Raw genomic sequence first — 132,717 nt, 5'->3', positions numbered from 1 at the left:
CCCCCCAACCCACTTCACACCCCACCACCTCAGTCACCATGTTTTTTCTGTAGCCCACCTTTTCCCTTTCACTGCACCACACATTTAACAGGACAGCCCCCCCCCCCTTCCCCCTTGTGACTATGCAGTCACCTATTTTATTTCAACAAACACTAAAACTCAGCAAATTACCCTTGCTACTGATCTGAATCTCTTGTGAAGACATTCACATAATAAATGCAAAACTAGCCAGTGATTAGGAGCATCTGCCAAACATCCACATGCCATATGCCCGCGTCACTCAGCCAAGGATAAATACAGAAAAAACATACAAACATACACACGCAATACTAGAAGCAAATCAAAACACGGATAATGACTCATGTGCAGGAAACACACATACAAACACGCCGAATATTCATACACATACACTAAACATTTATCTGCTGAGACTTCAGTCTATGCAGCAAGATGACAGTGAAAAACCTGCAGGACCCACATTTAAACACTAGTCACAGCAAGAATATTTGCAACATAATGAAAAATTGTCGTCATTGTAATGCATAATTTGTAATTTTTCAGCAAATTCCAGCAGTTATTTTATGTAGATGCTGGATTAACTGTTTCAATGTACATACCTTCTCTTACCTTGTTTAATACATCACCTCATCTATTTGACTGATTTACTATATTTTCCAAAATGCCTTTCAGCAACACTAAGACAAGGGAATGAACCCAGTCATTGAAGTAAAAAGGTTTTCCAGTCAAAGTTAAAATGCAACATTCAGAATCAGAATGGGATTTAATGACACTTACAAGGAATTTGCCTTGGTGATTGGTGCATACATAAACATGTTAAAAACATTAATATGAAATAAAAAATAAATACAGACTGTGTACAATATATAGTTGTTTAACATTAGGAAGAGGCTGTATGGATAAGTGCAGGATGTGCAAAAATGTTGAGGGATGTACAGAAGTTGTGTAATGTAATGTGCAATTGGCAGGTACTGTATATAGTCCAGGACGTAGGGTTAAGAGTCTATGTCGATGGGTGTCCGCGGCCTTGTTACTTAAGCTGACTGCAGAGGTTGCAATATGTTTGGATCCTGATGCACCGCAGCTTCCTTCCAGAGGGGAGATGTTCTAAGAGTTTGTGTCCGGGGTGAGAGAGATAATCTACAATCTTCCCTGCCCGCCTCAGGGTCCAGGGGGCGTTCAGGTCCTGGAGAGATGGCAGATTGCAGCCAATCACCTTCTCAGCTGAGCAGATTATATGCTGCACTCTGCCCTTGTCCTTGGCAGTGTTATGAGCGTACCAGAGGGTGATGGAGCAGGTGAGGATGGAATCAATAATGGCAATGGGAAGTGCACTGTCACAGTCTTTGGCAGGTTGAACTTCTTCAGCCGCCAAAGGAAGTACATCCTCTGCTGGGCTTTTTTGATGAGAGAACTCATGTTCATCTGCCACTCGAGGTCCTGGGAGATGATGGAGCCCCGGAGGCAGAAGGATTCCACAATGTTGACTGTGGAGTCACCCAGCGTGATGGGGGCAGGTGGGGCTGCGTCCTTCTTGAAGTCCACACCCATCTCTGTCTTCAGAGCGTTTAGCTCGAAGTTGTTCATCCCCACCAGAAAGGAGTTCAATGAGGGTAGTGTTGTCCACGAACTTCAGGAGCTTAAGGGACTGGTGACTGGAGGTGCAGCTGTTGGTGCACAGGGAGAAGAGCAGAGGGGAAAGGACGCATCCGTGTGGGAATCCTGTGCTGATGATCAGAGAATCAGAGACGTGTTTCCCCAGCTTCACACGCTGCTTTCTGTCAGACTGAATGTCTGTGATCCACCTGCAGGGGGAGTTAGGCACATGCAGCTTGGAGAGCTTGTCCTGTAGTAGAACCAGGAGGATGGTGTTGAAGGCAGAGCTGGAGTCCACAACCAGGATCCCAGCGCTGGATCGTGTAGAGTCCAGATGCCAGAAGATGAAATGAAGCTCAAAAGACTTCACACCCACAGAGGTCAAGGCGAATAGCTGTAGTCATTCAGTCCGGTGATCCTTGTTTTGGGCGGACATGGAGGACAGGGGAGGACTTGAAGCAGGCGGTTAAGTGGCATGTTTCCAGTGAGGTGTCAAAGATGTCTGATGTGACTGAGTCAATTGAGAATCTCATTTATGTCCTTTCTCTACAGATGATTTATTCCCAATGGTTGTTGAATGTCAGTACACTTGTTGCACCAAGGCTAAAAGTAATCCCTTGCTCTTAGATTTGTTTTTGGGGGTATCAAAATGTGACCTTTTCTCTAAAGTGTTAGAGCAGTGGAATGTTCTGTTAAGCCTCGTTGGAGCTGCACTAGAAACATCTCAGGAAGGAGAAAAAACATACCACCAAACCACAAGGTTCTTGTTAGTTGTTGTCTTTTCAGTACGTACAGTAGAGAATCTCCACGGTAACACTTTATAATAACCATCATTAATAGGTGGTAAATTGATAGTTAATCAATCTTTAGTTTATTGTCATTTACCTGTTAACAAACAGTAATTTGACTGTTAAACAATTAACATATAATTAATGTTTACTTATTATAAATTCTGCTGAAAAATAACAGTTAATTGTTACACACATAAAAATCCATCAAGCATCCATCTATTAATTATGGTTATTATAAAGTTACTGACATTTTACCTACAGGTGTGGATAAAGCAGCAGATTTCTCCCTGTGGCTTTATTAGTTTTACTTTATTTTTTTTCACAAAGTAGTAAATGTAATCAGTCTGTGGTCATGTTTCCAGATCAATGTGGAAAATAAATATTTATTGGAATGATAATGTGTATTAACTGTAGTCTCTGTGGTGTGGGTAATTGAGTGCATCCCTGTGTCCTGTCTCAAAGCATGCCTGGCAGTGTGGCATCAAAGACCCCGGCATAACCTCCGCTAGACATGGACACATGTCAAGACCTGGGACCCGGTCTGGCTTCAACCCCACTGAAAGGGAGACAGGTCACCACTAATAAACTCACACATATGCATGATATACCCAAATGTTATCAAAAGTTATCTTAACCCACTGGTTTCCCAACTGGGTTGTAAATTGCTGCATCACTGTTGCTAGGAATAAGCCATTGGTAATGTTATTTGTTAATTACACCTGGGCTTTTTCTTCTATGACAATTTCTTATAAAATGAGTGAAAAAGTCATTCATTCCTGTAATAACAAACAAGATACTAGCATTGCAAGAAGGACTTATCAAAAGAAAGCTAAACAGTATTTAAAAAAAAGAAAAGATTCTACAAATGCACCACTGTGAGGCTTAAGCAGAATGATGCTTTGAGGTAAATGCTCACATCAGTACGCTAACATACTCTCAAAGATAATGCTAGCATGTTTAGCAGTTATATTATTTACCATCTTACTCACTGCGAGCTTGTTTGCATGCTAACATTGGCTGTTTAGCATTAAACACAAAGTACAGTACAGCTGAGGCTGATGGGAATGTCGTTAGTTTCAAAAGGTATTTGGTCATAAAGCAAAGTTTTGTGTGTTTGCAATTTATAGTCTGGGGACCCTGAATGTACAACATGTTATTGTAATCACTTTGATAGTTGTTGAGATATTTAAGTAAAAAAACAAAAATGTCAACCTCATAGAAAAGTCAGAGTTCCCAAAATGATACAAAATGTGGTGCCAATCCACCCTGTATATGTTGTGTCATGCATATACGTCATTTAAATCCAACATAGCCTCATTTCCCTAGAATTACATTATAAAATATTCATTCTTTCTCCAAATATTCACAATTTTAAGCTGCCAAAAAAGCTTACAGTCATCTTTCCAAAGATCTTACCTCTTAAAACAGTGATTTAATATGTTGAGAGCATAATTGGTATACATTTGCATTGAGACATGGGTTAGGTGTGCCCTGAATAGGACTTAAACATGCTGTGGACACATACATGTTAGGTGGCCTTATTAAAGTCATACTGTATAGACAGCAAGATGGCCAGCTGGAGTGCCACAATTAGTAAGAATGATCAGATAGGGGAGAGGAAGCAATAAGAAACATTTTGAGAAGGAGTTTGCATTCACTGAATTACAACTGATATAGAAGAGCAGACTGAAGTGCTTTGAAGCAGACAAGTTAAAAAAATAAGCAAAGGAAGCAGACACAAGAGAAGAGAAAATAAACCGTTTAACTGTGTGACCTGATAACTGTATGCATGAGATGGTAGGAAAAAGAAGGTGGCAATGAAAGGGTTAAAACAACCACTGTAGCTTGACAAAATGACCTTGAGCCGAGGTTTGAAGGAGGCAAACGCTGAGCCAGGGGCATGGGGCAGACAGAGAGGATTATGGGTGAGTTGGAGCCAATAAAAGAACTGAAGAGAGAGAGAAAGAAAAGGGAAAAGAAAGAGAGAGAATAGATTAAGCTAGTGAGGGAAAGAGAGAAAGATGAGAAGATTTGCAGTAGCTGTTTGATCAGAATCCAACCAATTACAATCATGCATCATGAATAAGGAAAGACACATTTACCTTTCCCAGCATAAAGAAGGGGAAGCTGGGCACACGGAGGCCAGTTCACTAAATGCCACCTCTGAAGTGTATTTGTATAAGCTCATGGTGTCCATGCCTAAGGAGGGGGTAGACTGACAGCTTGGTTTCCCCTCTCATTAGTGTACCCAGGAAGTAGTCGTGGACCTGCACAGTTGGTCACATTTCAACTGTGTCACCATAACTGTGTGACCCACCACAGCTGGCCAGTCACCTTTAGCTGGCAGTTTGTTGTGACTGTAAACTATCATTTTTTTATGCTACATGCCCCACTGTGAGTCTAACGGCTGCTGCTTTTCAAATAAGTTTAATGGGCTGTGAAATTAGTTTTATCTCTGCGCACAATATGGCTACAGAACAATTCAGGACTATCGAGTTTCCCTAAGGGCCGGTTTGGAAAATGCGTTGTTCACTCTATATGACATAGCTACTGTCTAGCCGTTATACAGAAGCACTCTTATCCTCAATTTACATACGTGCTTTAGTTAAAAAACAACACATTTTAAAAATGTGCACAGGTTTCAACAAGGGAGAAACATGTCTTTTCGTTTGATGGGTTGATATTTTCGTCTGGTACGGACAAGTGGGCCCAGGTATCTGCATGACTACACATTCACCAGTGCTCTTGCAGTCAAATTCAGTCACATTTCGGATTTGATTGAACCACAAAGGGACTGTGTGATTGATGGAAGATGAGACGCGCACTGACCTGTCACTTCACCCCCCACCCCCCTTCCTTCCTGACCCCTGCCAGTGCAATCTGCTCTCCCTGTCGGCATCGGACATCCTCAGCCCTGTCTTCAGCTCAGCCCTCCTGTTTCTCGTCCTCACGTACAACCTGTCACTTCTCTCCCATCCCCACAGCTATACACTTCACTTCTCCAGAAACAGCAGGGGCCCACCTGCTTGCACAAACTTGATAATGGCTTGAGGTCATCATCTTCAAACATTTTAAACAAGCCACTACAAACTGGTATCTGGTTTCTTTAGGATGTCATTTGATTCAGGGTGAATCTATTACTTGAAGCCTTTCAAAGATAATATTCTGAAAAAGAGCGACAGAGCCCTGGAGCCCAGTTATCCAAACTGATACATTATCACAGACACCTTGTATACATCCATCTACAGAGAACAGGGGGAAATGATCTTCTGTCTCACCTTGCCAGTCTTTCTGCCATCTCCACTGAACTACAATTTTTCTGCATTAGCTTCCCTTTCTCTATGGGATTTAAAGTTAAGTTGTTGCAACATACAATTTTGTCAAAGGGAGCCTTACTTTAGCCTAATGTTAATGAATCAATAAGCAATTACTTAGGGAGGCTGTAGTGGTCGCAAGAGGTCAGTTAGAGAGCAGAGACCAGTGAAGTCATTCAGGTAATGGCTGCTTCCATGGGTCCACAGCAAAGGCACTATTGGAGTCATTAAGGGAATGAATAGTTAGGTCCAAGATTATAAAATATCAACCCTGAATGGATATTGAAGTGAAGTAAACACTGAGGACAAACGTTAGGCTAAATATCCAAAATCAAAATTGAAATAAGATCTGGAAGCTGCAAAAGGATCTTACTGACAAAGAGGTCTGGCAGCTCACGGTACTGGCTAAGTGGGGTCAGAGGTCACCCTCTCAACACCTTGTGTTGCTAACAAGGTCTGAGGGACTAGGGTGACAGTGCTGGTAACACAAACAAACAGAGGTTAAGGTTTGTGGAAACATGAGTGTCAAAAATGTGTCACAGTAACAGAGTCTACAGCCATGCTAGCAGCTCTGTGGGTCTGTACTCATGTACTTTGAGCTAATGGCTAACAATGCTGAAGTTTAGCATGTTAACCATCTTAATTTAGATGTTACGGTAACAGGGTTTGCACAGTGTGATTCCATTTGCCATACTGTATATCAGGTAATGTACTGAAGGTTAAGAGGTTCACAGGTGCCCTCTATCAATAAGTAAATGCTGCTTGTTGCAGTGAAACAGTTTACAAGAGTCATGCTCTGTTTAGCTCGGGGCTTAGCACAAATGTAACAAATTCATATCAATGTGTACTCTGGGTGAGCACAACATCAGTTGTGAATTATAGGGTGCTATGCCTTGATGGAGAGCCAACTGTATTACAATATTTACGTATTGTAACTCCATATTCTATGAGTGTAGGCTTAGCCCTCTAAGAGCTATTGCTATTGGGTAATCCCTTCGTGCATGGGCAGTTGTGAAGATTTCTTTAGCACCCTTGTGCCCTGCAAAGGCCTATATTACGTCCGCATTTACTGTATATCACAGTTGCTCAACCATAGTAGTGCTCCCAACATCAGCATTTTCTACAGCAAACTTTGGTGACGCAGGTGGCCTGAATCTTAGAGGGCTACGCCTATACTGACAGAATCTGAAGTCACAAGTCATAACTATCATTGTATTTTGCATTTTCCACCATATCTAACTCTATATCCATCTAAAAGGGGAATTTTTGAGTGAAATTGCATAAGAAAATGTATCATCAAGCTGCATGGATAACCATGGATACCTATAGGTCCATCTTGCCGCTGCCCTATCAGGTCTAGGTCAAGCACCAGTTCCGACGAGCAGGAAGTGCCTTACAGAATCCTATCTTCCCATCTCGCCCTCTCTTCCAATACCCAACAATTTCCACTCCTCTCTGCTTCCTCGTCAGCTGCAAAATTACAGATAACAGATTTGTTTACAGTCAAGAGAGGCAAGTGGATCACTGGAGGGGAAGGGGGGGGGAATGGAAGGAGAGAGAGGAAAATATGAGAGAGAAACTAATGGATAGGGAGAGCTGAGAAAACTAAAAAATCTCAGTCCATCATCCAGCATACATCGGAATAGAGAATGGGCTGCTGAATGACAGCAGGGAGAGATGAGAAATGACATATGCTAATTTAGGCTTATGCGCCTGAAATATCCCATGAGAGGCTTTTAATAATGCTGAGGCATTGTGACATTCAGGTGGCCCATGCTCATCACTGCCATAATGAAGAGAATATGCTAATAGCTGACTCATCTGCTGGAGGAAGAATTAAACAAAGTAAACAACACCTTCACCACTATTAGTTTATGGAGGAGATGGTCAGGAGAGGAGACAAAGTGGGAAAGACTCACAGAGGGAGAGAGACGAATGGGATGGAAGGAGGAGTTGCTGCCTAACATTGGCGAGAAGTTTTTCCATGCAAAGTGTCACAAATAGACACAGTTATTATACAGCTAATGCATCTGTGAGATTCATTTAGCATTTTTAAAAGGTCTTTTTAGATCTTGAAATTATTTTTGAAATATCATTATACACATATCTGGCATGCATACAAATCTGCGCATAAAGTTAATGAAATATGAAGTAAGCAGAGGCAGACTGGTGTGTGATACCTGTTTCTAATTGAAAACACTTTGTGTAAATGTGCTCAGTACAGCCAGGAGCTTAGAGAAGTTGCCAAAATGCTCAGATCAGTGGACTGAATAAATGCTTAGACTGGCACAACTTTGAGTGCTCAAGTGACTTACAGGACAGAAGAAACTTCTGATGCCATGTACACACTCACAAACTCTAGGAGATTGAAAAAGAGTAAACGTGGTGGTCAAAGCATTGAGGGAATGCTGTTCTGTTAACAGCACACAAAGGCTTTACAGTAATCCCTGTTTTTTTCCCCTTTCATATTTCTCCTGACACTCGTGTGTGTCAATGAAGTCTACCCACACACAAATTGTTCCTATGTATTGCCTAATGAGCAATATGTGCAAGCAAGTGTAAAGATAGAAGTGATACGGATCATATGCTAATCTGGCTGAGGGTAAAAGTGATCTTGAGCACATATCTAGCATGTTTCATTGCTATAGCAACAGCCTACTTGCGGAGGGAAGTAGGTGGCAGAAAAAGGAGCAAGAGTGAGTGGAATGACGAGAAAGAGAGAGTGATAGAGAGAGAGAGAGCAAGAGAGAAAGAGATGGAGTTTGGCTGGCTCATCTCTCTTGCTGAGGTTCTACCAATCCAGCTCTCTGCCAACCCAAGACCCTAGGGCTTTAAACAGTCAAGGTCGCTGAAAAGGGAAAAATGAACAACTCCTAAAACGTGTTTCTGCACACTCCACATCTGAGGGAGGTGATGAGGAGCAGTTCAGGCTCACACAGACAGGGGGAGCCACCATTGTACTCTCAGCATATGCATGATTGTCCTCCACAAGACCCTCTACATACCCACAAAAAGATCATGGTGGCTGTGAAATACCCTTGAAGGATCACAGATAATAATCCTTATTGTACCTTTTTTGAATGCCTTCATCTTGTAACATTATTTTATGTGATTAAGAAAAACATAATGTCCAGTTTTCTATATTTGAAAAAAGAAATCATATACAAGCAGTCCTGAAAGTGCTTCTTGTTTTGTATGCAAAAGCTCATCATCTCAATAATGTTCCATTCTAAATTCAACTTTCATGGCAGCAGTACCGCTGTCGTGGTGGGAATTTCATCAACACAAATATCACTCAGCACATAAATGCAGCGAAGCGGGAACTTAGTTTGTATTAAATTATAATTTAGTTGTGGCCAACATTCACCCACATATTAGCATTAGACTTTGAAGGACAACTTTAAATTCCCAAATCAGTGTGTGTGTGTGTACACTTGTGTTTGGACAGAGAGACCTTAGGAGCCCCTGAAGTAGGAGATTGAATTTCAAATTAGTTAAGGAAGTTCCTCTTGTTTCATAAAGACTTAAATTCGCAATCAGTCTTCTACATACAACACAGCTACTATCATCACATGTCCTTTTAAAGACTTGCAGGACTGTTTGAAAAGGTTTCGGTGTATTGGCTAAGGCTGACTAGTTACAGCTGCTGAAATTAGTGACGGCTAATATGTTGTGTGAAATGTATTACACGCACGCACACACACGCACGCGCACACACACACACACACACACGAAAGGCAGGCAGCAGAGAAGTGTGAGAAACCAATTCATACATGTAGGTTTGGCACAAACATGGTTCTATTTCCATTTATGTTCGATCCCTGTTTGATTAACTCTATCCAGTACAATGAGTGTTGGTTATAGTATGTTTACGAGCTAATAAAAACAACTCATTACAGAAGTCAGCCTTGCTGATAAAGCTGAAGTGCTTTAGGCTCAGCACAGGTAACTGAGTAACAGCAGAGCTCATGCTGTGGTCTCATACGGTGTTGTTGCTTTGAAATTTCAGCATTTAAGCCCATTTAAAAGATAAGAAAACTGGGGAGGCGCTACTTTTCATGGTTAAAAGTCAATAATTTAATGTTGTACTGTATGGTAGGAACAATATATCTTCCAACACTGGCTGCAGCATACAGTTATATTTTAGAAAATATTGTGCTTCTAGCTTTGCCTTTGGGGAAGACCCTTTCCTGATACAGCATGACAATGAATCTAAGATAAATGTTTTTTTATTATTGGTGTGGAAGAACTTGACTGGCCTGCACAGAGTGGAGACCCTAAACCCCAAGACTGACTAGACCATCTGGCCCAGCATCAGCGCCACACTAGATCAAATCTCCGCAGCCAGGTTCCAACACCTTGTGGAAAACCTTCCCAGTAGCTTCCGACAGCCGTGGTCTGTCTTTGTCCATCACGTGAGCAATTTGAAGCCTTTTTGACCCATTATCTTTACATCCACAATCACTGTCAGTGTGTTATGATCTTGTCCTTGCCACAGTGTACATAATTTGTTAAATCTGTCACAGTCTCTGCCAACACATGCAAGCCCACAGCATGATAAGATGCTGACTGAAATAACTTTTAAAATGATGTCAGGTAAAGGAAGAGGACAAGGTGATGACAAAGCTGCGTGAGGTCTGTCGGAGTGTGATGAAGTGGATATGGAGCCACTGTGTTTTCCCCCAGGGAAATTCAACCGAGGCAGAGCATGGAAAAACCAAGGGGGGGAGGAGACGTGGCCAACAAGCAGAAAATCCTCTCATTAATAAAATCTGCTGATGAAATTAGAACATCTTTATCAGTCATACGCAAAGACACACCTACACATTTTTTCTTCTCTTCAAATCTTCCCAATTGACGAATTATGTGGTGAATTTCCATGATTGGAAAAATTCCATTTTGTGTGCACGAAGATGCAGATCATTGTTGCCTTATTTAGTTTTGTTGTCAAACACAAAGAAGGTGACAGGCTCAAAAGCTATGCGCTTTCAAAGTGGTGCTAAAGTATGTAAAGCTAAACTAGATAAACTCAGGGAATACAACAAAATAGTTTTTACTCAAACATTGGGTTTATTAGAAATGCCTTTTAAAATGTTCCGTTATTCTACAAAAACAGAATGGTTTACAGCACCACACAAAAAAAACTTCCATCTTCTTTACACAGTATAAAAATACCTTTAAAAATAGCACCTTTTCTCTGACAGGTAAACATGCAGTTGTAATAAGAAACACAACTTCCCCCAAACAATGAAATACATTATATACACAACAGATTGGCAGAATATTGTGCTTGATTCTTCATATTTAATACAAATGATTTTTATCCATAATAACCCAATATACTGTATATTTACTTGCATGTATTTCACACACTTGGGGTTTGTGAAGTAAAAGCCTCGTTCAATATCGGCAGATTGTATTAGGTGACTTGCCGTTAGAGTATGCTTTAGGGCTTTGATGGGGATGAAAATCTCCTGGTTAAATCAAGTCAATTGTAAATGAAAACCTTAGAAGTTAATTTCAACTCCCAATGAGCACTGCAGTAAAAAAACAAAACAATAATCACAGAGTGTTGTTAGCTAGTTGAAGCTAGTTATTGTCAGTTTCTTTTCTACTTTTGGTCTAGATTTATATACTTTCTGTACTTTGCAATGCAATGTTATTGTTGATAAGGATAAAAAATGTATGTAAAAATTAAGTTTACACTTTGTAGAAACCTTTTTGTAGAAATTCCTTTAGCAGTTTTAATTCATTGTCACATATGAGCTGTGAGCAAAATAACTAAAACACCTAATAACACAGTATCCTTGCAGTATGTACCAGTTTGATGAAGTTCATAAAAGGGTGTAGTTTGTGCTATCTGTAAAAAAAATAAAAAATCAAAATCAAAAACTTTGCCATATTGGTATTTACTTGAAGCAATAATCCCGAAGATTTTAATTTCAGTAAATGTCTGTTAAGCCACTAAATATTGCCGAACAAGGTAAAAGAGTGGTGATTGAGCCTATGGCCCATGAATGTCAGAACCCATCGGTTATCAGTCTGGCGACAATTTATATCCTCTGGGGGCAATGGCAAATATTTTGGGGGGTTTGGTGTAGGCAGTGGATATGAAGGCTAAGACTTCCTCTTCCGTGAGGCTGGTCTGCATAGCCACTTGAGAAACAAAACAGAGTTGAGAATTGTCATTGGTATACTAAAATATGCATAAGAATGCAGATTTTATTTTTTAAATCAGATGAAGAAAAAAAACTAGCCGATAGCTGACGGGTTCTGAATTGCATTAGGGCCAATGCTTTCCACCTCTTGTGCTCTCCGCATGAACTGTTTACCTTCATTTGACCAAAGCCCGCTCAAACGAGATTGGTCAATACTACTCGCATTAGAATTTGAAACCTGATTGCTTCCAATACCAAAATGTTGTCTCGCCTAGAGACACTGCATTCATATGCAGATATCTACAGTATTTATAGAGATGAATGTCTCTGGCGACATTCCCAGAAAAATCCCAAGCAGTGGTTGATCTGCCAGAGAGAGTAGGCGGAGCCAACAAGTGGGAAGCATGTTTTATTTTCCGGTCCCTGCTATTGTTGCGAGTAAACGTCACATAGGTATCACTGTTTGGATGTTTGGGAAGTGAGACAAAAAACAACAGAGGTCTTTGAGATTGTAACTTCAAGAATGATTGCATTACTCTGTAAGGTGAGTCAGGAAATTTGTCCGCTCCCTTTCAATTAAATATTATTATCTGTTTGCAACATGAAATGGATAAAGGTACTAGAGTACCTCAATATTATGGTAAAGATAAACTGATAAAATCAGGGTGAATGCAAGGACACTTCTTTAGTGTGCAAATGTACTCGTGCACAAAAACTAAAGTATTTTTAACCTAAAAGAACTATAGTAAAACTATTTTGTTTTGCAAGGTTTGGAGAACAAAGTAATGAGGCACTCTTGTATCCCCTCTCAACCGGGGCTAAAGTTTGGTTGGGTTTACAGAAACAATAAATAAACAAAAGAAAATCCTGACCATTGACATTTGACAAAATAACGATCTATAAAATCTATATAAAGGCTAACATTCCAGTGGCTGAGGAGTATTCGGCCTCAATCATAGCACTGTCTTCAAGGGACGAGGACCTGCACAACAGATCAGTCGTTAGTCCACATACATTCAATACCTGACATACCCTGGCGCGTGTGTGTGTGTGTTTGTGTACCTTCGGCCTCCCCAAGGCAGAGCTCCTCACACTCCTCCAGGTGGAGGAAGCGGTTGTCGTTTCCTTCACAGCCGCTGTAGATGAAGGGCCTGCAGGCCTGAACCTGATTGTTAAAGTACCAGCGCATAGTGTATCGTCCACAGCTGCCCTCCTCCATGGGCAGCAAGCATGAGTCTGCTGGAGCTGCAAAATACGCACGCACACGCACACGCGCACGCACACACACACACACACACACACACACACACACACACACACACACACACACACACACACACACACACACACACACACACACACACACACACACACACACACACACACACACACACACACACACACACACACACACACACACACACACACACACACACACACACACACACACACACAGTTAAGAGTGTGCACGCCGAGACACAATAACGTGCACACAATGAGAAAAAGGGCAGACCAGGCCAAAAGAAGCAGAGGCAGAGCAGCAAGGGGACCCAAAACAAGCATTCATGACCACTGAATGACTCAAGAAAAACCAATCTGTTTATTACAATACATACTAATAAATATTATTCTTTGTTTTTGTATTTTATTTTACTGGATTAATTCATGGCTTTAATAGTAGATTGATTTATTTGATTAGGACAATGCACATTAATCAACTTTCTGTAAATGCGCCAGTGTTAGCCAGTCAGCTAATTTTCAACGGTAGTCTTAATTACCTAAGATGCATGTATTTATGGTGGGAAGGAACCAGAGCAACCCCACGCAAACATGCAAACTCCACACAGAAAGGCCCAGAACGACCTGGATTCAAGCCCAAAACCTTCTTCCTGTGAGGCAGAAGTGCTAACCACTAAGCCACTGTGCTGCATAATAATAATAATAATAGTAATAATAATAATAATAATAATAATAATAATAATAATACCACCACCACCAACAACTTTCATTAACCTCTAGTGGGGAACCCAGAAACTTCTTGGTGTGAGGCAGAAGTTCTAACCACTGAACCACTGTGCTGCATAATAATAATAAATAGTTGTATTAACCTCTAGTGGGGAAATTACAATGTTTAAGTCAACAGTCAAACAGCCAATGCAGCCTGAGACATGCAGAAAGGGTCAGACACCAGGCAGGCAGGATGACGGAATTAACGCTTTCTGCAAAAACAGAAGAGCACATAAGCTCGTTTACCTTCCCCTTTGACTCTCCTCTTGGACCTGACTGATCTGGGCTTGACTGCTTTCAGAAGTGTAACTTTTGCTTTTTTCGTAACGTCAGCAGTGGATTCTTTGTTTGGTTCAACTTTGACTGTTTTGTCAGTTTCAACTTTGACAACCTCACCTGTCCACACAACACAACACAATAGACATTCAGTATAAATAGGAAAAGCAGAACAAATTAATTAATACGTTTTAAAGAGGATGATCTACGTGAAAGTTCAAAGTCTCAGGATGGTGTGTGCTTGCAGCAGGCTTGTGTGAGAAAATATGCAAGGCCAACACGGTCTTGTAACGTCATGAAATTAACACAAAGCAAAATGAACAAACATATAATGAGGAACGCTCCTCCAGGACAAATTTGTTTAATTAACTGAATTATGGGCACAGATGTAGCACACCATCTTCTGTTTATCACATGAAACATAAGTTTGAAGTATGTGAACAAATTCACTAATGTTGGGGACATTATAATTTAGTTAAAGGGGATTCCCAGTATTCGACAAACTGTGTCAGATGTGCTCATTTCACAAATTACAAGCATGCTATGTTGGTTTGGTTTATGCTCAGTGTGTTGGAAAATGCTATTTCACTGCACAATAGAATTGGAAACAGTATGAAACACAGTACCATCGCTCTGGTTGGTAGAGGGAGCGAAGTAGAGCAGCTCATCCAAGGGGTCGTCGTAGGCCTCGATTGAGTAGATATGCTCGTAGTCCGGGTCGTTGGTGTTCACCACCACGCGCAGCTCACGGCCTGAGAGAAATACAACGTCACACAAGTCAGAGATCCTTCATCTCCGCCTGACAACCTCCAAGTTTCAGATAGAGGGAAGGCTGTCAACCATATTAACTCAACTCAAAAAGCCTCTAAATTCAGGTAGGGAACAGTCAGTGAAATACAGCCTATACACTAATATTTGTCCTTGTCTGGATATGCAACGCGAAATACAGAATACATTATGTGGAACATAAACATAAATGGAGTCCTCTTTTTCTCTTGATGAGAAAACCACCCAGTGTTCAGAGGTTTCCAGACGCAGATTCACCAAGTAAAACCTGTTTGTTAGGGACGGACACGCAGACAGACACACAGATCAAGGCCGACAGTCAGAGCATTGGACTGACACACTCACCCTCCTCCCCCTTCAGGACCAGTTGTTGATCTGGAGAAGGCCGAGCCCTGACCGGGGGCTGGGACCGATTAATTGGACCTGAACCTGAGAGAGCCAGATAGGACAGGGAGGAGCGATCAGGGACACACCGAGGAGGCAGAGACAGGATTCAGGGGAGCGAGAGGGACCAGGTAAGTGTTACAAGACAGAGAAAAGGAGGGCCAGAAAGGTTAAATGATGAAAAAAAGGAAAGGACCGAACATTCTGGTAGTAAAACCTTCAGAAACATGAGCCAACAACGACCCCAAAGCACCACAAAAATCATTCCACCGTTCAGCATACACACCAGCTAAAAGGATTTACATAGTTTTTGCAAGGCTGGTCATACATGAGGTAATCTTGCAAAGACTGGCTGTAATCCTCAAGGACTCAAGTCACTGCTTGTGTCGCACTCTAGTCAAACATTTCTTTGACTTTTTGACTTGGCGGATTCAACTAAACACTGCAGACTAAAACCATTACTGATTTGTTCATTATGAAACAACTATTTCTTGGGTAATAATAAATACATCAAGCATGAGTGAAAGGTTTGTTTTAGCTTTAATCTGTTTCTTAGTAACACTGCATATCCATTAAAGGGTAATTTCAGTATGTTTCAACCTGGACCCTATTTCCGATGCTTTTGTGTATAAATGTACCCTGTAAATCCAGAGTTCTCGCAAGAGCATAATTTGAATTTGGTCAGCGAATTACCCTGCCATTGAGTAATGCTGCTCATCATCTATCCCCTTGTAGCCGAGCTGCACCAATCAATTCGGTGTATCTGATATAGGCGGACCAGAGGAGAGCTAAACAGATTTACCAGTTAGCTCCGCTGGTAGCTAAATGTATGAGGCTCTGGACACGTTACCTCGTGTGTTGTTGTCATTGGCCGTAGTGTTATCCAAATGCATGAAGTGAGATTTTCAAATGCACGCTTGGTGCCGCCCTTGGATTTTGGTCTGGATTTCCAGGCTAGTAATAAATGACTAATGTGAACAAAAACTCTTTCAAATTGGTCCAGTATTTAGTGTGAACGCTGTAATTGGCATAAATGAAACCAGGCTGCATTGTAACCCTAGGCAGAAAATGCGCAGCGTCAATGTGCGTCCACTAAAAGTGCTTGTTTTTGCCATTGTCAGGCTCAGATTGTGTCTGATCATCATCAAGAGAGAGTCAAGTCTTGTTCTGAAATCTTGCCAGGTGACTTACTGGAAGACAGCGGTGTGGAACCGTGGATGTTTTAAGAGTGAGATGGGAGAGAGGACTTTAATATAAGATTTATGTTGAAAAATACCCAAATTACCATTTACCTGCTGTCTCACAGCAAAACCATTACATAAAACTTTGGGCTAGTTGATCATTTGATTTTGAAATTAGATTTAAATATTTAATGCAATCTCTTCTCACTGATTTGAGAAAGTCTGTTAAGTCTAGCATGATCAATTTAATTTAAAAACTATTTTTAAAAGGCACTTCAGACTAAAAAAAAAAAAAAGTAAATTAGTAATGTCAAAAATAATTGGACTATACTGGACAACAAGCAAATTTTACACCACCTTGATACTTTCTTCAAACAAATGCAACCAAAACAAGTAATAGAACTTTGTTTGACGTAAAATGATTACTTGAACCACACACAAAAATGCTTAATATGGGCAAATGCCCTAAAGCATTATAATAAGTATACAATATATGGGACTGACAACTTTCACTAAAGACTGCAACAGTATATGTGGTATAGTGTACTGCTGTGACTCATGCTAAATCACAGCCCTGCTGTCCACCCTCTTCTGCTGCAGTCGAATGGCTCACTCACCTCCACACGCTGAGGATCAGAGAGATGGACAGGAAGAAAGCAGAAAGACAGAATAAAAAAGGTCAGCTTAAAGAGACATAATACGGTTGCAGTTCTCTGCAGCTTCTTTTCTATCATATTTTTATAGAGTTTGGATGAGGCTATGACGCATATACTGTGATTACCATATGAAGTTCAACTTGGGGACAACTGTTATAAATTAGCAATGCAGGCTGCATGAAAGACTCACCACAGTGCTGACTCATCTCTGAGCGGACATACTCTCTGACCTCATACTCCTGAATTCAAAATAAAGAAGGGGAACAGAGCAAAAAACAACAACTTACTAACACAACCCTAATATCAACTCTTTGTAAGTGTGCGTGTGTGTGTGCTGTTTTGTGTCAGCGTCTTCAGATTGAGCCCCACGGTAAGGCTCAAGCACTGACCGTCATGCCTGGCTCTCCTCTGTCTCCCTTGGCTCCATCTGGGCCCAACTCTCCCTGCAACATGGACAGGTATTAGGACACAGATGACCCACAGAGAGGCTTGCAGCACATTTATTCATTAGGCTGAGAGAAGGTGCAGCAAACAAATGCAAAGTCAAGGGTGAGGTTAAAATAAGCAATCTTGACGTCTACAGATGTATAAAGAAATATAGTTTATTTTGTTTCTTAGTCGTGACGTCTTGTGTACGTTATGCTTTCGAGGAACCAAAATTAAGTAAAACTGGCAAAAGCTTTAAAAATATGTTGTTGTCAATACGAAATAACCAGTTTTTGGTCCATAGAAATTTAACTGTCAAAAGTTCAAAAGTGATGAAGTCTGGTGCTGAGGAGCTCACTTGAACAGGGGAATTCAGTCGCCCTAAAATATGTTATGCATCTGGCACACTGTGGCATGTGTAATATTGAAGTTCAACATGTGAGGGTGATGTTTTTGGATAAGGGTCTCAAGGATTTCCTGACCTGGTCAAACTGTATGGCAAATAAATAACACAGAGACAATTATGACACTAACCGCTTCTCCTCGTTCCCCCGGGATCCCCGGAATACCACGTGGACCAATCATGGCAGGACCGATTGGACCTCTCTCTCCCTGTCACACAAGCAAAACGTTACAACATGTCTGCAGTAGTGATTTGGCTGCATAGTTTCCGCAAAAACAAAGAAAGTTTTTATGTTGCGCTGGCATCTTTTTGTCCAAATAAGTTGGCACTGTATTTCCGGTACTTATGCTGCTTCAATTCACATACACACAGTATCTAAAAGTGATTTAACAATTACGAGGATATCACAGCCACAGAGAATACAACTGTAACGCGAACATGTCTTACTGTCATAATGCAGTTCTGTATCAGTATATCGTATTACTATAGGTTTTACAGTGTTGATTGCTTTTCCATCCCATTAGCAGATCATAGGCTGAACTGTCCTTTCATGGTTCAAAGTAAAAGTACTGGTTTTGGGGGCGCCTGGTGAGCTCACCCAGTTGAGTGTGCACCCCATGTACTGAGGCTCTGTCCTTGTCTTAGCGGCCGCCGGTTCACTTCTGACCTGCAGCCCTTTGTTGCATTCCATTCCCAATGTGTCCCATCAATATAGTCAATAAAAGCCAAACAATGTAATACATTAAAAAGAAAATTAAAAAATACTGGTTTTGGTAAAGAACAGGTTGACTCTAGGTAGTGTCAAGTTGACAAAAAAAAGGTGCACCCATCAAAGAGAATCCATATGGCCCTGCTCTCCTGTCGCCAGCTTACTTTATTTAAAAGATGATGCAGCAGATGTGCCAGCAGGACCCATCACATTGTCAGCGATCATGAATCAGTACACAGAAATCACACGAAACGAGCAGTCAGGTGAAGAAGAAAGACAAAAACAAACTACGCAGAAATAGAAAGACTTTTCTTTTTATAGAAGTATTGCATCCTATTCTTGTCTAAAACAAAAGATGATTTGTGCACTCACATAGTTACAGGCTACCTACCATTTTTCTATGTTTTTGTGTCTAAGTGACTGATGGGAACATCTATCTTTGACATTGGTCCAGTATTAAGCAAGTCGGCAGCGGTCTTGCTTAATACTTAAAATAAAGGATCTTACTCTTTAACAGAAAGGTTGACGTCCCTTAGAAATTCTTTCCATAATATTGTCAGACACTTAGAATAGTAATCAGAGCCTGTCAGTGGCAAAACAAGCACTTTTGTAAAGGTAAATACAAGCTGGGCAATTGCTCTATTAACTTACATTGTAGCTTGTTTCATCACTGCCGACTGCAGGGATCTTGCTAAATAATGGACCAATTTTAAACCATGTTGTTCCCATCTAGGAAAATAGGATCTAGGTTGAAAACAAACGGTGGTTAACTTTTAAGCAATTGACACTCTTGTCTATTCTTTCTTCCAATATAGATTATTTTTCTTTGCTAGATCAATGTAAAATGTGTGCACAGTCATAACTGATGGTGCAGCCAATAGCTGGTGTAACAAGGGCTTGTTGAAACATCATATTCTAATTCATATCTTTCGAAGATCTCTTTCCCCATACATGTGAAAGAGTGTAGAATGAGCTCAAGCAAAAGTAAGGATAGTCACCTTTTGTCCCTGGAGGCCCTCTGGGCCTTTTGCACCAACTGGTCCCTGAGGGCCAGTCAAGCCCTGGACCCCATCCGCTCCTCTGGGACCAGGAGGACCAGGTACGCCAGGCGTGCCCTACATGAAGCACAGAGACAGTTAGTCACGGATCTCAAGGTTTCCTGTAGTTGTGAAGATGAGCAATGTTGTGCTTCTGAGTACATCCATTACATGGTGATTAGATACAGCACGCATGCACACACTGCCGTACAGAAACTCACCCGTTCGCCTTTCTCTCCCTGAGCTCCTTTGGGTCCTGCAAGCCCGTCAAAACCACGGTCACCCTGCACAGACCAAAAACAGTGGTTACGCTTCGTATTTGAACACATTTAGAGTTAGTTAAGAACAACTTCTTCAGTGCATACCTTGGGACCGACTAGTCCCTCTTTCCCGGGGGTCCCTGGGGCCCCAGATGGTCCGATTTCCCCCTGGAAACACACACAGATGCCACACATGCCTGTAGATACCCATTCTTAAGGAGCACACAGAGGCATAAAATACACCACAAAGAGCCCATTTTTCTTCCACAGATATTACTCATACCTGTTCGCCTTTTCTTCCTGGTAGGCCTGATCGTCCATGAATACCAGCATCTCCCTGAAAGCCAACACTTAAAGTACTTAAGTACTCAAGTACTCACCACGCAGTACATGACTCATACATGTCTGACTCATTTGATGTATTTAAGTTTAAAGTATTATCAGAACAAAAAGATACAGTATCTAGCTTCACACACAACCAGCTATTGTGAAATGTAAACATGCTTCCATTTCTATGGTTACCGTTTCTTTGGGTTTTTATTCTGTCCAAATAATGAACAGTGTCAAAACAAATTGGGGGGTCTCTATCTATCTGCCTCAACCCTACCTTTTCTCCTTTAGGGCCATTGCCTCCACAAGCCCCCTTGGGTCCTCGGTCACCCTGGAAACACATAAGTTAATCATTGACAGAGCCACATGAAGAGGCTGGTAAAAGGGGACAAATGCTCTGAACCAGCGGGACAGAGAGACCATCCATAGACACAGACAGTACTCCAGCACTTACACACACAGTTAAAATGACCCAATTTGTCTAGCAAGTTCGAAACCGTGACTGATATGACGCAGAATTGGGTTCTATCGTCTCCTGCTAACGGGAGTTAAGAGCTTTATACAGTGTATGGATAAGACACATGTTATTACAGCTGCAGAGGACTCAGAGTGTCTGGTCCAGTTTGCTAAACCTACATGTACATTTGATGGCACACTGGTATCTTCTTTTTAAAAAGGCACACAATGAATCTGGATAGACGGACATAAAGTTTATAACACAGTGTTTCTTTGTAGGCTAAAAGTGGCTAGTAACTCTTAAAAACTCTATTAAAGAGTAGCAGTACAAGTCTGAGCGTTGTAATATCATTTGGATTACCTACATATCATTTAGAAACTAAAGATACAAAATGGTCAACCAACATATTGCACCATTGTACCTATCTATGGAGATATCCTGTACTTCAATGCTTCTCATTCTACTTTGTTGTACCATTCATTTTACTACATGAAAAAAGTAGGCTGGACCTTACTGTACACTCTATCATTCTTGTTTATAAATGTATCCTACTAAAACTGCGTCACTTCTGTATGTCACACCTTGTCTTCAATTTAAAACTGTTCACAAAACCAGACAGCTAATGACATTGGAAAAACTGCCTTTCAGAATTTTCCACCACGAAAACAGAACAAACTTGGAAGGAATATTTTTGACATTTTAGGAAAGACTATTAGTTTTAAAGATCAATACCACTCTCATACCTGTGCAATAAATAAGAAGCTACTGCCAGCAGTCAGTTAGCTTAGCATTTAGACTGGAAACAGCTTGCCTGGCTCTACGTAAAAGGTAACAAAAGTTATCTGCTACTATTTCTTTGCCTTGACTTTCTTTCACAAAGAAATAGCCGGGCACATATTATGACACAATTTGTATTCCCCCTCTGCAATCATATCAATTGTATGTTATTTTCAAGTTGTGACTGTGAAAACACACACACACACACACACACACACACACACACACACACACACACACACACACACACACACACACACACACACACACACACACACACACACACACACACACACACACACACACACACACACCTTGATTCCTCTCAGTCCGACAATGCCAAGTTCTCCCTTTTCACCCCTCTGCCCCAGCAGCCCATCTTTTCCTGGTAAACCCTGGAAGTAAAAACAGAAACCATGCCTCATTCTGTCCACCAAAGAGAAAAAACGACACATAGGGAATGTTAAATCTGTATTTGGATGGAATTAAAATCACAGACCGATTCACCAGGTACTCCAGGTTGGCCGGCTTCTCCCTGCAGAGAGACGACAGAATTACAGTAATCAGCGCAGTCAAAGTATTAAGTGTACTTACTGCGTCTGGCTTTGCTATTAATTATGACACTGGTTTACGTTATCACATTATTATCCATGCTCATCTTACCTTCTGTCCACCAGGGCCACGGGCACCCGGGAACCCAGTGGATCCTCTTTCTCCAGGCTCTCCCCTCAGACCCTGATGTCAAATATACACAGAAATATGCATATTGATCCTTTGTAATGTCAATACAGTGACAACTTATCTTGGGTTTTGGTTACTGCACTTTACGAGTATTGTTTAAATGTCATCTTTTCCTGGTTGTGTTACAGTAAAGTGATTCAAATTTGAGTTAAATAAACAATTGATAGATCCACGTTAGTATTGACAATATTTCATCCACCTCTAATTCAGATTAAAATGTAGAATGGCTATAACCAGACCAAGCCAAAGTCAATAGATTTAAGATTGAGCATTGGTCTGGGGAGTCTGCTCTGTGTTTTTTTCTGCACAAGAGGCGTGACCAACGGGCATAGTTTAAATGACTCTGTACGCAATTGGATGGTCCTTCAACCAATCAGACCAACGAGCCGGGTGAGAGCGACAGCGGCATCAACGGGTGGCTGCGCTTTGGTGGCTGCTCTGTTGAATGTAAACAAGAAGCTGCTTGCTCGCTTCTCTATTGTCATCGTGTTAGACCCGCCAATAGCGCACCAGGTAGATAAGCCAGTTTGTGATTGGTTCCCGCAAAATTGTGAACTGGAGCAGGAGAATTAAACGTGCAGGTTTCCAGACCGAGCTGCAGGGTGAAACCAGAACGCCGGGAGAGTGGGCGGGGTTTACCAGGTCTAGATAAAAGGCTCACAATGCTAAAACAGCTAGTCAATTAAGCAATTAAGAAAATTAATTGACATCAATTCTGATGGATTAGGGTTAGTTTTCATTTTGTTATTGAGCAAGAATTTGCAAACATTTGCTGATTTCAGCTTTTAAAATGCAACAAATCTTTCTCCGTTTCCCATTAGTGGAAATTGAACATCTGCAAATTGACACCTTGGATTTTTGAAAAACCAGGAGGAAATTTTTCCCTATTTTTGGAAATTTCCTTCAAAACGTATTTGTCAATTCCTCAGAAAAACAATGAAATAAATAAATACCAAATGATTATCAGTGGCAGTCATAAAACTATTACAGTATGTCCCGTCAAGAAGAAACGTACCTGCTCCCCTACAGGACCCTCTTGACCCTTCACCCCCTTTTCTCCCTGCACGCCTTTGGGTCCCCTGTCACCCTAAAATAAAACAATTGGGACATCCACAACAAGCAAAACCACATATACTGTACAGCGTAAGAACACATTTTACTATAATCAACATTTGGAACCATCCGGATGTTCACTGACTGTTTCTCCTTTGTTGCCCTTTTCTCCAGCAGGTCCTCCCACCAGCACAGTGTCCCCCTGTGAGGGACATTACAGCTGTAAACATCTGGCTTCTCCCCAAAGCCAAAACATCCTGTTACCTTTTCTTAAGCAGTGTCACTTTTAGTATCACAGTTAGTTTACATTGTGTGTATTAAAATATTCTTCCTGTTTTTCACCAAAAATAAGCTCTTAAAACAGACACTATGTCTTATTTCCTTTCTCCCTTTTGTGTCAATGTCGTCTTTACAAAAACAAACAAGTACATAAGCAAGACAGAAAGAAAAAGAGAGCAAGCAGTGGTGAAGCTTATACACACACCTTCTCTCCTTTGTCACCTTGCAGCCCCACGTCTCCCTGGAAGAAACAAAGAGATTGAGAGCAAAGCATTTGATTCACGCGTGTCAATTTTATTCACTGCTTGACATGAGTAGAACACTCGGGGGACACAGCTAGCATGACGACACAAACATGGGAAAAGGACCAGCGGTATTCACCTTTTCTCCCCGAATACCACGAATCCCTGGGGTACCCTGATGAACACACAAACACACACTCCCATTGTATATGGCTCGCTGCAGAAAAAGCACTATGCATGTTTCTATCTTGGTTGAACAATAAAACTGAAATCACAATGTCCTTGTTCCTCAGGGTGAACAGTTAGATAAATGGTCAGCACAGGTTGATCTTGCTTTGAAATAATGAGCACTTCAACACAATAGGGGAGGACAAGGCCAATTGAAAATTTACAATTGCTTTACAATATAATACATTGGGTCCTTTATGAAAAACAGCTCTTCCATTATAAAAATAAAGGTTTATTCATGTGTTTTTTATGCCTGCATACAGACTGCCTCTTGGTGAATTAGGCATTTTGGAAAATACAACACTTGGCACAAAGAAACAAATCCCAGTCACAAACGTTTCTGTTCATCCGGACCTTCTTCTAGAGTATTATTACTCTCGAAATACTCTTAAGGAGGGACGGAATTTGTTAGTTGTTTGTACAAAACGGTGATGCTATAGCAAGAGGAGATTGCAGGTTTTGTTCCTTTGTGCCAAGTTCATGTTTTTTTCTTACGCACCTGCACAGAATTTCTTTTGGATGTGCGAGTCGTTTCTTCAGAAAAATACAACATTGAAATTGACTTCAGTTGCTTTGTTGGTTTACATAATGTTCCTGAGTGATGGATAAAAAGGAAACACTTTTACCGTTCCCCCTCTCTCCCCATCCAAGCCAGGGCGGCCCTCCTCTCCCTAAGACATGACAGACAGATAGATTTGAGGCACTCAAATACCCCAGTTTCCATCATGCAGAGACAGATTCATGTTAGATGATATCTTCAATGTTACTTTGGTGTAACAATGTCTTACTCTTGGCCCTGCATCTCCTCTCTCTCCTCTGGGGCCGGAGACCCCGACACCAACCTCCCCCTGGCAACAGAAGTAATATGTACACCCTTTAAAAAATACATTAACATCTATGCAAGTAGACAGAACTGTGTGTTGGCTTGAATAATCACCTTGTCCCCTTTGACACCATTGGTACCAGGAGAGCCCTAGAAAACAAAACATTGGTTATATAAATCATCACCCATCTATTTTTGTCAGTTTCCCTTTCTCTGTCAGACCTTTTCTTTTTTTAAACTTGATTATTTTATTTATTTTTTACATATTACAACTTAAGAAAACCATCCATAAGCACTAACCCAACAACAATCCAGAAGTCCAGCTGCGCCAAAGTCAAGTCTAAATATGGCCTACTTTTAGATGAAGCTAGCTACTAAATCAGTGTAAAGGATCTGAACTTACTGCCTGTCCAGGCGGTCCAGAAGGACCAGGGGGTCCAACATTTCCTGCACGGCCAGCAAAGCCTTGGAGACCCTGAAAATGAGATGTCAATAGTTAAAAATCAACCATATATTATCAAGACAGACAGCATATGGTATTGTGTAATCAACGGCTCAACCAACCCTCTCCCCAGGTGGTCCAGGAGGTCCTTGTTGTCCAGTTTCTCCTCTCAGGCCAGGTTGCCCAGCATCACCCGACTTTCCCTGAAGCCCCGGGGGACCAGCTGGACCAGGAAGGCCTGGATCTCCCTGTAATTAAGTCACAAGTTAGGTTTTGACCTGTGTCAGATCTGATAAATCACACTAACTGATAAGAGAGATAAAAACATAGATCATCCCATGCTTCCCCTCATGTTGTTACTCACCTTTAAACCTTGAGGCCCAATCCGACCAGGAGGGCCTGCCAGTCCTATGCCCTTCTCTCCCTGGAACACACGTTTTGTCATAACTGTCATATGCACTGGGTTTGATTTTTAATCAAATTTAAAAATAAAACAAACATAGCATACCTTATCTCCTTTTGACCCAGGGGATCCCTGTGCCCCCTGTGTGAAAAACAAATATGGGGTGTGAAAATAAGAATGAATAATCAGGGATCTTTTTTATACACATACCAATAATATATTATTGGAAGGAAAACAAACATTTATAATAAACTTTTTTTTTTGCAGATGCAGTTTGTTTAAATTGAGTAATAAATGTCTGCACCCCAAATATCTGTTATTTATTCAGTATTATGCAGGTGAAGACACGTTCCATAAGTATTGGTGAGTCCGGCTTGGTTGTCATTACACTAAACATGCCGCGTTAACTTCAACAACAACAAATAATCAAAACCTTCCTCATCAGAGGAGCTTGGTCTGAATTGGTCTGTTTACTGTTTTAGACAACTGTACAGACTTAGACAGCTATAGACAATGTTTGATTAAGTTAAAATTAAATAATTGGACTGACTTTAATAGAGAAAAAGAGTTCAGAAAAAAATACTAATTTTCAATCCACATCCAAGTCAATCCACTAAAAAATAACCAGGATGAGTAATGAGACAATTACTTCACAGGCACTCCAAGCAGAAAGCGGCTAAATATCAATATGCTGCACTTGATGATTTTAATATAAAATCCTGCGCTGGATGTTGAGCAGTTACTCATGTCAATACGGTAAAAACAAGCAACCCCATTTATATGGCAGTAACAGCATATTGAGCTAACAAAATATTTATCAAGGATGTTCTAAGCTATAATAATAACTACCTGGGATGTGACGTCAATAAGTATGTGGAGCGGCCTGGTACTTTTATTATGTAATCTGGTAATCTGTTGTGTTCTAATCTGTGTATGTATATGTTTTGTAAAACCATTTCTGTAACATTTTATAAAATTTGTGTGCAATATGTTTACATTTTAAAAAATTGGCAAGAGTACAGCACTTTTACTGTTTCATCAAGATCATGAAAAAGTAAATATAAAAAAGGCTTAAATAAAAGAACACATTGGCTCAATAACTGACTAGATACTAGACTAGACTGATACTAGTTCTTCTGAATACGTAAATTCAAAATAGACATAATCAAGAAGTTAACTCTTTAAAAATGGTTAAAAGTTTTAGTACACAGTAAAAGTTTTAGTCACAAAATATTTATCAAGGATGTTCTAAGCTATAATAATAACTACCAGGGATGTGACGTCAATAAGTATGTGGAGCAGCTTTGTACTCTTATGTAATCTGATCATCTGTTGTGTTCTAATCTGTGTATGTATATGTTTTATAAAACCATTTCTGTAACATTTTATAAAATGTGTTTGCAATATGTTTACATTTAAAAAAATTGGCAAGAACACAGCACTTTTACAATTTAATCAAGATGATGAAAAGTAAATAAAACCAAGGCTTAAATAAAAGAACACATTGGCTCAATAACTGACTAGATACTAGACTAGACTGATAATAACAAACGGTTAAAAGTTTTAGTGCATGTACAAGCCAGATGTTGCCTAGTAGACAGCTTGTCTCATTCTGATTAAATTAAATTACACAGTACTAATGGTAGCGTAATGTTGACATTAAACCTTCACTGACAGATGATAACGTTAAACCATTGGGAACAATGTGAAGATACACAAGGTACACAAAAAAAAAAAAAAACACATTCAGTAATAGAACACGTGAGAGTCTGTAAAAACAAATACTCCAGACAACAAACATTGGCAGTGGAAGCTGATTACTTACATCATCTCCAGGCTCCCCTGGCTCACCATCCACTCCCTTGTGTGACGACAGACAACAGGATGTGAATATGTTGTTGTGTTAACTTGAAGAATGTGTTGCTCTGCAGCATTATGGTACTCACTCGCTCTCCTTTGTTGCCAACAGCACCTTTGTCTCCCCTGTTACCCTGAAACACATCAGTTAAACGACACGCGCTAATGAAAATTCACTTGACATTTTACACTTTCTCGTGGCACTGGCTGACTAGTTTTCAGTGCTAATGCTTTGGTCACTCACCTTTTCTCCAGGTAGGCCTCTCTCTCCAACCGTGCCTGGCAGTGTGGCACCATTAAGACCCTGCATCAATCATCACCAGGAAAAGTGATGTCAGCTGCATTCAGCTACTCTGTTCTGCATCCTCGAATATATTTTTTAGTCTTCCATTTCTGGACTAAGCTGCAATTACTGAAAATGTAAACCACTCAATGGGGAGAAGTTAAGCATATCAATGTAGCTTAAATGCCTTTCACAGTGACTCACACTTTCTCCTTTAGGTCCAGGGGGTCCAGCCAAAGCCTGTAAGAGCAGAATAATGAAGAAAATAATAGGAATAATCTGTGCAGCATAGTAAAGGTTGTTCGTGAAAAGACGTAAATGTGTACTTAAAAGCCTTGGTATTCAAGTATGATATAAGCCCAACCATAAGCCTTTCCATTTCTGGAGGATTAAGAGCCTTAATGTATTTGGCAATGACAGACTTTTCCTCTCTGTACTTAGAGTCTTGTGTCATTAATATGCCTATTCAATTGTCCTTGACAAATCAAGGAAAGATCCGCTGATATTCAGACTGTGGAGCTGGAATATGTGACGTAACTATCTTTGTGAGTGTGTGCATGTATGTGTGTGTACAAATGGTGGAGCTGCTGAGCAGATGGGTAAAGTGTTGCCCAATTATTTATCAAACAAGTGAACTCCCTGACAGTGTCACAATGGCTCTGTCCAAGGTGCTAAACCTGGAGCAGTCAGCAGTGCGGGAGCTGTTCGAGACACTCATTCATGTCAACGGTAGAAACAGCAAGAATTGCAGCGAATAACGAGTACAAAACAAGCAAGCTATATCTTTGTGTCTTTTCCTTTGGGCAGTGCTTGTAAACAGTGTCTGGAGGAAAAGACAATAGTAGTGATCATTCCCTGGCAATGAGGACTTTATACTGTTGCCTAGTGGTTAAGACACATACAATGTTTTGGGATTGCAACATCCCTGGTTCAATTCCAGCTGGGGAACCTTGTTACATGTCATACCCCTCTCTCTGATGAAAGTTACAATAAGATCCGAAAAAAAGACTAATATAATATAAATGCTTTTGAAGCAATTCTAGCTACTCTAGTATTTAGTATGTGTGCTTAAGAACAGCTGCCATACATTTGATACAGCCCATAGAGGTTTCATGCAAAGGAAAATGACAAAGTTTTACAAGTAAACATTGTCTGTTTGTAAAGAGCAACAAACACTACTGGAAACAAAAAAGAAGTGTAAGAAACTCTTTTCAGACAACAACAAAGCTGAAAAGATAGAAAATATGTGTTATAGTTAAAAGTTGTTGTGGATAGATATTGTGGAATATGGAGCCTCTTTCTGTGGTTGAATGTGCTTTGGCTGCTTAACTGCACAGCTGAAGCTTTTCTACATACTCTGAAACAGCTGTTCCACATCTGTACAAGTCAACCACTGAATTCCTATCAAAATGCTGAGAAAACATTGCAGTTTTCTGTTAACAGCTAGTAAATATGGTCATTATGAAATCTGGCAGCAAACCTGTTTGACTCAAGTTTTGCATTTAAAAACTGCAATCCAGGCTCAAACGTTTGATTGCTCCCGGCTCAGACAAGGGGGAATGTGCACCACAGACAATAGCAAATTAAAAAGGCCATTGCATATCATTTTCCAGGATAAGGGTAGGTGCAATCAAAGGTTACTAATAGATTGCATTTAATGTGTTTGATTGGTGTTATATCTGCAGGGTAATGATATTGATGTTGTAAATTTAAGAAAGTTCTATTAAGCCATGTCTAATAAAAAGAACAGAGATGATTGTGACTGTATGTGATCTAATAAGTCCTGCAGAATAAAAGTTTGGAATGTATGTGACCTTCTCTGTCATTTTCAGTCACTGATCTGAAATGTGGCTTAATTGAGATCCTCATCAGCAGAATTGGCACATACTTTGTCATGCTGAGCCAATCCCTATTTACTGATGTCTGCAGTCATTCAAAGACAGACAACTGGCTGGCAATAATATTTCAGTGTCAATGGTAAGGCAGTTTCCATTTGAAGGCTAAGTGGCGCTGACAAATCACTGTTGAGCAGAGGCAAGACTTACTACAAGATACAAACAGTATGAACTGATACAAGACAATCCCAAATCCCACTTGCAGACAGATATTCCAGACGTGAAAACTCATATTACTGGATGAGCAAGTGCCAAAAGATATGCTCTCAATAACAGTCGTATAACAGAGAAATCCCACTGAGACAGCCTGCACTGGAGGATGGCGCTCTTGTTGTACTGCCTAACCCCACGTCAAAATACCCACCAAATGGCAAGGAATGTTTACACTAGATATTTAAAACACTTTGTAAAAAAAAAAATGTGCGTGTCTCCTAATTCTGGCTAGCACATGCAGGATATTGACAGCCCAGATTTGAGCTGGAGTGGTTTGGACATGTTTTCACCAGGAAAAACTAAATGCATAAACCACACCTAAACATGTCTTAGGTTAAAGAGTTTATAGCTGACCCTATTGATTGAATTTGTAGAGGCAAAAAAAGAAACAGAAATGAGAGCACAAGCCTTATTAGAGATACTTGCAATCTTGTGAAGCCACATCCTCCTACAAAGCCTACTTTTGTTAGGTCTGTATGGCAATGACAACGAAGATGGGGAACAACATGAACACACCAAAATATAATGATTAAAAGGCTACTCAAACCGTATGATGGCACTTTAATTTTCGGACCATGTGGTATAACTCCATCATAGCACGATGTCAGTGTATTTGACATTGCTATGAAGAACAACATTTCTGGATTAAATGACTCTTAAACACTGAACAGTTCTGCCTTGCCCATTGTACTTACTTTACTGGATTTGACTAGGGGTTACTGATGGATCGCCTCATTAACAATACATGTCTACACTCTGATGTGAGCTGTTTGGAGAGTTTGTCATGTTCCTCTCCCTTCAGCCTCATGGCTCACACCGCTAATGCCTACTCAGAAATATCAAAGTTCCAATATCAGTTCATAGAGACAGTGAGCAGCAGCATATAACCAACTAACATTGGGACTCATGACAACATTAAGAAGTGTACACATTGCAGGGGAAGGTCTCTGGAGCACCATTTGGTTTACAGACAACCTTTGGTGGGCAAAAAGCAACTTGACCAAGGCCCTAAAGTAAGAAAACTTAGGAAGCACAGTAGGAAGCTAATTATAGCTCTACAGAGTTTTTATTTTATCACTTCAGGCAGCAACTCATTCTGTAGCTGGGATCACATCCAAAGAAATGGATTTCATTGACTGTCCTCTTAGCCAGAGGCTTCTCCCTAGATACAGGATGTTCTCACCTTCCCTGGGGGGCCGCTGTCTCCCTGCTCCCCCTTTAAGCCTGCCTGGCCTGGAGGTCCAGCAATGCCCTAAGGAACAAATTACATAATGCCAACACGGGATGAGGAGGACTTGATAAAACAGCCCAGTCCACGCTAAAGACTACATACACAGTTGACACAAACAGTAAGTACATGAACAAATTCACACCCACACCTACACCTACCTGCTTTCCTGGTAATCCAGGTATTCCATCTTTGCCAGGCACACCATCTCTGCCAGGTACCCCTGGTTTGCCTGCTTCACCCTGAGAAGCAGAATATTCAATGTTTAATGAGTGTGTAACCCACAGCATGTGCAGTCATGTTTAGATTTGAGTGCACTACAAAGGTTGCAAATCATCTAAAAAGATCATCCGGTGGCCAATTCACCTTGAACACCACAAATAATCAATTGATATGGCCCAGTTTTACACTTATTTTAGACTTTATTTTAATGTTTTTATTTTATAATAGTCAGATATTATTACCCAAACAGAAAACCGTTTTCAATGACAATGAAACGGTGACAAATGAAATGGTTGTAAAAGAGTTGCTCACACAGTCAGTAAACATGACATGCTGAGAGGTTTGCTGGTTGTTTAGTTGTAGCTACAATCAAATGTTCTGAAGCTGCCATTTGTCACCAGAGCTTGGTACATATTTAAATACCTTCCCATTTCAGTTGTAATTGAAATTTATTCATTCATTCTTCAATTTTACAATTACTCATTGTGCTCCCCAGTGCAGCAACAGTAGCAGCCAGATCAGGATTGCATACTCACCACCTGGCCTGAGAGTCCTGGAGGGCCTTGTGGACCCTGCAGGGAGAAATGCATTTGGTGGTAAGAAGGACCACAAAGTGACACACACCATGAGATGAAAAGCATGAGAAAGTGTGAAAGCAGTTGTTTTTTTCCTGATGAGAAGCGGTGAAGGACACTTACTACAGCTCCGGGGGTACCTGTTGGTCCTGGCAGACCTGTGCTCCCTTGGGCACCCGGAGGACCCTGCAGACGGGAGAAAAAAACTCACACTGCAGATCTATTCTACAACTTCACTTCTAGATTGAAAAAAAAGGTACTAGGGCAATTCAACCTATTGTCTACAAGATGTAAAATACCAGTGAATTAGTTTTACCTGGACACCAACACCTGGCTCTCCTTGATTCCCCTGTGACAGACAAAAACCTTTTAGGACTTTGGCCAGAAACAAAAAAGAATATCAGAACACTTGTAACGGTAGCACACCGATATGTAGTCAACTCACCTTCACACCTGAGGGACCTGGAAGCCCGTTGGGACCCATTGGGCCCTAATTGAAAACACACAACATGTAAACTGCTGGTGCTATGAGTCTGTGAATGTTTATGCATGCTTTGTCAACAGTGTGATACTTACAGTTGGCCCCCTCATGCCAGTCTCTCCTGGGTTTCCCTAGAAGCAAAATAAAAGTCACATACAGTATATTCATCATCAAATTCTCACTGCACACAAGCAACAATTTAATTGACTGTTTTCACATCTTGGAAAAACGTATTCAATTTCTTGTTACGAGTTAGATAAGGACATTGATAGCACTCTTGATTTCCTGAAGTCTCCGCTGATTGCTTGGAAACCTCAATGATTACAAAACTCTACACCCAAAAAAACTCAACTCAAACCAGATTGAACATGTCAATTAGTAGGCTCTAGAGGTGCGGGTAGGCAAATTCTGTGTTACCATTGGACAGAGCCAGGTTAACTGCTTCCATTCTTTATGCTAAGCTAACTGGCTGTTGATTTCATACCTAACCAACAGATGTGAGAGTGGTAATGACCTTCTCATCTAACTCTCGGAAAGAAAAGCAAATAACTGTATTTTCCAAAATGTCGAACTATTCCTTTAAGCAACATATTTATGCATAAATATGTTTTAAAAAATTAAGTTCTTAAAAATAAATACATTCCTTTATGTATTCATAATAGGACAACACGGAGTTTACATAAATAATACACAGACTTGTCACTGATTGACAAATACACAAAAACATCTGGTGACAACAGGTAGGACAACACAAACACAGATGATCAACAAAGAGACACATGGTTAGCTCTGAAAATTCAGTGCAGTGAGAAGGATAAGCACACAACAGACAGCAGGCACAGCTGCATGCACGATAAGCACACTCAAGCGAATAGACGACAAAGTAGTTTTTGGGAGTACCAAATACCCAATTTCGTTCCCCTCTGCTATTTTACACTGAATCCTGGCGAGAGCTTCAGCTCAGTCAACTGACTTACTTTCATTTCCTCCAACAAATCAGCAGCAAAAGTCAAATTTTGAGTTTCACGCGGATGCTTTTGGGTGGTCTTGATTCATATTTTATGAGGAGCCGATCAAGGGGTGACTCTTATCCCAGGCCCCAGGTTCCAGAATGATGTTTGCATTCAGATTAAAGAGGTGACAGGTGATTTTCCTGGGAGTTACATGACGATGTGTGGATCCTGGTCACAGGTTGTTCTGGTCTCTTTCAAGCTATTCCCTGTCTAAACTAACGCCCATTGGTATCTCTAATGCTTTGGTCCATTCCCCTCTTGGATCCAATACCACAGGGACAGGTTTTCCCAGCCCTCCCTCCTCCAGAGCTCAAGCATGCCAGCCAGCAGCAGAGAACCTACCGGTCTGCCTAGAACTCCTGGGAACCCAGGCAAGCCCTGGAGAGGATGAAAGACAGAGGAAGGTGGATGACAGTAGGGTGGGGTGGGGGGGGGACAAACAACACAGAAAAGGAAATGGACAGAGATAAGACAAATATGAGGAGAGAGGAAGTAAGAGAGTGAGGTGTTAGCCGCACAGCTGCAAAAGGTTACGGTCTAAAGATCTATGAAGCCTCGGCCCAAGATGGGAAAAAGAGAGCTCCATCAGCCAACCCAGTGGTTTGCGCTGAAGATCAAGCCTAAGAGGAGGGCCCTTTGCCTGGTTACTGCTTACTCACTGGTTGACCTGGTGGACCAGCTTGCCCTGTTGGGCCCTGCTCCGACATGGAGGGAAGGAAACACAAATTGTGAGGATGTGCTTAATATACCCCTCCTTTCCTTGTTTAAAATGTATTCCTGCACCCGATGATGCAATCATGACATACAGCACATAATTTGTGTTTGATCACTGTGAATACTATGGTAAGAAAAAAGATGAAACCTGAATGTATCCTTTGATGTTAACTGGAATCCTGCTGGTTTATTATTTAATTTCATTAATAAAGACAAATATGCAATAAGCAAGAATAGTATTAATTCATTATTAACTATAAATGGTAGACTATAAATATAGTTATTCTCATAAGAAAGAAAAAAAACACACTTACCAAGTCTCTTGAAAGGCATATTCACTAAATAATAACTTATAAAGTGTCTCTACACCAAAAACATAATTACTATATCATGGGCTATTAGAAAAACAAAAAGCACAATATTGTCACCTTCACATTCAGGCATATGACTTCCAGTGACCAGTACTTCACACTTACCGGTTTCCCATCTTGACCAGGTTTTCCTGGTTCTCCTGGTGTTCCCTGAAATGACCAAACACAGATAGCATCTAAGAAAAGTTTTTAAATAGTTTTGCAACATGTCTTGAGTATAATAACAGTCAGATCAAAATCAGATTTTCATCACTTTAGAAGTCTGTGATTATCACAGTGTTCTAATAGATTAAACCTGAGAGCCAGCTCACCTGTGAGCCGTCACGTCCTTTTTCTCCAGACTGTCCTCGGTCTCCTTTATCACCACGAGATCCTGCAAAACCCTGTAAGACACATTCAAAGTAGCTCATTTGCAAATTGAATTATGTTGCTGTGAATGGCAAATCAACATGACATTGTATTATTTGTATCATGTTCAAATCTTACCCGTTCTCCTTGAGGCCCCGGTGATCCTGCAGCACCAGGCTCTCCCTTTTGTCCCACAACTCCTGGAGGGCCTCGGACCCCAGGTGGACCAATCAGTACCGAGTCAGCAGATGCTCCCTACAGTACACACACAAACACACACAAAGCTTATGAATTCCATTCTATGTTCTGCGTATCTTATATTGACAAAATTTTAAATCTTAGACTGCATTAAAAGCGAGCATTAGAAGGAGTTTACCTTTTGCCCTTGTGGGCCGACTGCTCCCGTTTGGCCCATTGGACCCTGAAAACAGAAGAAATTCACAGTTTGGCGTGGAAATGTTTACATAAAACAAGAATTCTTCTCACTACCTTGATGTGGAAGACCAAAACAAACAATGTCAATGTGACACAACCACTTACAGCTTCTCCTTTGTCACCTTTCTCTCCTCTCTCCCCCTGAAATACAGACAGATCGTATTAGCAATCATGTTCAGTCTATTAAAAAAGTCTTCATTTGTTTACCCAACTCTCCTCAACTCACCTTCTCTCCGGGTCTTCCAGCCTCCCCCAATTCCCCAGCTCGCCCAGGAACTCCTGGTATTCCTGGTTTGCCTGACTCTCCAGGTTGCCCTGGGGGTCCTTCTGGCCCTCGCTCTACAATGGCTCTACCTGGAGGACCAGTTGCTCCCACGGGTCCTCGCTCCCCTTGATCCCCTTTTGCTCCTCTTTCTCCTTGAAAACCACGGGCACCCTGGTGCACAACAGGAAAGAGATAACAAATCCAATATTTAAACTGAATTATGTTGATTAAACATTTTAATAAGCATCAAAGTGTAGTGAACCATCTGGACTTGCTATGATCTTCCTGCTGGCTTTCATCAAGTTTTTTTTTATCTTTTCTGTAAGCTTCCAAGATGCCCTTAGTCATACTTACATCTGCACCAGATGGTCCTCTCGGTCCTTGTTCGCCCACGTCTCCTTTTTCACCTTTCCCTGCCTTTGGCACTGTAGGAATCAGTGGTACGTCCTTCCTGTCCACAACCACCTTCAGATCAGACACCTGTGTAGAGGGAGGAAAGGGGGAAATGGTTGGTAAGAGCTTCATAACTTTTGGCCACAGGTGCCTTTCTGTGAAGTGTAGACATCAGTTAAATATCAAGTCAATTAGATTGTATCTCAGTAGATGGAGAATTGTTTGTAATCAGTTTCTATTTTCACATGCTCCATAGAAGTCCAAAAAGTTGCACAAACACTCTGAAATAGCTGGTTGTACTTGGGGGATTTAGATAGTTTTTACTGCTAAGGAATACTAAATGAGGTTAGCAAACTGATCCACACTGTCAGTGTGACGTTATACTAAAAATATATCTAAGAATTCTCGTCTGTCATTGGTCACGTCTATGAAATCACGCCCCACTTAGTGCTGTGTGTTTAACTATTGCAGTCCATTTTTTATAATGCCCAATAAACCAAGATCCAGTCCTATCTTTGACCATTAGAATTTCATTACTGCACTTTTACTGACTTGAAAAAAAAAGAAGGGATCTTCAAACTAATTGACAAGTTATAAATACATACAGAGGCTGTAAATGGCACGATGACACTTGAAAGAACAAAAAGGACACTGTGCATAAGTTCCAGGACATTTCCATTAGTCCGTGCAGTTTGGTAAGATATTCATCCAAATATCCATTATAAATACAGAAATGATAACTGTTCTAATGGTAATCATTAGTGTGTATTTTTAATTAACTCCACAACACAAATTCATTTAGATATTTAAGATATGACTAATACACATATCTGACTACTAACCTGGACCATTCAGGTATAGGGTTAGAGTGAGGAAGTATTTATTCACACATTACAAGGTGTAAGGCTTTTGGAAATAAGCAGTGATCAAAAGTGGAGTCACTGTGTAGGCATTACTCTATCAACACAGGCAGACATTTCTATCTCAGAAAGGACGCCAAGCTAAACCCTGCTCATGTTAAAATCCAATGTGAAGGCGTTTCTCACACACACGCACAAACAGACACACACACACACACACACACACACAAACACACAAACACAAACACTTTAATGACATGCAATATTGAAGCCTACAACTTTAAAGGCTCAACAAACAAAATCCATTCATTTCCAATCTTAATTGTCTGGCAGTCCACATACCAGAATGCCAAAGTTGGCCAGAGCCTTCTGTACATCCTGGTAAGAAAAACAAACACCAGTCAACAGAGATGAAAAATATTGACAACAAATTCAAGTCCCAGCTGAATCATGACAGGTGACGTGCTGACGTCTTACCACTGGTGTCCCAGGTTTGCCTGGGGCCCCGTCCTCTCCCGGGTCTCCCTGCCAACAACAGGCAAGTGTCAACATAAAACAAGTGAAACCTCACTCATGTCACACTTTCAATACAATGAAGATTGAATATTAACTTACAGCATCACCTTTGAGGCCAGACGGACCTCTTTCCCCCTGGAACAAAACAAGTGAGAAGGTCAAAGAAACAACTAAGTAGTTACTAATCTAAAGCAGACTGAGCTCTATACAGTTATCTATGACTTACTCTGGCTCCCACAGCTCCAGGGATCCCTGGTACGCCCTGAAGGACAGAGCATGGACAACGATAAAAACATCAACAGATAAGACTGTGTGTGGAGGGGAGGGGGGGCACACTGGGACAGATGTAGATAAAACAGACATCTTCGCTACTACATGTGGCAGAGTGATGCTGCTGGGGACAACAGGATCACACAAGAGCTAGATATCAGCTCGAGCTTTCTAGCTGATGTTTCTGTAAAGTGACTTTTTCTATGATAGTATGCCAAAATAAACAATAATATGAAAACATAATTATATGCAGAGGATTTTATTTATGTTTATAATGTTTATTTATCTTCCATTAATGCAATTTAGCCTGTGGAAGCCCATGTCATTCAGAGCACAATACGCTTCTGGAGAAGTACTGACTGTAATATGCATCTAATGAATGTAATTAACAACAATGTTAAAATGCTGCAAAGTCATGCATGCTCACAGGGGTTCCTGGAGGCCCAGGCGGGCCTGGGATCGGCGCCGCTTCAACTCCTTTAAAATACACCACCTGAAAAACAGGGACAGTGCATTGATGAGTAAACATGACAAACTATCATTTCCATTCATTATATATTTCAAATTTGTCGATGTTAACTGCACCTGTCCAGGGGGACCAATGCTGCCGGGTACTCCAGGAGGCCCCGCAGGGCCAGAGGGTCCGACAGGCCCAGCAAGGCCCCCATCTCCTTTCTGCCCGTCCCGGCCCTGGAAAACACATGCAATTGCACAACTGAGACTCTCTACACAGGGTGACTTCACTTGCGCTATACTAAAGGCTGAACTATAAAATCAAAGCAGGTGGCCGCTGCCACCCCTCCACTGATGTTCTAGAGATAATTAATGTGAATTTGCACATGAAAACAGCACGCTGACATTTGGTGCCTCCCTGGATTCCTCTCAGAAGTGGCTCCCTCTTAAAGGCTAGGCTTGATCATGAGAGGCTGGTGAATTGATACAGCTGCTTCTGAGAAGCCTATTGATTCTGCAGTGAGTGAGAGTGTGATGGTAATGTCAATGTCAGAGCAAACTACAGTTGATAAATACACACTTGAGTGGGAAAGTGATGAGTAGAAAAGAAGGGAGGACAGCTGATGTGTAATACAATTAAGTCAAGGATCGATACAGGAAGCAGGGGGTGAGAGAGGACAGGACAGAGCGTAGAAATTAACCGACAACAAAACACAAAGAGATAATGATATAAAAGGAGATTTGGAAAAACTGACATCTCTTCCAGCTGCTCCTGGTTCTCCTTTATCACCCTGCAGATTAAAGACAGCAGAGTCAGACTGACAAAAAAAAAAAAACAGACATAATAAGCATAATCTTCACAAACAATTTTCTAAAAAAAGACCCTCATTCTACCTAGCTAAAGTATTGTTTGATTTAATTTTTAGTTGGTTTGATGTTTTTACTTGAGGTGTGTCCAGTATTATTCAAAGCAATGCAGACACTTCAAAATAGGGCTGGGCAACATATCGATATTATATCAGTATCGTGATTGGATACTAGATATCGCCTTAGATTTTGGATATTGTTACATGGTAATATGACATAAGGTGTTGTCTTTTTATGTTTTTTAAGGCTGCATTACAGGAAAGTGATGTCTTTACCTGAATGTTCTAGCTGCTCGATTTGCCTTTAGCGCCATTAAATAAACATTATTATGATCATTTATCACAAATCTTTTTGTGAATATTTTGTTACAGCACCAAATGTCAACCCTACAATATCGCTGCAATATCCATATCAAGGTATTGGGACAAAAATATTGTCATATTTGATTTACTCCATATCACCCAGCCCTACTTCCAAATAATATTTACTACTGGTGTCAGTTAAACGTGTTATTAACAGTGTTAACGCAAACCCATTTTAACGTTGTAAAGATTAACGTTCTTTATTTTCACATCCTGTTGCAACAACTAGTAACGTTAGAAAAAACTACAACTCCACACCGGATCTAACTAGACCGGAAACAAAACGGCATTTTGTTGCCTGTTTGGCATTTTGCCAAACGGACATTCCGCACACACTTGTTTGGGTTTGCGAGCCGGCCAAAGAGTCCTAAGGTTACGTTTTGGGTCGATGACAAGCGAGAGACTCTAAAATGGAGGCCAATAAGATTCTGATTGGAAAGCGGAAAGTTCGATTGACAAGACCAAAGTGATCTGTGTGTTTTGTCGTTGTGAAATGAGCTATAATCGCAGCACGTCCAATCCGAAACACCACTTGATGGCCAAGCACACAGCTGATGCAAATTCTCCGCCCCCTCGTCAAAGTATTTGTTTCACCCTTTGATTTATAACATTCTCACTTGGAGCAGTGAATGACTGTGCCAAGTGAGAATGTTACTTGTGAAATTGAACTCTACGGTAGGCTGTAAGCCAATGTTGCTTTCAATTTTAAAAAACGTTTTCCCAAATAAGGGAAAAAAGGGACAAAAAGAAATCAAGGGGCATTTAGAATAGATAAAAATGTGTGATTAATTGCAAGTTAACGACAGTAATGCCATTCAATATTTTACTCGACAGCACTAATATTAAAAATAACTAGCATTTGATCAAAGATGCTACACTTTAACAGACCATTTTACATGACAACATTCATAAGAGGATATCAGGGGCAAAAGTTCATAGATTTGTCAAATAAATTTGTCAAAAAGCAAAATGTTTCTAGTTAAAAAGAATCCTAAAACCCTAGTTACCTAAACCTCTAACGGTCAGTGGCAGATAATGGTATAAACTGACAAACCTTTCTCCCATCTTCACCGGGCACACCATCCTCACCCTGTAAGACAAAACAAAATGCATTACAGCCTCAGACAAACAACAAACCGAATAATGGCCGGTCTGCTGCAGGAGCAGTAAGATAATTCAGTGCCACTGCTTTAGAGCCAGCCATTATGCAGCAGAGCCTGAAATACATGTCCTCACTGCTTTATTGTTGATGCCATTACCATATTAGAGAATGATGGAGAGACCTGCTGCATTAAACAAGATTCATATTCTGACTGTCAGTGTTCACAATAAATATCAAATAATGTCAGTCATGTCACTATAAACACAATAAATACAATAAAATGTAATGCACAATAAAATGTGCATTGTGTCATATTGCAGTATGTCAGGGAGAGAGTGTATTACATTCAAGAGGCTAAAGTTACCATTTTTCCAGGAGAACCAGGTTTGCCGTCTTCACCTGCTTTACCCTGAAATATAACAAGGAGGACAACACTTGACTGTAAATACGGTTGAAAAGAGACTGAGATGTAAAGATACAACAGAATGGATGACACTGACTGAGAGACACCTAAAGACAGAAATAAAAGTGTGTGTGTGTACTCACAGGTGTCCCTGCAGTGCCTGGAGGCCCGACAGGCCCCGGGGGGCCCTGTTCCCCTCGAAGTCCTGCTAAACCCTGGTAAAGAAAATCAACACACAACACAGCAAATGGTTTAATCTCACTTTTATTCACCATAAATGACTGCTAAAATAGAACAGATTACTTTTAACACTTGGCAGAATGACAGTATCGACAACTGCTATTTTCTAGATGTACAGCAGCAGTTATACAGCTGTTGTGTGTCTGTCCCATCAAATAGGAATAAGGAAAATAGAAAAAGACTAATTTTCTTAAACGGTGGGTTGAGCAGTTGATGACTTTCAGAATCAATACTATGGTCAATATTACATAATAGTTTTCTGTAAACTGAAGATGTCTCTTCCTAGTCTGCTTATGCAACTGGCCACAGGAGTGAAGACTGAATTTTAACACCTCCATAGTGCCCTCTGCCGCACATACACAGAAAGTGCACATAAGTGACTGCAATTCAGGGGCAAACTTGTTTACAGAAAAGGGTTTTATTACAGAATAAGGAAAATAAGGATAATCCTGAAATGAAAAATCTGATACTAGAACTAAATACAAATCTCACTACGGAAATGAACATTACACAAAAACATCAGCAATTATTTATATTAATATGATTACTTATAACTAATATAAATCACGGCATGTTATCTCACATCTCTTCCAGGATCCCCCTGTTTCCCAGGATCCCCCTGTAACACAAAAAAAGAAACAAGAGCATTGTATCAGGTAGACATTCTTCACCAAGTAAGCCTCTAAACATGTTTTAAAGTTTGGGGGTCAAAGATGGCATAAACTGAAGTACCCTTTGACCCGGTGGTCCAGCAGCACCTGGTTTACCATCCAGACCAGGACGTCCATCTAACCCGGACGTTCCCCTTTCTCCCTGATCACACAGATGTTTATGGTTAGAAAACCACATTTGGTCAAGTCATATCAACTTATTCATAGAGCACATTTAAAACCAACCTTGGCTGGACAAAGTGCTTTACAAAGTTAAACATTATGTTATTAAAACAAAAGGAGGGCACAGTAAAAATATATACACAATGAACATCATATAAACAACACACTTCTATACAAATGTCCCTAAACTAAATCATACGTCAAAGAATAAAAATGTGTTTTAAGACGAGATTTAAAGATCTCGACAGTAGAGGAAGACCTAACATGAATGGGAAGTTTGTTCCAGAGTCTCAAAGTCTAAATTGTAGGGCTATGTGAATTTTTAGCTATGATATCATAAAAATGCTTTGCTTTAGATGCTCGATAAGGCGTTGGTAGGATACCTGGTGAATTCTCAGTATCTCATACGACACTTGCAGTTAATCTGTTTTTCTATTTCCTCTCTGCTTTTCTACACTTTTGTCTAAAGTAACGAGTCTCACTGTTAAGCCAAGGTTGGGCTTTGACTTTGGGTCACTTTAGTTTAAAGCGACAGTGACAGTGGTATTAAACCAAGTAACTAGCTCATCTGTAGAGGGAAAGGCAGAGGTTATATCTGTAGGGCTAGCAAAAGGACAAGCATTGAAAGCATCAGGAAATTGCCTAGCAGTGGACAGGTTTGAAAAAAATCATAGGTTTATTGTCAGATAGACTAGCAACATCCAGTTGAATATTTAAAAACAGGAAAGCCTAATAATAAAGCTTATGACCAGGTTTTTGTGTGGGACCAGTAACAGACTAACAAACTGGCTAACTAACGGCTTTTTTTACATTAGAACCTAGAGAAAAAGAACAGTTTAAGTTACTCAGTTTAACTTTTGGCTGTAAAGCTTTACGCCAGCTCCTCTATACTTCATCCTACTGGGAATCTACTGCGTGGGAATGCGGTGGAATGAAGGACAGCGAGACCTGCCAGTTTATTTATGTTTCAATATTGATAAAATTCAATGGGTCAGTTGAGTAGGTGACATTGTGAGGACCAGCCACGCTGTTTTATTTCAAACCTTCTCTCCAGGAACTCCTCTTTCACCCGTGTCACCCTGGAAACATTAGAAATGAAAATGATGTAAATGTGTAAGAAAAGATTCAGGTACAGAATTTACAGATATTGAGTTATGAGAATTGAAAAAGCAGTGACAGAAAGCAAACTCACTCTTATGCCTGCAGGTCCCCGTTGTCCCTCAGGACCCTTTACAGACAGCAGGGAAAGAACAAATCACAAAGGAGCATCAGTCTTGCATACAAAACAACAGGGAAAGGGGTCAGCGTGCATAGAGATGCACATACTGTATGGTGGCTATCCGATGCTTGCAGAAGCATTTACAAATTGCAAGAATGAGGTGTACTCACTCGTAGGCCTGGGGCTCCGGGAGTCCCCGCTTCGCCTTTTAGACCTTTGCTACCGTGTTCTCCTGGGTCGCCAGCATCACCCTGGAAAATCACAACAGTTCTTTGTTTACCACAGTGTGTCTGCAATAACTACCGATAAGACTGGAATTTTGGGGGAACTTATTTCAACTCAGAAGTTCTTCACAGGTACAGTGCATACCTTCTCTCCTCTCTCTCCTCTCAGGAGTCCCTGGACGTCTGCCTGTTAAACGGAACAAACATGTAGTATCAAAAAGGGTTGGAAGACATTCTTTCAATGGTAAGAAGATGCTGCAGACTGTAGTTCCAAACTCTAGTTTGCCTATTAATTGTCATTATGGTTCATTTTACAGTACAGTGACACACTCACCACTTTTCCTGGTGGTCCTGGAGGCCCCTGGGGTCCCTTGAAGACAAGATTGAAATATGTGAACCCACTAACAATAGATGTAAAGTTATATAAGCACTGTGTAAAAAATAAAGCAGACAACAAACCATTTCTCCTTTCTCCCCTCTCAGTCCCGCGGGTCCAGGGCTGCCCTATGATCAAAAACAGATCAATAAATATGCTAAGCAGTTGACCTTCCTTGATGTTTCTTCTCTCAAGGTTTCAGTGGAAATCCACTAGAGCCTATTTAAAAGCTATCTGTATGATGATATATAAATGAGCGCCTCACATTTCGTCCCGACTCTCCTGGGTCTCCTATGTCTCCTTTCTCTCCTGCTCGGCCTGGCTGACCAGCCAGTCCCTAATGGGGTGTAATCAACAATAAAACCTTAGGTTAAAACTTTTCATTGATGTACCATGATAGTTTCAAAACTTTAGTTTTAGTATCAAAGTTTTAGATTAAAAACTTGACAGTAAAATGTGTCAAAGACACGTGCCCTACCCTCAGTCCTCTTTCTCCGGACTTCCCTGGGAGTCCAGACTCCCCCTGATGAAAAGCAAGTTTAAAACAAAAGAGACTTTTGTAGCGACATGTATACACTAATCACTAATAAATAACATAAATAATCTCTGTATATGTACTGTCTGCTTATATAAGGGTGTTTATAGTGTAAATATAACTATTATTTTAATTAATTTAATACTTTTTCTATTATTTTTCTATGTCTAAGAATTGTGTATTTGGGTTATTCTGATGTGTGTGAATGTTTCTTTTGAGCTGCTGTAACAAGGGAATTTCCCCAGTGTGGCATTAATAAAGTCTATCTTATCTTATAAACACACACAGAGAGTGGGTGTTGCGATGTTATCATCAATAAAATGAAGAGATCATACTTACAGGTGTGCCTTCATCACCCTTCTCTCCTCTCTCCCCCTGTAGAAAGAATTCACTTATTTTAAATGGGAGGAAATGTTAATAGTCTAAATCTACAACATCGACTGAGTAGAGGATAAGAAACATTTTACCAAACCATTTATGAGAATTTTTCATGCAATGCACAGTGTTGGTTTTACCTCTAAATGGCATCATTACAAAGAGATGCATGTTGGAAGGAGCAGAAGAAAGATTAATCTAGCACTGGTCTAGGATTACGGCACTGAGACCAACATGCAAACACAATAACTGCTTGACTAGGTTTTTACAAAACTCCAATGTAGTGTCTTCACTGGGTAAAGAAAGACATGACAAAATGATTAGATCAGTTGGGCTGCAACTAACAATAACCTTTGAACATTAATAATCTGCAGATTTTCTACATTAATTGTTTGGTCTATAAAATGTTAAACATTTGTGTGAAAAAGAAAAAAAAAAGTTTTTAATATGACAATTTCCCAGCGCCTAAGTTAACTTCCTGAGTCCAAAGATAATAGGTTTATGATGGTGTAAAACAGAGACAATTTACTATGTATAATTATAACTAACAATTAGACAACTATCATAAATAGCTGCTATTTAATTATCACCAAGCCGTACTTCCTACTATAGGTAGAGAATGCTAACAATAAGATATTGAAAAAAGGTGTGGGGAGTAGTTATTGTTGAAGAGGGAATGGTGTTACTTTATACAGATCCCATCCATCACTCTCACCTCTTTCCCAGGAGGACCAGGCTTCCCTGGGGTTCCTGGCCGCCCATTCTCCCCCCTCTCTCCTGGTTCCCCAGCATCTCCCTAAAGAACAGTTAAAAGACCGGTTTGACAATCACATAAACCGAAAGGCTAAAAACATATCAAAGAAAAACACACAGCAGGCCTCTTACCTTGGCACCCGGCCTTCCATTGACACCAGCAAGTCCCTGAGGGAAGAGCACATGTTGTATGGATTTTCAGTTTCAGCAGTTTTGGGGCATGAATTACACTGACAGGTGGCACAAGGGAATGTTTCATGAATAAGAGATGCTATTGTCCGGAATATATTATATACAGCATGTGTAACATTATGAGCCATTGTGCCATTTGTTGTTGTGATAAAGATATGCTACAATGACTCCAGTGTGAACTTACTCGCTCTCCTGGCTCTCCTTTAGGTCCAACAGCTGACCCTCCCGACCCTGAAGAGCCCTTGCAAAAATGATAAAGAAGGAAACGTCATTTAGACAGATGTCAGGCTGCAAGTGTACGGCACACACAAACCATTCCATATTTTGTAGGACATCATCATCCCCTGGTAGCTCACTTTCTCTCCTTTTTGTCCCATATCTCCTTTGTCTCCCCTGCCCCCCTCAGGACCAGCTAGGCCTCGATCCCCCTGTGGGAGAACAGCAAAGGACAGGAAACCCATCAGAGTGAAGGAAAAGTAAGCTCCGTTAAAATCTTAAAATGAAACGTTTCAAGAGAACAGTATTTGATAGCGTACCTGGTCCCCTTTCTTCCCAGGCAAGCCAAGAGCCTGGAGGATTTGAATTAAGACATTAAGTGCATATCCAAAATGAAAGGACAGATAAATTAGTATATGTCAGGATTTTTTCCTTTTCTTTTCTTATCTGATAACTCACACTTCTGCCAGGCTCCCCGCGTGCACCTTCGTTTCCCTGGGAACACACCGGTGCAATTGTTGTTTAATCTTTGCTCGGAAATTCATTGTATCAGATTATGAAATGTTCTGTGATGGAATCACGTTCCTATTGACCTGCTGCTTCTCTTATGATTGCAGTTAATGAAATCAGTCTCACCTTTTCTCCTGATGGTCCACTGGGCCCTGGTAAACCCTGGTGACAAATGAATACTCATTCAGAACACTCTCTTTGCATTTATAAACAGTCAGACCATGCAGATATGAAACAATATGACACACAGATGTCATTAGCCAATGCTGCATGGCAGTCTTTCACTCACTCTCAACCCTGGTGTTCCTGCGATGCCCGGCTTCCCTGGGTCCCCCTGCGAGACAACATTATTCATTAACCGCACACAATCCCACTAATTTAAATTAAAAACTAAATCAACATTAGTCTACTCACTCTCTCCCCAGTTTCACCAGCTGGTCCTCGCTCCCCCTTCAAAGAGACACATGATTCACTGATTGTTTTCAAGTCAAATTGCATGTTCGCTTACTGTGGCTGTTGCAACTGGAGTCTGTCCAGGTCTTGTTCTAGATTCTAAGAGTCTCTTCTTTGATCGTCTGACTTACTGTGCAATATCAATTTGGATTTATTTATTCTACTCATTATGTTTAAACCTGTGGTGCTGGCCGTGGATGCTTGTTTGCCTAACTTGTTTTTGTCTTTGTGATGTTTTTCCAGTGTCTTTTCTAGCACTGATCAGGAGTAGCATTCCTTATTTTGTTGTGTTCCGTATTCAGGCTTTCTATTCCATTAGATCTTACAGAAAAGGGGGACTGATCTTAGTGTACATTATGTAACTTCTAAAATGATCATTTGTGTCACTGGAAATGTTCCACAGTTACTTGGGATGTTTTGTTGCTAGCAATTGTTAGAGCTTCTCAACTTACATGGGGTCTTCTTCAAATAACTACTGTGCAGGGAAAATTGAGGGATTCCTTTTATATACCAGGCATTACCACTCAATGGGCACAGCTATAAACATAATCATGTACATACAGACAGCCATATCATCCAAAAAACATTACAGCTGCTTTTAAGTTCAGCAAAAAAACACATTCTCTGCAGCATAGTCATGCATCAGCCTGCTGTATCTCCACCCTTTTCTAAGCAACATATATTTTTCATATTTACTTTTGCTCAGCAAGGTTGTTAATATCATCCCATTTTGGACCATAGACGTTTAGACTATTAAACACACACACACACACACACACACACACACACACACACACACACACACACACACACACACACACACACACACACACACACACACACACACACACACACACACACACACACACACACACACACACACACACACACACACACACACACACACACACACACACACACACACACACACACACACACACACACACACACACACACACACACACACGACTTACTCTCCTCATGTGACTCACCCTGTCTCCCTGTGCTCCAGGCTCACCTGGCTGTCCTCGGTCACCCTATCAAAATAGAGAGCGACAAAGTCATTCCTCTATTAACAACTTACAAAAGACGTGATTTTTTTTTACCTTTCTCTTACCTTTCCACCAATTTCTCCTGGAGGCCCACGGGGACCCTGAAAGACATGAGCAAAATGCTTGATCATAACTGTATTACTTCCATCGAGCTTATGTTTTCTGTGTTAGAAAAACAGGACATCTAAAAAATGACAACATAACGGCCATTGGTCTCACTTGAAATTAGGAGAAAAATTTTTCTCTATAAATTCTTGAAGTCAGAAGATTTAGGTATTCTTCAAAAATCTGTGCGATTGTCTGTTATGATACAGATCAGAATTGAGGCGCACATCATTAGCTCTGAAGTTGTGAAGGGTGTGACAAGGATTGTACAGGTGTAGCAGAGATTGTGCAAAAATGGTTTCATTATTGTGACATAATCTAAAATTGCTGTGTGTTCAACCTACCCTGTCCCCAGGCTCTCCTTGCCTGCCTGCGGGTCCCGGCGGCCCATCACCACCATCGCCCTGAAAAACAACCACAATCCTTACAGTACTTTGGGATAAACACCCCACATGCTCAAACACTCAATAACCTATATCAATCTGCAGCTACCTTGTCTCCTTTGCTGCCTTGTAGTCCTGGTGGCCCTCTAGAACCCTGAGTCCCTGGAGTACCCTTATAATAAAAATGCAATTAATAAATGCAAAATTCACCCCCCTACCACATGCACATTGAGTTCATCTGCAAACTAAACATGTCAGCACATTGGCAGTGATTGACAGTGCTTACTGGGGAGCCCTTCTCGCCCTTCACGGCCACCCCGCTACCGACTCCTGGAAGTCCCTGTCGGCAAAGAGAGATAAGTGCTGAGAACCATTATGCTTGCAGGCTTCTCGGGATATTTCTGCAGTGAAAGGACAAGTTGGCAATAGTGTGACTAACCCTCTCTCCTGAGCTGCCCTTGTCTCCCTGAAGAAAGAAAGAAAGAAAGAGAGAGACGGAGAGAGAGAGAAGATGCTGAACATTGTTGTTGAGAAAGGTCTCTTTATGAAAACCTGAGACATTGACAGATTGATACACAAACAAACCACCTCTCGGCAACTCTACATAGAATCTCAACATCAATGCAAATGAATAAAAAGGGAAAACAACAAAAACACAGTACCAGGAGTAAAAATAAAAATGTATTCTTTTTAATCCACACAAACCACTGCTTTCATTACTGATGAATTAAAGAACTGCTGTGATACTTCTTTGCTTGCAATGACAATAAGTACTTAGAATAATTGTGTTTCATTCGAGTTTCCAGATAATCTGTCTTTACAGATATGTACTAGATAAATATCTATCCATCCACAATTATTACATTTTAAAATTGTTTCTTTTTGGTTGCTTTGGAAGCTATAAAAAGAGATGTCTGTATGCAGTCCTTTTTCTAAAATTTGCAAGGAAATTTTCCTTTTGAAATTTAAATTATACACTAAAAATTATATTGTGAAATAAAAACTACCCCTAAAATCTCAGCTTTTCTGGCACATCTGATTGAGCCTCCAATGAAGGAATAATGAAGTGGCTCAATGCTACCACCATGTGCATTAGTCTAACAATTACAGTTTGCTCTTAGAGCAGTCGTTGCAGCCAAAATACTCCATTGAGAGTTCATTAATCTCCGTCGAGCCATCTTAGTGTTTTAAAAATAGTGATTTTGATGCTATCATAGTAGTGCCCTTAGCACTCCCATGCCATTTGACCAAAAACGAAAATACGGTAAATCTTAAAAGGTGGCGCTTATGTCCTAATTATGCTTTTAAATGAAAGTTTGACTCAGATACATTCACAAAAAGACCCTAAGTTGCACTTTGACAAGAGGTACGCTTTAACAAAATTAGAGAGGACAAAATGTTTTTAAAACAACTAAATTGTCTATGTATTTGAAACTGTGTAATGGGTTCTTGTAAATCTAATGTAATTGTATGCAAAAACCTTAACACTAAACCTGAATATTTAGGGTGCAAAAGCAAGTTTTCATGAGTTTATGACCAAATGGCAGAGAATAATTTAAAAGTCTGTTTCCATTATGCATCATTAGATTAGTAAACTGAACACAGCCCACTTGTGTTAACCTACCCAGCTGGTCCATATGTTGCTCTACAGGCCAAAGGGATGACAGCAGCAACTGATCTAACATCGGTAAATCCAGCTTTATCAGGACAGAAAGATGCTCACGGCAGTTTCAAAGACAGCTTGTGTTACGATTGTGAGTTTTGATTCATCACTTGCACAACATAACGACAGGGCTAGAAGAGGGAATCATTTTTATCTCAGTTAAGGAGTGATGAAATGCTCTCTGTTACTGGCCCATTTTTCAGCTTTGAGGTGTATTTTCAAAAGAAATCTTTTAGGAGGTGAAAGTCCTCTATACTAAATGTACTTTCTAAATCAAGTGGAATGGGGAGAAGCAGGGGAGGAGGCTAACCTTGATGGAGATTCCTGGTGTTCCTGGTAAACCTGGGCGACCATCCTGACCAGGTATCCCCGGATCTCCAACAGAACCTTTCAACCCATCACTGCCTGGCCGGCCAGGAGTACCCTTAGTACACAAAACAAACACTGGTTAGGGTGCAGGGTTTGTGCAAGTAAGGTCCACTGTTGGATTTAGGATAAACATGGCCATGTACAATAAATTTAGGATTGGGGTTAAAGTCACTCCAGTTTGTTTCTTACTGGTATTCCCGGGATGCCTGCCTCTCCTTTCCTCCCTGGAAGACCCCCTCCTGATGTTGTTGACCCTGGTTCACCCTGAAGCATCAGAAAAACACCATGAACACAAAAACACACTTCCCATATCATTTAGTTCTCCGTCTGAGGTTAGTTAAGGTTAGAAATGATCGCTCAGCTCACCCTTTCACCCTTACTGCCTTTTGACCCTTGTAGCCCTGTGACACCTGGTTCACCCTAGGAAAATAGAAAAACACTTAAGTAAGCATTTTACTTCATATTCAAATATCCACCGAACAACTCTGCAGGTCAGAGTTACTTACTGGATCTCCTCTGATACCAGGTAGGCCCTGTGAACCCTGCAGACACAAAAACATAATTTTGTTGGCTCTATGCTAGTCTCACATTTCCAGAGCTATCTCCACAGTGCTGTGGACTAAGGTCTGGCTACACAACCCATACATTCTGAGATAGGAGGGGAAAAAAAAATTCTGGGTTGTTTGCATTTCATTAAACAAATCACAATTTATTAAGGCTGCACTAAGCTCCGGACTCAGCGGCGGTGGCTTTCAACACCGGTAGGTTCTGGTCCCTACTCACCGGGACTCCTGCATTTCCAGGGGAACCTGGTCGTCCCGGCAAACCTGGATTTCCATCAATGCCAGGAAAACCCTAAACAGGAAACAAACTTACTTCAGTCCTGATTGGGGAAGTTTGTAGAGTTTTATGTATGGCCTTAGCTGTACTTACTCTTTCCCCCTTTTCTCCTTTCACCCCCAATGAGGGGTCAATAGTGACAGTTTGGCCTGGTGGACCTGGGCGGCCTTCAGGTCCTCTGGGGCCTTCCCTCCCAGGCACACCATCACGACCCTGCATACACACCACATAAGTACTGTTTGTGCAATCAATAGCATTTGGAAAAATCTGTACATTGCTGTTATTAGGTCAGTGTTAATGAAGGACTCACAGGATCTCCCTTTTGTCCATCTACACCATCTCTGCCTCTCTCCCCCTGGGGTGTCAAACAAAAAAAAGGCACTGTAACAGCTAAAAAATACATACAACAATAGTGGTAAAACCTTTAGCAACTTCCTGCACTGTACCTTCTCTCCACGTTCTCCCTTCTCACTCTAAAAGAAATTGGAAAGATTAAACTTAGAAATAATACAGTAGGGAGGAGGAGGAGCCAAGAGAATTTAAAAGATATTTCTGGCAGTCATCAAATCTACAGTACATTCATCAAAGCCAGTCTGTCCAATATTATTGTGGATTATTATCAACACAGGTTCAAAAGTTTCACAACAGTATGAAAGTACAGTTAGAGAACTCACCTCAGAGCAATAAACAGTACACTGATCTGGACCTGGACCCTGACAAAACAAGGACCAAAACATTAGGCTGAGATGAGAGGTGTTTTGTATTATATATGGGTTTAGTAAAACAATTACTTGGCATGCCATTTCCATAAAAACAAAAAAAAGAAATCACAAAATACAATGGGAAACACTGTTGGAATCAGTGTTCAAATGTTACATTTGTTTGTCAATTTGCCGAATTAAGATAGTAAGAATGTGTTGTTTTGGTCTTGGTCAATTGTATACAGAATGCCACTCCTAGCTTGAAAAAACAAGATTATAAAACAAAACAAAGCTTTTTCCCAGGTTTCTTCTTACCTCTGGTATTCTGGCAATGCCGCAGAGCAAGTCCGCCAGATCAGTATATACGGTGTCCAACTGTAATGCATCACGAGTGTAGAGAAGGTTTTGGGTGCTGCCGTCTGTCACTGCCCGGCGCAGCTCCTCGGTATTCGCCTGGTCTATACCCACCGCTAACACTGTCACACCTAGCAGACACACACCAAAGAAAATTGTCTCACAGAACAGAGGTGGAGTTTTGGAATTGTATGTGTAGTATACAAAGAAGATGGTCAGTGTAAAGATTGTATTAGGATGTTTTTCAGTTTTGTTATAGTTCCAGATGGAGGCATGTGTCACAGAGCCACTGACTTAAGACAATTTTTAGGAGTTGTATTTTTTCTATCAATTTACAAATACTTGTGTGGCTGAAATCTTGGCTTCTCCAGCACACCTGTAGCCTTGAGACTGCTTGCTGCGAGAGTCAGGTTGTCAGCAGATTTTTTGTCAGCAATGATGACGACAGCCCCAGGGACCCTCGGTCTCCGTCCAGCTGAGGGGGTCAGAAGGTACTGCCTGGTGTATGTCACCGCCTCACCTGCAGAGGGAGGCAGACAAAATCACAACTCCGAAGACAGAGAGACACACACAAACACACACACACACAAACAGACACACACGTCAGAGAGAAAACACTGACCAATGTTATTCCCGGGACTTTCATCAAACGGCGTGGACTGGATCTCTTGAAGAAGGGTGTCAGATCTGTCATGGCGATTAAGCAGGAACCATATTTTGGGTCTGTAACCGTATACAACAACTCCCACCTGAAACAAGCAAAAAATAAATCCAAACTTTTGCAGAAGACAGCTAAAACGCCATGTTTTGAGACTTATTCTTAGAGCAGTACCTGAGAGTCGCGGGCTCCGATAGTATTGAGCGACCTTACAGCACTTGTGAGGAGTTGGCGCAGTGGTCTTGCGAAGCTAATCCGATCCGTAGATGCCGGCACCAGAAACACCACATCTAGACGCCCACCCACACAGACTGCAGACAGAGAAGTTTGTGGGGGCAAATACGATTTTAAAAAGGTGTTTATACTATATGCATGGTAAATATATTAAAAAGAGGATGAGTTACCGGTGTGTTCCTCTACAAAGCTCTCAGTTCCCAATCCACTTTCGAAGGTGGGCTGCACAGTAAAGCGATACCTACGGCCCAATTGCAGCCCAGTCACAAAGTAAAAGCTGGACGCAGCAGGGAGCGTGACCGATGAGCCTCGTCCAATATCTAAGAGATATGAACAGTTAAAATGACAGGACTGTAAAGCAGTCTTAAATAAACAAATTGGAACACGTCTAATAACATGTTTCACCTGTTCCATCCATCTCTCTCCAACGTAGAATATATCCTGTGGCACCTGGGACTGGAGTCCAGCCAAGCCGCATAGAATTCCGGGTAACCTCCGCCACTCGTAAAGTTGTCGTAGGTACGGAGGGCGTCGGGGCACCAGCTGCATACGTGGATACAGAGAAACAGCATTGACATTCTATTTGTTATTTCATCCAATATATTTGTTGAAATAAGGTTTGTATATGGTGCAATACTAAACTATTGTGCACAAGAAGGACATGATTTCCATGCTTACTTAGATACAATGCAAAATGCAGTATTGCATTTAGTTTATTTTATGATTTAAAATGAAATGTTCACAAATGCTGAATATACAGCATTTGTGAACATTTTATTTTAAATCATCATCAAGTAATGTTAAATCCATTCATTCTTTTAAGAACACTTTTGGAAGGCTCACATCCATTGTTTATTTTGTCCACGGTTATTAAAACTTGATTATTAATACTTATTAAAATAATATAAAAATATAGGAAGACAGCACTCACGTGTGGTAACTCTGACAGACACAGGGGTTCCCTCTCTGTTTTGAACTAAAGCCATGACCTGCACCTCGTACTGGGCTCCGGGGTCCAACCGGTCTAAATCCACTGTTGTCACATCTCCCCCCACCAGCTGACTTCTCTCTTCACCACCTTTAGCAACACATAGTCACAACAGTGAGTAGAGGAACACAGTCTAGCTGCTATAAAACATTCAACACAGAAAAAAACCTATTTCTCTTTTAAGTGCAAATTAAAGCTTTGAAAGAAACGTTGGTCATTGCACTAAGATGTGAGATCTATATGAAAGGACTTTATCACAAAAGGGAAATGGACCATCGATAGATCTACCGTCCGTTCTTCTCCAAGACACACGATAAGCCGTTGCTCCCTGCACACCAACCCAAGTGACACGGACAACCTCTCCACGTGCCTCCTGGACTTGCAGTGACGTCACAGACCCAACCACAGACTGATCTGACTCTGAAGGTTGGGACAGAAAACAAATCAGTCCGTCAATCTCTTTCGTATAACCCTACTCAGAGCCAAGGTTCTCCCAAAAGACATCTGAAATAATGTATATTTGACAGATTCATTGTGGTACCTGTTCTGGTACTCAGGGTGGAAGGACTTCCCTCTCGAGAGCCAGTAAGGGAAGAAACTAATATGCTGTAGGCTGAACCTGACTGTAGTCCATCAATGGTGAAGGAAGAGACGTTGGCGGGCAAGATGCGAGTTGTTTCAACTCCTACACCAGCAAAACATTGCAGAGAGATGGAAATATAGAAAATTGTATCTTCCTCCAACCACAGATAACCGAAGATAGAACAGGCCAGATCACTGCCCAAATCTAAACGTTAAACTGTTACTATTCTTTATATTGTTCTGTTATCATGTATTTAGATGAAACCTGTGTCTGTTCAATACTTAGTATTAATGCTAATTATTGCTTACCATCATCACGGAGCCAAGTGACCTTATAGCCAGTTGACCTAGTAGACTGTGACCATGCAATGCGTATTCTCTGAGATGTGACTTCAACGATGCGAAGGCCAGACACCGATCCACCCTGGGGGTTAGTCCGAGTAGACAGCGTGACCACCTCTCCCACACGTTGATCAACCACAGATGAAACACCAACAACCAGCGCCTCATCTGGTTGCAGGCCGTCTATAGTGAAGGCTGTGACCTCCGCCCCAACAATACGGAACTGCTCTGCACCTGCAAGGTAGTACGAAAGGGAATACGAAATAATGCACTCTTTAAACTGAGGAAAGATATAAAACAACCATTTTTTAAAGGATCATGAAATAAGATCTAAACATAGACTTTCAATTTGATATAAAAATATGAATACAATTATATAGGATTCAAAAGGTTAAACTCACAAACACATTACAAAATATAATACTTACTGTTGCCTTGTCTCCAAGTAACTCTGTAACCCGTTGCCCCAGTAGCACCTGTCCAGGCGATTCGAAGTCTCCGACTGTTTTTGTTTGTCACTCTGAGGTTAGTCACTCTGCCAGCACCTTGCTCTGAAATGAAGAGCATACAATGTCAATGTCAATTTTATTTCTATAGCACATTTAAAAACAACAACAACAGTTGACCAAAGTGCTGAACAGGGTCGATGTCAAATACATAAATAAGAAGTATAAAAATCACTCTAACCAAAATACATCAAGGCTTTACGTGGCAAAATTCAATGTATACAATTTGAACATGACCCGGTTTAAAAAGCAGTTCAAAAATATGGTTTTCACAATATACAGCGAGGATAAGGGTTTTGACTATTACAGATTTATTTTTTAACTTACATTATTTCGTTTTATGGTCAATATATACATAGGTAAACTTTCTTTTCTTTGTGGTGTGTTAATATACTGTACTTTTGTAGGAAATTGTAAAGAATGTGTTAAATATGATATAAATACTTGAATTATGATGATGTAAACATGTAGCTATTCATGATGATTATTATACAGTAGTGAAAAAGGGGGTAGGATTAAATAACTCTTTGCTTCTTTTTATTCCTTTTTGGACAAATTCATATTTTGTTTGTTTCTTTGTTTTGTTCTTTGGTTTTTCATAATTCTTTTTTTTTTTTTACAAGATTAAAATAAAGCATTCATTCATTCAAGAAAGCTAGTCTGAGTATTTCACCTGTAGGGAAACAACAGACAGACAGACAGGATAGAGCTCCTGTCTGTCTCAATGTTCAACTCACCAGGTTTGATGTAGATAGTAACTGGGTCTCCTTCAATTTCTCCCACCAGCGCTGTGACACTGACACCGTAAGAGACTCCCACTGCCAGGTCTCTGAGGTCAAGGGTTGTCTGGTTTCCAGGGATAATCCGTATTTCCTCCGATCCCGCTAACATGACATGAAACAAACAGCGACACAATTTTTACAAGCATGTTTTCATTCATAATTGGGCATTAAAACATCTCAATTGATAATAAAAAATAAAATCAACCAGTTCACCTTCTGTGTTCAGGATAACGATGCGGTACTGTGTGGTCCCGGCTACACCCGTCCAGCCGAGTCTTGCAGTACTGCCCAGAGACTCCACAACTCTCAGGTTGGACACTCTCCCCACTGGCTGTTCCTCTGCAACAACAGATGATTTGGACATAAAAAATGGATGCAAGCACAAAAACTTTAAAAACATATTTACAGGAAAAAAATGTATGACCCATTAATCAACAGAGTGTTATGCCCCCAGGCTGAGTTAGGAACCTCTGGATGTGGTGGAGACAGGTGTGGCCTCCTCCCGACCTTCAAACAGAGTGTACAGGGTGATGATATATTCTGTGTTGGGCTGAAGGCCTGTTAGCTCATAGCTGGTAGTGGTTCTAGGAAAGGTCCGGCTCTGGACGCGGCCTCCTGGACACAGAGCAACAATCATTGGATTTATGTTAAATATAGTCACTATCAGTATATACTATTACCTGCCACATTGAAGTGGGGATGGCATTTAATACATTATTTGACTATATGTCAGTCAAATCATGTAATGATAAAATGAATAAGTAATTCTGATACAGTGCACATACAATTTAGTTGATTTAAAATCAGTCACAAAATCGGATTTGAAATTAAATCTTAAAATAATTTCCGGCTAATCATAATTCCTTGTCCATTTTGCAAAGCCCATATTAAAACCACCGAATGCAACATGTAATGTACAAAAAGACTGCAAAAGAGACAAGAGAATGTGTGAGCGTGCACGTGACATGGCCATCTGACCTTCCCCCTCTCTCCATTCTAGGCGGTACCCTTGAGATGACGGAATGAGTCTCCAAGTGAGGCGAATAGTGGAGGGGCTGGTGGTAGCTGCTCTGAGCACCTGCTGTTCCTGACGGTCTGAGGGAAAGACATTGTCAATCAGATGTACGGTATGTCATAGGTAACACTCCATTATCCTCAAAAACCCATCTATAAAAAATGTTAAAGATCAGATAGATTAGATATATTATATATATATACACATTTTTCAAGTATGTAAACAATACTGAAAGGCTTATAGGTACACTAAAAGGTTGATTGGTTGTTGATATCATTCCTTCTGTCTGTGCTGGCCCCAAAGGGATTCCTTTCTCCATTCGTTTCAATGTAAGTGACGGGATGGAATCCACACTCGCTGCAAAGATCCCATCTAAAGTTTAGCTGAGGAAAATATGAGGCTTTTGCAGTCTATTATTTAGGCTAAATCACCTGGGTACTGTGAGGACTGGCCAAGTGATGAAAGGAAAACACACAGAGGCCGGAGTGATCTTCCACAGTCCTAACACAGATCACCCCCCCAACCTTTCCTTGCTGAACTCTACTCCCCTACTATAAAGACCATAGGACGCTCTCATGAGGACCAGCAGTTAATGTTGTTGGGAGCTCTTTAACAAACATGCTTAATTGAAGTAAATATAACCAATACATTAATTTGAATGTAATGGTCAGTACATTCATACTACATGTGTAGCATGTTTTTTCATTAACAATGCAAATGATGATAGTATGCATACGGAAATTACCCAAAATGACTGATGTTAGCAAGTTAGCGTACTATACCCACATGTTCTTGAATGCTAACTAGGGTTGGGTATAATTTTAAAAAGTTTGGACTCAGGTACCAGTAGCAATAGCATGACTTTGATACCGGTTCCTAAATAATACCTTCTTTGATACCAATTTTATAAAACAAAAACAATTTACAACATGCCACATTACTTTACCAATCTTTTCATTTAGTTTTCAGCTCCTACTAAGTGAGCCCAGTCTCTGTGTAACATAGTTTTTTCCTGCAGGCCTCTAGGACTTGTCGCTAGACAGTCAATCACAAACATTATTAGATCTTGGTGGAAGTATGCAGCATGCTTATTGGCTCATGATGAGCACCAATGAGATTCACGGTATAGGATTTAAAGGCAGGGTGACCTTGCTGAGCCATAGTAACAAAGCGGGAACTTGGTATTTAAAAAACAAAACAATTAAACAGACCAAGGACTTACTTCATAACAACACAACACATTCACTTTACTTTCAAAAGGCATATTTTTGTGGACAGTATTGACAGGAGGAATGACTGAAACAACCAGTAAAAAATAACTTAACATACATACAGTATAGACAAGAATGAGAGAATTTTGTTATAAGGTGGGCTTGAGAAATTTAAAAATATCCTTTGAATATAGAGCTGCATTGATGAACTCAACGCGTTGTCCTTGCTGCAACATATGTGGCTTAAATGTGAGTATTTACTCTCAAACCAAACTGAGCAACATGTACTGTATATCATATATTAAATATCTTATTTGATTGTAATAAAGAAGAAAGAAATCGATTCACTGTAAACAAACTGCAATGCGGAATAAAGAGATCTTGTTTTGCCAGCATCTTAAGGCTCCTCCAACATAAGCAATCATGTAACTTAATCACCACACAAGTCACAGGAGCAGTTACTTAAAATTTTTAGATTTTATGGATGCTTACAAATTGCTACACTACTCTCCTCTGAAATGTCTACTAAAGAGACTTAGAAATCTGTAATTTGTAAAGATGTCACCCCCGGACACATCTAACTTAGTATGTTATAATGTCTATCATGTAGACAATTACAAGACTGATGGGAAAATGATTGTATAATAATAACAACAACAACAACAGTCACTTGCCAATATTTAAAGAGATTAATCTTGAGAATTGGGGTTCAAGCACCTGAGCTTTTCTGTTGACGTATCTTACTCGCCTCAGTACAAACCAACAGAACAACTAAATCAAGTAAGTTGTCATGAATATACATGCCAGTTTGAAACCCTTCCAAACCCAACAGCCAGATGCAGTATTTTGACATTTTCACACACAAGCTTGAACACAATTTTGATGCCAGAACGTTGGTTATCTTTGGGGTCCAGGAATCGGTTTCTGTATTGAGGAGGTGCCCATATTATATCACCGACAGCAAAATGAATTACAGTTTGAGTTTTTATTTCACATCTACACCCTCGGGGTACAGGTGTAATGGACTTGGTTCCAATAAATGCTCCCTAGGACAAGGACCCAAAATAATTATCACACAGTTAACTCCTCTTTTCTTGTTTGTGTGATAAACATGTCAACAAATCAACTAAAAAGTTCCAGGTGTCAGTGGGGCGCACACGGGTCAAATAACAAGGTCTCCAAACCGATGGCTGAGCAACAGACACCCACTGATGTCCCCTTTTAAGCCTGAGAGTCAGACTATACACTAACAAATCCAACATTTTACTCCATACCCTATTTTCTTGATTGGATGCCACACAAAGCCATTGAAGTGGTTTAAAATGTGGAAGAAGACAAACATAACCAGAACTCAATCTAACTTCTTTTAACTTCATTTTAAATGTCATGCAGTCTTTAATATATTGTTTAGAACTTAATGTTTGGCATCCTACATGTAAAAACACAATAGTATTGCTGAATATAATAATGATATGCTGTATTTTCAAATAAATGTGTAGGCTTCATTCAATGTGGTCTTCACCAAAAAGAAATCAAAATTCTTTCCTGATGAGAGGGAACGGACAACTCATCAAAAACCAGACATCACAAATGGTTGTTACTCTGTTTTACACAGGAACAAACAGGAGAGAAAAAGATGAGCTAAGGTTTTACTGTGGTGTACAGTATGTAGAGCAGTGTGTATATCTCACAAAACAAGGCCACACACAGGTTTTCAACCCTCCTTTTCAGCCAGCTCTCTGCTCAGTGACTCAGCCTTCATTCAAATAACACTGGCCAACTGAAATGACACCATATGGCCTTACTCACGAGAGACAGATGGTGTGTGCGTGTGTGTGTACTGTATGTGTATGTGTTGTATAGGTGAATGAGTATAGATGCACTCAAAATGTTCCTTAAACAGAGTTAAACAGTTACATGTGTAGGCTTTCAGAAAAGAGACAAACAGAGAAGATTGCCCATCTTTTCCATCTCTGCCTCTTGTCCCTGTACTTTGCAGGACACATCAGAGGCCAAAAACCTATTCAACAAGCATTTTACTACAATTACTAATTTAACAAGCACAAACATACAATGTTATTTAGTGTATTGTAGCAATTAGATATTTTTGTTGTGTGTGTGTAACTGAGTTTTGAGAGGGAAAAGGTTAAAATAAACGCAGAGAGATGCTTGGTGTTGTGATGAACTACTCAAACCACACCTACCTATCTTGAACCTGGTCGTTGCTACAGGGCCCTCAGTGTTGCCATCATACAGCGGGATGATGGTGACAATGTACTCAGTGTCGAACTGCAGTCTGGACAAAGTATGGAACTCTCTGTCACCAGCAACCTCCACCGTCTCGACATTTTGACCTTTATGAACAGAATAAAATAAATAAATAATGGTACGTGTATGTAAACAAATAGACTTGTCAGAAATGTAAAATGTTGATTGATGTCTGCTTTGTCCTAACCTGTAAATGGTCCCCAGACCAGACGGTAGGCCCGTGCACCACTGACGCCTCTCCACCCCACACGGACACTGCCCTCCGACTCCGTCTCCACTGATAGCTGCTGCACTGCCTCAAGGCGCACTTACATATGCAGAAATATGAATAGACATTTTTAAATAATATTGGCTACCTATACTGAAAGCCAATCCAACCACAAGGTGACAGTATGTCTATGTATTTGCACTGGGTTACATAAATATACTGTATTGATTCCTTTTGTAACTTTATTATGAAATAACTATCATATTGTGTCTACTGATTATGATCAAACTACAAGCATTTACCATCTTCATAGAACAGTACCAATAATGGGCCACAGTGTGGACTCACATGTGCGGGCATTGAGAATGGACGGGGATGCCGAGTTTCGAGGGAAAAGGGGAAAGAGGCTGACGACGTACTCTGTGTCAGGCTGAAGTGACTCCAATGTGACGGAGGTAGAGTCTGCAGACAGAGACTGCTCCGACAGCTGATCTGCTGGCTGACCTGCTCTTCCAACCCCACAACAGGCAACAGGGCAAGTAGGCATTGAGAGTAAGCAGCTGACAGATTAGTGCTCTATTAGCAATCACAAATTATACTTACAGTATGTCATTAGACAAATTAGCTGACAACAAAAAAAAAGAATACAGAATGTGTCCTCAATTCATTAACTTGACCTCAAAGCACAGAGTGTGGCAGCCAGCCAGCTGTAGAAAAGTGCATGTGTCTGTGCTGTGAACGTTCTGTGCAGCAAGAGATATCTGTTTTTTTTGTTTGAATTATCAGTGTAAATACTGGCAGACATGGGAACAGGTAGAAACATCACACCCCTCATTACAGGATACATACAAGCCTCATTTAAATACTCTCTCACATGTGCCAGCCCAGGAGAGGAGCTCCATGTGAGACTTGCATTCCTGCCACATGCTCAGAGGAAGAAACTGTTTATATCAGCCCTCGGGGGCCACTTTTCTCTCCTTAATCACGGCATAAGCACCCAAACATCTTGACACTGTTGTGATCTATGCAACACCACACCCTGTCTCTAAAATGTAAGGACAAAATGACTGACAATCTGTGGCATAAGTGAAGGTATTCACTATCTATTTCTATTTTAAGTCTGGTGATAATGAAATGTATTTAATATTTTAGATAATGGTTGGGCAATAAAAACCCTTACTGACAGCCAGTGCCTGAGGGTGGTGAGGTGTTAAAGAAGCTCATGTTCCCCATACTCAGCCTTGACTGATAGACATTCTGATTCCAACTTGCCACCAAAGGTTAACTGTAATTACCAGCTGTAACTTATTTTCCTACTTCAGGATTCATGCATCAGCCAAAATTAGTTTTTGTGACAAGGTAATTCCGCCAGAGAATTTTCTTTTTTTTCCCCAAGTTGCTAATATGCTGCAAGTGTTACTAAAACATAAATGCACATGTCGGAATAGAGGCTGACAGAAAGAGAAAGACAGGTAAACAGGATAAATAAAAAAAAAAGAGGTATGTGTGTGTGTGCCTGACCTCGTGGTCCATAGGTGAGTCTGTAGCCCTGCACAGGAGACGAAGGCTGATCCCAGCCCACAGAGAGAGAGAAGAAGCCAGCCTGGAGCAGGCGTAGACTGGTAACCCCTGGCAAAGACCCTACATGGGGAGGGAAAAAAAAGACATTGCAGGTGACTGTGAGAAGTTCAACATTAAGGGTCCTGTCCTGTGAGAGAGGTTGAGTTAGCTTTTTGGCAGATGTTTCACTGCCGACATTTGCATCCTCCACTTTTTACTCACTGGTTCGTTGCTTGGCAGAAACAGACTCCCCCACACTGTTGGGGTATTGGGCAATAATAGTCACCAGGTAGTCGGTTCCTGACCTCAGCTCTTGTGCGGTAAAGGTCCTCTGAGTGACAGAGACAGTCTCCTGCAGGGGAGAGGTAGTTTGTAAACAGTCAAGCCTAAGACAGGCTTTTGCAAGTGACTGAAATAGATGGGTGAGCCATGACATTCTTCTATCTTTATCATGTCTGCCACGGGAAAGGGAATTTCATTTTTCTCTTTGCTCTGCCAAATTTTAATCTCTACAACATCTACACTGAGAAGATCCACCCATTTGACATGTCTCTACGCTGCCTGAAGGCATAGGTTTCTCTCGCAAAGCAGGTTTGACTTTGGCTTCTAAAACTGCAATTAGCTACTTCAATCTATGTCATTGCCATATGAATATTCTTTCTACACTTGGACTCACCTGACGCAGTTCTGCAGTGATTGGCTGACCCAGGCCAGAAAGTGGAACATACTGGACTAAATAACCAATCAGAGGCCCCCCTGCTGCAGTCCAGCGAAACCTGAGGGTATCAGACGTCTGGCCTGTGAACTGAAGGTTGGACGGACCAGAAAATGCCTCTGAAAGGAGAGAATTGAAGTGGAAGCAAGAGGAGACATACATAGAATCAAATGCAGGTTTACAGTCTGACAATTACGTCTGAGATAATAGACACATATTTGTTACTGTGTGTATTTTAATACACTGATGTGGTGTTATTTAAGGTAACCCACATACCATCACTAGCATAGACTCCTCCTGCTCTGGAACACACTTGGGGGCTCACAAGAGGAAGAAGGGTGTTCAGCAGTTTGAAGTCCCCGACAAAGGAGGTGAAATCACTGCTGGGCTGGGAGGAGATTTCTGCCAATTCATTCCTGTCTGCACTCTTTATACCTAAGAAACCACAGTTAATTGGCAATGCAAAAAAGAAATCTCAGTCTCTCTGTCGCATAAGGCAGTAGGGGAAAAAGATCCCAAATACTGTGAGTAAGAGAGCAGAGACACATACCGACCGCAAAAACATGCACTCCTTGACTGCGCAGCTTCTGTGCTGGTTCCTGCACGTTGTCTTGTGACTTTCCGTCTGTTATCAGGATAGTAATCTGAACGTAGGTAAAATTAGAAACACATGAAGTTGTTGTTAAGATGTTAAATACACAGTTTTATAATTATAAAACTCCAAAGAATGACTGTTCCTCAGACCTTTGGGACATTACGACTGGACGCAGGGTTGAAGAAGTTGTCAGCAACAAACTTGAGACCAGCACCAGTGCGTGTGTTTCCCCCCTTATAGTTCAGATTTTCTACAGCGTTGACCAGCTCAGTGCCAACCACGTAGGTAGTAAATGTAAATTCAACTCTAGATGGAGAGAAATGTGCATTAAATACATAATTCTGCACTTGCAGCAAGATCCTTTGCCACCGCTTGCATAGGAAAGTAACGGAGGGAAAAACTAATCCTGTCAGTTACCTGGAGGTGTCGCTGTACTGTATGGCCCCAAACCGTATCCCTGAATTGCTGACAGAGTTGGCAAATGGTTTGACGATTCCAGCCATAAAGCCCTTCACCTGCAGAAAGTTAGCTCGGCCAATACTGGAAGAGCCATCAACCAGGAAAACGATATCTGCCGCTTGCACATTATCACACCTGCCTGCAAATTCAAAGCAATGGAGATTACATGTGAACACATAAAGACACACTTTCAGTATTTGAACCAACACACAAAAACATGAAGAGAACACTTGGGGTTGGTGAAGTAGTCCAGAGGAGAATTCAAGTTATTTATACCCTGAGCATCAGCCCGGTTCATGGAGGACAGCAGGACAGTCACAGTGAAAAACAGGCTCCGCATCTTCACAACCTGGGCACACAGAAAGCAGATACACTTTTTTATTATGTATAAAACTATTTTAACTGATTACAAAACACTGTAACAAAATAAAAACAAAATTGTGATATTATTCAGAATTGGTAGTTTACATGTTCAGTATTAAAGGTTGCAGACTTGTAAAGGGCCTCTTTTTTGTCTTAACTACTACTCCTTTTCTTGTGTCTTCAGGTCATATACGTAAGTCGGTGTTGTAACTATCCCTTTCCATGAAACGCTGCCATCCCTATGCTACTTTACTGCTAGTCAGATGGTCACTTTGTCACTTTCTGTTCAGCTGCATCCCATAAGACATTTGTTCCATGTTAAGGGTAGTTCACCCTTGCTATTTGTCAGATTCTCTGTTTCCTTAGAGCTCTAGCTATTGTTCCTGCCTGTACCTGTTCTGAACCACCTAGCGTCTAAGCCAGTCAAGCTTCACAGGCATGCTTGAAGTAGTAGAAGTGTGCAAGATTTGGGCGGTAGGCCCATGTTGACTTTCGGTGACTACATTATAGCATAAACTGCCTACAGTGGCCTTCAGGTAACGTAAAGAATGAGAAAAGCCCTCTCTAGAGCCAGTGTTTGGTTTGCCCATTCTGGGCTACTGCAAAAACATGGCGTAGCAACATGGAGGACTCCATGGTAGAGGACCAAGCTCCCAGGAACAGCATGTTCCCATTGACATGTTTGGATTTGTATAGTAACAGCATGTTCAAATAACAAGGTTACAGCCATCTTCTAACCGCATTCTAACTGGGATCTATATTCTCAGAAAGGCAAATCACTGCTACTTCTGCTACTTGGGCGGAGTGATTTGCTTGCTGCACCTGAGAAGCCCAGTCACGGAGCAGAGAGTTCGCTTGGAGTTTGCTCCGAGTTGGAGTAATAGAGTCAACAATTACTAGATATTAAAAGCATAGTTTACAATTATGGGTGTTTGTTGTGTTGTAAAGACCTGCAACAATAAGCAGGTGAGACCAGGTAATACCAGGATGTTTCATAGAATTCCAACCAAAAATGGATTCTACCTGTACATCACAAGTCTGTGTTCGGTCTGATTCTCCCCTCTACCTCCGTCTGTTTGGCATTTTGTCCGTCAGCTTCCAAAATGTGTAACTCCTCGTCTGTGTATTCTGGCTCAAAAAGATATGGTTCTGGATTTTGGTTTGACATTGGCGGACATTTTCCGGTAAATATCCGGAAACTTTCCACGGAAAGGTAAGCTGGGACATGAAACATTCCACTTTGGAAACTTTTATGGGAATTAAAGGAAATTATGGCAATTTATTAGAATTAAGTAGAAATGTTGGGTAATTCATACAAACTCCATGTTGTTTTGTAATAAGCAGACAAGCATATACAGTGAATATAAATGAGTTATTTGTCAGTAGAACTTTAATAGATTCTTTCATTGAACAACAATAAGCCAATGGGCATGTAAGTGAACACTTTGAATTATTTATCAGTAGAACTTTGATAAATTCTAGTCCTTGGGCTCAAATGCAGTACTGTCTTCAATCAGTTGTAGCATGTTGGAGTCTAGAAATGATTTGTGCAGTGGGCGTGGCCTCAATAGCCCTGCAGTAAGCTAAGTAGTAGCCGGTACCATTGACCTTTAGCTTAACATATGAAAGTAACTAGCATGCTGCCTTTGATTTACTAGGGTTATGGTTATATACGCTAAGCTAACCATCAGCGCTGTTTGTCAGTGCTATTGTTTCCACCTTTTATGAACAAGTGGGCTATACAATGTACCCCACCCCCCCCAAAAAAGAAAAGAAAATACAAACTCCTGTATTTTAAAAACTACATGCTGGCAAGTACGTAGTAGCCTATGCTGATTACTGCATGTCTTCCATGTGTCATTGACAAATATAGGGAGGACATTCAACGGAAGTTGCATAAAATCAGGTTGTTTTAACCAAGATTATGCTGCAAGATGTTTTTCTAATTTCCATATATTCCCATTAATACCCATGGAAAGTGTCCAACTTTGAAAAGTTCAAGAATTTTGCAACTCTACACTGAAGCCAGAGAAAATATTATCATACCTATCTTATCATGAAAACTCTTATCACTCACACTGGATGCAGGACCTACGATATGTTTGCATATGCACAACTCCAAAAATGAAGGTCAATTACATAACTCAAGTTAACTTAAGTTACTAACTAATATGGTCTTTTCTGTTTAAAAGCAAGTCTACAATGTGTAACCCAGATAAATAAGTTCCTGTCCTGTGTCTCTCTACACCATACTTCAATAATTATGTATGTGAGTAATGAGCAGGAAATATGCTTCATCAACCTCAGCATCACCCATCTTTTTGGGTAACCTTTCCTCCCTTAACACTTTGTTTTAAATGTGATCAGATTATATTTCTGCAACTGGGAAGACACAATTACATTACCAACCAAGCACTCATTCCTTTCTACTCCTGTCTATCCTGATATTAATAAATAGGGGTGAGCAAAAACATATTAAAAAAAATGTATTGGATGTCTACTGCAATCGCAAGATAGATATATAGATACTTTATTGATCCCCAAGGGGAAATTCAAGGTCCCAGTAGCTTAAAGACATCTGCATACACCATAACACGATTCTATAAACAAATCCACATGAATAAAAAAAAATAATATATATATATATATATATATATATATATATATATATATATATATATATTTTTTTTTTTATTCATGTGGATTTGTTGTATGTGTATATATATATATATATACACACATATACACACATACATATATATATACATTTATATACACATACACACATACACACACAAAAAGTAATTACATTCTGTTTTGTTTTTTTTGTTTTTTTTAAATCCAGCATAGTTTTTAAATTGAAAATCAATATTGAATCAAATCGTGAGCCTAAAAAAAAAATCTGAATCGTGACATTGTACACCATCAATTAATGTATATTGGAAACACATTGGGAAATGTCATGATTAAATATATAACCTGTTTATTTACTATACATTAATTGCAGTATTTATTTATTTTATTTATTATTTGTATTGTTTGTGTGACGTTGATTATTTTGACTGCACTGCCTCCTAAAAACAAAATCCTAAATTTTTACTAACTCAAGGATTATACAAAAAGCATTTCTGAACTTTTGTTTCCCAAATGCCCAACCTGTTTTGACTATTAAGTGGAATTATAAAACAAACAAAAAAAGCAATCAAAATCCTGCCTCCTTGTGGCTTATACTTAAACTTTAGTATAGTGTTTTCACTTTACAATATTGAAAATTATATTAGGTTTTCTCCCTGCCATGTTACTAAATGGATGTTTAATATTTAGTCTCAGTAATTGTGAACCAAGATTTTAACCATAAATGTAAGTCATTCTCTGGGACAAAACGTTAAAATGCCATTAAATAAAAAAAAAAGGTGAACTCAGTAATGGCCTTACATTGAACACACACGTTATGAACAAAACTATTACTCTCAGCCAATGTCAGAGACAGCCATCATCTGATAAAAGAAATCCAATATGGATGTGGAGCCCTTCTTTTCGTGACAACTTCTAGTCACGTTCGCCTTTTTACAGAGGTAATACATGACACAGCGGCTACTGCAAATAGTTGACAGATGTTGAGCCAACAAACAAAACCTCTGATCTACACTGTAGAGCTAAAGTAGCTAGAGTAAACATTGTCGGGATCAAAGCTGTAAAAAAAAAAAAAAGAGTTTCAGTTGATGAAACCAAGCTTATAAGTGAGAGCAGCAGGACAACAGCAGACAGAAGTGATTGTCTGAGCCTGTATAGGAATGCAAAGAACTACATCATCTGGAATTTGGTCGTTTTCATTGCTTGGCATTTGGTTGGACTCAGAAGACTGACCAGAACCAGACTGACTGACAGTGTTTCCGCCAGAACTAGCCCACATTAAAGACAGCTGTATTTGATCCATGCAGACAGGCTTGATAACATTCCCCAGAGGCAGAAAACTACATTAAAAGGGCTCTGTGGGCCAGGATTTTAAGTGTTTTAAGTTGTGTGATTGCTGTTGTATAGAATAATAAAGAGCTTCTGTTGTAGTCATTTTTAAATCAATGTGTTTTGCAATACGTATCCTATTGTGGACACTGCATTGTGATCTCTATCGTGAGGTTGTAGGCATCTCCAAGCCTTAGTTTTAATCCCGGTACCCGTTAATGAAATAGTTTGGCCTTACAACTTGTCATTTTCACACTTCAGTTTTTATATGGGTAAAACAAACAAGATAAGTGGATTTTGTTTGGCCACCATGAGATAGAACCAAGGTAGCTGTTCCCCCCTGTCTCCAGTCTATATGCTGAGCTAAGTTAAATGTCTCCTGGATGTAGCTATACATTTATCTATAAGCCTCTTTCCGACCAAGTAGTTACAGGAACGTAGTAATAGGAACAGTCCACTTCTACTAACTAGTTTCCCCCAAAACCATTTTTTTTCCATTTGCATTCACACTGGCCAAGTGGCCATAAGGAGTGGTAGGAGGGGTAAGTGAGTGACACAAGCACAGCAACAGTCTTTATAGTGTCGTCATTTGACTTTAGCTCCACATACAACAAAAAACCACGCTGGTGTTTAAAAACTAGGCTGGAGTACTACAGATAAACACAGAAGACGAAGGCTCCAGCGTAACATGATCCCAATTAATATAATGGAAGAACATAGAAGTGCAGAGCACAAAAGGCAAACCAAACGACGGGTAACATGAACTAGTATTAACAATTAGCTGGTTGAATGCAAAATGTTTGTCTTATGAGTTAGCATACGTAGGCAAATTGCAACAGACGGTAAAGAATATGTACTGTTTGTGTTTCAGACGTTGCTAGATCACCAACGGTCCCTATGCGGAAAAGGGAATATGGAAAAGAAGCTACACTTAAGTAGGAGCTGAAAGAGTTACAGGAAGAGCAGTCAGAGGAACTTAATAATCCCCAAATTGGTCCGGTCAGAACACCAGTAAAAAAAGGGTTCTAGGAACATTATGTTCTAGGAACTGCAAAAATCTTTTCGGTTGGAAAGAGCCTATAGACATGGGGATAGTTCCTAACTCACTGTAAGAATGTGAATGAGCAACAAAACTTTGAACTATTCCTTTAAGGAATAGTTCAGGTGCTAAAGTTTTAGATGAACTGGATATTTCTTTAACAATACTTAAGTACTTTCATACATTAACACACACACACACACACACACACACACACACACACACACACACACACACACACACACACACACACACACACACACACACACACACACACACACACACACACACACACACACACACACACACACACACACACACACACACACACACACACACACACACACACACACACACACACACACACACACACACACACACACGCCAGAAGCTCATGATTAGGCATAAATGTTTGTTCCTTCTCTACGATGCAGAGCCCACAGACCCAACCGTTTCAGAGTCTTTGTCCCAAATACGCAGCACACACATTAAGCTTACGTAATAGGTTCCACATGTAATGCCCCTTTCCAAGATTCAAAAGGTATGAATTGTAAGACTTCCACCTATGAAAATGACATGATGTACATTTAACTCCTGACCTGACACAGCTTGCTTGCCTTTGATGTTTTTTTTCCCTTCCATTTCCTGTATGGAATCAAATGAAACAATGTTTATTTCTGGTTTGTGGTTTATTTAACAGATCATAATTGAAAGGCATTAATGATTTGAGGGCAATTAAAAATGCCAGCTGAAAGAACTGAAAGAAGTGGCTGTAAATGTTGAAAGCATCACAAAGAACAGATTTTTTCTTCTTCCTGCCACTCCCAGAACACACCCAACTCCATTTTCAGGCTCTAGTTTAATCCATAGACAGTTAAAAAAATGTACCAACAGATCCTGTTGCTCTGGATGGAGACCAGTGAAGACTATTAGAAGCATATTTCCAGCAAGTGCCGAGCGCTACTGTGCAGCCTCTAACTGAGTGTGACAACATAGATGTGACGTGAGCAACCTGTCTGAAAGTTGTAAGTCTTCTAGTAGCTGTGCCAAATAAAAATCTCAATCGTTCGCATCTAGCAGAGACAAAGAGCGTAGGTATTTGCAAGGAGATAACACAGGCACAGGCTAATTATTACTAACTAAAATGCTAGATAACATTAGTAAGTAAACCTAAACAGCTAATGTAAGTGAAAACTGTCTGCGAGCTTCTCCTGACAATACGGTAATTCGTTGACTATGTGACAACAAGACGCTTGGTTATGACACAATCGTTAGCCCATTTTTACAAAAACACCTGCTACAGAGCCCTAACATGAGATACAAGGTATTGGAGCCTTTTATACATTGTCATGTTTCTTTAGAAATAAATAATGGACAAATAGAGTCTTGAAACGCTTCAGATGTAAAGTAATTCACTTTCAAAGTGACGTCAAAATGAATGGCAGTCAATGGGATGCTAACAGCAGGTGATGGCTTTGTAGCATTAAAATGGCGCCATACGAGCTACGCTTAGAGAGGAGAGGCTGACCCTCTTGGTCTAATCTGATAACATACAATCCTGCTGGTATATAATTTCAAATAATTGTGGAAATTATGCACTGGGTTAGATCACATGCCAATTTTGGGAGTAGCCCACTTCCTCCAATAAACTCCTTTTTTATTACAACATACTGTATGTAAATATATTCATCAAGTACATTCCTATGTAGCCTCCACACCTGGAATTTTAAGGATGAAGTAACTGGCTTATGGGTATTGCCCCCCTCTAAAGGCCACCTGGGAATGAAACCAAACATGCGTTGAAAGGTCAATGTCTCAGTAGCAAAGTGCTGCTAAAAGCAATCATCAACAGGAACAGGAAAGTGTGGATTTAGTGTGAAAAAACAACCTGTAAGCAATGGTATTGGCAAGAAAAGGACTTTTCAGGGACAGGAAGAAAAAGAGATTAGGACTCATCCCAAAGCTTCTGTTGGGAGCTGGGTTTTTTGAAAGCTCAGCTCATGCAGGATCACAGAGTTGTGGTTTAGTAGAGATGCCATTCTCCCAGGGGGGCAGCAGGCCACAGGCCACTGCAATGTGACAGAGTGCAGGATTGTGTAAGAGCCAGGCTCCCTCCGCATAACATCAGTCATCAGGGACAGACAGTGGCACAAGTGGACAAGGGGATGGAGGGGTCAAAAGAGGACGGGCTGTCACAGAAAATTACCAAAGTCTCCAGCAAATTTGCTCAGACAACATGGTTTTGTGTACGTAAGATGCAAAAAGCTGCTGGTGCCAAGAACAGAAGAGCCTTACTCTGAGGCGGTCTGGGAGTCAAAAACAGGCTAGACTGATCTTGTCACCTTGTACCTCTACCCTCAGGTCAAGTACAGCATCTCACACGTCCACCAATGATGGATTCTGTTTCTTAATCTAAAATAAACAAAAGTATTTTGAAAATCTTCTGTGACCCCTCGTTGAAACAAGTTTCAGAAGAAGAACTGATCTTATCCACATTTTTCAAGTTGATTTCACAAGCTTTGTATTACTAATAACAAAAGCCAGATGGAATAACTCTGAGAAATAACCGCATTCATCAATGGGTTACAGTATCTCATTCAAAGATATGAATGAATGGAGACAAAAAATGAAAATCCCCAAGCCTGTAGCTAGTCCAATCCAACATAGTTAAGATTCATTTTAAGCACCAATAATCAAAACACACTGGCTGCAGAGGTTTTCCTCAAAAAGGCCCATTGTTGTTGATAAAAATGATTTAAAGTACAGCTTTTAAAAGATTATCTGAAAGTAATGTTTTCTTGAGAACAACAGAAATGGTTCCCTTAATAACACATCAAACACACAGTAACCAGCAGCAGTCCTCCATAGATGACACACTTGGGATCAGTCCAGAGCCATCCGCTTCCACTCAAACCTAAAACTTAAACTATGGCTGCAGCAATGCAGTGGATTCAATGATGAGTGAGAAAGTAGGATGTAAGGGTGAGGCAGAAAGGAGGGGTCTAATCAGTCCTGCTAAAAGGTTTTTCTAGACATTATTTAAAAAGCCATGTCAATAGGGGATTTCTTTCAGTTGCATGAGCCAAACCACAGCAAAGACATGGATGTGCTTAGGAACAGACAATTGAAACCAATCTAGACACAAAGACAGAGGAGGAAGCGGAGGAGTGAGAGTCCCTTCCTCTGCGCTGCATCATGATGTGTAGCAGGAGTAATGCCCTGTATAACTAAATGAGTTCAGCTGAGGTCAACGTGGCTGTCTACTCCCCCGTTTTCCTTTGCCACTGTAATGAAGACTAATGCAGACACAGAGTGTTTCCAAGGGCAAAGGAGTATAATTAGGTTTGTCAGGGTTTCATTAAAAAATCCATTGCCAAGTTTTTGGGTTCTAATCACCCAGAGGATGATACATCTGATACATAGGCCTACACTTTCAAGTGTTCTGCTCGGTCTTGTTCAAACCCAAGGCTTGTGCTGCAGGGAAAGCAATAGGAGTGGTGCATTGGCTAGAATTCAGATAAGTGCTCTACATACAATACTTATTGCTTGCCCAAATGTAGGCTACAGGCAGAGTAAATTAATGTATGGTATTGCAGACATATCAATAAGTTATGTCTCGATCCTGTAGAATTAATGCAGAAATATAGTTTACACGTTGTGCACAACTCCAACTCAGAGTAGGCTGCCACCGGTATTCCCATACATATATATCTATTAAAACAGTGCACTCCAGACACAAGGGCCGCCACAGAGCCCAGTGCAGGACCTCATCTCTCCGCCTCTGCCTCATCTTACCTGGGGATCTCTGTAGCGTGCACCGGGGCCACAGCCTGCCGCTCCTCACCTTTCCACCTGTGGCATATCCAGCTTTCCTTAGCTCCCCGTGCAGTAGTATTCCCAGTCACCGCTGTTCCGCGTCACTGCTTCAAAAAGCACACTCCACGACTATCCACTGTACAGTTTATAAGTTTGCTTAATAACTTAACTCCTGACGCAGCATCTCTGTAGGAGACAGTAACACCGTTTTTGATTCCCGAGACTGCCAGCTGAACACAAGCTGCAGCAGAATAGTCCAGACTTGTTCGGATGCCTGAAGGGGAGTCCTAAGCTCTCCCTTTCTACTTGTTTTCCCCACCTCATTCTCTTTGCCTCTTGTCCCTCCCTGCTTCTCCATGGAACAACCAATTTCACCCATGTGGCGCGAAACATAATAATTCCGCTGCTTTTTTCAGGTTAAACACAGGACGCTCGGGGTCACATGATTTTACGCAGATTGCCTTTATTTATGGTCGGCACACGTGGTTTAATAGCAGGAATTTAGAGGTTAAAAGTGGAAATACCAAAAATTACTGCACTTTTAGCTGCATAGTCTATGCTTAGTATGCATATAGATTTTCTCAAAACATTTTCTTGTTTTATATATTAATCAAAGCTGCATTTTACTTTAATTTTTACAATGGAAATACTTCTCCTTGCTTAACACCTAATTTGTTAATTTGGTGCTTCACTAATGTTGTATAAATTAGATCTGCTAAACATTAAACTAAAGCTGCTAGCATAGCTATAGAATTCTCCTTGTTTATTAAAAACTATTCTTCATTATATAGATATTGCTGTTTATGATAAGAATCCGTTTGAAAGAGTAAGTCAACATACACTCCTTGATTCTATTATCTTCTTTCCAAAAAACTCTCTGAGGCTCAACCTCTAAATTAAATCAACATAAATTAGACTCCTCGCCATAATTTAGAGACTAGGCTACTTCCCATTGTTACCTCTAATTAGTTTGCAGATCAATGTTACCATAGTAATATCTGCACAACCTTGTTCTACTCTTATTGGTGCTACTATTTCAGTATTGTATGATTCTTATTTATGCATTTTATTCGGGTTAACAGTGTCAAACTGCTATACGTCAGACTGTGTCTGAATGTGATTGTTGGTCTGCAGTGTGTTTTATATTGTCTATTGTCATCCTACAATTTTGCACTCTGTGTGTCTGTCCATTGTGCTATGAGGTTGTGTTGGTTGTTAAGATGCCTGCACCAATGGCACATATGTCTCTGCTTTTATTATAGTAGATAAATGAAAATATGATTTAGATTGAGCTCTCTCTTAGATTTTGATACAGAGTTTTCTGAGCACCTTCAGGCCTCTCTTGAATTAGAAATTAGATTACTGTGGCATTTAGTTTTCCAATAAAAATATTCATTTTGCCACAAAACTTCTGTAAGTGAAGCCACAGGAATCACACACACCTTCCCAACTTTCAGTAGTATTTCTCTACGTTCTCCATGTGGCTATGTCCTGCTTGTCAGAGGTGGAACTGAAAATGTTCCTGATATAATATAAATGCGATGGATTTTGTCAATAATCCATGTTTCATCCCCGCATTTTAGGACAAAAACTGCCTTGACAACCCACTTGCTGTTCAGATGGATGGTGTATTATTTTTATTCATCCATTTCTTCTATGCCACTAAATTAAAGTTTGTACTTTTAGAAAGAGAGTAGACAGTAGAGGTGAGACTGACCAGAGGCCTCACAATACAACATCAACACAATACTAATGTCATAAGATATTTTTGCAATTTTTAACATTTTGCCATATTCTGTGACATACTGCCATGTTTTACCTTTTTTAACTTTTAAAAAAAAACATTTTTTCCCCAATTTTAAATAATGTCCCTAAAAATATTGCAGGCAGACGGGCAGGCAAAGCTCTTAAGAAATCAGTGCAAGACAGATGTGTAATGCAGCTCTCAATCTTTTGAACCAACAGAACCAAACCCATCAGCATGCTGCACTAATAAAAAACATTCCAGCACTAGAATGTGTGTTCTCCCGGCTCGGCTTTTTTAGGCCTGTGTTGGCTAGGGACAATAGAGACAAGATGTCTTGTGGTTTAAACTGCTTCAATTTGCACTTTGCACACAATTTCCCACAATTAAATCTTTTTCACATATGTCATAACATCCCTCTGTCCAAATCATAGCCAGGAAATAACAGCAAACAGCCTGAAGGTTATGAAGGCTAGTTTGTGCTGTAGGTGCATTTTTGCTTTAATACAGTTATCCCTAACTGTTTTGATGGATTTGTTCAGTAGGCAGGTGTAGACAATGGTACTACTACCGGGATTTAAATGTAGGGTTTTGCTAAAACAAGGACAACTGGCATGCTCAACAAACCCACCTGAAAAAAGTGGAAGAAGCATAAATGATATCTCTAGCGTATAATATCTTATTTCATTGATGTGTAGTCATGCAGGAGAAGACGTCAGTAAAAAGATATCACATTACCGACAAACTCTTTGGCCATCAGTAAGCAATTTCTGTCATTGTCTGCCAACACTATCACTTCTCATGCGAGGGTTCAGTGTGGAGAGGCAAGCAGTAGGACCCAGCAAAGCAGAAAGAAGAAGAAAAGATAGAGTGCAATAAGTGGAAAACAACCCCCTATCAGCAAGCTGCTGTCAATCAACATTCAACAGGTGTGAGCATTTTTTTAGTGAGGGAATGGGTTGGTGTTGGATATTTAAAAAAAAAGAAATCATCATTTGACTGTATTTCTCAGATTCTGTAATGCATTGCAGATATCTCAACATCCCACAGATATTTATAATTGTCATCTCTTTGGCAATATCTTTGATTTCAAAATAAAATTCCTTCCGTCTTTCAAATCCAAAACACTGTTTTAATATGCCGTCTGTATTTTTTATTATCTAGAAAAGTGAAGGCATGTAATTTTATTTGTTATTCAGAAAAAAGGAATACTAATGGATTTATCACATTTTCTCACTGTTTCAGAGGATTTCCTTTCAAGATGGAGAGAGGAATGCAAAGGGATTGAATGATGACATGTGATGTCTTTCTTCTGTGCTTTCTTTTGGGATTGACACTAATCTTCCCATTCTCTCTCTTCTCCATCCCTGGTTGCTCTACATGTATAGCTGATTTAACTGGATTTGAAGAATTGTGACAACATGGGGGAACTGAGAGATTACAGAAGAGTGTAGTGTTTATTCTTTTAGGGAGTAATTTTCCCTTTCAGCTTTATAAATACACTATTTTGTGGGTGGATTTGGTGTTTTCTCTGTGATTCTGTGTACAAGTTTGAGTACAGACTGGTGACAAGAGTCAAATCGGCTTACGTTCATGTCGTCTGAGACAGAACCAAAGCTCAGTGTGTGTTTGCTTAGAGTTATCTTTTAGAACAGTGTGTTTCTGGCTGTGTTTCTGCCGCACCGACATGACCAGGGATGGTTTATCTCATCACAAACATTTTTGCCTGCAGCTTTCTCTTGAAATACCACCTGTCCAGGTGATAAATAGCACAGTGACCTGCTCTTATGCCTTCATTACAGAGGTGATAGGGGAAACGGGAGAGAAAAAGTACATTTTATGCTTGGACAAGAAGAATGTATTGAAAATGTTCTATCAATTTAACTGATTTACCAAGAAAACAGTATAAGAGTGGTTTGGTGGTGATTTCTTTCTGTATGTGTGAAGGAAAATATTGTTCTTGTACAACCACAGGGTTAGGGAATTTAATTTATCATTTAAAAATTGAAAGGTTGGCACAGTGGTTGTGTGTGATGCAAGTTCATGGAAGTCTGAATGTACAATGCACAAACTGTCCACCACACTTTATTTAGGTAGTCCAAGTAAGTGCTATACTGTTTAACGTCACAATAATGTGCCACACAAAAGTTTTCACACAAACGTGGTCTGTTGGTATTCAGTGTCTGAGCCAGGATTAATGTCTGAAATACAGTCCAGTAGACTCAGGCTTTAGCTCAATACGTAAGTATAGATTTAATAACTAATCTCCGATAAAACGGTGGATTGTTGTTTTTACACTTAGTTTTTTTAAGGGATTAAACAAACAAGATACAACTTGTTAATCAGTTAGCTTTAGAGGTGCTGGTTGGTCGATGTTGTTACTTTTGGACAGAGCCAGGCTAGCTGGTTCCCTGTTTCCAGTCTTTATGCTAAACTAAGTTAGCCAGGGTCCAGTGGTAGCTTCAGACTTAGCCAAACACTTAATTGGATCAATCTTCTCATCTAATTCTTGGCAAGAAAGCCAAATGTGGATTTTTTCCTTTAAGGTTAAGGTTATTATTAGAGTAAACATTAAGTACACCTACTTTTTGTAGAATGCAGAATGATTTGCGTGTTACTGATAAAGAAAATATTGAATGTTTGAAAGATGAGGCCTTCTTACAATTATCTCAAGTTTGATAAGATACAGGGATACAGAAGACACCAGAATGACAACAGAAGAGAGGTAGCGCTCAGAGGTTGTTCTCTGCATTGTAGCACTGGTAAGCATACGTGCACACACCCAGCACACGTGGACATAAGGACACTACACCTTCTGCACAGAATCTAAACATAAAAGAGAAGTATCGCAAATCTGATATATCTTGTATAATAGTGAAGTAAAATAATTAATGGTGGGGGAACACATTCAAAGCATTCAAATGTTATTGATAAGCCCTGGGAAGTGAACCAAATGAACAGCTTTGACTATAACTTGCATTTGTCAGACAAAGGAAACATATTAGGACACTTAGCTGTAATACCGAGAACAAATTAGAAAAATGTTGCAAAAATTAAAAGAAATTTTCCAAACAAACAGGGAAGAGAAATTTATGTTATATGTATGAATTATATTTAATATAGTTAAAACACCAGCCTTTGTAAATCATAACAAAGAATATATAGTATATGTGGAAATTGAATAAGAGATGTTGATGTTTTTCTTGTTTATTATTCTAAACTACATTATTACGATATTTTATGTTGTCATCTTTTGGGAATGGTATTTTTACTCTCCTGGCATAATGCCTGTGTACATATTGGTTCAAACCAAATCACCTTATATTATGTTACCAACCTGCTCTTCTGTGTCCAGCCTATCAGTCCCACACACACTAAATTTCATTTGAAAAATGCATAAAAGTTGCCAGTAAGAAAGATATGATATGATATGCCAGCTTGAGACTAAAACTATAATGCAAATACAGCACACATGTACTAGTTATTAGGATTTAAAATAACATTTGCAAACGTTACAGTATACGTTACCAGCAGAGTGGTACAAAAAAGATGGTCTACTTCTGGTTTCTCACTCAGCAATTTAAATTGTGGACTTTGTCAGTTGTCTTGTTTTCGGATTATATTACTGAAGTAATGACATTTACTATTTACATATTCAAGCCTGCAAGTGAGATTGTGATTATGGACTCCCTCTGCCCCTTGGCTGTGTGTGTGGGTGTGTGTGTGCATGTGTGTGTGTGTGTGTGTGTGTGTGTGTGTGTGTGTGTGTGTGTGTGTGTGTGTGTAAATAAATGAATGCATAACTGAAGGACCTCTACAGCTGACCTTTCATACACACTTTTCATACACTCGACTGTGCAGATTCAGGTGTTTCATGCTATTAGCAGCAAATGTAGTGTGGAACCGCCAGAATAACACAGGTCTGGTAAATCTCACAACTTTATAACTCCACACAAACAGATTTTTTTCGTTTTCAAACGTTTAGTCTTCAGACCCATTGACACTGTCAGCAGATTTCGTGTAGCTCCTTTGGGACCCCAAAAGGTTTTATACAGCTTGTATGCAGTAGTACTCCCCAAAAGTTGTATACAGACTTTAATGTTTAAAATATTTGGAGTTTTCCTGTGAAGTCAAGAGGATTCTTTCTCTGGGGAGCATGACGATGCTCATTATGTACAGACAAGAATTAAATCAAAAGGAAAAACCTGACTAAATGAGCAGAGAAGACAATAACTGCAGATGACAGACAGACTTCAGAGTCAGCTTCAATAAAATCAAACAATGACCCACATGACACAAGAGAGGTTTTGAAAGATTTTTTCCTTGACTTTATATTTTTAAAAACAAACAAAAAAGTAGACATATGCAATCATTGTGCACTGCTTCTTCTGATGCATTCTGCACAGCTGTGAACAAAAACCGCAAACACAATGGGGCATCGGGGTGGATGTGGGACAGTTGTGGAAAACAGGAGAGGACCAAAGTGAGGTAGAGGGCAGTAAGGAGGAAACCAATGTAGGAAAGAGGAGAGGGGATGAAGAGGGATGAGGTATATTTTTTGTTGTTTTGTTTTTAAATTGTACACTAAAAGTAGTCCCCATCAGTCTTCCTTCCTTTTCTCTGTGTTTTGCAACAGAAACCACAAATTGATGATAGAGCTCTCCTTTGTGTTTTAATAAATAATTTGTTTACAAAACGCCACATTGTGCTCACCAGCTAGACATCTATGAGATTAAGATATTTGTCCCTGGCCACAGCTCATTCACCGTAACAACTTGACTTTCCCAACTCTGTGATATGTCCTCATCAACCTTTGAGGGGCAGACAGAGAGCTGCAGCTGATGTTAATACTGAGTTTATAATAACAGAGTAACATGTCTGAACAAACTGATGCAGACAATGGCACCGTCTTTGATGATTCACCAGTTTAGCATTGTGGCTCTTGGCTGAAAGATCTGACACATTTTACAGTAAAAGATTTGAAGGTCATACCTCAGGATTAGACAAATCCACACATCCTTACTGTTATATTAGAAAAAGAAGTTCAATAACCAACCTTCCCTTTTCTCTTTAATCTCTTTATAACTGAGCCTTCAAATTATTTTCACATTTTGGTGAAGACGTTTACAACATTAATAACAGATAAAGATGTGCATCATTTAATTCTGTTCTTTCGGGAATCGCATACCTTCACATTCTGGGTGTGGTCCTGCTTTTACTTTACTTTAGCTTTTTTAAACAATACCACTTTACCTTTCAAGCCATTCCATTACTGTTTATAACAACAGGGTTCAGAAGCTTTAAAGTCAGTGTTGACTAGCAAATACCAAAATGGTGAGCAGTGTTGCTTTGCTTACATGAGGTGTGTGTGTGTGTGTGTGTGTGTGTGTGTTTGTGTGTGAAGATGCCTCTTCTAGAGTCTTTCAGATGAAAGATGAACGTATTATCTATACTTACAGTAGACTGATCACCAAACACTTCCATCCAGGTCCTTTAATTTTACAACCCACCAGTGGGTCTTTCAGTATAAACTTAGTGACAGGAATTCTTTGACATGTTGGGATATTCAGATACTCATTTCTTGCTGAGAGTTAGATGAAAAGATCAATGATACTCTCATGTATGTATGGTTAATATTAAGCTGCAGTCAGCGGCTGATTAGCATAACTTAGCACAAAGACTGTAGCCAGGGGTGAACAGCTAGCTCGACTCTATTGAAAGTTAACAAAATCCACCATTCAGCAAATCTACAGTTTAACTCACTAATTTACACATATCTCATTTGTTTGATCTATTTAAAAACAACATTTGTCCTTTACAGTTGGTTATTTGTCTGACTATTTCTTGGACGGGAACAGCTGGTTGGCCAGCTAACCAGCTGAGACCCTAACTGCATGTTATTCCCCTTTTCCACTCTGTATATTTGTTGATGCGCTGTACTGACACACTATTTAATAATAAAAAAAATGCCTTTGTTCAGCCATAGAAAGTCCTTAATAATAGTGATGGCTAATGTTCCAGAGTTTAATTGTTTATTCATCAAACGTGATCTGCAGACAATAAGTACCTCCTTGCAACTTGTATCAATCTCTGTATCATTGTTAAAGCTTTAGCGCATAACTTTTTTATATCAATGACATTCAGTTACATTCAAGGCATTGCCAAATGAGTTGATACAAAGCTAATTAAGACTATCAGCTTCACACATCTCTCTCTGTATTTCTCAGTATGGCTACGTTTAGCACGATCTGTCGTCCGGCGACTTTTGCATGCAGAAACTCGCGAGTGAAGATAATTACCTCTTCTGAAGAGTGCATCAGGTTATTTTTATTGTCCGTGTTCTCTTTGGCAACAAGTAAATGTGTGGAGGAGGGGAGGGGGCACCTGCACAGTCACGGAAGGCTTGTATCATGTGGATGTGGATGCAACAACAGTGGTGTTGTCATTACTTAGAATTCCTCATTGGGGCAACAGAAACTACGCACTATAGCTTAAAATTTAAAAATGTTGACTGTAGATGTGGTAAAAAAACAACAAAAGTAAAATTCCAGCAAATATTTAGTGAATGAACATGTTAGATATGGGCAACTTGAAGCCTAACAGCTTATACTGAGTGAGGAACATGAAAGGAAAGTTGACAGTCACAGGTGGGAAATGTTGAGGTTAAGCTTAAGGGGTGTGTGCAGTGAACGTATAATTCCTTCTTTGGTTTTCAGACACATGACTAAGAAAATCCTCACACTGTGTCCCAAACAAACATTTGGGGAGTTTCTTAGAAACCCATCTGTCTCATGTCAATGTAACTGGGTTAGAGCCAATGGATAAACACAACAACTCTCTGAGATCCTCTAGTGTTTCATAGTAGAAGTACAAATTATTTTACATTAGCAATTCCTGTAGAAACCGTCTGGAGTGTTGGTTAAGATCAATTTACCTCTCCTTTGTCCATTTTTGAGGAAGTCTAATGTGTGGATTGCAATGATTTGACTTGCATGTGCATTTAATTGTGTACATTACTTATTTTTATGTGTCTTGTATTGCACAGTGGGTCAGAGGGTAACATATTGCTCTGTTTGTCTGCCACACATTGCAGAATTGACAATAAAGTTGACTAGACCTGTTGCTGGGTTAACTCAGTTGGTAGAGCAGATATACAGATATAAATGTTTACTCAAAGCAGCGGTTGCTGGTTCGACTCTGACCAGTGGCGTTTTGCTGCATGTCATTCGCTCTCTCTCTCTCTCTCCCCTGTCTTGTGGAAATGAATGCCTTACAATGCCCAAAAGAATCTTTAAAAAAGAAAAAAGTTGACTTGACTTGATGTACACAAATGATTAAAATAAATAAAGGGTACAACAGAACCACCAGTAGAGGGAGCCACAGGACAACCACAGTTTCTTTCACTTCCAGTCATGCAGTATAACAAAAAACAGTGTAGCTTAGGACTCCAGGAAAGTGAAGTATTTCTTTTGTTTTTATGATATGAATGTCATCACAACTGGAATGGAAATCAACTTTGCCTTTAACTAACCTTGCACTGTTTGTTTATACAGTCAATTAATGTGGCTGCAGACATAGACACAGAGGTTGTCTGTAGTGTTAATGTTTAATAAATCTATAAATAATACTCGGAAGACACATCAAACTGAGAAGACTAACCTAGATATGTAACATGCTCACTTTTAACCACATGTCATTAAACTACATCATCACCAGAGAGCAGCACAGATTCAGCCAGAGACTTTAGAAGTATTTGAGATCAACTCATAATTTTGTTCACAAAGCCTTGTGTTGATGAAATCTTTGTAGTTACTGATAAAAACGTATCCACATGTATAACATGAGGAAAAAAAAGCTAGCTGAGAATCCAGGTGAGAAGTCCCACTGTGAATGTCAAAGTTCAGTTTACTCAGAGGATTTAGATACATAAAGTAGAATGACAAGGTTTTGTTCTACAACAAGGCAACAGTAAAGCCAAGTCTCTGTGACCTTTTGTTTAGAACAAAAACAGAAATCTCTGGGAGCAGCAGAAGATGAGTGTGTTGTTGTCTCACCATTTGGCCAAGAGCACATTTCATCACAGAATTTAAAGTGATCAAAATGAAGAACTTATAATTGTTTTGAATATACAATAACTGTCTCATATTCTATATGGGTGACATTGTCCACTGTTGAACCACACATTAAGAGCTTTTAATGTCATCATTTTCCGCCCTTGGCTTTTGCCTAGAGCTTCCTCTAGCATGTTCGGACCTGTCAGTTCGTAACACTGCAAAATGTGGAGCAATAATGGGCAAGTCGTGGATTACAGCTTCTCTGTGCCTGCCCATCCTAATGTTTTCAGTCTAGGTTTTAAGGAATTATTGATACACTCTTTATTCTTCAGTTGTCAAACATGCACAGCTGGTAACTAAGCCACAGTGGCACTTTCTTACATTTTGTGAAAGCAGATGAATAGATATCCATTTTTCTTACACAGATTAATAATACACACACCCATCAAGATTTGTTCCTTTCATTCCTCTCATAAATGAGTTCTGCAGTAAATAGCACACAATGACACATGTAGATGAAAATTAAAGAAGGCTTTGGGGATTCCTCATAATGAGAGTGAGAGGTCTTTTCTATCCTCAAGAGCCTTTTGAATAGACCCCAGCCTGGTCTTTTTGTACATACTCACATAGACTTCCCCCTATAATCCTTTCAGCCCTTTGTACGAACGCACGCACGCACGCAAGCACGCACGCACGCACGCACGCACGCACGCACGCATTGAGTTGAAGGGACTTACAGTTATTCTTTTCCAAACAATTTTGTATGATGTACACCCTCTCTCACTGTCAATATTCACTTTATACACTACTACACATGACACTACAAAAAGTGAAGCAATAAAGGGCAAGTCATGGATTACAGCATCACAGTGCCTGCCCAGCTTAATGTTTTTGTGAAATTCAGTCTGGGTTTGAAGGCGTTATTTTACAGTATCGATGAAGAGTCTGAGGCGGCTTCCCTGTGTTTATTTCTCACTGCAGTTCATTGCCATGTGATGACAGAGGACTGGCATCATCGTTCTGTCTTGTGGCCCTCCCTCTGGATGCAGTGTGGCTTACCTGTCTGTGTGTGTATGATAGACTTGGTTCTTGGTTGATCACCACATGCATCCATAAATCACTGTGTGTTCCTAATTGTGCATTTTAACTTGTGTTTGTTGCATCTGTATTCAAATGTGTATTAATCCTTTATGATTTTGTCTTGAGGCGTGAAGCAAAGCCAGTAATTATACAGTCACGACCATAAATATGTGACAGTCCTATGTGTGCATGCGCAGATGACCTCACTTCCACATGCAAAGTGGAGAATTCCAGGAAGAGTCATTTAGTGCGTCATAGTTTTAGTGTGTGTGTCTGTGCTTGTCTGAGGTAAATTAACAGCTTCTGTCATGTTCACCCTATCCCTACCTTCCACTTCCTCTCCCTCTCTCTGGTTTCTCTATCCTCTTGTTTTCCTCTGTCTGCCCTCCAAAATGCTCAGGGTCTTTGTTTGTGTTAGTTGTGTGTTTTAGGCTACTCTTACTGGGCAAACATGCTCTGTTTTCCTGAGTGAGGTTTTGTCACTTTGTCAGAGCTTCTGGCTTGACCTCCACACACACACTCTACCACTTGTCCAAACACACACCTCAAACAAGCTCAAACACACTGTTTGTCCAGACAGAAAGAGGCTATAATCAATATTCTTATAACAAAACATGACCAGTTGCTTGTTAAGTTACTTGTAGTGATGAACCCATAGAGAATTATCACCTTTTAGCATCTTTCAGCTCATTGTGTAGCTGTTTGTTTCAGTTCACTCTAACAGCTTTCATCACTGTTGTGTTAAGCCGCAGCAGGCAGCTGTTTTCAGGGAATTAGCTCTGAACCTCACTGTACACTACTTGCTCAGCAACAAACAGCAGACAGACAAAGTCAGCTGCTAGCCTGTGAACATGGATCACCCATTGTTGTTCAAAAACTAAGACACATCAGAGTCACACCACTGGACAGGGGACATGTTCCTTCATAAGAATGAATGTGGGCACTGTAGTTGTTTTTGGAGAAATCCCATTTCACCATCCTGTTGCTGTACACCAAATGTGTATTAATCTGCTTAAAACAGACCCAAACACATTGCTGGGGTAGCTTAGTTGGTAGAGCAGTCCTTGATGCAGTGGCCGCAGGTTCAACTCTGACCTGCGGCCCTTTGCCTCATGTCATTTGCCTTTCATGTCTTCATTTGTCCTGTGGAATTAAAGGCTTCAAATGCCCCCAACCCCCCCCCCAAAAAAAAAATAAACAAAATAAAAATAGTCCCCAAAAAACTTACTACTTCCTGTTTTTAAAGATTAACATCTTTAGTAGAGCAAAATGGGCTGTCACAAACATAAAAGTATGAAAGTTGAAAAATCTCAAGAGAAAGACTAACACATAGGTTGGGCTGGTTTTTTTTATGGTGTTTGTTGGCAGTAAGAAAAATATAGAATAAATAAAGAATAACGTCTGCCTCATCCTATAACTGTCATATTATAATTCCACAATTCCGAGTATTTATGTAAAGTAACACCTTGCTGTTTTGAGCCATCCAGGCTGCCTACAAGCGATACACCAAAGTTCGACAAAGTTCGACAAAGAAAGCTCTGCCTCTGAAGAGCGACCTTTTGTTAACATTAGGGCTCTGAGTCTGTATATGGAAGCCTGTGAAACTGTCCTGATGTGTGTACCGGCTGCCTAGCCTGTTACTGACATTGGTGGACTATCGTGGTGTGTTGTCTTTGTGTCGGGGTCCTGGGCCTGGCACCCATCACACACAGGAAACAGGCCCTGGCCCTGAGCTCCACATTAAACACACAGGAAATACACACAGGAAACCGTGTCTCAACCTTATGTGCACGGCTTGCACACTCCTCCGTTCCTGCACCCCTCTCCTCCAGATCCCGGAGGGGGGCTGGCCGCCAATGCCCTGCTGCACACTCAGCTGACAACCTGTCTAATTTCTTTGCAGTGTGTACAGTCTCCTGTTCCCCCTGCTACCCCCTCACCCCACATCCTCCACATCCCACACAGACATGCAGACTCAGACTTACTATGAGCCCTGAAGCAGCTTTTTAGAAGGCAGGAGTCCGAGCAGAGTGCAGCCCTCTATCTGTAAAATGCATCAGGATTTCACTATTTGAATTGATATTGTTGCAATCTACATGTGAAACAAAATGCCCTGTCTCACGCTTTGATACAATTCTGCAAATTCTTTCTCACGATATGAGAAAGCTTATGCACTGAAATCTCTGTCTCTACAGCTTGATTTTACTTCAGATCTTTTCTCTGTTTTCCTACTTTTGTGGCTCCAGTTCTCTCATGACTTTTCTTTCACCTGAAATTTCCACAACTTCTGGGAACATCACAGTCATATTCCACTGTGTGGGATACATGCCGGACCGTTTGTTTTAAAATATGTAAAAGGGGACGTGTTAGGTAATGCTGTGCAACTGTCCCAACATTAAAAAGCAAGGTTGACATTATATGTGTGTTAGAATCGTGCATGAAGATAAATTCATCCTCTAGACGGTACCAGTTTAGCTCTGTATGATCATTACAAATACCCTGACAACGAGTCTTTCCTGGCTGCCCTCCTCCTCTGCATAGCTTCTACCATCATTAAGTCCTTAGAGACTAGATACTGAAGACCCTATCTAGTACTGTTGATTAATCAATATTATGTTTAGCTCTCCTGTTTAGAAATATCTGTTTCACTTTGGTGCCAAAAGCCCATGGGACTTATAATGACTCTTCATCAAACTGGGATAAAAAATATGGTCTTTTGTCTGCTTCTACAACCAATGCAGCCTTTTCAGTACAGTAGACTACTGTACTCAAAGTACAATTTTGAGGTCCATTTAATGCTACTTGATCCCACCACATTTCAGAGGCAAACATTGTACTTTTTTTTGCATTTATCTGATAACTTTAGTTATTAGTCACCATACAGATACAGAATAAAAATACAAAATAAGATTAACTGTTACATCATTAGATTTTATTATAGGTTAAGACATGACATTATCACCAGGAATAAATTTACAAGCTGCCAATAATAATAACAATTAAAATGAGCCCCGCCTTTACCAAGTGACACTATAATAAATATTGGATGCATGGATAACCATTAATACATGTAATAATTATAGTACAATAAACAGAATTCTGAAATGAGACATTCTGACACTGCTTTTACTTTTGGTACTTTACGTACCTTTCAATGTTAATAGTTTTGTCCTTACACTGTGGTATTGCTTCCTTAACTTAAGTCAAATATCTCAGTAGTTCTTCCACCACTGTTCTTAGCTAGTTGGAGGGTTTCTTAGATTAATTAGTCAGTTTATTTAATTGAAAACTGTCAGAGAATAGGAATTGCAGAGGAATAAAGTGATGCCAAAGGGCCTCTTCATGTTGAAAGACCAAAGCATTTGATCACTGTTACAGTAATGTCAGGTTCATTGTCCAAGACCTTGCAACTGTTCATCAACTACTTGAATAAGAAGAAGTGCTTTAGTATAAATGTGAACCTCACTGTCATTCCATTCATCAGCAGTCTTGTTTCCAAGCCTGCCCAGCATCTGGTTCACATGTTTGAGTTTCCAAGATGGGGCTATCCATCAGTGAGATTGAGTTCTCCTGAATTTTTGCTCTCTCACCTTCCTGTATTTCATGATATCTGTTAGGGTCTTTGTCTGGGAAACTTCCTGGGGTTAACATATGAGCAATAATGCAAACAAGAGTAACAATACATGCCTCATGCACATTCATGCATTACTTTCTTTAATTCCTTTTTGACTATGGATGGAAAGATGTGCTGAGGCTCAAATCTACAGGCTGCAAAGGTGTGATTAGTAGTGATAGACAGGGGAATGTGAGAGAGTTGCGGTAATATTTGATATTTGAAGACATGAGCTATCTCTGACTCCTTTGAGCTTTAACTGGAAAGATGGATTAGGAGTTTCATCTTTTGGAGGGGCAGTGGGCTTTTCAAATATCCTTGTGACACTGTGCCTTGGCTTAATTGAAAACCGACTCCTGAAGTTTCAGCACATGCTGCCCCTCATCAGCCCCCCAAGGTAGAGTGACCTCTCTTTCCAACCTCTGGTGACCTTACGTCGGGACCAGAGTGCCTGATGGATATACACCTGGTTTTCATTACTTATCAATCAAAACACTTCTCACATCAGCAGCCATCCTTACATTGTAAGCGAAAGTTAGACCAAGCGGTCTAATTTAAGTTGGGTATTATTCTTCTAAATTTAAACATGAATGGGAAATGTTAAGAAGCTCTACATGTAACTTAATACACGTGGCAGCCTGTTTATTACTCTTAGAGCACCATCAGGAAACCTGTGTGTGTATAACCCCACTGTTTCAGTCCATTGACCTGGTATGGCGAATCAGATAAATAACAGGTTAGCTCCATGAAACAGCTCATCATCTGTGCCTATATTCTGTTACTCGGCCCTGACTTACCTGACATGTGTTCAGAGGGCAGGATCCAGATGGAGGCACGACAGATATGAATAGGAATGGTCACAAGGATCTCTGTTACGTAGATACCAGCAACCACACACACACACACACACACACACACACACACACAAACACACACACACACACACACACACACACACACACACACACACACACACACACACATGCACATCCATGCATCTCAGCTGTGTTGGAAAAAGCAGTCAATGAAGCGGTCCCAGTGAAACTTATTTTTCCATTTAGGAACGTGTTTCTGAATGGTGTAGCACGTTTTAAAGGAATAAGGGGGCAGTCGATGTAAGCCGGATGTAAATTAGGCCCTACACTGACTGATGCAGCATGTCCAGAGGCACACTCTCACCGGCTTCTCTACGTAAAGTTATTCTGCACAGCATCTTATCACAAAGTGATTGCTCCCTCTCTCAAGGTCTAACCTGGCTGATGTCCATGAGCTTAATGATCCAAAAAGTAAAGCAACAGCCCTCACAGGACCATTACACTGTTACAGCACTCTCAGTTTACACCAAGGCAATGTGACCTGTCTTAAAACCACTCATCCCATGTAAATTCAACATAATCCTCACCCCCCTCATTTTTTTCTAAAGTCACCATTCTAATTAAATGTATCCTAACAGTACAGTGTAAACACCTCGGGAGCCAGCACAAGACTGAGGATAACAGAACAAAGAGAAATTATGGTGGTGCGGCGGTGGGGTTCAAGCCTCACTACACGGCTGATGTCATGTGTGTAAATGTTTGTTATGGTTGTTGACGCCACAGTAAAACAGAGGTGTGTGCTCCCTGTAAATTCATCTGTAGACAGAGCCACACCATTAAGAAAAACACGCCATGTGTCCGTGTTCACTGTCTGTATCTGATCCTGTGCCCAGACTCAGTGGGTCACTTAGTGCTCACATGGTGTCTAAGAGAATTTGACAGCTTGGGTTCTCTCATTAGTAACATGAAATGAGGCAGCTGAGGTAGAATTATATATTGTTATCCATAAACAATAGTTTAAACCACTACTTGTCTTGGATGTCACTGTAAATAATGATGCAGGGCTCAACACTACAAGGTTGTTTTCACATTCATGCTGCAGGGGGAAAGTTTCTCTGTGCTCACCTGAAATCTGTCCATGTACGCAAAAGCATGATTTTGTGACATAACAACTAGTCTGGAAATCAATCATAACGTGATATGCATTTACATGTGTGCAACATGTGTGATGTAGAAACTACAAGCCTCAAGCGCACATACATTGAGACATGTTCTGTCCAAGAGTATTTAACGAAGAAGGAGTATCTGTTACCTTAAGCAAGCAAGTAAAGTTTATTTATTTAGCACTTTTTACGGACACCAGTCAATATGCTTCACAGTCAAAAAAGACACCAGACAAAATAAAATCCAATCTGGTCAAGCAACAAAGGAAAGAGAAAACACCAGATAATGATTCACAAAATGAAATTTTTATGTTTTTCAGACAAAAAGTATTATCAAAAGCAGAGTATTTAATACATTTTGAAACACATCTGGAAGTAAATCTTTAAGTCACTACTAAGAGTCTGGTGAGGCATAGATTAAATGACAGAGAAAAGCAACAATTAAAGGGGATCCGTGCAAACAGTGACAAAACACTCTGAACTTATATGTGGCTGGATGGAGTCAGGTCAAGTTGGCCCTTGGGGGGCCTGACCTCAGGGGTTAACTACTCAGCAAAGTGTTGTAAGTCATTAAGCTAAACATGAGAGAAAAAGGTCATTAATGATGAGCGCTCATCTCGGCCCAAGACCCTCCTTCCCTGTTGCATTGTCTAATATCTGGAACAGGATTGGGCCTCAGTAGATCCAGCTGTTACACATGCCACAATGACTGTGACCACTGTCCACCTGTGGCCTGGTGTAATCTATCTCATTGTTTGCTTGAAGGAAATCAATTTAACTAGTTCAAAACAAGCAACTTTCAGATGTTGAATTGGACTGATTTTTTGTGGTAATTCTTTTTTATTTAAAGAGACAAACAAAAGAGCAATACATTGGTCCAGATGACACATAAAGAAAAGTAAACTACACAATCCTCCCTTGCGATCAAATGTTTCACTCTAAAACAATGAGGAAATACGGAAAAGAGAGAGCCAAAAACTAAAAAACACAACAGCAACAACGATGTCCGCAGCTCTTGAACAGGACACACAGAAACAGGCACAGACAAACAAGAGGCCTACACAGGGAGACCGGAACAAGACAAAAAGGGGCCAAACACACACACACACACACAGACAGAAGTGAGAAGGCCGTAGTACAAATCTACAGCATGGACTTCAAGGATCCAGCAATGCTGGGCCAAGTGTCCAAAGTCCTTCCCAGGGCTCTGTCACACAGTACAGAGAATTTGGACCCAGATGCAGAGATGGACAGATGGTATTGAGGTTGAGTATTTATTAATAAAGTCAAAACAAAACGGTGTCCAGACAACAGCAGGCAAAAATCCCTTCAGAATGCAAAAAACTAAAAATACAGGATATCAGAATTTGAAACACGGAGACAAAATGGTAGACTCCAAACACAAACACATGAACGGAACAAAAATATTTGACACAAGACAATGGCCCTGGGGGGTCTCCCTTAGAGAAAGGGTGAGAAGCTCAGTCATCCGTGAGGAGCTCGGAGTAGAGCCGCTGCTCCTTTGCGTCGAAAGGAGCCAGTTGAGGTGGTTCGGGCATCTGGTAAGGATGCCCTCCGGGCACCTCCCTAGGGAGGTTCTCCAGGCACGTCCAGCTGGGAGGAGGACTTTGGGAAGACCCAGGACTAGGCGGAGGGATTACATCTCCAACCTGACCTGGGAACGCCTCGGGATCCCCCAGTTGGAGCTGGTTGATGGGGCTTGGGAAAGGAAAGTTTGGGTTCCCCTGCTGGAGCTGCTCCCCTCCACGGCCCGATACCGGATAAGCGGACGGAAACATGGATGGATGGATGGATGGATCTTCATGGATGAAGACAAGGGCAACACAAAGACTAAATACACAGGGTAATGAGCTAACGAGAGACAGGTGACACTGAGTTCAGAAACAGGTGAAACACATCAGGGTGGGGCTGACAATCACAGAGGCTGGAAAACACAAGGCAGGAAGTAAAACAAGACAACACTAGGGAGGAAAACAGGGATTTCATAATAAAACAGGAAACAGAACAAAAAACCCAACCATGATAGGCTCCACTGATGTGAGTTGTGGAGAGCTCCATATACATGACTCTGAGAAAGGAAAGGGTCCAAGCACGAATAGACAAGTCTTGAGGTGGTTTCCAACTGGTTGCAATCATTCTGATTCCTAGTAAATCTTTAAGCAGGTGTGAGTTAAAACTGTCTCTGCAAAAGCATTTAAGTTAAAAAAAATGGTTTAACAAATCATCTATTTAAACAGTCTGAAGAGCAGTCTTCACATTACCTGCAGTATCTCATGAGATTTATTTATCAGGCAAAGTCAGGTAAAAACAGGCAAGTCATCCGACCTTGACGTCTGAAGGCAAGTGGCACACAAGTTTGAGTGTCTGCACAAGTAAGTAAGTATTGGAGCTGCTGATGTAAACAGCAGGAAACCCCTCTGTGATTCCTGTCACATCCTCTGGGGTGAGGAGTCTTGAAGACTGTTGTGGTATGTGGTAGGTGTGATGACGGCATGTCCCCTGGGAAATATTAGGGAAGGATTTTTTGGATCAGTGTTTAAGGCCCCAATTTAAAGAGGAGTCTTGATTTCACATTGGATGATAATCCTCGTCATCATGTGCTGAAACAGAGAGGTCAAGAGACTGTACTCTGGCACATATTTCCTTCCTTCAAGTGGGCCTGTGTTTGCAGTGAATATTTCCTTTGTGTGATCAGTTTTTTCTATATTTTTGACATAACACATGATAGCACACAGTCAGACATTTGAATACATAAGCCATCTGGGCAGTTTAGAAACGTAGAAGAAAAACAGCCATTTCCAATGGAGTATAATAAAAGTTTATGCCCAGAGAATTTAGAGGAGAAGGGAAAATAAACCCATAAAATAATAATCAACTTTACTTGGCCACAGATTGTGGCTTTAGCAGCATTTTGGCAAAAGCATTTCGACTCTAAAACACACTTACTTTGATGTGAATGTTTGGATTTGAATACATAAAGAACACCACTGAGAAGCTACAGAATGACACAATAATCTTAAATGGAAAAATCAATGGACTTACCCTTTAATTACTTTGAAAATTCTGAATCTGTCTGAATTATTTTAGCTCTAAGTGATACTTGAGAGGCTTTCAAAGATGTGTAGGAAAGTTCCTTCATACCCTTTTGCAATAGCGTCTGTGTAGAGTGAGGAATGTTTTAACTTATGTTATTCTTTACATGTGATCAGACATCAAAATATTACCAAATTTCACTACAATCATACATTTTCCCAAAGCAAAATTTAAAGCACCATTTTCCACAACCCATCTATTTTCAAGTGGTTCTGCAGGCTCCAGCGCAGAAAGGGAGAGAGAGGAGAGCAGTAGCTCCACGGTGATTCCTGACAGGCTTTGCTTTGTGTGGAGGGCCGTTTCCTGCCTTCACAGGAAACGCTCATATTGGAAACAGATTTTCTCTGACAGCCAAAGCCCGGCTGAAACCACTCTCAGCTGCTCCAACCTGCACGCAGAAAAAAGGAGGAAGGGGTGTAGGGAGGGGTGCAGCTTTGGAACTCATCTCCCTCATCTTATAGTGTGTGGGGCATTTCCTTCATTCATTTTATGTTTTACGACCACACAATTCTTTCTTTCTCTCTTTCTCTCTCTCTTGCTTTCTCTCTCTCTCTTTCTTTCATTCTCCTCCCCAAGCTGCTGCCTTTTCGTCCTCGTGCAGGGCTCATGTTTCACTGCTGAGTGCTGTTTGGTTTTTCAAATGTCAACACACAGGAGTCTGGGTGGAGGGTGGAGGAGTTACCCCAGCCTCAGTGGCACAGTGAGGGTTAATGCAGAGCCCTGGTCAGATGGAACATCTCGGGCCCAAATGTAAATACAGCATGCAACACACCATCACATCACGCTTTTAAACCCAGAGGAAGTTAACATCTGAGCGTTGCAGTGCAAGCAGCCTGTCATCTGTGGGGTACATAAACCTGTCAGGAGAAACCAACTGACCCTGGACTCAACCCAAACGGTCTCTCTGCTGTGGCCTATGCTGCATGTGGAAACACACGAGCACATGCAGGAACATGGGTGCAACTATTATTCTTTGTTTCTTGTACGCAGTCATTGTCTGATTTTAATGTTAAGACAAGTAATGATGACCAACACCCTAATGTGAGAATGACAGATATGGTTATGTCTATATTGATGCAGCAAAGGACTCCTCAGTGACCACCACACCAGAGCAGCTGCTTAGGTCTGTCCAAGTATCACCCAGTAGCTATTCCTCATGGGTGCTGTAGCCGGGATTACCATGGGGATAACCCTGAGGTCAAGGGAAGTGTGCCAGAGGCGGGACCCCCCACGCCGCAGGCAGGGACCCCAGGGAACACCCTGTTACCTCTCAGGAGACTATTGTTTACCTCATGTCAGTTTAAAGTGGCCAAATGGACCAAATAGAAAACAAACTCAAACAAGGGATCTGTAAGGATTTCTCCTGAAACAAGCTCGTTGGGCAGGAAGGTATTGGAAAATCGTTGTCCAGAGGATCATGCTTACAGTGCAGCTATTATTGACTAAACACTGATGATATTATCAAATTATTGTACTTCAATGTTTGACAGTGTGGGAGGTTTTTAAAACATTTATGATTATTGTGATTATGTTTCAATCTCTGTGGACGATTTGTGTGATATTTTGACCTCTGCATTTTCAACTACTAAGACTAAAAAAAGATGACAAACATTGAAATTTGATCAATATTTGTCTACATTTACAGGTAATTGCTGTTATTGCAATAGCTTCTTCTACTCCCCTTAACCCTCAGTTATTGTTGCTTGCCTGCCAAGCTTTCCATTCTCTCTACAGTGATGGACAAAAGACATCTTATTTTCTCTGTTGCTGACAGTTAGCTTCATGGCTGAAAACGCTGACTTTTAAATATTTCCCGTCAACTTGTGTTAAAACAGAGAAGCCTGTAAAGGAATCCTAAATATGGCCTTGATGGCTACATGCATGATAATAATGCTAAAAGACTTTAGCTAAAAGCTAAGCTAGCTGCCTTTTTGGCTAAAGGTGAGCATCCTCACCAGCTTATGAGCCATGTAGAAGACATGTGAAATTAAGAGACAGCATTGTTTTTTGTGGTTGTGCAGAGAGGGTTTAGCGAATGGTCAGTCAGGCTTTGTAATGTTGCTGCTGTTGTCTATACTTGAGGATTTCCCACATTTTTTTTCCTCTTGGTGTTGTATTTCTCTATCACTAATCCTCAGTTAGGATCCTTCAGCCCTCATCTCTCCTGCTGTGTGGTGGTTCGGCCGACTTCACGGCTTTTGTTCAGCCGTGCTGGTGGGCCAGGCCTCATCTTACCTTCCAGGTGTTCTCAATGAGCCGTAAGTATCCTAGCAACCTGGAAGTGAGCTGCATCTTGAGGAGCCGGGGCAGATGTGGGGGCCCAGTACACCCTCTATCACCAATGCTTAAATAATTCAAAACTACTTTTCTTTTGGATCCTGTGTTTTTTTCCACCATGCCACAACTGCATCCATGCTTTAATTATGGCACAATCCTGACAATCAAACGCCATCACACATGCACAATAACCAGTTGGGGACAGGAATAAACCGCAGGAGAGAGGGTGCATCTGCTGTAGGCTATGGAAAGGAAAGGCTTCTCTAGCTCTCTTTGTGTTCACAAAGCCCTAAACATGTAGTCAGTAGTCAGGGAGCTCTAATCAGGCCAGTGGTTAGTGGGAGAGAGGTTTACCTCCCATCATATTTTATTCACAGGAGTGCCACGCTGCCAAGCAACATGTTAGTTTTTGGATGAGGCTTTCAGGGTGTGTGCTGTAACCTTCTGCTGGGAAAGAATGTGATCTCTGTGTCATGTTGTGCCTCTGCTCTTGTCTATATTTGAACATGAGAATCTCCACTGTGGTAAACCAGAGGCTTTGCTCTGGGTTCGGGCTGAGAGGTTTTCCTTGGTGGGGCCTAGTGAGAGAGAGGAGAGCAGCCGAGCGGATTGCATCTCTCACCACGAGCCAGCATCCCCAAACGGCACAAACTGCCTTGTGGTCACAGTGTAGAGGAGAGCTATTGTCTCACAGACTGCTGGATGCAAAGTATTTTATGTTTCACATTTCATGCTGAATTTGTTTTGATGTGATAAAGAATAAAACAACAACGTTTCATTGTCCTTTATCTAGTACAACATGTTGAACACATGCATTTGTATAAGATAAGAGGGCCTCTGTAAATAAAATACATCTGTTAAAAATAGCAACGCAAGTGTAAGCAAAACCTTTCAGTTCATCAAAGCGATTTTAAGCAAAAGCAACTGAGCTACAGGAGCAGACCTCTCCCGATGTTCACACTGCACTTCCTATTTTCATTCCACATATTTTCTATCCAGTATTCCTATCTTGCTACCATCAGTATCTTGTCGAGCCAGTCATCCCTGTGCAAACCTGAAAGTGCATATGGTTGTGATTTAGTGGGCCCGGTTCCAGGGAGACTGGCACAGTCCCCCACTGCATTTAAAAGCTTTTCACACCTGGGTGTCAGGGGAGGGGCAACTGCTGCACAGCCCAGTGCAGCACTCCTATTAACAACTATAATGAACTGTTCACCAGCAGTATTGGACCTGAATGCAACATCTGTACTATATATCACATCTTATCGGAAGCTAACATCTATTACTGATTTGTTAGACTTTTGGTGAAATATCAGCTTTACTACCAAGAGTTGCATGCAGTAACATGCTGGAACTATTACTTGGCACTCACTCGTGCTGCAACAAGGTTGAGGTTATTTATAGATTGGTATCAATCTTCTCATCTAACTCTCAGTAAGAAGCAAAGAAACCTATTTCAACATAATCCTCTAACATGACTAAAGGAAGTAGTTGTATTGGTTATTTTTCTTCCTCCAAACCAATTTCTGCTGTGTTTGATATCAAAGGATGTGCACTGCATGTTGATGAACTGGGAATTTGGTGGAACACAAGCATACAGCAGCATGAGCTGATATTGGATGTTTAATGTTTTTGAGGTCACTTTTCAAGTCATATTTGTATGGTGCTAACAGTTAGAAATTGCCTTTATAAGTTGTGAAGCAAATCAAATATTTCATTGTTATCTTCATCGAGGCAGTTTAAGGTAATTTCTTTGGCCATATCCAACTTATAGAAGTTCCCAGCAGATGTCTACCACACTTTGTTGAAACGTAGATTAACAGAGCTAAGGAAACAACACAGGGACATAGTTGTGAATAAATCTTCATGGGGGTAACACAGTATTGATTTAATCAATGCCAGTACATTCTCTTTATCTGGATTATCTACTAATAAACACATATGAGACCAAAGGAGCAAATAACCAGCCTTGCTTTGTAGCCCGCAGTCTGGTGCCAATTATCCTGATTGGACGGGGCCTGCAGTGTGAAGGTGATTACATCCCAGCACCAAAGCCACACATTATCAGGTCTGGGACCTCATGAAAAGCCTGAAATAAGAGATGGGTAGTGTGCGGGGGGGGGCACATGGAGTTTGGCATTGGTGTAGTCCAGCTGTGATTCACTCAACAAAATCAGAGTTTAGTGTTCTTCACAGCCAGACTAATTGAAATCGGATCCCTTCACAAAATGGTGAACCATTTTCAAAAGGGGTAAAGCAGAGTTCTCTCATTTCCCTGATGCTTGCACCAAACTAGTTGTTTTTTTTAGGAAGGGCAACTCATTCATCTTGAAGAATAGCAGTGGACACGCAGAAGATTAAGTTGAGGCCAAATTTAATTTCAGCCTGCACAAGCATACATGTGTTGCAGAGGCAGCTAACCACTCAATACTATATGGGAACGCGTTTCCTCCTGCAACCCAAGTCTACAGTTCTAGTTAACAGCGGATTATTTTAAAGCTGCTATATACAACAGAAAAGAACCTTTTAGAAAAGGTGCTCATTTTTTCATGAGTTTGCTTCACAACTCCCAAGACACACTTTTGGTGCTCAGGTACACTCCATCATAAACAGCATGATAAGCCACAGCTGCTGTCACTTTCATCCAAATATGGTGTTGGATACATAAAGTGAAACCTTTCCCTTCATATCCGCCTCACTTGCTATTGTTTAGACAAGTTGCTGTAAACGTCTGGCCATAGGGAGAACTAGCAGAAGTTAACCAAAGCATTTAAATCAGCAGCTTTTAGTGCTTCTTTAGCCATCTCCTTATATAGACCTAGATCACCAGTTAGTTTGGCTGCAGCGCCACAATTCCTCCAGAGCAGCGGACAGCGAGGCCCTCTGAAAGGGCAGCTCTAAGGGTCTAGGAGGTCACTTGCTGCAGGCGCCTTTTAGCACTAGTGGACCCTTTTGTCTTTGTGAGAGCCCCTCTGTTCTTGTACTCTTTACATTGCCACACGTCCTTCTCATACTATTAACAGCTAAAGTCCCAGTTGTCTGCAGAAGCCTGTATTGTAAAATGCCTGGACACACTGAGGACCAGTCTGTCACCACTGACCCTATTGATCTTCTCCAACTACTGTGACATCTGCTCAGCACTAATTGAGAGAAGTTTCATGTGTACAACTGTCAGCCACTATAGTGCCAGACAGTTGTAAAACTAATTGTCTCAATGGCGTTAGTAAGTCTGTGTTGTTAGGCGCCAGGCAGCAAAAGAGAAATCAAGATAAAAGTCTGAATAATGTTAATATTATACATTTCCAAATGAAAATTCAAAGACGTATGTGCTGACTGGACCCTAGCTTTTGTCTTGGATGACTAACTTACCTGCTAAAATACATGTTTTGAAGACGTATTTAGTTCCAACATTTGAATAAATTCCTAAAGGAATATTTGGACATTTTGGAAAAGGCGCTTATTCACTTTCTTGCCGGGATTTAGAGGAGACAATCTCTACCAATCTCATATTTGTCCATTACATATGAAGCTAGTGCCAACAAAGGTTTAGCCTAGCTTAGCATAAAGACTGGAGGAAACTGTTTTGTAATTGATATGCAAAGAAAACATTTGTCATGACAGATTTGTAAACACTGAGAAACCATGTTCTAACTTCAGACAAAAAAATTCCATTTGAATTCATTAGATCACTATAACAGGGTTTTGCCCAACGGCCTGTTGTCTGCACTGTATAGCATTTAGGCTTCAGATATCCCAGCACAAAGAGCAGACTGAAGGGCACATATCACCTCAGGGTTCAGGGGTCAAGAGGAGCCACACTTCCTGTAGCCCGCACAGTCAAACCCCTGCTGACTGCTTTACTGGCTCATTGTTCAGATTTATCATCCTTGCCATTGATGTGGCCTCTCGCAGAGACCATTACAGACCAAAGAGCATCACCCTAAACCAGATGTTTCACCTGACAAAGTCCTCAGTGCAGTCTGTCACTGAAACATACAAAGTGTATGAAAGAATAATGGGCTTGTGGATAAGGTTTTGATGTCACCGGCCAACATAAAGCACTCAAATGAAAGGATCTGTCCAGTATAACACATTCCTGTGATGGTTTTAATTTTAAAACAACCACAGCCCCCATTAAAAGAAGAATATATACAGTATGTTATAAACCGATAGATCTGGTGTTAAGACATCAATGCTTTATGCAAGTGTTCGTCATTCTTCAAAATGAATGAGTTGCCTGAAATTATTCCTTTTTTTCACATTACCATTATTACTTCAAGGAATACATATTGCTATTATTGTCACTCTGAAAAACACTAAAGTTACAGGGTTTAAATATTAGGAGGGCAGTAAGAAGGGTGTTAAAATATGTTATTACAGAAAGATCATCATGTTGTCAAAGTACTGTACAGGTAAATTAAAATAACGAAAATAACTCATGTTTGTTATACCCTGTTGGATCTTGACTTATAATACGTATAATAAGTCACATTACACACTGAGGTGGCATACTTAGCAAAACTGAATGAACTGACTAAAGGTAAAGGGAAAAAAATAGTATCCAAGAACTTAACAGAGTCAAACGTCTGTCAACAAATTTTGAACTGCATTATATTTTAAGGAGACCTAAAAATATGATGAACTGGGAGGGTAATGTCCTCACTCCTCAACCGAACAGTGTAAGGAAAAGTATTGCATACAACATGCATTTCACCCATAACTTAGTTGTCCGAATGTGGTATTCACAGCTTATTTTGTAGTTATTTTGGTGGTTGTGTGACGTTCTGTGGGAGACTCTGTGTTGGTTATGGGTGAGAGAGAGTCCCCTGGGTTCAGAGGAAAGAAACAGAGAAAGATAAAGAGAGAGAGAGAGAGAGAGAGAGAGAGACTGTGAGAAAGCCAGTGTGCAGAGTCTGGTGTGGTCTGATGAAAGCTCTCTTCGGAGTCTGGGCTTTAGGATTGCCACCCCGCCGCTGCCTGCTGGGCTACAGAGGCTGCAGGGTTGGGGGGCTAATGTGATGACATCAACCCTATTAAGAGGAGAAAAACAGCTGTACACAAAGACATGCAGTGTTCACCTCTTTAGTCTGATAGAAGAAGAAGGCTTTTCCAGATGCCTGTGTGATAATGACATTAGTCTCTAATCAAAGGAAGCAGTTCAGACTGTAGATGATGTTCATTTATACTTGTGACGGTAGCATGGTTTCTCATTTGCCTAATGGAGGAAGTGGTGCACAGCAGTAAACAAGCAGCATCATCTCTGACTCCATGACTCTTTGTTTCATGGGATTTAGATTAAAAAGAAATGGATTTTGAACCTACTCTGGAAATGAAACCCTCTTTGAGAGAAATGTGTAATGTTGCTGATGTAATGGGAGAGTCCACTATTTTTATAAGAATGTACGTATGTTTTAACGTCTAATTGCAGTTTACCATTGCCCTTTCCTCATGTGAGCTGACATAGGTTTCTGCATCATACATCGCTGCTTTTTGGTAAAGGCTGATTGTGATTTTCCGTTTTAAAACCCCCAGAAAATAACACTGATGACTAGACCTTTGATACTTACAACAATTCACAAGTTGAAATCCTCATAATAAGATCATTCTTAATCAACACCTTTGGGTTTTGCAGCTGTGGTTGGAGGCAGAGTGTGACAGACTCAGCGGATCCAACATGTGCTTGAGACAAAACAACAAAACTAGCCGTGACAGTTAACAAGTACAAAAGAACACATTGCATTGCACACTTTCACAACAGGCTCTGCAGGTTTGAGGTGAATTTAGTTTTTGATAGTGAGCAACCTTGCTCTTGAAGGAATAGTTCTATTTTGGGAAAGACTTTTATTGTTCTCCAACTATGGAGCTTCAGCCAGCAGCAGGTTAGCATAGCTTTGCATAAAGACTGGAAATAGGAAGAATATAATGCAGCACCTTATTATGTTATATCTTGTTTGTGCTATGCTAAGCTAACCAGCTGCTACCTGTATGGTTTATCATGTAACTCTCTGCAAGAAAGTTATTTGCATATTTCACTGAATGTTGCACTATTCTTTTCTTTATTAAACACAGATGTTAATGCCACATTTGTCATGGTTGTAGTGTGTTTCCTGTTTTCTATTTGTTTATCTACTTCCTGTTTTGTTTTGAAATCCACTGTTTCATTACATCCTTGGTCACTCGTCTTCCTGCCTTTGTCTGCTTTCCCGCCCACTAGATTATCATCTCCGCCCCTAATTTCATTCACCTGTTTGTTTTCAGCTTTCCCTCATCCCAGCACTGAAATACTCTCCATTCCCACTTCACCTCTGCCAGATTGTAGTTGTCCCTATGGCATTCTTCCCTGGTGTTTTGGGACTCAAGCCTGTTTCCTGTGTATTATTCTTGCCTTCTTCTTTTGTATTTTTGCCTACCTGAGTGTTATTGGACTTCTGCCTGCTTTTTGACGACGATGACTGCCTCTTCCTGCTTTACTGTCGCCTGCATTGTTCTTTGGACAATGAAAGTAATTACCTTTTATCACCTGTCTGAGTCGGTCATTTGGGTCCGCCACTGTACCGTGATAAACTTGCAGGAGTAGCTATACCTCCCTTTCCATTCCTGGCCTAATTCAGCTGAATTTGCTGTAAAAACATGAAATGAAGCATGGCTGCGAGGTTTACCATTCAGTAGGAATGTGGATGTTAATTGCAACTGAGCCTGTGGATTTGATCTAAACAAGCAACATGCATTACTCAGCCTTGCAAAATGAAACATTGCTGAAGTCCAGCCAGGAGCACTGCTTGACTTCACTGTGTCAACATAAGTATTATCTGCGGTTTATTTGCTCTAATTAGACTGATGTATGTATTTCTATTCAAATGCAGAAGGTGAAAAGACAGCTCAGATAACAAAAATGGAACAGAAATCAACTCCTGACTAGATCACACAGTATTTATATGATCAACAATGCTGATAAGATAATGCAGGGGTGAATGAAGGATGCTATTTGAGTTGAATAGACCCCAGTAGAGGATTAGATCATCATATATGTAGTGCCAGCTGATGATCTTCATATGCAGTGTCTTAGAATATGAAAAGCAAAAAATGTTTTCCTGCACATATGATCATCCTCGGGTCTGAGTCACAGTTTTAGTTCTCATCTCAAGTCAAAGACTTTCCCTTTGTCAGGCACTGTGTTTGGGGGAGGGTTGATGGCTGTGTGGTGGGTGTGTGGTAAGTCACAAGGGGACACAGAGGTGACAGAGCTCAGCTGGCGAGTAATTAGCAACACAGTGGTCAGTCTGTAATGTCAAATGTAAAAGCTGCTGTACTGTTTGGCCCTGCAGCTACGCAGACGCCGTGGTGCCGTGAGGGTCACTGCTGCAACGGTCATGAATTGATCAACATCACAAGATTATTGCTTGTGTTGTGTCTGAGCGTCATAGACCACATGCTCAAGCAGAGGTGTCAAGTGAGAAAGTACAAATACTTTGTAACCTCATTAAGTAGAACTTTTAGGTATCTATACTTTACTGGAGTAATTATTTTACAGCAGACTTTTTACTTCTACTCATTACATTTTAAAAATAGCCTTGTTACTTCTATTTCTAATTCAAAATTACAGTAGGAGGCCGGGACCAAAAAATGTTCAGTGTTTTTTGCTCATTATGACTCTTCATGACTTACCTTTATATATATGATATAGTCAATTAATCCCCTAGCTCCACTAACCAAAATAGCACTTTTTTTTACACAGTATTATATTAGCACAGCATTTTAGGGAGATATTGATTAATTTAGGTACTCTGGTGTAAAAGTGCAAAGCAGTTAATATTTCCAAAATATCGTAAATTAAGTGGTGTAAATGTATCATAACAGGTAGCTTAATAACTGAGTACTTGTTTTTGTTTCTTCCATTTCATTGCAATATCCTGCTATTAAAGACCAGCTATTGAACAATTTTTGGTTTAAAATTCCACTGCTGCATATCTATTTTTAAGACTATAGGAAAATATTACAGCTATCACTGGATAAATGTTTAGAAACAACCTGCTGGTGGCCCTATAACGGACACAACAGGGATATACGATATCATGAAATGTAAATATAAATTACAGATTGATCTTATATAGCGCTTCCACTGGGAACCACGAATGTATGTACCAAATGGCAATCCATCCAAACGTTATTGAGACAATTCAGTCTGCACTAAAATGGACTGACCAGCATTGCCATAGAGCATAACTGGAAAAATCTGTTCAACTGTCAACGGGCATGCATGAGTGATGGTAACACTGTTAGTATTTTACCCACGTTGCATCCTGCTTGCCTTTTCCTCTCGTGAGGGAGCTGGTTCAGCCGGTCTTGAGTTTGATCGGAGTTTCCACATTGCTCTGCCTAGGGTGAAAAAGTGATCCATCCCGTTCCCTGACTCATCATCCAAATCCAATCTTCTGTTATCCTGCCATTCACATCCTCGTTAAGCGACAGAAGGCGTGGCAGCAGGTAGAGGAGGGACAGCAGGTTATTTTTAAAACTGACTGATCTGCTGTGGCAATGTTAGAGAGGCCTCAAGGCCAACGCAGATCCAGAAAGATTTGACAGCCAACCCCTGCAGGTTTTATTCCATCTAGTGACTGACTGGAGGGTGACCAAATTACAACTAAACTGTGACCTGCTCTAGTTGCTATAACCATTGGCAAATTTCTCTCCTGACATTTCCAGAAAAACTGTATATCATCCTTTTGATGTTGGGATTGTGTTGTGCTGTCCTCCCAAGCATTACCACAATCATGTGTGTGTCTATGTGTGTGTGTGTGTGTGTGTGTTTTTGTATGTCAACAAGTCTAGCCTTGTGACTAGATGTGAAAGGGACGTTTGCTGATCAGTTCTTGTCAGATGAGACCAATCAGAGGGTCAAACAACAGTAGCTACTACTGTCCGTCTGCCTTCTTACACAAAAGTGGGACTCTCAATAAAATAACTGATGTAAGGTAAGTGAGTAAGTGATCAGTGGAAGAGTCCACATAGAAACCAAAACTATAATCGATCACTTACACTAACCGATCCAGCCCATAATGACTAATCAACACAGTTAAAACATTGTTTTTGTGATGTCACCCAACCAGTCTCCCTTTCTCGTGCACCGTTGACTCAACAAACTGATCAAGACCAATGTCAAAGGATACGTTAAGGCTTGAAATTCTGGTTTGAAAGTGTGAAACTGGTTGTTGACAATTGTTTAAGGTTTCACTCTGACTTGTATTTGTGCCTGTCATATCAAAAGCTAAAGTTTGTCAAGAATATAATTATCCAAAAGATTTCACGTGGGTTATTCAAACTGTGTTAAAAGAATATTGGATGCACATCATGTTAAAACAACAATTTTGATAAGTAACAAATCTTTTAAAGCTGTGATATGCACTTTATTGTTGAAATTACCCCTTCTTGGATTTTGGACTGTTGGTTGGACAAAACAAGGACTGAATTTTTTGACATTTTGCGAATTAAACATCTAATCAGTTATTGCAGAAAAAAAATTGATAGATTAGTCAATGAATGAAATCATCATTTGCAGCCTTAAAGTCCAAGCAGTGATACCTCAGCAGTTCATTGCTATGATGTTTTTTTCTTGTTAAAATTATCACAGATTTCAAAGTGTACTGTAAATGCTTGAGCACCACTAACTTATTGTTATCTTCACTGCGATCAATTCAGTCAATTTAAATGGACCAAAAACTATTGGAACAGGTCAGTGTGTGCAGTGTATCAACTGAGAGGGAGTGAGAGGTGAAATGGGTTGAATTAAAAACTCTAAGCATAATATTTGACTCCATCAGTGGTACTAAGGTGGTCACTCAGTCATGCGGTGTCCATTAAGGCTGACATCTTTGTTTAAAATCAACAGTAGTCCAGGTGCGACAGTCGGCCATCTGGTGCCTGCAGCCCACCTCCCCTGGGCCGTATGTGGACACAGGGGCCACGAGAAGGACGTGCCTCTCTGCCAGGCGGGAGCCTAAAAAACTTGGAGATTTGGTAGCCCATATCTGTTACATTAGCTAAAAACATCTCTGTTGGCAGCCAATTGAATCTAGAATAGTACATACCCAAGGCAATGACACGTAAATGTCAGAGTGAAAGTTCCCTTTTGGAAAGTTTTGGGCCAAAGAGAAAAAGGTTATGTGAGAAGATTTTAATCAATATGTGAAGAAATACATCACATTGTTAATTTCCCACATTTTCACCTGTTTACCCCATCCAAATAATAATATTGTCAGTAAATTTGGCTGAGGATGGAGGCATCGGGCCTTTCACAAGAGCATATAACAACTTCACTCTCTGACCCTCTCTTTATCTAGAAGACGGCATGCCCTCATGCCCACGATGAACCCAGCTAATGACACATGATTTGAACTGTGGCTACTTTTATATGGCATTTAAACGTTTGCTCTGTGTTAGATGCCCGCTCCTCCACTTATTGAAGGTTTGCTGTACGGGGTGGAGCAGTTTCAAAAGAAATCAATGAAGTTAATCCCTGACTTCATGCACTGCATCAGTTTTTACAAGAGATTTCTACATTAAAAACAATGTTGGTTAAACTGGTCCAAGTGGACCAACAGTATGGTTTGTATTTGGAGACACGGTGCAGTCTGTCCTTACTCCAGCACATTAGAATTAACTCTCTGAAAACGTAAACAAAAAAACCTGTGGGGTATCATTGTGATCATAATTTGTGGTACTGCACGGCCTCCATGGAAATTTACTCTTTTTTTTCTCAACATTTCTATTTACACTCAGCCTGCTCTGGCATATATCAGGACAATAGGTCACTAAACAAGTTCACCGTCATAACAAATGATCCATATCCAAACACAGCTTGAGAGCATAACCGCCGTGAATGACTGTTTCTACAGCACAGTAAAGCAAAGTTTGCACAAACAAATAGCGCATCTTCATTAACAAATACCTGCAGGGGTCTGCTCTGATGGGACAAAGTTAAGATGCAAACAGTTCATTGTTTTTATGGCAGTGAATTGAAAGGACATCATACGATTGAGAAGATGAGACGGAGGAGGATGTCAGACAGGAAGTGAAAATGTCAAAGAAAAAAGAGTTGGAGTAAGCGGGAGACTTTGAGACCACACAATGTCTGCTTTCTGTCTGTCCCCTCAGTGCAGTCCATCTTAAACTGAAGAAGGACTCTATTGTGGGGACGTCTAGCAAAGGGTTTCTTTCTGGAGCTGTGATGGGATCGCTCCCATCACATGGTTAGTGGCACAACCATGCTGTGGAGCACCACAGGAAGACAACTTATCAAGGTCACTTTACTGACCTCGGTTTCCTGATCACCAGAATTAACAGTTGTGCAACAGAGCAGCTAGTAGGCTTGTCATTCTGATTACTGCTTTCCCACCCAGACTCTCCTCATTCACTCACATCCTAAACTGTGCTTTTTCATTCATCTCTTCTGGAATTTTGTTCCTCGTCAGCATTGGCTCCTTCCCTTCCCGCTCCTCCTCATGGTGCATGATTTATGTCTCCTCTCTTTACCTTCTCTTATCTCTCCACACCTTGAGTTCATCCGACTATGTATTCCAGGCAAGCCCACTTTCTTCCACACTGCTGAAGTCTCTGATGCTTCCTGTGTCTACAATATTGGGCAAAACAGAGGTTCCATAACTTCCTCCGTGCTTTGAATGTCAGTCACATGACTAACTTTCAGCCAAGAATGACGGAAAAAAGATAACATTTATTAAATGCCCAAAGCAGTTTTTAGGAAGATCACATGCTGGGTCCTTTGGGTTAAAAAAGGCCCCATTATCCGAAGACATGGGGGGAATGTGTGTGTGTGTGTGCGTGTGTGTGTGTGTGTGTGTGTGTGTGTGTGTGTGTTGGAGTGTGTGTATGTGTTCTTATGAGCATTTGGAAAAACAGCATCTTCACCTCCTGGTGAATTCTGGTTTATTGTCTGCTACCTTCTGTTTCTACTGCATAAAGGTAAACAATGTGGTGATGTTTGAGAGTGTGAGAGTGTGACTATTTGTGTTTGGCAGTGAAAGTGTGTGTTTGACTTAGCCAGGCTGTTGGAAGCAATGTCTTGCCTGTGTGTCTATAAACACACACTGGGCCATGTGGTTTTGAATGGACTCTGAATAATGTCCACATACTCTTTCACAAAAAGTAATGTGAAGAGTTTGTCCCCATATGTGGCTTTGGTATCATCCACAGGTTTTGTTTGGAAAGCATTATGTGGTGTTGATTGTAGCCTTTATCAAATGATTCCAGTTTTAGCTCTGCAAAGCAAAAGAGAGCTGTGGTATGAAAAAGTTGAATCTTCATCTGTGTAAACCACATGTAACATGAGTCTCTGTGCTATTTTTACAAATAATTTCCTTTTCCTCGGGCTTTATCTTTTTTTCAGACAAAGAGGGGGGAAACTGCTGCTTAATGGGAGTGCTGAAACACAAGCCTCTGCAAGAAATAGAAAAATCATTAATTGTCTCCAGAGAAGCTAATGTTTTTTCCGTTCTCTTTACTGTGGTGTTTTTCGATGTTTTTCCAAGGCAGAGCGACTTCACATTGGCAGCAGGCTGCAGGCTCCACTTTGTGAACATGATGGCTGCAGGCTCTGCAGAGGCCTCACAGCCGTGGCACTGACTGAGCCAAATGTAAGAGAACTGGGATGTGACACGACACAAGCTCAAGCAGGTCCCAACTCACATGCAGATGCAGCGAATTCACAGTAATAATAGATGGCAAAGAATAGAACTACATTCCAGAGGTGGTTATTTATTCAAGCTCAACAAATCTGCAAGACAGCAGAGAATGAAAAACCTAACCCAATGAAATCATGCACATGGTGAATTAAATGTCTATATGGATTGTAAACATTGGCTCTGCAGTGAAGAAACCAATGCAGAAACCATGCTGATTTTGCATAAAGCCAATACGATTACTGTATCAGCAAAGGTTTAATGTTGATGAAAACCTTTTGTTCTTTTGTTGGAACATTTCATAAAATGAGTGTTCACTGATCTTGTTTTGTGCTTGTCATTAATGACATGAGCACACACTCTGTTATTTTGGCCTCCAACAGGGCAGTTTTATTTATGCTATGGTATTGTGGGTTTGCTTGTAAAGCTGTCCCAATGTTCGTTGTACTGAACAGAGGAAGTAAGGTTGAACCTAAGAGGCCATGTTTGGCCATGAGAACCAAAGCAAAGTCCTCTGGGATATTTTGCCCTGTGTCATCTCGTCTGTTATGATTCCCATGAACCTTGCAGTCTGATTTGGCTTAAGCAGAAGAAGAAAGCAGCTGTGTGGTTTCTTAATAAAGCTTTTGTGACGATTGCCAGATTCCCCTGGTTCAAATCTTATCTGGTCACAACAAGGAGCATGTTCCAATGATATACTGTATATATGTATATATAACATAATGGAAATGTACATTGATGAGGACCTAGAAAAACAATTGTTTTATTTTTATTTTATTTTGAAACGTCATTATCCTTAAGATTAATGAAATAACTATCGAGAATTTCAAACTCAAGCACTCTAATGCTTTAATTCTACTACAGGGGTCAGTTGTTGGTGTACTGCATATTATTAATATGTGAGAATGCAAACAGTAAATGTATGAATCTGGAAATGTTTTTTTAAATTCTGGCCAGGGTGTAGCGGGGGTATTTAACAAAGCCATTTCGTAGCCAAAAAGAGAAGGAAAGAAAACAAAAAAGAACATTAATCACATTAATTCTTTGTCAGACTCAAGGCGAAACACCCCCCTCACTTCACTTCCTGTCCCACTCTCTGCTAGCTGATGGGTTGATATGAGAAGTCTTTGTGTGTGTGTCTCAGCAGTCATGAGAGGAGTCCCTCTTCAGTAACACGAGGTGATAAGTTGATTCTCTAGCTCTCTCTCTGCGATAAAGCATTTTTCTAGCCATGCAGCTTTTGGTCGTTGTTTGGTTATGTGACAGATATGGAGGTCAAACACTGCTGGGCATTTATCCAACACAAGAAGTTTTGTTTGATAAAGCCTATCCTTAATATCATTACACAATGTAACCCCCCTGTTCCCTAAAGGACACAACTTAATATCCTATTTTGCTTTCCCTGTAACTGAGTTACGTAAGGATCTTGGCATATTAGTTTACTGGAAAGATACAAAAAAGTAAATCATATGTGTTCATTTTTTCTTATCGCTCGGCCGATATCTCAGCTTTAGCAATTTTTCAGCCATGGTTTTCCTCACCCACTCCTGCAGTTTCCCATCTCTCAAATGGAATCCTGCTTTCTCTGAATGCATCACATCCTGCCAAGTTGTTGCCAGCTAAATGTGCACATCGTGTTATTTACAACAAATTTTCCAGTAAAAGTGTTTTTAAAAGTAGGCTGTTGCAGATCTACGTGATCAGAGTCAGCAGCCCCCTGCTGTCAAAGCCAAAGAAACAAAAAACAGTAACTCCCTTCTTAACAAAATAAAAATAAAACCACAAGTTACAACTGTACTCAGCAGCACAAACATCTGCTTCCACTATCTTGCAGGCTGAGTTCAGGACAGTATATTTAAAGTCCACTTAGATGATGTCTGCAACTGTCAAGTGAGATAAATTGTGCAACAATCCTGAATATGCCTTTATATGACAAGTACACCTCTAATTAGAGATTGTTTCTATCAACACACGAATAACACGGATGAGGAATTTTCCAAACTTAAACACCTGGCCCATCTTCTCATTCTATTTACTCAAGAGATAATAACAGCATGGGTGATGGGAGTGAGGGATTAATGAGGATGGGTTCAGGCTTAGTGGTACCCAGGACTATCAGTGAGGACCAGGTAAAAAAAATCTGCTTACAGTAATTAACAGGAGATCTGTTGTGTGGCCGCTACATTCAACTGGGCCACCCTGTATGGTGCCTCATCAAATCTGCTTTAGATCATCTTGTGTGTATGGCATCTGGTAATAAAATCTGGTCTAGCCTCACTTGCTCTAATCAAACTGTGGGTGGCAACCATTGTTCACCCTTTATTAAGGTAATCATAAAGGGTAAGGTAAATCATTTTATTTGTCTGTGCTGGTGGCAGTGTTGTCATCGAGGTACCAACTGTGGAGTCCCATTCAGTCACCATTATCTGAGTTTGAGTCCGGGTCCAGTCTTTGGGTTCCCAGTGTTCGAGTCGCTAAAGAAGAGTCCGTTATTGTCCTGCATTCGTCTGCGTCTTTCAAATGTGAACATGTAGTCGGGGTCAACTTGCATTATGAACTGCAGTTGCAGGTGGAGGAAACACGCCCTGCCTCTGCATGAAACAGTTACAGACTAAATATATATAAATATGTTATGTCAATTTTTAATGACCTATTACGTATAAAAAGTAGTAAGTTTTGAGTCTAAATTGAGCTAACTATGTGCTGCTTAAAAGTATTCCTCTTATGGTTGTTTACGTAAGATCTATTAAGAAATCACAGGATAGGGCTGCATACACACCAAATCAGGCATTGCAGTGAAAACACCAGTCATCCCATTCATTTGAATGTGGCCAGTGTGGCGGTGGGGAATGCATATATGCAAAAATGCAGCAGCCCTGAATTGAATAGCTGTAACTAAATCAACTTTTAGAGAAATTCCAACCCAACGTCACACTGCGTGGCCAATCTCATAACTTACCAGCGATCAGACAAAACACAATGGAGTGTAACATTAAGTTTAATGTGTAGTCTCAATTTGGTCTTGTGCACCAGTTTTTAACCCACTGGTTACTGAAATTGGTCATTTAAAGTAAATGTGTTTCTTCTATCTGTCGAGACTCACTCACATGTATGACCCGGTACAATAACAGCTTGGCAAAATGCTAGCACCATAGGGAACACAAAGAAGGCACCAATGGGCTATTTATAGTAAGTTACAATACCACACTGCGCACAACACTGCGCTTAGCGCCTGATTTGGTGTGAATGCTAACTCATGCAGTCGTAAATGCTGACTGATTGCCATTATTTACACAATTATAGCTGGGTTTTTAACAGGTGAATTTGCATTTTAAATATTAGGCATTTAGGTAGACCACAGCTATGCCATCAAACATAGCGCATGTCCACATACCTGATAAATGAGAAATGATCCTTAAAATGGTGGTCAGAGAAATAAGGACAAGTAGCAGAGGTCAGCACTGAGGCAGGCACCCGGCCATAAGAAAAGTGAGATCATAGGCCATACTTACTACTTACACGCTTTACATCTACTACTCGCCACACATGACAGGAGCTCCTGTTTACAGACCACGATCTGGAGACTATGTGTGGTAGAAATGAGTAATGGCTTGGATCCATTGCTTCTTCTCTCTTCTCCTCTCATCCCCTTTCCCTGAATAAGTTTCAGTCAGATGGGGAAGGTGATGTATTGATGCACTTAAACAGCTGCAGACCACTGGGAACCAGCGTGTGCTGAAAAAAGAAAGATAACCAGTAGAGCCAGAAAAATCACAGAAGTGAACACAGAGTATTTGTTTCAAGTTCACTTAGCACAATTTGTGTAGTTTTTTCATCATCGGTTGTCACACACTTTTACAAAGTCCCACTGCAGTGTGAATGTTATTTGATGTGTCCTGATAACAGTTCACTATATCCCGGCTAAGCGCTCAACGCTGTGACATACCACCAGGAGACCTAGATAAACAGGCCAAGACGAACAACAACCACTAAGTACCATCTCTCTTCTGTAACCTCCCATGTCCTCGATATCAGACATGATTGGTTAGGCTGGGTGAAGCAGGGAGCATGGGAAAATTCTTTATCTTTATAATGTCTGATGCTATTTCTCATCTGAATTCACGAACAAAATTAATATGTAAAGGCAAAGGTGAAGTGATCATTAGCTTATCTAATATGTCACTCTTTGCGTTAGTGTTTTTGTTACTCTTCTCAGTGAGACCAGAACTAATAGTACCATTAACCAATGTGTGTGGATGAGTTGGTACAATCTTTGAGGCTTGACCGCAATAAGAGCAGAGACCAAGTTAAATGAAGCGGGAGGCTGTTAGTGAGACGTTATGCTTCATAGAGCAAAGGGGAGAGTAAACTTCAGCTCCATCTGCAAACAGCTGCTTTGCCTTTTCTTTAGCTCTTTCTGAGTGGACACATGGGGAATTACCTCATCAGGCACACAGCACTGTGTTGATACAGCCTCTGTTTCTGGCCTGTAAATAGCTACGTTGCCTTGTTCAAAATATTCTACTTTTTGTTGAGTTAGAAAAGAACTGTTTTTTTAGAACACTGAGTCCTTTGGAATCTAACAAGCTTGCTTCAAAATGTGTTCAAAAATTACCTTTACAAACTCAAATGCCCTTATTAGACTTAAATGAATGCCCGTCTACACATTTGAGATCTCATCATGTTTTCAATTCCTCTTTTTTATTATACACCAATGACACTGAACCGAGCATCTCCAAACTCCATCACGCCTACCCAGTGTATTATATCACTAATGAAAACAAATGAACCTACATTTATTTGCTTTAGACAGTAAAAACCTTTAATTCACTAGAGAGTAGTCAGCGTCTACTGTGATGAGCTGTAATTAAATTCAGATGACTACAGCAGATGTATTCTGTGAATTCAACAAACCACATATTCTGTGTCACATTGAATGAAATGAAAAATGAGAAAATATAAAAAAGACTACATAGAGTTTAAATTATGAGAACATCTTTATTTCTATTAGCTAAGTCACAGCATATAAGAGGTGAAAAAACAGTCATTTCAAAATAAATTGACTGAGGATTGTCCGGTCCGAACACGACTTTACGTGAATGTCAGACGTATCCGATGATATCTTTGCAGATCAGGGGCTGTCGGCTGCGCGATTTCAGGAGGGCCGCAAAGTGGTAAAAATCTGTCTGCGTCTCATTTATGCCTGAGTGAGACTGGTGGAAAAAGGGGACTTTGGGCTGTGATGCCACGACTGGACAAGACAGACGTTTTGGAGCGTTTGCAGTTCTGTTAACATGAGCAGAGTCTGTCGATCTCATCCTTACTCTGTCCTCTACACTCTTAGAAAACCCGACCAGTTTGCTCCTCATGTTGACAAAGAAACCTCTTCCCAGTCTCCTTCCTGAATGTGGCTTCACCTCAGTGGGTTCAGGACAATCTGGCAAGTCCATCCAGTTCTGTATGAGGTCTGCGAAGCTGTTGTCGCCCAGAACCAGAGGTTGGCGGTTGCGTCCTCTGGTCAATAAAGAGTTGGTCCAGTCCTCTGGGTCGCTGACCTCAAACGATGTCCACCTCTCCAGACAAGCGTCCGATGTGGATTTGGGTCGAATGCGTCCATTTGGGGTTCTGTTTGTACGAAGACAGGCCGAAGATGACACCCTCACATTCCTGGTCCTCCTGAGGACCACCCCTTCGTCCTGCCAGGATGCCTCAGAGTAGCCTGAATCAAACTCCAAACTTTTCTGACTGCTGGGAGAGCCCAGGCCCAGCCTGAGGCCCAGGCCCAGCCGGCTGCTCGAGTCGTCCTCGTCTTCCTCCTGAGGACTAGACAAGCAGCAGGCGGAGTCGTACGTACTGGCCGTGCTGGCGTTAGACATCCGCAAGCGCGTGCGCTGCTCTCGCTGCAGTGCTCGCTGCTGACAGGCACGTGCCACTGCAGAGTGGCGCACTAAAGCTGGGAGCTGGGTGCTGAGGGGGCGTCTGGCTGCAGGGCAGGTTTTCCGTAGTTGTTTCAGGTCTTGCAGTGACCTCATCATGTACTGCATCTGCTCCCGTAAGCAGTCGCCGGACTCACGCAGGCAGAGCTGAGGAGAAAAGAGAGATGGTCAGAAAAATCCCCCACAATGGCACATCAGTACATAGAGCCAGCACAATCTGGAAACTGAACATGCCTTGGTCTTTCTGATGACCTGATGCAGAATGGATCTAATAATGAGAGTTGTGTAACTGCAGACTTTGTGGGCATGATCAGGCTTGCTTGCAGGAAGTTTCTACCTATGAAAGTACACCATTTCTCTTATTGTAATCTTGACGGCCAGCCGACCTATAGTTCAAAGAACACAACTCTTCAATAGACAGATTTCAGCACAAAGCAAATCTGTCCGTTAATTTGCTCGACCACACCAAGTGAACGCCCTATTTTCATTGACTCATGCCGTGATTCAACTGAAAACCCAGACAGATGTTATTACATGGAGAGCTGTACCAATGTCTAACCTCAACTATTTCTCTCTACACACTGAGACGACTCCAGGAGCAAAGGAAAAACATCTGCAGTACATCAAGGAGTAACTGGCGTCTTGTGGATATATACATTAAGCTACAGGGGTCCTGCCCCTTAAAGGGCGCAGCGTGCCTGCTTATGAAATTCACCAGTGACACTGAGAGGAATATAATACTCCTGTTTCCTCTCTGACTCACTGTGCTGATTGGTCAGAATCAGCCGCTCGCTCTCAAACTCAAACGGACATAAGGTCCTGATGTGATCGAACCACAGGATACAGGGTTGGATGTGACCATGGAGGTCACATCCAACCCAAGCCAACTTAACTAATCATCATACCACCTTTGAACCTGTGATGACTTCCCTACTCCGAGTCTACACACTCCGTTAAAGTGTGTGACCCTGCAGCAAACCCTTCTGCCCCCATCATAACTGTGAGATATTGCAGGAACTTGAGAAAGTACCTAAAGCTTATAGTCTTGGAACAAATAACCCAGGGCATGCAATACAGGATTTGACAAAAACTAAATATTTGATCATATAGGCTAATGAAAACTAGTAGTGAATGTCCGTTAAAAATGTCCATATGCTGCAGAATCAATGGTTTACTCCAACAATGCTGTTTTTGTGTAAAAACTCATGACTTCACGCTATAGAGGCATCTGAGCGTCACTGACCGTTCAGCCATATGTTGGAAGACTGATCTTCTATACTTAAATATAGTTCAATTACGCTCGAGATGAGCAAATAATTGCAACCACAGAAATAAATTAAGAAAAAGAAATAAACGTGCCTCAATTGTTATAGGCCTGGGATTATTAAATAGATTTTAAAGAGAAAACGAACTCACCATCTCTTCTCCTCTCATCTGTAAAACTCAGATCCTGCAAGAAAAAAAGGGAACCAGTTTTAAAACAGGACCACAGGCATTATCACTCTTTAAGAAATCAGAAAAACGTATAAAAAGTAAGCAACGCAACAAACACTCACTTCTAATGTAGAAATCCAGTGGAAATCATATGTAGGCTTCCATTAACAGAAGAAAATGTCCCGGTTCGTTCAGACGGTGTTGCGGGCTACAGAGTCACCAGAGGGGATCCGGTCCTGACTCCTTGAACAGAGGCAGATGTGCACAGTGAAATGTTCAACCCCGCTCGCCTCCTTTTTACAGCGTCGCGCGCTGCAGCCAGTTACAGCGACTTGTGTCTGAATGAGCCAATCAGAGCGCAGGAAGCTCACACAACTCATTTCCAAACCCACCTCAGGTTGCAGCTAAACAAAGCTGCATGCGTGCAAGAGATGCAAAGAAATAACTAAATGTTACGTTCAGACCACTACATGATAATAAATACTGACAATCATCACAATTTTTGCTTTGTATTTTTATCTTTGGTATGATATGTAGCCTACTGTGTATAACTTGTTTTTTGAAAAAAATTTAATAAAGCTCTATTTTAAAAAAAAGATTGTGTTAAAAATACTGTCTTCCTTTCTTACTCTTATCACTTGAGTGTATTAAGTTTAGAACTAAACTAAATTTGATAGAAATTAGCTCAGTAGCCTAAAAAATCAGAAATCTTTGACTTCAAATTCATTTCACTTCATGTTTGTGTTGAATTGGGTGAAATAACACAGTTACAAAAATGGATTTACTTTCCGTGGTCCCTTCATGTGACTTTGTTTGTGTCTTAAAGCTTAATACTTTGTAATTGTGTGTCCATGACTTATGACTTATTATCTATCTTGTTAATGTACCAACTACTTCCTTGATCGAGCATTTCAACAAAATGAAAGGTAATCTTGTACACAGTTCGCAGTACAATTTCCCAACCGTCTAAATATATTCTGTTTACTATCATAGAATACTTAGAAACTCATCAAATATTCACATTTTGGAAGCTGTAATTTTGGATTTCTGACAATTCTCTATTTTGTGTTAATTGACTAATCCATTAATCGACCAATTGTTTTAGCTCATTCGTGATGCATTTGTGCGTATAAATAAAACTTGTGAAAATCCAGGCAAGATAGGTTTTAATTCCTAAGGAATTATTTTTCTTTGTATGATTGTTTTGAGATCACATTGCAACAACAAAAATCTAAACCATTGCACTCCTTTTTTGGCTGTCTGTAATTTTAGTAGATAAACAGAACCTTGTCCTGCTGGTGGCTCATTGTGAATCACTGATTCAGACCATACACAAAATACCTTCAATGTAAATGTGATAATCTGCACTCTAATTGGGCACTGAGCTTGTAATACTGTCAGTCGTTTGGAGCTTGACCTTTTATTCAAACTATTCAGTCAATGAATGTTTATGCAAATCTGAGAGGAATGCATCTGTTCATTACTGTTTAGGGTAAATCCAGATCTGATGGCCTGCTGTTCAAGTGCCGATTAGTCTCCAGAGCCAAGTCCAACATTAGCATACAGGTACTCACGGCATGTCCAAACCTGCTTAACCAACTTGACCCTAACACATCCGTATCACACTCTGTTCTCATTTGACTCTTTCAGGGAGATTTTAAGCACTTTAACTGAGTTAGCCTTTCCCTATTATCTGTCTAATCCTTCTACATTTTTCACTTACAACTTCAATATATAGTACAAGCTACAGCACAGACTAACATTAGAGTTTGGAAATAGTCATTTGACAAAGTGCAAGATCCTAAAAACGCCAGGCTTTCACTTATACCAACATTATGTTTCTATAAAAAAGAAAAATACAACATAAAGGAGGGTGCCTCCACCTTCACTCTAAAAGCACATTCTCTCTACGTTGTGCATTAAATAATTGCACAGTGCTCCTAATGGAGCTGTGATCATTTCAATTTTCTACACAGTTCCCCCTCTAGTCTAAGCATCCCTGCTTTCAGGAATGCCTAATGGCTATAATTATTATATGAGTTGGTACTTGAACACAATCCATGCCCATTAAGGTCCCTGATGAATAGTTTACTCTTCTTTCTTTTTTTATAATACTTCATTTTATAATCATGCTGGTGTTTTGTCAGATGTTTTCTCTTGACATTAGATTGATAAAAAATTGCAGTGGTGATGGTCATTGAGGCTGAGAGTTTTCAGATAATGAGTATTTGGTTCTGTTGTGTTCAGCCTTAAGGCCAATTTATGCTTCTGCGTTTAGTTAACGCCATGGGTACATCTGTAGGTACGTGGAGAGATGCCAAACCCTACACGCTGTACCCGTACAGCTCCAGGTACAGCATCATCAGAATGAAGTTTTAAAGCAGTGAATCTTATGTTTGTGGGTCATAGTCATTCACCAAGTCTTTAATTTCTGGCTTTGGGTTAGAATCATTAACAGATAACATTGACTAATTACTTCAAGGAGCAAGTTCATCCCAAAATCAAAAAATAAATAATTTTTTCATACCTGTTTTGCTATTTATTAATCTAGATAATCTAGGTTGTTTTGTTGTGAGTTGCCCAATGTTGAAAATAGAGTTGTTAGAGATGTCTGCCTTCTTTCGAATATAATGGATCTAGATGGGACTCGGCTTGTGGTGCTCAAAGCGCCGAAAAACAACAACAAAAACCTCAACAGAAATGGCTGTTTCCAAAACTTATGACCCAGTTACTTATAGTATAATCCACAGATGTGGTTGTATGCAGTTTCATGTAGGAACCATTTCTCACAGCCATCAACCGTGTCAGAAGAGTGTGTTACTTATGAATAAGAGACTAGTGGTAGCTTGTGGAGATTATGTTAAAGCTGACCAATCCTGCTAGCTAACATTACAGCTCAGCCAATGAGGACATTTAATGTTTACATCTCATAAGCACGAGCACCACAAGTCGAGTGCCATCTAGTTACATTATAATTGACAGAAGGCAGACATCTCTAAAATAAATGTACCTTTACTTTGAAATACTTACCAAATTGAACTTAAAAGAGCCTTTTATTTTACTGTGGGCAACAACTGAAATGCTATACTGATTTTAAACCTGGTGTTATGTGTTTCTGAGAAGCTGAATGACAGAGTGGAAGTGCTTGAGTCTTTCAGATGTAGAACTGCAGCTCCCTCTACCGAAAGCACTGCAAAAGCGTTGAGAAAACTGGACTCAATCACATAAAGTGCTGTTTTCCCTCACTTCTTTCTATGCAGGATGGTGGTAGTGTTTCTATTTCTGGCTTGATCGGCTGCAGTTTTTCATTGGTTATTTTTTTAAAATGTATACTGTACTTAACGTCTTGCCTCTACGTATATCCTTGAATATTGATTGTTGCTGTTAATTTTCAAAAGTGGATTCCTGTGGACTGTGTGTTAAGGCCTTCCTGCAAGCCAAGTTGAAGAAAAAAAGAAAGTGTCCTGGTGACATTGAGCATATCAGTAACACTGTTCACAGTGACTCACAGACTGACTCACTGGGAGACAGATGCCCGTTGAAGCATACCAGTGGCATGTTATATTGAATTGGTTGAAAAAGAAGCGGTGGTAAAACCTTCCAAAAATATGCAGAGTTTCTGAGCAACCTTACCTTAATCGCATTCATGCATGCATACAGTAGTGTTTTAACAAGAATTCCAATAGTATGTGCCCAAACTCATCGTTCCTCTCCCTACTTTATTCAAAGGTCTCAAAATGAGCATTACTCTTCTGGAGAAGAATGACAAGATGAGTCTATGGCTTAGTGCATTGGCAGCCAGTCATTAAGCTTTTTTACGATAAAAAAATAAAATAAAAATAAGACTTTATAAATACGTTTTTTAATTTTTCCATTACAAGTGCTTACTTTTTCAATATTATTTATGTGTGACCATAATGGTGAATATAACTCATATTATGGTTACTTACTTTTGCTTTGTTACTTTAATTACACATTCAATTAATTTTAACGTATCTTACTTACACTGCAGTATTGTTTTTTGTACTATGCCAACCGCACTTTACTTTACAAAACCGTTAGTTGAGACCACTTTACTTCGGTCTACCTTCTGCTCATTGTCTACTGTTGCCTGTTTATCTTGTGTGTTTACTTGTTTGTTTTTTGCTCTTATTGTTGAAAATGCTACTGTAACAAAGGAATTTCCCTGCTGTGGGATGAGTAAAGTATTATCTAATCTAATCTAAATGGACAGAAAGTAAATATAGGTCTGTCCTCATCAATTATTCTCTTCAGATGGTCTTTTCCTGTCTTTATATCATAGCACGTATATAGCCAGTGTAAAAAAAAAAAAAAAAGACAAAAAACTATTTATTTTGAGCCAGACAATATCTGACAAAAGTCTTTTTAAATCGTTGAAAGAAAAACTCTTATTTTACTTGGCGACTACATCGCTAACAGTGTAGAGTGTTATGTTCTAATCATGACATTTCACATTAATTACAAATTAGGTAGTCATACTTAAAAGACACTACGTTAGAAAAAAAAAAAAGCATACTTGAAAGCAAAACATAGCTGAACCTACCAAGTAAGCCTGGTCTTGACGAGGTGCATGCACGTTAACAGTCCACTAGATGGTGCCGTCAGCCAGTTTAGAGACTTCAGCAGGAAGTTGTAGTTTGGTTAACTTGCATGTGTCTGCATACAACTGAATTATTATACCAAATATGTGTGTAAACAGTAACCTATGTTAGCTTGCTTTAGATATAATTTGCTTTTCAACTAACGTTATTGGGTTCTTGACTTTCTGACTGACTATGATGGTGCCACTATTCCAAAACGTTTTTGTATTTACTACTATCTCTTATTTGTCACTTATGGCCACAATGGATACTGTTCAGCAAAATATCGCTTTTGGGGAAAGTAATGATTATTTCAAACCCCAAGTATCCATGTCTATTTACAGTATGTTTGAAATCTAATACTTTTGTGTAACAACAGTACAAATGTGTGTTAAGTCCAGCAAATCTTATTCAAAACAATGTTGTCATAAAACATTAAAGTAACAAAACAGAGAAAAAAAAAATTGTGTGCAAGAATCAACTGATCTCTACTTTTATTTAAATTAAATCATATAGGACTTTAAAAGCATTTTAATATTTACCAAAACACGTGAACTGTTTTCTGAATTAGATTTTTGTCTCTCATTAATTATCACTATATATTCATAGGTGCTAGGCAGAAAATGCAAGAAAAATATAGACGCACAGTAGGTCAAATAGTACTGAAAGCATATCTAGGAATTGGTTGTAAACAGAAGTCAAGGCACAAACATACTGCAACAGACATGGAAATGGTACTATAAAAAGTGATAGAATGTTAGGTACATACATACTTTGAATATCAGTTACATTTTTTCTCTCCATAATTTCCCCTTGTATGTGAAGTTTTTTTTTTTTTTTTTTTCAACGTTTTAACATTTTTATTATCTTTTTTTAGGAACGTTAGATACTTTGTGCAGATTACAGAGCTAATATTTGCCATGACGAGGCATGCAGAAAAGTATACGGTTTGGATATGAATGATGAAATTATGTAAACATAAAAATAGCACTTTCCTTTATCAATCATATTTATGTCCATGCCTGTGCTTCATCTCTTAAAAAATAAACGTCATGTGATAAAAGTTGAAGAATTTGCACATCAGAATTTCTAAAAGTAAAATGAATGCATTTATATAAAAAAAAACATTTTCCTTTGCCTCCTCTAGTAATTGAAAATGAAGAAGAAAACAAGAACAACAACACAATAATAAATGTTATGTTGATTTTTGTGGTCATAGCCCAAACAGTTAATGATACGAGAGACTGGATCAGCATTCGTTGAAATTCTGCGAGGCTCGTCGGGCTTTCAGTCTCTTAGGTGTCTTTATAAAAAGCAGATCAAAGCAGGATGGCCAGTGCAGTCATTCATGATGTGTGTATATTCCCCTCTATCTTTATGGTCATCAGAACTCTTCAAGTAATCTAATAAAACACACACGCACACACACACACACATTAGTGATTTCAAACAGGCTTCATTTTTGACTTTGTAGAGAGCTGAATCCCTTCCTGAGGCTCTCCTTTGAACTCACCTTGACTCGTTCTATGACATGCATTTAGAAGAGCCCACAGTCCTTCAGGTTGTTCTTGATGATGACGTCAGTAACAGCGTCGAACACAAACTGCACGTTCTTGGTGTCGGTGGCGCAGGTAAAGTGGGTGTAGATTTCCTTGGTGTCCTTCTTCTTGTTCAGGTCCTCGAATTTGGTCTGGATGTAAGCCTGAGCCTCCTCGTACTTGTTGGGACCTGAGGGACACAGAGGATTAAGAGAGCTGGAGTCAGGGGATCCGACAGTTTCAGCAGTTTCTTGAAGTGCCATTTTCTTCATAATGTTGAATTCATTGTGCCTGATTTGGCCCTACCTCCTAGGTTTTGCCTCTCTTGTATTACTATGACTATATTTGAGTCACACAGATAATAGCTCGGTTTCTCTGAATAACAACTACCCAGCAATGTTTGATAATCTAGAAGGTTATTTAACAACTGTTCTTCTGGAGATATTTCTAGAATTCTCAAAGACCCTTCTAACCATCAGGATTTAATTATTTTCAGAGATAAAGATGCTTGTCTTTGAGACCTGAATGTGTTGGCAGTACATAAGATGCTCAAACTGGAGCTAGATTAAATTTTTTGATTTATTGACAGAATATTTTACTGGTTTTAAAAAACTGAAAACGTTTTCTCAATCAGTTGGCAGTGTCCTGTGGTCGTATTGAGATGTCAGGACTGTACCGGTGTACTCGGGGAAGCAGATGGTCAGTGGGCTTTGGGCGATCTTCTCCTCGAACAGGTCTTTCTTGTTGAGGAACAGAATGATGGACGTCTCTGTGAACCACTTGTTGTTGCAAATAGAATCAAACAGCTTCATGCTTTCATGCATCCGGTTCTGGGTGGGACAGGCACAAATGTGGAGATAAAGACATTAGAGAGCACACTAGGGCACATGAAGGAAATGAGTTCACTGAAAACCTTTTCTCCTAATTTCTATTATCCTTGGAATGGGGCTCTCCTCTACTTTCTATTTCATTTTTTTTTTTTTTTATAAATTGAAGGAGTCTAAGCTTAACTCACCATCTCCTCATCCTCAGCCAGGACCAGGTCATAAGCGCTCATGGCAACACAGAAGATGATAGCTGTGACTCCCTCAAAGCAGTGGATCCACTTCTTCCTCTCTGACCGCTGGCCTCCAACATCAAACATCCTGTGCACAGTATAAACATGCCATTTGTATGGGAGAGCGGATGGGACTGAAGCACAAGAGAAACAACACTTTCTTTTCCTACAGAAAGACAACAGCTTCAAGGTCTCCCTTTAAAAGGACAAGCGCTCTCTCCCTTTCTATATAGTCAATTCTTTTTCTGCCTCCTCCTGTCTTCATGGCCGGGTTTTTTACTACACAGGCTGTGGCATTTTTGCTAGCGTTTGTTGGCATTTTGGTTCAGTGCAGTTGCTGTGGTAACAAGTGGCCTGGAACGTGGCAGCGGCTGGTTTTTCACTGAGATCCTATGTGACTTATTCATGAAGATGGAGGATACCTAGATGGATGAGGGAGGATGCTAGTCTAGATGGTGCCACACTGGGGATTTTCTCCATCTAACATTGAGGAAAAAGCTTTTATCTGGCAGCTAAAAGGTAAATTGTTACCATTTGTGGCATCACAGAGCAACACTTATTCTTCCTGCTCAGCACTTTATAGAATTTGGTTTATTAAAGCAGACCATGACCAGCCAGCTTTTTTGCCAAGTAAGCAGAGCTCATTATAACAGTGACACACTTTAGACTGTTTACTTCACAGTGTGCTCATCCCCACACTGCACACAGGCAGGCTAAATAAATCACGACAGTGTTGCACCGAAGAGCTTCTGCTAGTTGAATTTGATTTATGTCTTCAATAGGGAAATAAAATAAATCAAAACATGTGAGACTTAAGTATTACACACAGCAGGCAGAGAAGCACACACAGAGTTTCATTTCCGTCGCCTTTTTAAAGCAGATAATATTAGATATAGAATTTCCTCTGTTGTTTTTAAAGCGACAAATGTATCAATCAGATGTAAGCACAACGCGTCTGTGTGTTGTGTGAGGGCTGACTTCAGATTTCTTTATCTCAATGGGGAATATATGTCAACAGAACACACAAACACAATGACAAAACATTTACATTGTAGAAATGAGACAACTCCAGAGAAGCGTGGCTGAAAACATTTAAAATAAATGAAAGGGGTAACAATGAGTTTGTATTCTGTAATACGTGTTATTTATTTGTGTGATCCAAAAGATTTGCACCTTTAACAGCTGCAACAGTGTTTCACAAAATAAGCAGTTGAAGAAAACTGTAAACAGGGATCTTACTTGAAGTGCAGGTCCTTGAAGGTGAAATGTGTTTCCACAATGCCCGTGGTCTTCACTCTGGTCCGCAGCACATCTTGCTGTGTGGGGATGTAATCTGGCTTGCCTATCCTCTCCAGGTCATTTAGATAGCTGATGGTAACACATGAAACATTTTCTGAAACTTTATATCTGCTGACATTCTGAATGCCTTAAGAGGTATGCAACAGCTCTACTCACAATCCATTCATTGGTAATTGGAACGTACAATATATTGTCCGTGAGAACTAACAATGCTGTTAATAACAAAAGGATTTGCCCCAAAGCTTTGTTTAATCCATGTTACCAACGTTGTCACGCTCACAGTGTTTCCGCACGGATGATTATTACTGTCGCATACCGGGCTGACGCTGCTGGCGACACACGTCATGAAGACTGACGGCACAGATTACAAAACGAAGACAGAGCGTATAGTGAGGGGCTAAGACAAGAGAGAGGTTGGAGGAAAAAAAAGTTTCCAAAGTTTGGAATCAGTTTGAACATAATTAAAACACCTCTGTACAGTGTGTCTACTGCAAAATTGAGCTAGCTTACCGCAATAATAGCACAACGTCAATGCTTCAGCATCTCAACTAAACACATTGAGTCTGACTTAATTATCCATTCCACAACGCGGACCCGACAAAAGTAAATCAGAGTCGTATGAATGATGAAACTACATTAAACCCAACAACTACCAAAAACACAGACAACAAAATATGTAGGGGTGACCACAATTTGGTCTAAAGAGCCAACTTGTTGACTGTTCCTTAGGAAAAACAGCTGATTGTAGCGCACCATTTTCTTTTACTCTCTCTCTTCACTGAAATACAGCTGATCAACGATCTACTAGCGTAAGTGTAACAGAGCTGTGTGAGATTTTAATCAAATACGTGAATGGAAATAGGTTGAGTATAACTAATATTTAATTATAGGCCTAAATACAGAGCAGTCTAAGGCTGAAACTCTGTTCTGAAAATTAAGCTGCACAACTTAAGGTAATGCTTATGTATGTTTGGGGCAGCTCACTAGCTCATCCAGTAAGAACGTGCGTAATAATCTTTAAGAAAAGAAATGTTTATGGACAGTATGCTTTAGTTTAAAGTCATTTAATTTCAGAAAATGTTTTTTTTTTAAACATTGTAATAAAGCACTTAACTGCACTTAATGTTTAGTTTTTTGAGAGATATTATTGTAAGCAATGTAGGCAATACATATGTTGCTTTTTCAGAAAATGAAACCAAACAATTTTATATTATTACTCTTCAATAAAAATAAAGTATTTCTTAATCAATGGAATACTCGTTAAAACACTTGATTAAAAAAATAATTGATAATCCTAAAAGACAGTGACTTTTGTTCACACCCTCTGATATCCTACAACAGCCAGGCCATGGTATCCAGTTCAGTGTTACAATATTACTTTCAAACATTCATTTTCTCTGAGCTAAAAGGAAGGTATCGGTCCTTTAATAAAGTGCTGACTTTGTGTTAAGTTTGACAATATTGTCCCCATATTTTGTATTGTTTTTAATCTATTTAGAAGGTGAATGGGTGTGTGTGTGTGTGTGTGTGAGTGTGTGACAGCGAGAGACAATGGCCAAATAAAGCCCTCTGAAGTCTGATAAAAGCACTTAATACAAGACCACAATCAACTTTTACACATATAGCTACTATGGGAGACACACAAAAGCCGTTTTGCATTGTATGTCATTCTTTCAGCACAATATTTAACTGCATAAAAAAGACTGTTGTATAACAAAGTGTTTGTGCTGGATGTAATCCCATTCGAGCCGCAGCCTGGGTGTAGATATTACAGCCTCCGCACCACTATTTCATGCCACGTGTTTGACAGTTTAATCTTAATCCTGTTCCCACAGAGAGAGGTTTAGGGCGGCTTTTGTAGTCCACACATCAGATATGGTAACACTGTTAGATTTGGCAATGGGGTTCATAAGACTTGAAGATTCAGTAAATTTGGTCGGCTTACACTAATGAAAAAAAGGTAATCAACCGTAAAGAATCTGGTAAAATAATGGTCGTCCTCATATTCTCCCTGTTCATTATCCTGGTGCTTCATGGCAAGAGGGCCAAAAAATGCTCAAAAATGAGGGTCAGTAAGGTAATAAAGAGCTGCGAAGAGAGGCTGAGGTTGCAGTGTTGTTGTAGATCAGCGATGCATCTTATCTTAAGAGTGAAAGCCACTAATTAAACAAAACAGTAATGCCTTCACTATTAATAACTGTAGCTGCTTCCTATGGAGACCTTTTGACACAGCCAGTGCTGCCATTTAGAGAAATGTAGTATGGCATTTTAATAATAAGAGAGATTATCAAACAAAGTCCAGCAGAGAAGAGTACAAAAGCAGAGCAGAGTCATGGCATCAGTGTAATATATAAAGAGAAAAGGGGGATGAAAAGTAACAGTGAAAAACCTTAATATTTGGCTGGAATGGCCAACTTTGAGTTTCAGGTAAATTAAAGATACTTAATTCTGATGTGCGATTATCAGTAGAAGTCTGTTGAAAGCGTGGTTCCCCAAGGTTTTCTGTGCATTATAATGCACATTTTATTTTGAAACACAATGATGCGTATAATAGTCTTGATGTTATTGTACGTTATTAAGGCACTCACTAGGCTGCTGAGTCATTGAGCTGGTACTCTCGGGCCCGTGTGAAGCAGCCCTGGACGCCGCCGTCAGCCCACAGTCGTCGGATGACGTTGGACAGTTCTTCTGGCAGGATGCCCTGCTCCTCTGCTGCTGCTGACAGGGCAAACAGTTGGCGGGCATCGTCCTGGCAAGTAAAGACACACACCATTAGATGGAGTAGGTTTCTGAAAAAGACATCAAGTGTATTAACCCTCATTATTTTATTCTTCACTGGACAAAGCTGATAAGCTCGACATGGCAGACCTTTATTCAGGACTTTCTTTTCACATGGCTAGTATCACTAAAATATCTTGCAAAGCACACCAATGGTGGGCCTTGTTGCATTTTATTACCCAGAATTGCGGGGAAAGGAGTGTTTACACGTCTTTAACGCTTACCGTCTTTACAGTGCTTTTCTCATCCTTGGCTAACTGTTACAAAAGTGTTTTGGAATGTAAAGAGCAGTAAAAAGGAAAACAAAACAAAAGCGGAGCTAAGATTCTTCGGCTGCTCTTTTTCTGCATTAACTTTCATGGCCAACATAAATCAGATATGATGAGTGGTCGTCAGCATACAAACTGCAGCTTGCTGCTGTTGTTGCATTCAGTGTGTGCTTGTGGTAATGCTATTAAAAAAAAGAAACGCCATCTCAATCTGCTTTATTTAGAAATTGCAGATAGAAGCTATGGCCACTGGAAGACATTCAACGAACAATCAACAAAAAGAGCATTTCTCTTTCCATGTTATGTATTTAGAAGTTCCCACAGCCCTATGCACTCCATATAAGTCAGATTTGATGTGTCTTTTGAGTCACTAAGCATCGGTCAGATTGTGGGAGAGGGAAGTGAAGAAACAGAACAAAGTCAACAAAAGAGAGCAATAGATGAGAACAGAGAGAGCAGAAGTGATGTATCTATAATTTGCCTAATTGGTCCTGGGCCATCACCCTGTCATCTGCAATCAAACTTTGCAGTGTAATGAATCCATATATTAAAGTGCAATGGCCTGGAAACACAGATACATCAAATGATAGACATTAATATTTACATGAATAGTGTTTGCAGTTGATTAAATGCAATAGTACTTGCATTTATTAACCTGACCTACCTATAATATATGATCAGGGAGGCATTCTGCAACTGAACTTAGCTTATACTCACTAGGAGCTAAAGAAGGGGCCTTTGTGTTTGACACTGGACAAGGGCTTAAATAAACTTTTGATGTTAGCTATTGAAAGCAGACTTTCATGTATTAGTGAACCATTGTCTGACCCTCCACTCTATCTTAGCTGTAGGCCACAGTAAGTTAGCAGCCCTTTACTGTGTACCACGTGGAAGTATTCAAGATTCTGTGATAAACACAAGCTGTTTTAAAAGGACGTTAGGAGAACCAAATGCATAATACCATGGCTTTCTGATACTTACGCTGTCCTTTACCAACACAAATAACAGGCCTTCAGTTAACCTGAAGTAGTCTGATAATACAGTCAACATGTTTGCAACTTCTGTTGTGAAATCACTTGACAGCGAGTCATGGAAGAAATGTATTGAGTTTGTACTAACTGCTATTCGGTTACTAACCGTTTGCAGCAATTGTCATGTTTGGCAAACAATGAAAGCAACTTTGTAAAAAATTAAAGAGATCAGAAAAACCAGTTTAGTCACATGGTGATTTCAGAATATTGCTGGATGCTGACTGCGTTCCCTCTGGTTGTGAGACAAACAATGTCCTTTTAATTGAAATCTGTGAAATGTTCCAGGATAATGAAAGCTCTCTGTAGGCCATTGGGGTGGGTGAAGGTGTAACTCAAAAATAAACTAATTCACTCTGTCCTGCAGAACATGTCATGCAGAGCTCGCTACAATGGCAGAGCCAGTCACGCAACACACCAGGTAGTTAAAAAGCTCTTTCTACATAAAAAATGCAACATCTTTATGCAGTCACAGTCCAGCCTTATCTGTCGGGAGACTGTAATTTGGAGACAACAAATGCATCAAAGATTTTTTTTTAAAACTGCAAAGTAAGGATTATTAGGGGTTAAAAAATCTGCCAGGATTGCTTGCATTGCAGAATGCATGTTTTAGTAAAATGCTACCACTACACATGACACACTGCTGCTTTATTACTTATCCCAATTTAGCAAAGTTGAGAGTCTGAGGAACAGGTAGGTCAGATGTTCTTATGTAGCATTTCCATAACCTTAGAAACAAAAGTCTAAGTTAAAAGCAAGAAAAACACAATGTGAGTTGAAATATGTGCTGTTTAGTTGAATTGTTGGACTGTGTAAAATAAATCTTTTATCTGCATTGTATCAATTGAAACATTGTCTTTTAAAGTTCACTTTGAGGCAGGGGTTAACAGATTACTTTATCATCTAACTAAAGACACTTTAATTAGACATGATCTGTGAGTAGGCTGTGAGAATAGAATAAATGAATCACATGTATGAGATGATGGGTCCGTGGAAAAATGTTCTCCTGTCATGAGTAATGCATGAATTTTATTTCTGTTATTTTATCTCCCTGGGTGGAGAAGATTTCCTGTTACACACACACACACACACACACACACACACACACATACACACGACAGGAGACTATCTTAAAACATCTGCTACCCAGAGTTGATTTCGGAGTAGAGCCTGTCACACTGCACCCGAGAGAAATTCTTGAGCTGCATAATTACTGCTGTCTTAAATCCTCAAGGCTAGATATGGGTGGTTAAGATGGAGGAGAGGAGGCTCTGGCGGTGATCAGTAGAGATGATATCACTGAACTGAGTGCAGCTATATTACACTATAATTTAACAGGTTTCTAGAAGGTTTAGCTACTACCTTGAGAACAATATGGCACTTGAAGCTATGTTTGTTTTCAAATGTATCTGTGGATATTTGTTTATTAGGTTAATATACATTTAATGAATCCCAAAAGAGGCACATTGCTAGAAGATGGTGTCAGACTGACATGTCTTTCAAGTTTTGCAATGGCTTATGCTAGCAGCCACACAATCTTCTTTCTACCACAATGCTACCATCTTTGCTGTATTTCAAATATCATTTCACTTCCCTCTTGCTGCTGTGTTGGCGACATGTAAAAACTTTCTGTGTCAGACACCTACCGCTCTAGTAGGTTCCTCATAGTCAACCTTAAGGTTGGCCATGGCTTTAATGATGGCCATAATGGACTGGATTGTGTTGCTGTAGACAACAGCCCGGTACTGCTTACACTCATCTTCTGAGTAGCCATCCTCATGGATAATCCTGAAAACAGAGGGACAGAGGGAGGGTGCAAAAGGAAAAAAGATTAGTATGTAACTTCAGATATAATCACAATGTGACAATGAAACATAGCAATGACTTTATAATCTATGATTAAAAGTCAACTATGATGGTGTAAAATATTGTTTGCCGTTTTTTTTTTTGCCCCGGCATTTGCCCCAGATCTGGCTTAATATTTCATCTCATTGTTAAAATGTTGTCCATTATTGAATCAACCTTATTTAAGATTCTATATATCTAATTGATATGTCAATCGATCCCTCAAAAAGGATCTAGTACTGTATGAATGTCTGAGATTAAAAATTATAATTCTGCTAGGATGCGGCACTGGGAAAATTCAGACTTTTTTGTATCTCTCACTTAAGGACACTAAAACAAATATGTACTTGCTTTTGGAGCTTTGGTAAAGAAAGGAAGAAGCAAGTGGTTGAAAAAAACATGGGCCTGAGACAGAGGCTGCTGGGCTGAAAACCAAATAGAAGCATCTCCAGTGGCCTGGCTGTCATTGTCTTGGTCCAGAGAGCAGAGTTGCACAGCCAGGATGCTCATTGGTTGTTTACTGAGCTGAATGGATCCTTATTAAAATGCAAGTGAGCCCACTGTGAAACACTGTGAGGCACAACTAAGAGGACTGAAAGCCCACAGTGTTCTCGCCTCCTCCACACAATATTTATAATGATATTATACATAATCATTTATAATTTTTTATTTACTTGATCGTGAAGCACTTTGCAAACTCAGTTTTACAAAGCCTTCAAATTTTATCGTAATCTGACATTAAATTGACACAAGGTATCACTGGACACAAAGTGTGCTATGGTGCTTTCTACAACTGAATGTCTTGTTTAAATGCAGATTTAAAGTTGTATTAAAAAAAAGCTCAGAGCTTTTTAATTGACCAGATCAAGGCAGTATCCACACTGAAACAAACAACCAGTGTTGGGCAAGTTACTTTTAAAAAGTAATTAGTCACAGTAACTAGTTACTTCTTCCAAAAAGTAACTAAATGGGATACTCAGTTACAAATTATAAAAGTGACTAGTCACTTCAGAAAGTAATTAATAAGTTACTTTCAAGTACATTTTTAAATGCTCAAATGTGACCCCACCTCCACCCCTCTTTAACGGAACTTATAATACAGTACATGTGCATGTTCAATTATTTATGATAAATCTGAATATTATAATGAAGAACTTTATGCGCTTGTCTCGTGCACTGCCCACTAAATAAGGGAGAAAAAAGTCTTTGATGAAATAAATTATGGAGTAATGCGCCGCATTTTCCGGTAGTAACAGTTATATTAAGATGGGAAGAGTAATCAATTAGATTATTTGTTACAGAAAAAAAGTAACGCCGTTATTTTATGATGCCGTTATCGCCAATTTGCAAACAACTTTCCATCCGATTTAACTGAAATCTGTAGAGTACTTTAAGGATATCCTTCAGAATGAATTAGACAAACTGAAATGAAACTTGGCCAGTGTAATCATATTGTATGGACTCGGTGAGCTGCTTCTTTCTCATTTAAATATTTCATTAATGCTGTGTTAAATATAACTTGCAAGTCGACCAGGGGGAAATTTTCAGTAAAATCCCATGAAATGGATTAAAATAAAATCCCATCAGGAATGCTGTCTTATCCTGTGGCAGTCACATTTTGGTAAACACAATTATTATTATTTTGCATGTAGGTCTAGTAGGGCTGCACCATTATGGCGAAAAGGATAGTCATGAGTATTTTGATCAATAGTGAGATCACGATGAATTATCACGATTATTTGTTGATTTTAACCAAAACAAATTTTACATATTGCTATTTATAACTGCTTTCACACACATATATATATAAAAAATATATAAGAAATATATATATATATATATATATGTACACACACATACATACATACACACTGTTTATATATCTTTTATTTTTAAATGTATGTCTAAGAAAGCTCCTTCACTTGTTTTCAACAGCCTCGCCATCACCGGAAAAGTGCTTCTATTTTCCTTCACTGGTCTCCACCCTGAACAATGGGATCTGTTCCATTGGTCCACTTCTTTAACTGTCTATGCATTTTCTTCACGTTACTCTGTCCTCTGTGACTGTCTACATCTAGAAACTAAGCTAAGCGGTGCAGGGAAAAACTCTGGATGGCACCTGATCAGACAGTGGTCTACGGAGCCTTAGATTGGCTTTGCAAAAATAAACGGCGCGTTCTATGAAATGACGCATTTAAAATATGGCTTGATCATACACATTTGATCGTGGGAATCCAAAATCATGAGGATTGAAGTTTCCTGTGACTCTCACAGAAGCATAATATATCCTTTATGTCAGAATTATGAATATGAAGGTCCCACACATAATATCTCTAAATTATATTATTTGTCCATTCTTCTAAAAAAAGACAACCAGAGAAAATGGTTTCTCACAGAAGTCTGAGTCGAGTGTAGGACTGGGAGGTTTCATTTGAGTAAGTTTTGTCTGTTCTCTATTTTTAGGTAGCCAAAAGAATTCACTCTATGAGAGCAGAGAAGACAGCGGCTTTTTCATTCGCTAAAACCTTTCACAGAATCATCAATAATGTTACTGAATTTAATAATATTTTTAATTATTCATTAAAAATATTATTGAAGTTCTGCTTTTGTTGCCATGGCGAGTAATGTAAGTCAAAATGTTAAATATGAGTTGGTTCAAGTGACCCCAGTGAGCAGATTAAAAAACATGTTAAAAATCCCCAAAATTTGGCTTGCTTTTGTATTTTGTATGCATGTATGAACTAGGTAGTCACAATTCTCCAAATCCACGATTCAAATTC

The 132,717-nt window shown here is 40.2% G+C and overlaps 3 protein-coding genes across 8 annotated transcripts in view; all 3 read right to left on the bottom strand.

The window, feature by feature from the left end:
- Positions 1-11,944: 11,944 nt before the first annotated feature.
- col7a1 (collagen, type VII, alpha 1) lies at positions 11,945-73,984 on the bottom strand. Of its 4 annotated transcripts, none has more exons than XM_034869960.1 (119): positions 73,580-73,984; positions 64,696-64,768; positions 64,378-64,558; positions 64,110-64,266; positions 63,916-64,009; positions 63,642-63,800; positions 63,327-63,484; positions 62,873-63,002; positions 62,612-62,731; positions 61,439-61,594; positions 61,070-61,189; positions 60,819-60,968; positions 57,367-57,483; positions 56,857-57,003; positions 56,602-56,727; positions 56,344-56,490; positions 55,529-55,651; positions 55,068-55,334; positions 54,718-54,861; positions 54,465-54,596; positions 54,120-54,266; positions 53,594-53,731; positions 53,359-53,508; positions 53,129-53,265; positions 52,919-53,045; positions 52,673-52,816; positions 52,258-52,427; positions 51,916-51,954; positions 51,688-51,714; positions 51,552-51,596; positions 51,335-51,454; positions 51,185-51,256; positions 50,908-50,943; positions 50,768-50,821; positions 50,591-50,665; positions 50,343-50,456; positions 48,809-48,835; positions 48,656-48,709; positions 48,479-48,541; positions 48,331-48,390; positions 47,947-47,982; positions 47,822-47,866; positions 46,791-46,826; positions 46,666-46,710; positions 46,503-46,538; positions 46,326-46,361; positions 46,187-46,219; positions 46,007-46,078; positions 45,835-45,891; positions 45,591-45,626; positions 45,421-45,501; positions 44,670-44,705; positions 44,274-44,318; positions 44,061-44,132; positions 43,879-43,923; positions 43,754-43,789; positions 43,565-43,606; positions 43,366-43,446; positions 43,169-43,204; positions 43,020-43,055; positions 41,876-41,956; positions 41,727-41,762; positions 41,047-41,118; positions 40,865-40,909; positions 40,453-40,488; positions 38,925-38,960; positions 38,302-38,406; positions 38,144-38,209; positions 37,673-37,708; positions 37,546-37,581; positions 37,408-37,455; positions 37,273-37,308; positions 36,032-36,157; positions 35,639-35,848; positions 35,518-35,553; positions 35,354-35,398; positions 35,116-35,232; positions 34,941-35,012; positions 34,735-34,779; positions 34,204-34,239; positions 32,627-32,662; positions 32,496-32,540; positions 32,367-32,399; positions 32,174-32,236; positions 32,012-32,047; positions 31,415-31,495; positions 31,209-31,277; positions 28,122-28,157; positions 27,879-27,938; positions 27,724-27,768; positions 27,603-27,638; positions 25,883-25,918; positions 25,739-25,798; positions 25,497-25,622; positions 25,336-25,407; positions 25,047-25,082; positions 24,898-24,957; positions 24,736-24,780; positions 24,021-24,056; positions 23,845-23,880; positions 23,506-23,562; positions 23,323-23,394; positions 22,230-22,301; positions 22,066-22,101; positions 21,881-21,961; positions 20,610-20,663; positions 20,286-20,339; positions 20,108-20,170; positions 19,964-20,026; positions 19,704-19,820; positions 18,128-18,205; positions 17,557-17,610; positions 17,358-17,406; positions 17,129-17,137; positions 15,292-15,375; positions 14,787-14,912; positions 14,131-14,280; positions 12,940-13,122; positions 11,945-12,859 (listed from the first exon to the last, which is right to left on the bottom strand). In XM_034869960.1, the coding sequence occupies exons 2-119, from the start codon at positions 64,757-64,759 to the stop codon at positions 12,831-12,833; spliced, it is 9,231 nt and encodes a 3,076-aa protein (XP_034725851.1). In that variant the 5' UTR covers positions 64,760-64,768; positions 73,580-73,984; the 3' UTR covers positions 11,945-12,830. The 4 variants fall into 4 exon arrangements, with proteins under 4 accessions (XP_034725851.1, XP_034725850.1, XP_034725854.1 ...); XM_034869959.1 differs by lacking the exon at positions 34,204-34,239 and adding an exon at positions 33,887-33,922; XM_034869963.1 differs by lacking the exons at positions 14,131-14,280; positions 34,204-34,239 and adding an exon at positions 33,887-33,922.
- A 39,146-nt stretch (positions 73,985-113,130) lies between these two features.
- LOC117943926 (PAK4-inhibitor inka1-like) lies at positions 113,131-115,862 on the bottom strand. Of its 2 annotated transcripts, XM_034870364.1 has the most exons (3): positions 115,645-115,862; positions 115,505-115,538; positions 113,131-114,235 (listed from the first exon to the last, which is right to left on the bottom strand). In XM_034870364.1, exons 2-3 carry the CDS (start codon positions 115,520-115,522, stop codon positions 113,255-113,257), a joined length of 999 nt encoding a protein of 332 aa, XP_034726255.1. In that variant the 5' UTR covers positions 115,523-115,538; positions 115,645-115,862; the 3' UTR covers positions 113,131-113,254. The 2 variants fall into 2 exon arrangements, with proteins under 2 accessions (XP_034726255.1, XP_034726256.1); XM_034870365.1 differs by lacking the exons at positions 115,505-115,538; positions 115,645-115,862 and adding an exon at positions 114,648-114,883.
- A 4,738-nt stretch (positions 115,863-120,600) lies between these two features.
- LOC117944074 (guanine nucleotide-binding protein G(i) subunit alpha-2-like) overlaps positions 120,601-132,717 on the bottom strand; it is a 54,420-nt gene continuing 42,303 nt past the window's right edge. Inside the window, exons 3-9 of one of the 2 annotated variants that reach the window (XM_034870608.1) lie at positions 129,739-129,880; positions 126,606-126,766; positions 123,958-124,086; positions 122,677-122,806; positions 122,338-122,491; positions 121,637-121,851; positions 120,601-121,426 (exon numbers count right to left, since the gene is read on the bottom strand). In XM_034870608.1, the coding sequence (XP_034726499.1) occupies positions 121,661-121,851; positions 122,338-122,491; positions 122,677-122,806; positions 123,958-124,086; positions 126,606-126,766; positions 129,739-129,880 (907 nt within the window). In that variant the 3' untranslated portion in view covers positions 120,601-121,426; positions 121,637-121,660. Of the gene's footprint in view, positions 121,527-121,636; positions 121,852-122,337; positions 122,492-122,676; positions 122,807-123,957; positions 124,087-126,605; positions 126,767-129,738; positions 129,881-132,717 lie in introns of both variants that reach the window. The other variant, XM_034870607.1, reaches the window with a different exon arrangement.

Source organism: Etheostoma cragini, chromosome 4 (genome assembly GCF_013103735.1).
Source record: "Etheostoma cragini isolate CJK2018 chromosome 4, CSU_Ecrag_1.0, whole genome shotgun sequence".
Taxonomy (NCBI): Eukaryota; Metazoa; Chordata; class Actinopteri; order Perciformes; family Percidae; genus Etheostoma; species Etheostoma cragini.
This window is presented reverse-complemented; position numbering and strand designations above follow the sequence as displayed.

Coding starts and splice junctions, on each gene's coding strand:
- col7a1 (XM_034869960.1), bottom strand. CDS start 64,759: ATGCGGAGCCTGTTTTTCACTGTGACTGTCCTGCTGTCCTCCATGAAC. Junction 37,582..37,672: donor CTGGAGCTGTGGGAGCCAGA/GTAAGTCATAGA, acceptor GTTTTGTTCCAG/GGGGAAAGAGGTCCGTCTGG. Junction 14,281..14,786: donor CTCTACCAACCAGAGCGATG/GTACTGTGTTTC, acceptor TTGTGTGGACAG/GTGAGGTTGTCAAAGTTGAA.